Below are 144,179 nucleotides of genomic sequence, written 5' to 3'. Positions count from 1 at the left end.
TCTCCTATACTGGTAATGCCCATGCACTAAGTGCATGGGCTGAAAAACATTTACCCCTGGGGGTATACATGAACAGAACATACTGTACAATATACAGAAAGTTAGAGATAGGTCTCTAAAAAAATTTCCTACGGCATCATAAACACCCTTACAAAAAAATTATGTGGGTGTTGCATCACAGTCACCCTGGTGATATGGTGGAGGAGAGTGCAACACCCCGAAACACGTGTCAATATATTGAGATTCTGGTTAGGCTTTTTATTCGAAGATTACATTTCCATTATGAGTTTTTGGTGAGCTTTTGATGTTGCAGATTTTCTGCACCCATTAATTAAAAATCTTAGCGCATAAATTGGCCAATTCATGTGTACCTGACAGCCGCGATAAGGCTCAATGTCAGGACCTAACAATGTGAATACCTCTCTAAGGGTCATCCGTCTGCTTATGTGTGGGAAAGTAAGATCCTGATCATCATTTTCTCATTTATTTCTATATTCTACAGCAGTAATGCTATTCATATTTCATACTTCATATTTACATGCGCTAAAATTTCTCATTTATTTCTATTTTCTACAGCAGTAATGCTATTCATATTTCATACTTCATATTTACATACTCAGCGTTACAGAGTGCTACTTTGTTTGTTCATTGCACATGGAGGTAGCTCCTCTTAGTAAGCACCTGTTCACACCTATTTCTTGTAGTGGAAGTGCCGTCATTTTCTTTGTTAATAGATTTAAGCTTTGACTGAGCACTCCACCTCCATGCCCCAGGTGGTTTTAATTGCATCAGGATCTTACTTTCCCACACATAAGCAGACGGATGTCCCTTAGAGAGGTATTCACATTGTTAGGTCCTGACATCGAGAAACGCCTTATCGCGGCTATCAGGTACACATGAATTGGCCAATTTATGCGCTAAGATGTCTCATTTATTTCTATATTCTACAGCAGTAATGCTATTCATATTTCATACTTCATATTTACATACTCAGCGTTACAGAGTGCTACTTTGTTGTTCATTACTTCTGGGACTAGTCATCCAGATTTTAGGCCGGCTGCAGACGAGAATATGAAAAATCGTCTGAGTTTCATCCAGAAAACTCAAACGATTCACACCCAGGTGCCATCCATGTGACCAGTTTTTACGTCCACGTGCCATGCATGTGACCAGTGTTTAAGTCCATGTGCCATCCATGTGACCATTTTTATGTCCAAGTGCCATCCATGTGACCAGTTTTTACATCCAGGTGCCATCCATATTGTGAACAGTTTGTACGTCCACGTGCCATCCATGTGACCAGTTTTTACCTCTACGTGCCATCCATGTGACTAGTTTTTATGTCCAAGTGCCATCCATGTGACCAGTTTTTACGTCCATGTGCCATCCATGTGACCAGTGTTTAAGTCCATGTGCCATCCATGTGACTAGTTTTTATGTCCAAGTGCCATCCATGTGACCAGTTTTTATGTCCATGGGCCATCCATGTGACCTGTTTTTATGTCCATGTGCCATCTATGTGACCAGTTTTTACATCCATGGGCCATCCATGTGACCAGATTTTATGTCCATGTGCCATCCATGTGCTATCCATGTGACCAGTTTTTATGTCCATGTGCCATCCATGTGACCAGTTTTTACGTCTATGTGCCATCCATGTGGCCAGTTTTTACGTACATGTGCCATCCATGTGACCAGTTTTTACGTCCTTGTGCCATCTATGTGACCAGTTTTTATGTCCATGTGCCATCCATGTGACCAGTTTTTACAACTACGTGCCATCCATGTGACCAGTTTTTACATCTACGTGCCATCCATGTGACCAGTTTTTATGTCCATGTGCCATCCATGTGACCTGTTTTTACGTCCATGTGCCATCCATGTGACCAGATTTTATGTCAATGTGCCATCTATATGACCAGCTTTTACGTCCATGTGCCATCCATGTGACCAGTTTTACGTCCTTGTGCCATCCATGTGACCAGTTTTACGTCCATGTACCATCCATGTGACCAGTTTTTATGTCTATGTGCCATCCATGTGACCAGTTTTATGTCCATGTATTATCCATGTGACCAGTTTTTATGTCCATTTTCCATCCATGTGACCAGTTTTTACGCCCATGTTCCATCCATGTGACCAGTTTTTACATCCATGGGACCAGTTTTTATGTCCATGTGCCATCTATATGACCAGCTTTTACGTCCATGTGCCATCCATGTGACCAGTTTTTATGTCCATGTACCATCTATGTGACCAGCTTTTACGTCTATGTGCCATCCATGTGACCAGTTTTTACGTTCATGTGCCATCCATGTGACCAGTTTTTATGTTCATTTGCCATCCATGTGACCAGTTTTTATGTCCATGTGCCATCTATATGACCAGCTTTTTCGTTCATGTGCCATCCATGTGACCAGTTTTACTTCCTTGTACCATCCATATGACCAGTTTTACGTCCACGTGCCATCCATGTGACCAGTTTTTATGTCCATATGCCATCCATGTGACCAGTTTTTATGTCCATGTGCCATCCATGTGACCAGTTTTTACCTCCATGGTCCATCCATGTGACCAGTTTTTATGTCCATGTGTCATCCATGTGACCAGTTTTTACAACTACGTGCCATCCATGTGACCAGTTTTTACATCTACGTGCCATCCATGTGACCAGTTTTTAAGTCCATGTGCCATCCATGTGACCAGTTTTTATGTCCATGTGCCATCCATGTGACCTGCTTTTACGTCCATGTGCCATCCATGTGACCAGTTTTTATGTCAATGTGCCATCTATATGACCAGCTTTTATGTCCATTTGCCATCCATGTGACCAGTTTTACGTCCTTGTGCCATCCATGTGACTAGTTTTACGTCCATATACCATCCATGTGACCAGTTTTTATGTCCATGTGCCATCCATGTGACCAGTTTTACGTCCATGTATTATCCATGTGACCAGTTTTTATGTCCATTTGCCATCCATGTGACCAGTTTTTACGTCCATGTTCCATCCATGTGACCAGTTTTTACATCCAAGGGCCATCCATGTGACCAGTTTTTATGTCCATGTGCCATCTATATGACCAGCTTTTACGTCCATGTGCCATCCATGTGACCAGTTTTTATGTCCATGTACCATCCATGTGACCAGCTTTTACGTCCATGTGCCATCCATGTGACCAGTTTTTACGTTCATGTGCCATCCATGTGAACAGTTTTTATGTTCATGTGCCATCCATGTGACCAGTTTTTATGTTCATGTGCCATCCATGTGACCAGTTTTTATGTTCATGGACCATCTATATAAGCAGCTTTTACGTCCATGTGCCATCAATATGACCAGTTTTACTTCCTTGTACCATCCATATGACCAGTTTTACGTCCACGTGCCATCCATGTGACCAGTTTTTATGTCCATATGCCATCCATGTGACCAGTTTTTATGTCCATGTGCCATCCATGTGACCAGTTTTTCTTCCTTGTGCCATCCATGTGACCAGTTTTTACGTTTATGTGCCATCCATGTGACCAGTTTTTACATCCATGGGCCATCCATGTGACCAGTTTTTATGTCCATGTGCCATCTATATGACCAGCTTTTACGTCCATTTGCCATCCATGTGACCAGTTTTACGTCCATGTGCCATCCATGTGACCAGTTTTACGTTCATGTGCCATCCATGTGACCAGTTTTACGTCCATGTGCCATCGATGTGACCAGTTTTATGTCCTTGTGCCATCTATCTGACCAGTTTTATGTCCTTGTGCCATCCATCTGACCAGCTTTTACGTCAGTTGGCCGATTCGATAAATCAGTCATCTGAACAGCCCTATAGAATAGCAAGGGTCAGTGGGCAGTCAATGTGCTATCCAACCAAAAAATCGGGCAGCATATGTCCGATTTATTTACTTGTGTGCACGAGACCTTAAAGCATATTTCTTCTGAAACGCCATAGCATTTCAGAGTAAAGCATACATTGCTGCAATAATGGAGTCAGTCTGCCTTAGTTCGGGGGCAGCATGAATCAAGTGTCATGTTCTCTTTAGAATAGTAATGCATAAAATTTACAATAGTTCATATACTGAGCATATGGAATGCTTAAAATACAAGGTGTCCCTAAAGATCAAAGGTCTCAAACACGCCCCCGCAGGCCGCATGCGTATGACGTCACTGCCATGCACAGATGTCAGCTGCTGGCCTCTGATTGGCCGGTGGCTGGCATTGAAAATGCTCTGTAGAGAGCCGGTCTCTGCGCGTCAATGCAGCGCTGCTGTCGGCGGCTCCTCCTGGACCAGGTCGTAATCATCAAGGGGTCTGTGCCTGCGGGCCGCATGTGCTCAAAGGACGTAGAGAGAATGGAGGACAGGTGAGAGGAATCTTTTTTTTTTCTTTTTTATGTGTGTGAAGAACAGCGACGGGACAATTCTACCAGATGGGGACCACCAGGATGGGGCACATTACTACTAGATGGGGATCACCAGGATGACGCATATTACTACAAGATGGGGACCATCTGGATGGGGCATTACTGCCGAATGGGGGACATTACTCCAAGATGAGGACCAGGATGGGGAACATTACTACTAGATGGGGATCACCAGGATGGGGCACATTACTACAAGATAGGGACTACCAGGATGGGGCACATTACTACAAGATAGGGACTACCAGTATGGGGCACATTACTACAAGATGGGGACAAAAAGGAGGGGGCATTACTACAAGATGGGGACCAAAAGGATGAGGCATATTACTGCAAGATGGGGACCACCAGGATCGGGCACATTACTACAGGATGGGGACCACCAGGATGGGGCTCATTACTGCAAGATGGGGACCACCAGGATAGGGCACATTACTACAAGACGGGGACCACCAGGATGGGGCACATTACTACAAGATGGGGACCACCAGGATGGGGCATATTACTATAAGATGGGGACCACCAGGATGGGGCACATTACTACAAGATGGGGACCACCAGGATGGGACATATTACTACAAGATGGGGTCCACCAGGATGGGGCACATTACTACAAGATGGGGAACACCAGGATGGGGCATATTACTATAAGATGGGGACCACCAGGATGGGGCACATTACTACAAGATGGGGACCACCAGGATGGGGCACATTACTACAAGGTGGGGACCACCTGGATGGGGCACATTACTACAAGGTGGGGACCAGGATGGGGCACATTACTACAAGATGGGGACCACTAGGATGGGGCACATTACTACAAGGTGGAGACAAGAATGGGGCACATTACTACAAGATGGGGATCACCAGGATGGGGCACATTACTACAAGATGGGGACCACTAGGATGGGGCACATTACTACAAGGTGGAGACAAGAATGTGGCACATTACTACAAGATGGGGATCACCAGGATGGGGCATATTTCTGCAAGATGGAGACCACCAGAATGGGGCATATTACTACAAGATGGGGACCACCAGGATGGGGCACATTTCTGCAAGATGGGGACCACGAGGATGGGGCACGTTTCTGCAAAATGGGGACCACCAGGATGGGGCACATTACTGCAAGATGGGGACCACCAGGATGGGGCACATTACTACAAGATGGGGACCAGGATGGGGCACATTACTGCAAGATGGGGTCCACCAGGAGGGGGCACATTACTGCAAGATGGGGACCAGGATGGGGCACATTACTGCAAGATGGGGACCAGGATGGGGCACATTACTGCAAGATGGGGACCACCAGGATGGGGCATATTACTATAAGATGGGGACCACCAGGATGGGGCAAATTACTACAAGATGGGGACCACCAGGATGGGGCATATTACTACAAGATGCGGACCACCAGGACGGGGCACATTACTCCAAGATGGGGAACACCAGGATGAGGCATATTACTATAAGATGGGGACCACCAGGATGGGGCACATTACTACAAGATGGGGACCACCAGGATGGGGCATATTACTACAAGATGGGGACAACCAGGATGGGGCACATTACTACAAGGTGGGGACCAGGATGGGGCACATTACTACAAGATGGGGACCACCAGGATGGGGCACATTACTACAAGGTGGGGACCAGGATGGGGCACATTACTACAAGATGGGGACCACTAGGATGGGGCACATTTCTACAAGGTGGAGACCAGAATGGGGCACATTACTACAAGATGGGGATCACCAGGATGGGGCATATTTCTGCAAGATGGGGACCACCAGGATGGGGCATATTACTACAAGGTGGGGACCACCAGGATGGGGCATATTACTACAAGATGGGGACCACCAGGATGGGGCACATTACTGCAAGATGGGGACCATCAGGATGGGGCACATTACTGCAATATTGGAACCACCAGGATGTTGCGCATTACTAGATATTTGCCAGAATTACCTTATGGTGCTAATAGTAAAACAATATTACTGTATGTGGCCAATTGGAGGAAACAAAATTGTAAAAATAATTTAAAAAAAATTTAAAATAAAGCATGAATAAATATTTTGCCACTAAAAATGCTGTTTTATATATAAACTAAAGTAAACACAAAAAAGTGCACGTTTATTATCGCCACATCCGTAACGACCCAAGCTACAAAAAAATAAACACAGCAAAAATGTTCAGGCGGTGTATACGAAAAAAAATGGTATCACTAAAAATGTCACTTTGACCTGCAAAGAATGTGGCCCCCCAAATTCACATTTTTTCCATGTGCGGCCCATATACCCAGCTGAGTTTGAGACTCCTGCTATAGATATAATCATTGTAACTATAAATATAACTCCTAAAGGCTTTGTCCAACTTCACTACTGATTTTTTTTTATTTTCTCGATGCATCTTAAGGCTATGTTCACACATTGCATTTTTGCTGCATTTTTTTCCGCAGGCAAAACCTACTCTCTTGGAAGTAAAGAAACTGCTTCAAAAAAGCAGGTTCTGCTGACTTTTTGCTGAGTTTTTTGCTGAATATTTGATGCGTTTTTGCTGCGTTTTTCTTGTCTCTTGTGCCTCTTTGAGGCCAAAAATGTAAGGTATGAACATAGCCTAAATTGGAAAATGAAGAACAGAAAACGTACTATGTCTAATGTTTCCGTGAGCCATTTGATCAAAAACAGTGTTACTAAGAGCCCTATTTTATTTAAATACACTTTTGCTTTTTCTTTTCTTATTTACAGCAAGGTTTATGTTCATTTTGCTTCTTGTCGTTTTTTTCAGATTGTAAATGCAGGCTTAAAGGGGTTTTCCAGAAATACATGATAAAAGCCTAAACTTAGAGGTGTTATCCTACAGGCAACATGTGTCACCTACCCATCGGACACAATAGCTGATCTATGTATGATCGATGCTGGTCCACGTGACCACGTTTGACGCCGCACATTATGACGTTGTGACATTATAAAATGTGCCAGCAAAGAGTGATGACAAGACGGGAGTTCCTAGCTTGGGGGAGGAAAGTGGTGTGTGCCAGCACAGAGCTTGGACAGTAGGCGCGTGTGAGGGGCGAGGATGATGATGTCTTGTTTTATTTTTTTAACAATCAGTTTCAAATCAATTCGCTCATCCTTAGTGATGAGGCTTTGGCGCTACTGCTCCATTAACACAGGGGACACAGGATGCCATTGATGGAATCCGTGGATACTTGATTGTTGAGTGCCCATATGACCCTCCCATGGCCAGAAGAACAAAGGGACAGCTGCTCCTGGCATGAAAGGCTGTGTGCCCACCATGCGTTTTTTAAGCGTTTCCGCAGCGGCAAAAACGCTGCAGAAACGCTTAAAAAATGCATGGTAGAAGGCCTGCCATGTTCCCCAATGATAATCCGCATGAGCTGTGCACATGCTGTGGAAATTTCCGCTGCGGATTATCATTGCGGAAAAAAACGCAGCACTACCAATTCATTTGCGTAAGCACTGCGTTTTCGCCGCCATTGACTTGCATTGGAACGCGTGTAATCCGCGTCACTGCATCTGTACATGCAGAATCCATGCGTTTCAATGTGCGGATGGTACCCGGGTCTGGAGGAGAGGAGACTCTCTTCCACACCCGGGTACCGAGAACCTGTAAAAAAAAGAATAAAATAACAAATAAATATTATATTTACCTTCTGATGGCCTGCGGTCTCCTTGTCTTGGCTTGCCGGCAGATCGCGGTGGACTGAAGGACCTGCGGTGATGTAATTTAGTCATGTGACGGGTCACACGACGCTGATGTCGGCAGGTCCTTCAGTGTACCGCGAGCTTCCGGCAAGCCAGGACGGAGCAAAGCAAGACTCCGGGGGCCATTATAAGGTAAGTATATATTTATTTTTTTATTTTTTACCATTCTCTACGGTCGCACTATATAAATCTATGCCGTTTGCATGGATTTATACAGTGTGACCAAGTTGTCAAGCACTTTCCAAGTAATGCTAAAATCGCTTGGAAACCGCTTGTCAACCCGCATGCGGAAATGCATGTGAAGAACGCTTCCCATCCGCTCGTCCCTGGCAGGAAAACACATGTACAATCCGCATGTACAATCCGCATGTACAATCCGCATGTACAATCCGCATGTACAATCCGCATGTACAATCCGCATGTACAATCCGCATGTACAATCCGCATGTACAATCCACATGTACAATCCGCTCGTCCCTGGCAGGAAGGGAGATGCAGAAACACTCAGGAAAAAATCCGGAGCATTTCTGCATCGTGGGCACATAGCCTTACTCTCAGCACTTTTAAGATTGCTACTTCCAATAGATAGCACTAGAGTTCAAGTCCTCTTCCTCTCCGGAAAGTATATTTACATATTTAATTTCCCAGAGGCCTATAAGTCTCCTTACACTCGATGGTCAGGCATGTCACTCTCCACAAGGAGAGATGTTACCCCTTATACACCAATCCGAGGACTCTCATACAGTCAAATCAGATCTTAATCTTTGCACTGAGGAGAGTGAAACACCCCGAAACACGTGTCAATATATTGAGATTCTGGTTAGGCTTTTTATTCGAAGATTACATTTCCATGATGAGCTTTTGGTGAGCTTTTGATGTTGCAGATTTTCTGCACCCATTAATTAAAATAAGTTACTTGCATTTAAAAAAAAAATCTAGCGTAAAAAACTCACCAAAATCTCATAATGGAAATGACGCGCCCCCTGGGCCATGTTCAGGGGATACCCGGAGCCGGATCTGGATAGGGGTAGTAGTCCTTGTGGCGGTGACCCGGTCCGTGCCCAGGGTGTCAAACTAAGTGGCAGTCTATGGCAGTAGATGTTAACTTGATCAACTACGCCACCCGTTGAGTGCGGCTTTGAAGCCGCCGCTGCAGAACAGTCCACTGAGGCCAGGTGTATAAGGATGTGCAGCGTGGTGGTATAACCCCCAACGGGAGGGGTATGGCCTCAGGGCAGCAGATGCGGATGATGGGGGTAGTTGTAGTGTAGAAAAGAGAGTCAGAGACGTGGGATGCAGTTTCAGGGTTTTTACTCACGGGTGTTCCTTTGGTCACTCTGGCCTTGAGTGACCACCCGAGCCGTGCTGCGTCCACCAGGTCCTGGACTCGGCCAACCCCCAGGCAGTTCCGGAGCGTGGTCCTGAGCTTCCCTCTCTTCTCTCTTTCTCCTGGCCGTCCCCACCAGGGATCCACCTTTGGCCGGCTCCCTCGGGTCTCTTGGTGGTTAAACCTTCTCTGGGTTCCCTGACCCTATACTTGGTGTGCCTTTCTGGTGGATTTGGTGAGGGTCGTGGCAAATCTTGACCACGACCTCCGGTTCCTGGCTAAGGGTTGCTTCGGCCTCTGCCAGCTTGGGATCCGGTACCCGTGTCCGCCAACCCTTCACCCTTCTGGCTTAATTCTGGGTTCTCAGGGTTCCCTCTTGTCTTCCACTCTGGGCCTTCCTTCTTCCTCTCTCCTCACTGCAGGTCTAGCCCTGGAGCTGGGCCCAGACGGAGCCACAGCTCCCTGTCAGCCCTCCTGGCTGAACTCTCCTCAGCTCCTCTACAAAGACCGACTAAAAGACCCTGTCCTAAGATGGTGCCCACCTTATATACTCCCTCTATGTGTGAGCCCAGGTGACCAGCACCCAATGAGCTCCTAGCTTTACCCAGAGTACTCCCCCTATCTGCCCCTACACTACTGGGATGTTCCACCCCCCTTCCCACTCCAGCCAGGGACAGACGCTGTCGTACCTGCACATATATACTTGGTGGGAGTACCGTAGTTCTGTCCCCCGGAAATGGGATGTATGTAGTGCATGCAGCCTACTAAGCTCAGTTCCACACTCCATCCTTACCCGGGAGTGGAATACCACACCTCTGGGTTGAGGTGCAATACCCCTGTAGCAGCCGAGTCCTCAGGGTGCTACAGAAACGTAGCCTAAGACATCTGGCAAGACTGGTTAAAGAGTTGATATTGACTCTTAGGATTGCTACTTCCAATGGGTGGCACTAGAGTTCGAGTCCTCTTCCTTTCTGAAGAGACAATTTGCATATTTAATTCCTCTTAGGAGCACTGCATGGCCTATAAGTCTCCTTACACTGGCATGTGACTCTCCACAAGGAATGATGTTACCCCTTAGATCTCACCACAGCGGGACATGTATGCTACAGCTGGTACATCCCTGGTACTGCAGCCCAGCCCTATTCAGGTGAATGCTTCTTCCTCCTGTCGATTGTAGGGGGTCTGCTCTCCACCAATCAGATATTGATGGGTTATCAATATGGGTGGGGCTACAAATATTTATGTGTAGACCCTCCAGAATACGCAAATAGGACAACGGTAAATCAATTGCTCAGCAGGTAACAAAACCTTCTCCCACATTGCCTAAGAAGAGTTGTGCCTTAATGATGGGTGACGTAGCAGATGGAAGACGTCTATTCCTCCTCCACTAAGTGATCTCTTCACTCTATTATTTATTGTTATATATTTGTTTCAAAGTTGTATCAGTCGTATCCAAAAATAATAGATTTTAAATATTTAGAACAAGAATAAGTTAATAACAATAGAGTTCAAAGAGAAGAGTATGTGCCCCAGACTTCTACCTCCTCCCCAAACGCAGGTCTTTTATATTCCCACACAACTACAGTACTAACCTTCATAAATCTGTATGGGCCAAACAATGACTCAAACATCAATGACTTTAAGGAAAAATGTTACTTTTTAGTGCAGTGCCATAAAACGCCGAGAGGTCAGAATTGTCACTGTGCGGATCTCCGTTTATTTTTGCGCTCAATGTCCATACGCCGCCTTTGATATTTTTCAATTAAATTTAGTTGCTGTCCCAAAAATGCTCAAAGATCACAAAAATGTCTGCTCAGCCTCACATTCCCTTCTGTATGTAACCGAGATGCCATTAAAAGACGTTTGCGTATATGAAGCTTCATCACCTCCTAATATATTTGTATCTGAACTCCTCATCATTTCCAAGATCACGGCTTTATGTCAGTGAATCCAGAATTTGGTCCTATAGACCAAGAACTTTTTCACAACTGAGGGTTTGCTACGATTGTATCCAGTTTCGACAATCTGTCTAAACAAACCAGCGGCATTTTTTAATGTCCTGTGGGTTTGCTACAATATTTCAGTCTAGATTAAAAAAAATGTCCTACTCTGGATACATTGTAGGCTGCAATCTTTCAACCGTAAAAATTATTAGGTCTAAATTGGTTTCCAACCTCTGGATATAATTTACCGATACATATCTGATAAACCAAATTAATTGCAGGTCCCCTTAGGGCTCAGGATTGAACAAACACCTGAAAGAGAAAAACGTGTGACAGGAACAAAGTACACCAATATTGATAAAAAGCCAATATTTATTAAATTGAATAAAAGTTATATAAACAATGTGATCAAACAAACACCGAAAAAGACATATGCATATATGCATGTACATTAAACTGTGTACTTAATTAATTTTGCCAATGCAAAGGTAATTCCCCTTCTGAAACGTAGTCTCTAAATATATGAATAGCTATTTCCAGGCCCCTGATGAAGCAGTGGTGAAACACGTGTCAGGTCCATTGGTGGGTGAGCTGATCTAGATGCACTTTGATTGAACTCTTTGTTTGTACCTTTGAATATTTCCCCTTTCTTCAGTTACGGGGCAAATATACAAAGTTATAAAGAGTTCAGTCAAAGTGCATATAGACGATCAGCTTACTCACCAATGGGCCCGACATGTGTTTCACCACTGCTTCATCAGGGGCCCGGATATAGCTATTCATATGTACACAGTTTCATGTACATGCATATATGCATTAGTGGATTCACCAGCATACATATAGTGTTATTTCATGGCAGGGTTGGACTGGGACTTAAATTCAGCCCTGGCATTTGCGAGCACCACTTGCTATGAAGTGAATGCGATATATGTTCATCGACTTTTGTGGATCGCTCAAGATATATATCACATTTACAGAATGCAAACTGCTGTGAAATTTAAAGGGAACCTGTCAGGTCAGATAACTCTATTTACCTGCAGATATAGGGTTAATCTGCAGGTTAATAGCATTATGAAGGTGCCTAGCCGCTGTACTGAAACTGCAGCACCCGGGACAAAATAAATTTTATTTCTCCCAGGAACCACCGGTTTCAGTCATGCAGGTGTGCCTGAAGAAGAGGCCCACAGCTGGCAGCAGCCCATCTGGCATTTGCCAGAATTGCCAGATGGCCAGTCCGGCCTTTTTGCATGGTTACTTGTGAATTGTGCATCCATGTACACATGTACCTGTGTAACTTTTCTGACTAGCTCACCCACTAATTTTTAGTTGTCTATGTCTGTCTTCTTCGGTGTTTGCTCAATCACATTGTTTATATACCTTTTAATCTGTTTAATAAAAATTGACTTTTAGCAATATTGGTGTACTTTGTTCTTAGCACCCATTTTTTTCTCTTTTGCATGTTTTTTTTAACCTCTGGATATAGACAAAAAATGTTCCCTTTCACTGACAACAAACAGAGATCATGTAAATGTTGCTAAATTGAAACACAAGTATATCAGAAGTCTACAGCCTGATAGATCCAGAGATACAGATATGGGGGGATACAGAGATTTGCACAAAATGTTAACAAGCTGAGCATGTTGTATTACGGAGGTTTTCTTCTCTAGAATACATTGGTGCTACGGGGGAATAAAGCATTGTATGGAGATACCCTACTGCCGCATTCAGAGCAAAGCCTCATTCCGTCCTCCGGATTTTGTATTTTTTTGCACACAAGAATCGGACCAGTTTCTATCAGTTTGCTGGATCCAATTTTCATCCATCAGTGTTTCATCTGTTCTTCTTATATATAAAAAAAAACTAATAAAAAAGTACATTTTCCTACCCATTAAACAGTAAAAAACAGACAGCACTCAAAAGACACATGGATATCATCTGTGTACTGTATTTTTATTTTTTTTAACACATGTTGATTTGAATGGATGAGTTTAATCTGTGGCTCCCATCAAAATGTCTCCATATTTTGTTTAGATTTTTTCTTTTTTTTTTTGCAGACAGAGCACCCAGAAAACATGGGCATGTGAACAGTTGCATAGTGTATAATATACATGTTATATCAACAAAAATCCATATAGAGCATGTACGAGAAAAATAAATGTCTGAAAGAGACTTTAAAGGAAATTTGTTGGCAAGTTTAGGTTTTTTTGCTATGTAATCTGAGAGCAGCATGATGTTGGGGCTGAGGCCCTGATTAAAGTGATGTGTCACTTACTGGGCTGTGTTTTACTCTTTCAATACAATCAGTGTTTTATCAGCAGGAGATTATCACTACAGGACTAGTTGTATCATGCTTCCTGGTCCAACCAGTGATTGCCAGCTTTCTGCCTATGCACGGTGTACACAGGAAGCAGCCAATCAGTGGTGTTGGCGGGGTTATACAGGACTCAGCATTCACAGCTCTGCTGGAAAAAATTCTATCACAACTTGTGCACCCAATAAACTAAGTGACACTGAAATAAGGGTCTCTGTCCCTACATCACGTGTTGTGCATGGGCTTATACAGAGCTCAGCATTCAGATATCTGCTAAATTTGCAGCAGAGAAAATTGCTGCACCCAATAAAGTAAGTGACACATTGCTGGAATCAGGGTCACTGTCCCTGCATAATGCTACTCTCAGATTACATAGCACAACCTGCTGACAGATTCCCTTTAAGACAGGACTGTTGAGACGACATGTGGCACAGTGCATAAAAATAAATCACCAAAAGTAAAAGGATCCCCCCATAGGCAAAAGGAAGTTGAATCAGACATATGAAATGTGCAACCAGTGCAGCTGCTCAGTGATCCAGTAGGTAAGCAGGGTTGGGGTACCCTGGTCCAGGGGTAGCCTATTACATGGCATGTAAGCACCTGAGCAGATGTTATAGTTTATAATGTACTGGTGTATAAATTGTGAGAGACATAATGGGTTTGCTCTATGATGAGCTATCGGGGAGCGAAGCCCCCATACACTGCGTCTAACCGGAAACCCCTCCCTGCCTGTGTCCATCCCACCTTTTGATTTCCAGTCCATGGGCAAACAAAACATTGGTGCAACATGTGTGGGGCCCAAGAGGTAAAGGGGCCACTACCACCTCCAAATCAGGTGGGATGGTGCATTATGAGGAGCTATTGGACTGCAGAGGGCCCATAAATTGTTCCTGCACAGGGGTCCCTCTTCTGTCTCTGGCCGCCCCTTAGAATAGCTCATTAGTTTTAGAATCTTTATATCTTAACTTATATCTATATATTCTCATTTAAAAGCAGCATTCACCACTGTACCCGCCCGCAACCTAAAAAAACCTGTTCAGCTTGTTCTCCCCCCAGTGAATGAAATGACCCTTAAACTTTGCTTTATCAGTGTTCGGTGCTAGATTCCCGCCTTACTGCCAAAATGGAAAAACACGTTTCCGGATCATTTTGGGTCAAAAAAGAACTGAACAATGCCAGATCAGAAAGGATTTGACATTTCACTTTTTATTTTTAAATGCAGAAGAACAATTTCTAAAATGTATTCTATATTTTATATTTGTTTTCAGCGCTGAATGTGTAGCCATACTGGTTTCACCCTATGTGTGATTGTGGGAGGATTTTTTTTCCTGTCCTCTGTCTTGGGCTTCACAGCAGTGATGTCACCTGGGATGTCACCTCCTCTGAGGTCACTGCGAGGCTTCATTCCTCAGTATTATCTATGGCATTCTTCTAACATCCAATATACTGCAATCATACATTCCAGCTGGACCTTGGCAAAGTTTTCTATGGAGACCAATCGCGTAACTAGAGTCTGATGGACCCTGGTGAAAAATTTTGGACCTGGACCCCCATCTGCATGGTGGTCAGATGTGTGGGTCCATGTAGCGTTCTAGATCCTATAAATACATATTCACCCCTCATGTGATAATGTTCCCCATCCTGCCTCCTTCCTGTAATAATCTCACCCATCCTGGCTCCTTATTGTAATAATCTCACCCATCCTGTCCCCTTCCTGTAATAATGTCCACCATCCTGTCCCCTTCCTGTAATAATGCCCCCATCTTGGGCCCCATTCTATAACAATGTATCCCATCCCAGGCCACTTCCTAGTATAATACCATCCATCCTGGTATAATGCCCCCCATCTTGGTACAATGCCTCTCATTGTGCCATCCTAGGGTCCATCCATTCTTCTCCAGCATATTTTGAAAAGAAACCAATGATTATTCTTACCTTTCCCCGATATGTGGCGTCCTCCTCTATAGCCGGTGTAAAAGCTGGCAACTGACTTCGGCATGCAGACATGGGCAGCGCATGACATCACTGCCATGAAGCACCCGTCATGGGCAAGTCGACATCTGCTGTTGGCATCTGATTGGCACTGGCATTGGCACGTCCCCCTTCTGAATGGTCTAGGTGGTGGTCACACACTCTGAGACCGCAATCGTTACACCCCTGATGGGGACCATTACACTGCCTTCACTTGTTTTAGCCCAAAAAATGTGTCAAAAGCTAAGAGGACTGCTTTGGATTGTTATTGGACAGTTTTTAGAACCCATCATTGTTGGGTCTCATTTTTCTCCTCATAGAGGACGTTAACCTTGTGTGGATTCCCCATTTGCTAAGTGACCTTCGTAGATGTAAAAGTCATGTCACGTCTCTCTCCATTGCAAGGAAAAGAAGGACAGGTGAACACATGACAAGCTTTTATGTCTTGGAATTGGAGTATGGCAACACAACGAAGTTCCAGGAGGGGACCCCATAATGTTTTTTTGATTCGGGTCCCCTTTCTCATTGCCGTGGTTGGGAAGTTAAGGTCAATACTTAGTCAAACTTAGTGACGTACAACTTGAGAAACAACTTTTTCAATACAATACATGTAGGATCCCACAGCAAGATGGAGATTTACTAAGATTTACTCCTATGTGATCACAGACAGGGCCATATTTGCCACTACGCACTGAAAGGCGGGTACCTAGGGCGGCAATCTGCAGGGGGCAGCGCCACCATGAATGAGTAAAAAAAAACATTTCTGCTTGACTGCTGGACCAAGTGTCAGTATTGCTGTTTTTATTTGGGGCGGACAGGAGGGGGAAGGTGGTGGAGGTTCAGGGGGCGCTCGCGTCCTGTCTTTTTTTTACAGCCTCATGAAGTCGGTATTTTTACCAGTCTGCCCTGAATGGTGGATGGGTGTTTCCTACATAAAGATCTTTTCTATCAAACCCAGAAACAGACATTAGAAATGTGCTGGCGTGTAAGCGGAAAAAAACCCTCAGTTTATGTCCCTATCATACTCAATGGTCTATTCTACTCTATAGACCAACATTAAGCCTATGAGTTAATATTTAGAAGATGGGAGAAAAGCAGCACGAGCCTAAAATACAGTGTGGATGTGGCCACGGTGGGATCTGATCCCAGAACACCAGCACCCTGGTCACTAAGCTCTGAGCCACCAAACCTGTAGGAAAAGGTGTGTGCGGTGGAGAGACCACTTTGTGTCACAAGTTCCAGTTATGTATCACCACATATGAGAACTCTCAGGTAAGGTGGGCTGCCTTGTAAACCATGTTATTGTATGTGCACATGGCAAGTACCTGGATCACTAAGTACGGTAATCCCCAAACAGATGCCTGTGTCACTCCCGTGCTCTCCATGCAAATGCCTGGATGACGACCTCAATCTCTGCTCCGCACACAATTATACAGGAAAACCTCAGCGCTATTTATGGGCCTGTAATGGAGAATTTTTTACCTTAGGGAGACTAAAAAAAAAAAATCAAAAGTGACCTGCTGAAAAATTGACCTGCCCCTGCTGACAAATTGTCCCGCCCCTGCTGACAAATAGACCTGCCCCTGCTGACAAAATGACCCGCCCCTGCTGGAGAAATTTGTTGAAAAGTTATTGGTTGTTTCTTTTTGCCACCATCTCATTTGCATAAATCAGTGAGCGAGCGTTCTGATTGGCTGGCTGTAGAATGCTGCATCTGCAGACATCTTATAGATGGGAACATCATTCCGACAGGACAGGTCGACAGAGCGAGGGACATGGCTTCAATATTAAGAAAATAGGGCTCAACAGCCCTGATCATTCTCATTATCTCATTTTGTACAACACTCTTAATATAGTAATAGAAGGAGTACGCTCAATATATTAAAGGAATTCTACAGAATTTAAAAAAGTGTCTGTCTTCTTCTGGAAAAAAAAAACAGCTCCACAATGGTCCACAGGCTGTATACGGTACTGCATTTTGCGCACATTGACATGGATGGAGCAATAACTGGACATGACCTTGGACAGGTGTGATGCAGCAATGTTTTTCCAGTCTTGTACAACCCCTAAATGGGTTGTAAGACTAATATTTTTTTTTTTTTAACAAATGGTCAGAATGGCATGAAAAATTAAAAAAATTCAACAATTCCTCATCGATCCCATTTTGTCACTTCCCGGGTCCCTGCTGGTCTCTACTTTCTGGGCCCTCTCCAGAAACAAGGACATGGCTGCTCATAGCCAGTGATTGGCTCAACCATCGGTCCCTAGAAGAATTAGGAGATAGAAACTCAGGAAGCATCGGAAAAGGGATTGGTGAGATGAGTATTATTTATTCCGCTTTTATTATACTATTCTGCTGATTTTTTTTTTTTATTAAAAATAGAAACAAATCCTCTTCCAGACTTAAATTAGTGGTCCTCCACTCGTTTTGCATAACTCCAAGTGCAGAATGTCCCACACCTCCTATATATGTGCTGAGTTTAGGACTTGAATGACAGGTGGTCCAGTACTCGGCCACCCTATGGGAGTGAGATACCATGCTTTAAAGGGGTTATCCACTACTTGAGTATTGAGAAGGAGTTGTCCAAGTAGTGGACAACCCCTTTAATTGTAGGTACACTTGAGGCTACATCGGCACCAGACGCAACTGGGGCAAGGGTGGTCCTTGGTAATATAGGTAATCCTAGATTAGGCATATGTTGGATAGACAGTGGGCTCATTTGCTCATGCACATAAGGACCCAAATATACCTAGAGCAGAAGGGAGGAAAGTGAGCAAAAGTGTTTATTATTTTCATGTGTGCAGTGATGGGGGGCCATGTACACCAGGATAGGGGGGCCATGCATATCAAGATTGGGGATGAGGGGGCCATACATATCAGGATTCGAGATGAGATGAGGGGACCATGCATATCAGGATTGGGGATGAGGGGGCCATGCATACCAGGATTGGGAATGAGGGGGCCATGCATACCAGGATTGGGGGATGAGGAGGCCATGGATACCAGGATTGGGGGATCAGGAGGTCATGCCTACCAGGATTGGGGGATGAGGAGGCCATGCAAACCAGGATTGGTTCTAAGGGCGCCATACATACCAGAATTGGGTCTGAGGTGGCCATGCATACCAGGATTGGGTCTGAGGGGCTATGCATACCAGGAAGGGGATGAGGGGGCCATGCATACCAGGATTGGGGATGAGGGGGCCATGCATACCAGGATTTGGAATGAGGGGGCCATGCATACCAGGATTGGGGATGAGGGTTCCATGCATACTATAATTGGGGATATGGGGCCATGCATACCAGGATTGAGGATGAGGGGGCCATGCATACCAGAATTGGGGATGAGGGGGCCATGCATACCATAATTGGGGATGTGGGGCCATGCATACCAGGATTGAGGATGAGGGGGCCATGCATACCAGAATTGGGGATGAGGGGGCCCTGCATACCAAGAACTGGGATGAGGGGGCAATGCATACCAGGATTGGGGATGAGGGCGCCATACATACCAGGATTGGGGATGAGGGGGCCATGCATACCAGGATTGGGGAAGAGGGGGTCATGCATACCAGAATTGGGGAAGAAGGGGCCATGCATGCCAGGATTGGGGATGAGAGGGCCATGCATACCAGGATTTGGTCTGAGGGGGCCATGCATACCAGGATTGGGTCTGTGGGGGCCATGCATACCACCATTGGGCCTGAGAGGGCCATGCATACCAGGATTGGGTCTGAGGAAGCCATGCATACCAGGTTTGGGAATGAGGGGGCCATGCATACCAGGATTATGGATGAGGGGGCCATGCATACCAGGATTGGGGATGAAGGGGCCATGCATACCAGGATTGGGGATGAGGGGGCCATGCATACCAGGATTGGGTCTAAGGGCGCCATGCATACCAAGATTGGGTCTGAGGGGGCCATTCATACCATCATTGGGCCTGAGAGCGCCATGCATACCAGGATTGGGTCTGAGGAGGCCATGCATACCAGGATTGGGAATGAGGGGGCCATGCATACCAGGATTATGGATGAGGGGGCAATGCATACCAGGATTGGGTCTGAGTGGGCCATGCATACCAGGATTAGGGATGAGGGGGCTATGCATACAAGGATTGGGAATGAGGGGGCCATGCATACCAGATTTGGGGATGAGGGGGGCATGCATACCAGAATTTGGGATGAGGGTTCCATGCATACCATAATTGGGGATACGGGGCCATGCATACCAGGATTGAGGATGAGGGGGCCATGCATACCAGAATTGGGGAGGAGGGGGCCATGAATACCATAATTGGGGATGTGGGGCCATGCATACCAGGATTGAGGATGAGGGGGCCATGCATACCAGAATTGGGGATGAGGGGGCCATGCATACCAGGAACTGGGATGAGGGGGCAATGCATACCAGGATTGGGGATGAGGGGGCCATGCATACCAGGATTGGGGAAGAGGGGGTCATGCATACCAGAATTGGGGAAGAAGGGGCCATGCATGCCAGGATTGGGGATGAGAGGGCCATGCATACCAGGATTTGGTCTGAGGGGGCCATGCATACCAGGATTGGGTCTGTGGGGGCCATGCATACCACCATTGGGCCTGAGAGGGCCATGCATACCAGGATTGGGTCTGAGGAGGCCATGCATACCAGGTTTGGGAATGAGGGGGCCATGCATACCAGGATTATGGATGAGGGGGCCATGCATACCAGGATTGGGGATGAAGGGGCCATGCATACCTGGATTGGGGATGAGGGGGCCATGCATACCAGGATTGGGTCTAAGGGCGCCATGCATACCAAGATTGGGTCTGAGGGGGCCATTCATACCATCATTGGGCCTGAGAGCGCCATGCATACCAGGATTGGGTCTGAGGAGGCCATGCATACCAGGATTGGGAATGAGGGGGCCATGCATACCAGGATTATGGATGAGGGGGCCATGCATACCAGGATAGAGTCTGAGTGGGCCATGCATACCAGGATTAGGGATGAGCGGGCTATGCATACCAGGATTGGGAATGAGGGGGCCATGCATACCAGAATTGGGGATGAGGGGGGCATGCATACTAGAATTTGGGATGAGGGTTCCATGCATACCATAATTGGGGATATGGGGCCATGCATACCAGGATTGAGGATGAGGGGGCCATGCATACCAGAATTGGGGAGGAGGGGGCCATGAATACCATAATTGGGGATGTGGGGCCATGCATACCAGGATTGAGGATGAGGGGGCCATGCATACCAGAATTGGGGATGAGGGGGCCATGCATACCAGGAACTGGGATGAGGGGGCAATGCATACCAGGATTGGGGATGAGGGGGCCATGCATACCAGGATTTGGGATGAGGGGGCCATGCATACCAGGATTGGGAAAGAGGGGGTCATGCATACCAGAATTGGGGAAGAAGAGGCCATGCATACCAGGATTGGGGATGAGAGGGCCATGCATACCAGTATTTGGTCTGAGTGGGCCATGCATACCAGGATTGGTTCTGTGGGGGCCATGCATACCATCATTGGGCCTGAGAGGGCCATGCATACCAGGATTGGGTCAGAGCGGGCCATGCATACCAGGATTGGGAATGAGGGGGCCATCATACCAGGATTATGGATGAGGGAGCCATGCATACCAGGATTGGGGATGAAGAGGCCATGCATACCAGGATTGGGGATGAGGGGTACCATGCATACAAGTTTTGGGGATGTGGGGTGCCACGCATTCCAGGATTGGGGATGAGGGGTGCCACACATACAAGGATTGGGGATGAGGGGTGTCACGCATGCCGGGATTGGGGATGAGGGGTGCCACGCATGCCGGGATTGGGGATCAGGGGTGCCACGCATGCCGGGATTGGGGATGAGGGGTGCCACGCATGCCGGGATTGGGGATGAGGAATGGAGTGCCATGCATACTGGGATGAGGGATGGGGTACCATGCATATCAGGATTAGTGATACCATACACACCAGGGCAGTGATGAGGGGTGCCATACATACCAGGATAGGGATGAGGGGTGCCAAGCATAACAGGATTGGGGGTGAGGGGTGCCACGCATACCGCGATTGGGGGTGAGGAGTGACACGCATACTGGGATTGGGGGGTGGGGGGTGCCACACTTACCGGGACTGGGGGTGAGGGGTGCCACGCCTACCGGGATTAGGAGTGAGGGGTGCCACGCATACTGGGATTGGGGATGAGGGGTGCCAGGCATACCGGGATTGGGGATGAGGGGTGCCATGCATTCCGGGATTGGCAATGAGGGATGGGGTGCCATGCATACCAGGATGAGGGATACCATACACACCAGGATAGGGATGAGGGATGGGGTACCATGCATACCGGGATGAGGGATACCATACACACCAGGATAAGGATGAGGGGTGCCACGCATACCGGGATTGGGGGTGAGGGGTGCCACGCATACCGGGATTGGGTGTGAGGGGTGCCACGCATACCGGAATGAGGGGTGCCACGCATACCGGGATTGGGGGTGAGGGGTGCCACGCATACCGGGATTGGGGGTGAGGTGTACCACGCATACCAGGATTGGATGTTGGGGACAGAATGGGGGCAGCACAAATACAAGGAGGGGGGCAGCACATACCAGCATGGGAGACCATATACCAATAAAAATGCTCGCCACCCGGGCGTAGAACGGGTTCAATAGCTAGTGTAAAATAAGGGTATAAATGAAAACGCCAAATAGTCCTGCAAAAAACAAGCAAAAAAATAAAAAAAGTTACAGCTCTCAGAATATGGCGATACAAAAACAAATTCATGTTTGTAAAATATTGTTTTTAGTATATAAAAGTAGCAAATCATTCAAAAACCTATATAAATCTGGTATCGCTGTAATTGTACCGACCCGAAGAATAAATCTGTCATCACTTTTACCTGCAAAAAAATATATAACAATAACTGAATTGCTGGTTTTTGATCATTCTGTGTCTGAAAAATCTAAATAAAACGCAATCAGAAAATGTTATATACCCCAAAATGGTCCAAAAAAATATTCAAATAGTCACAAAAAATGAAGCCCTTATTCAGCTTTGTTGGCAAAAAAAAAATAAAAGATAAAAAAGTTATAGCTCTCACAATTTGGTGACAAAAAAACTATTTTTTTATAAAAAAAAGCATTTTAATGTGAGATAGTAGCAAAATATAAAAAAAACTATATAAAATCAGGTATCACTTGTACCGCACGGTTAACCGCACAAAAATAATAATAATACCAACTGTTCTTATACTTCTGTCTATTTGCTCATTCTACCTCCCAAAAATCGGAATAAGGCTCAGGTCACATTTATCCTGTGCTCTCCGCTGAGCGCTTACATCGGGGTTTCCATGTAAAACAGAAAAACCGCGATTCAGGCAAAAACCCAATGGAACCACTCACTATAAAGAGGCAGATGGGGGCACTGTGGACCCCATTTGGTCTGTGTTCCAGCAGTGTCACATTATTTTAGGTGTTTTTTTAGCGCACAAGTTTGGGTGACCACAGTTCTGTAAAGACCTAAAAAGATGGATACCACCGGAAAAGACAGCAAACGGAGCCAAGGTGTTATTATAGTGAGTAGTACCAGCAGGGGTTTCATCTGAATCACATTTTTGTGGGATTTACACGGAAATCCCAATTTAAGCGCTCAGCGTAGAACATAAGAATATGATCCAGCCTTATACTGAAAGCAATCAAAAAATCTCATGTACCCCAAAATGTTACCAATAAACCCTAACTTATCCTACACAATACCATCCCCCACTCAGGTCCGTCATCTGTCAGTGGAACTATAGGGGGTCCCACGTTACTGGTAGAACAAAGACTATGGAAATGCAACGGCTCCCCCCTCAAATGAAATCCAATGAAATCTCCTAAATCCAAAAGCCCCATCCTTGTGCCTAAACCATAGTAAGCGGCCACATGTTTGGCATTATTGTAGCAGGGAGAGCTCACTTAACAATTTACGGGGTGTCCCCAATAGAACAAGCTGGGCACAATGTATGGGGGCACTACAATATATGGGGGCACGACAATTAAAGGTGCACAATGTATGGGCACTAAACTGGCAGATTTGCAATTCTCCAGAATAAAGCACAGCGTGGATGTTATAAAATAGTTATTGAGACGTAGATGAATTCATTGAGAGGTGTAATTTCTACAATGGGGTCACTTTTGGGGTTTTTCTGCTGTTCTGGCACCTTTGGGACTCAGCAAATGGCGTTCGAACACTATTCTAGGAAAATCTGTGATCTAAACCCCAAATAGTGCCCCTTCCTTCCCAGCCCTAACATGTTGGCTAACAGTAATTTCTGACGACATATGGGCCATCACCGCATTTGGGAGAAATGCACAATAAATTTTGGGGCACAGTTCCACCTATTTACCCTCGTGTAACTGAAACTTTTGCCGCTAATTTTTACTAACAAAATGTTATATTATATATACTGCCATGTTCAATAAAAATTGCATAAGTTATGGAAGGAACTAAAGCTCAGAGTTCATAGAAGGAGCCCACGGGACCTTCAGTATGTGAAGAGTATTTGTGTAAGAATTGGTCAAACTCACACCTGAGCAATGCCTGTGACTAGTTTCTCCATATAGGAGGCTTCTTGAAACTTCATCACCAACAAAGACTTTTGTACGAAGTATTAAATAGATTTCAGTAAGCGTGTTCAATACTTTTTCCCTCTGTATTTTTTCTTAATTACACATATTTTAATATATGTACATCTATGGTGTGATTTCATTGCCTGTGTGGATTGGATGGGCTGTTACTAATAGAGATGAGCGTTGTTCTACTCGAACTGTTCGCCAATCTCAAATTCGAGCTGTTTTGGGCGGTGTTCGAGCCGTTCGGCGAACACGAACGATTTGAGAAAAATTCGGCTGTTCGAGGTTATGTTCGATAACTGTTCGTGCACCAAAATCATAACTGGATTTTTTCTCAGTAATGATGAAAATTAATGTTAATACGCAGTTTGAGTGTACAGCGGGGTGGGGGGAGGGGCAGGGGATGGATCTCTGCAGGAATAATGAAGATCTCCATTTTTTTTTCTCTTTCCCGCATTTGCAGTGGGGAGGTGCAGTCTGTCAGCCTATCAGCAGCGCACACACGGAGCGAACTGCTGTTTTTCACACAAGCAAGGGCATGTGTCATTGGCAGTGTATGTCACATGTCCTTGCCCTATAAGACCAAGCCATTTTCCCCATCGCCACCATTTTCTCACTGCTGCAGCTGCGTGTTAGACGGCACCGCTGTTGCTGTGTGCGCTATACCTTGTTAATTTCAAGCCAATTTTCGCACAAATCTACAGATAGCTTGGGAGTAGGGAATAGTTGTGATTGCAGTCCTTTTAAGGACTAGGTTACAGCATTTCCTACGACTTTTATCAGGCAGGTCTGTGCTCTTAAATAGATAGATTGTGGGAGTAAAGACTAATTGTAATTGCAGTCCTTTTCAGGACTAGGTTACATCAGTTCCTATCAGTTTTTGCCAGACAGGTCTGTGCCAGTGCTGTGCAAGTTTTTTTCACAGCATTTGGCTGAATCTAGCAAAGCTAATCCTTTTTGGCCTATTGCAGAGTGTGTTAGTCAGTGGAGTAGCCTATCTGTGTTGCAAGATATACCACCTGTGTATAGAATACCAATTTTTTTACTGCACCTAGTGAAGTAAAATCTTTTGGGCATAGCATCATTCTATTAGTCCATCTATACTGACCTCCATCAGGTTGCAAATTGAATATAATTTTTTTCTGCATCTAGCTCTGAAAAAATATTTGGGCTTCTAGCAGTGTGTGGGACTTGTTCTATTAGTCCATCTATACTGACCTCCATCAGGTTGCAAATTAAAAATAATTTTTATCTGCATCTACCTCTGAAAAAATATTTGGGCTTCTAGCTGTGTGTGGGACTTGTTCTATTAGTCCATCTATACTGACCTCCATCAGGTTGCAAACTGAATATAATTTTTTTCTGCATCTAACTCTGAAAAAATATTTGGCCTTCTAGCAGTGTGTGGGACTTTCTCTATTAGTCCATCTATACTGACCTCCATCAGGTTGCAAACTGAATATATTTTTTTTCTGCATTTACCTCTGAAAAAATATTAGGCTTCTAGCTGTGTGTGGGACTTGTTCTATTAATACATCTATACTGACCTCCATCAGGTTGCAAACTGAATATATTTTTTTTCTGCATCTACCTCTGAAAAAATATTGGGCTTCTAGCTGTGTGTGGGACTTGTTCTATTAGTCCATCTATACTGACCTCCATCAGGTTGCAAACTGAATATATTTTTTTTCTGCATCTACCTCTGAAAAAATATTGGGCTTCTAGCTGTGCGTGGGACTTGTTCTATTAATCCATCTATACAGACCTCCATCAGGTTGCAAACTGAATATAATTTTTTTCTGCATCTAGCTCTGAAAAAATAGTTGGCCTTCTAGCAGTGTGTGGGACTTTCTCTATTAGTCCATCTATACTGACCTCCATCAGGTTGCAAATTAAAAATAATTTTTATCTGCATCTAGCTCTGAAAAAATATTTGGCCTTCTAGCAGTGTGTGGGACTTTCTCTATTAGTCCATCTATACTGACCTCCATCAGGTTGCAAATTACAAATAATTTTTATCTGCATCTACCTCTGAAAAAATATTTGGCCTTCTAGCTGTGTGTGGGACTTGTTCTATTAGTCCATCTATACTTACCTCCATCAGGTTGCAAACTGAATATATTTTTTTTCTGCATCTAGCTGTGAAAAAATATTTGGCCTTCTAGTAGTGTGTGGGACTTTCTCTATTAGTCCATCTATACTGACCTCCATCAGGTTGCAAATTAAAAATAATTTTTATCTGCATCTACCTCTGAAAAAATATTTGGGCTTCTAGCTGTGTGTGGGACTTGTTCTATTAGTCCATCTATACTGACCTCCATCAGGTTGCAAACTGAATATAATTTTTTTCTGCATCTAGCTCTGAAAAAATATTTGGCCTTCTAGCAGTGTGTGGGACTTTCTCTATTAGTCCATCTATACTGACCTCCATCAGGTTGCAAATTAAAAATAATTTTTATCTGCATCTAGCTCTGAAAAAATATTTGGCCTTCTAGCAGTGTGTGGGACTTTCTCTATTAGTCCATCTATACTGACCTCCATCAGGTTGCAAATTAAAAATAATTTTTATCTGCATCTAGCTCTGAAAAAATATTTGGGCTTCTAGCTGTGTGTGGGACTTGTTCTATTAATCCATCTATACTGACCTCCATCAGGTTGCAAATTAAAAATAATTTTTATCTGCATCTACCTCTGAAAAAATATTTGGGCTTCTAGCTGTGTGTGGGACTTGTTCTATTAGTCCATTTATACAGACCTCCATCAGGTTGCAAACTGAATATAATTTTTTTCTGCATCTACCTCTGAAAAAATATTTGGGCTTCTAGCTGTGTGTGGAACTTGTTCTATTAGTCCATCTATACTGACCTCCATCAGGTTGCAAATCGAATATAATTTTTTTCTCCATCTAACCCAGCCAATAGTTTTGGCCTAATACCACAGTTTGGCCACTCAACTCTGCTCGGTTCCCATCCATTGTTTTTTTGTGCAAACAACTCCAGAGTTGTGAATTAATTAACCACCAAAATGAGTGGAAAAAGGCCTGCTGCTGGTGGAAAGGGGAATAGGTGTGTTGGGAAGGGGAAAAAAGGTTGTGTCCGTGGGGTAGGTGTTAAAGCAACAGTAACATCTGCAGAAGAAAGACCATCTTCCAGCCAAACTAAAATGTCTACTTCTTTTAGCGGACAATGTGATAAGATCCCTTTCTTACGGCCACGCCAATCGCTACAAATTCCAGATGAGGCACAAAAACAGCAGGTGCTTCAACGGATATCAAGTGCTCCTTTAAGTGGGCTCTCCTCCACATCAACTTCAACATCACAAATACTCCAGTCCTCAAAGGTGTCACCCCAATCGCACTTGCTTCCTCACAGCTCCCAAATCTCCAGCTGCCCGTCTGAGTATGAGGTAGAACAGATGGTTGAGTCTGCAGAGCTGTTTACTCATACTATAGCCTGGGAATCAGAGGTCGACTCCAGCGCTTCTGTGAATCCAGACGAGGAAATGATCTGCACTGATGCCCAGAATCTTTATGAGTCGGATCCAGGACCAGACGCAGAAGGTTCTGACCATAATGTAGACCCTCATTCCCAAACTGTAACTCCTGTTGGTGGAGACAATGAGGAAGACGATGATGAGACTCAAATACCTGATTGGAGCGACAACTTTAGTTTTTTATCAGGGCAGGAACAGGTTGGCTCTGAGGACGACGGGTGTGATAACGCACAGGGTGATAATGATGAGGTTGGAGATCCCACTTACTGTCAACCCACAGTCAGCCAAGAGATGAGGTCAGCAGAGGAGGTGGAGGAAGATGCTAGTGACGACGAGGTCAGGTTGCGCCTTCCTGGACAGAGACGTAGTACTGGAAGCACGTCAACAACTGCATCCTCAAACACAACTCTGCCTCTCACCACAAGTCGTGGTGGCTCTTCAGGTCGCATGGGTGCTAAGCCTTGCATAGCCTGGGCATTTTTTCAGATCGATAAAGATGACCCAACTCGTGTTATCTGTAACATTTGTCAGCAAAAGCTAAGTAGAGGCCAAAAAATACATAGTTTGAGTACTTCATGCATGAACCGGCACATGGACATGAAGCATAAGTTGCAGTGGGAAGCTCAGTGTGCTACAATGCGGCCTAGCCGGCCGGGCCAACCACCGTCTGCCATATCTTGTGCATCCGCGGCCTCTTCATCCTCTGTGACTGGGGGGACAGCAGTCACACCTGTTTTGGGGCGCAGATCTGTCACCTCTTTACCCGCAACAGCCAGCGTGATTGGCAGGTCATCATTTTCTTTGGAGGTGGTAACACCAGCTGGTGTTGAGCGCTGTCCGACATCGATAGCACCACCTTTGGATCAAGGCAACGTAACATGTCCGCCTGCATCTTCCTCACAGACCGGCAGTTTGCCGGGGACACCCTTATCAACCCCGTCTAAGCACAATAGCCAGCCCTCGGTCCCTCAGATGTGGACAAGTAAAAGACCATTTCCTCCTAGCCATGAGAAAGCTAAGAGGTTGAATTTCACCATCTGCAAGCTCTTGGCTACAGAAATGCTGCCTTTCCGCCTGGTGGACACAGAGGATTTTCGAGACCTTATGTCCGTCGCAGTGCCCCAGTACCAGATGCCCAGTCGGCACTACTTCTCAAAGAAAGGTGTGCCTGCGCTCCACCAGCATGTCGCACACAACATCACCGCTTCTTTGAGAAACTCTGTGTGTGACAGGGTGCATTTCACCACAGACACTTGGACGAGTAGGCATGGACAGGGGCGTTACATGTCGCTGACTGGGCACTGGGTAACTATGGTGACAGCAGGACAAGGGGCTGCTGTCCAAGTCTTGCCGTCCCCACGAGTTGTGCGTCAATCCTCTTTATGTCAAAGTTCCTCCACTGCTTCTGCCTCCTCAACCTCCTCTCGGTCTTCCACCTGCACCCAAAGCCTGTCTGGTCATGCCACAAGCTTTCTAACTGCGCAGAAGGGATCCTGCACACCTCCTTACTATGCTGGCAGTAGGGCTCAACGTCATCAGGCAGTTTTTACTTTGAAATGTCTGGGAAATGTGAGTCACACAGCTGAGGAGTTGTGGTCAGCTCTGGAGAACCAATTTCATGAATGGCTGTCTCCACTGGACCTGAAACCAGGGAAGGCCGTGTGCGACAATGCTGCAAACCTGGGTGCGGCCCTTCGCTGGGGCAATGTCACACACGTGCCTTGTATGGCTCACGTGTTGAATCTGGTTGTCCAGCAATTTTTAGCCCACTATCCCAGACTAGATGGCCTTCTGCAGAGGGCACGGTCGCTGTGTGCTCACTTCCGCCGTTCGCATCCCGCAGCTCAGCGACTTACATCTCTACAGAAGTCGTTGGGCCTGCCACTTCACCGGCTAAAATGCGATGTGCCTACCCGGTGGAATTCAACTCTGCACATGTTGCAACGACTGTGTCAGCACCGACAAGCCCTGGTGCAATACGTTCTGACGTATAGCCTGGGCCAACGAGATCCAGAGGTGGGGCAAATCACGCTGGAGGAGTGGTCTCAGATCAGGGACCTATGCACCCTTCTGCACAGTTTTGAAATGGCGACGAAGATGTTTAGTGCTGACGATGCCATTATCAGCATGACTATTCCGGTGATTTACATGCTGGAGCACATGTTAAACAGAATTCGGAGTCAGGTGGTGGCACAAGAGGAGGTGGAGGAAGTAGAGGAGGAGGAGTTGTATGCGGAAGGGCTAACATCTGCAAGGTCCAGACGGTCGGCAGCACCAAGGCGGCAGGCATGTGAGGGTGGGGGAGATGGTTTTACCAGGGCGCATGGTAGCAGCCAAACTAGTGAGGAAGGTGCAGGAGCCCAGGAAGAAGTGGAGGACGAACTGATGGAAGACTCATCAGATGAGGGAGACCTTGATCACATTTCTGTTGTGCGAGGTTGGGGGGGAGAGGACAGAGGAAGGAAGCATGATTGTTACCTCGCCACCAACACAACAGGGACTTGGTGCTCCTGGATGCGCAACACACATGAGTGCCTTCTTGCTGCACTACCTGCAACATGACCCTCGAATTGTGAGAATTAGAAATAATCCTGACTACTGGGTTGCCACACTGTTAGATCCCCGGTACAAAAGTAAATTTGCAGAAATTATTCCTGCCATAGAAAGGGATGCACGCATGCAGGAGTATCAGCAGAGACTGTTGCAGAATCTTACATGTGCTTTTCCACAAAACACCAGTGGTGCACTTAGTGAATCTCACAGTTCCAACTTGCCAACCGTGGGACCGTCAAGTGTTCAGCACTCAAACCGTAACAGAACCACAGTATCTGCTGGTAACATCAATTTTGCGGAATCATTTCACCACTTTTTTAGCCCATCCTTTGCAAGGCCACAGGAGACAAGAAGTCTGACACATAGTCAACGCCTAGAGACGATGGTACAGGAGTATCTCCAAGTAAACATTGAAGCCATGACTGTGTCACTGGACCCTTGCTCTTTTTGGGCTTCCAATCTGGATAAATGGCCGGAGCTAGCCACTTACGCCTTGGAGATCTTGTCATGCCCCGCAGCCAGCGTTCTGTCTGAACGTGGGTTCAGCGCTGCTGGTGGTGTGCTGACAGATAAGCGCACGCGGCTCTCCACTGATAATGTAGACAGACTCACGTTCATAAAGATGAACAAATCATGGATCCGAAACGACTTTTCTACCCCTGTGTCATCCTGGGGAGAGTAAAAGCTTGATGATTGGTTAAAATCACCCTACCAACTGTTTTAAGCTTTCAAATTACTAATCATGTTTATCTGTATCTTGGCTGGAAAATAATTTGGGCTTTGTAGCAGTGTGCAGCACTGATTCTATTAGGCCATCTATAATAAGCTCCACCAGATTTAAAATTACTAATCATGTTTATCTGTATCTTGGCTGGAAAATAATTTGGGCTTTGTAGCAGTGTGCAGCACTGATCCTATTAGGCCATCTATACTAAACTCCACCAGATTTAAAATTAATAATAATTTTTAGCTGCATCTAGCCCGGAAAATAATTTTGGGGCTCCGAGATGCGCAAGACACATAAGTGCCTTCTTGCTACACTACCTGCAACATGACCCTCATATTGTCAGAATTCGAAGTAATCATGACTACTGGGTTGCCACACTCTTAGATCCCCCAAACTTTTCGATCAACCTTTTCATTTTAATAAAGACCAAAAAAATGGTCATTTTTGAAATTATAAGCATTAGCAGGTTATTAGAAACTGAAATCAAACAGTTTTCAACTCAAAACTTTATTCTAGGTGATGTTACATTTTCACATAGGACCCCTTGTTCGAAAGGAGCTTCTGAACTCTCTCGTCCATTGAATTTGTCAGGTTTTGGATGGTTTCTGCTTCAATTGTTTTGCATGAGGACAGAATACCCTCCCAGAGGTGTTGCTTAGATGTGAACTGCCTCCCGCCATCATAGACACTCCTTTTGATGATGCTCCAGAGGTTCTGAATGGGGTAGAGGTCAGGGGAGCATGGGGGTCACACCATAAGTTTGTCCCCTTTTATGCCCATATCAGCCAGAGATGCAGATGTTTTATGTGCAGCATGAGATGGTGCATTATCATGCAAAAAAATGATCTTGCTGTGAAATACACGGTTCTTCTTCTTGAACCATGGCAGGAAGTGCTGTTTGAGAAAATCCACATACATTATGGAGTTCATCTTTAGTGCCTTCAGGGATCCTAAAGGGGCCGACAATCTCTCTCCCCACGATTCCAGGCCAAATCATTACTCCACCTCCTCCTTGTTGGCGCTGTAGCCGTGTTTGCGTGGGGTGTCCATCAACCAGCCATCCTCCACTCCATCCATCTGGACCATTGAGCGCTGCACGGCACTCATCCGTGAACAAAACAGTTTTGAAATCAGTCTTCATGTAATGTTTAGCCCACTGGAGCCGTTTCTGCTTGTGTGAAGTGGATAGAGGAGGTCGACAGGATGGCGTATGCACAGCTGCAAACCTCTGAAGGACCCTGCATCTTGTTGTTCGGGGGACGTTGGAGGCACCAGCAGCTTCAAAAACTTGTCTGCTGCTATGACAAGGCTTTTTTGCCGCTGCTCTTTTAACCTGACGTAATTGCCTGTAGGAAAGAGTCCTCAATTTGCCCTTATCAGCACGCACACGTGTGTACTGTGAATCAGCTACATACTTCTTGATTGCCAAGACACTTCATCCTGATCATCGCACAATGTTGATTGTAGTCATGCCTTGATCTAAACGCTCCACAATTTGTTGCTTCTCAGCAGCCGACACATCCTTTTTCTTTCCCATTTTGGCAGAAAATGTAGGCTGCTTAATAATGTGAGACAGCCTTCTTAAGTAGTCTTGCCTTTCATTGGACACACCTGCCAAACTAATTAGCACAGGTGTCTGCAATTGCTTACAGTGATATAAAGAGCCCTGACACACATCACCATCAATGAGTTTAACTGACAAACAAACAAATTCTTCCCTTATCACTCCTAAACACTTTTTGCATAATAATTTGGAACACAGTGTACATGTGCTTTTCCACAAAACACCAGTGGTTCACGTAGTGAATCTTACAGTTCTAACTTGCCAACCGTGGTCTGTATGGAGTTGTTCAATAAAGGGCCCAAAATTAAAATAACATAGATGGGAGAGGTCTCTATGAATAGGAATTCCTAAGTATTTGATACCCTGTGAGGGCCAGGCAAAGGGAAAGTTGGACTGGATGGAATCCTATATGGATTTGGGGAGGGAGACATCGAGGGCCTCAGACTTCGCTGCATTGATTTTAAAATTTGACCATGTAACAAAGTGATCTATTTCAGCCATAACAGCATGGATGGATATATGTGATTGAGTGATATATACTAGGACATCATCAGCAAATAGAGAGCACTTGTACTCGGTGCCTCCCACCTCAATCCACCTAATATTGGGGTTATGGCGAATTGATGAGAGCAGGTGCTCCGTCACTAGGATGTATAAGAGAGGGGACAGAGGACATCCCTGCTTTGTCCCATTGGTGATTGTGAAAGGTGATGAAAATGTTCTGATGCACCCCCTGGGCCTTGGGACACCCGGAGCCGGACCCTTTTTGGTGGATGCTGGTGGTTGTAGTCTTCGTGGCGGCGACCCGGTTCCGTGGCTCAGGGTGGTCAAACCAGTGGCGGAACTATTTATGTGGTTTTGATGTTTAAATGTCCGACTACGCCACCCGTGGATTGCGGTCAGAGTGAACCGCCGCTGCAGGGCAGACCGCTGAGGCTGGTGTTGTGGGTGCAGCAGAGCGTAGCATAACTCCCCACGGGAGGAGTATAGCCTCAGGGCAGTGTATGCGGAGGATGGGGGTGATGGTGCAGGGCAGCAGCAGTAACGACACGGAGTCAGTGATGCAGTCCAGGGCCTTTACTCACAGTTCTTATTATCCAGACCACGTCTGCAGGTAACGGCTGCCCACGTCGTACTTTGGTCACCAGGTGAGGGGCTCAGACAACTCCCAGATAACTTTGGAGCGCTTCACAGGACCCCCTTTGTGTGTCCTTTGTCTGGCCTTTCTTACCAACCCTTCTGTCTGGCTGCCTCGGGCCTCCTCTTGGTAAACTTGGCGCCAGTTTCCCTGACCCTATGTGGTGCCTTCCTAGCGGGTGTAGCGAGGGGCTGCGCCACATAAAATGTCAGAGCCTCCGGTTTCTAGCTGAGGGACGTTTCCTGCCTCCACTAGTTTCGGGGACCGGTCTCCCCCTTTGGCCTGACCCCTCCACGCAGGTGGATTCGGGCGTGCGGTGGCGACTCGCCCGTCCGCACCCCTGGGATCCCTTCATTCCTCGTTCCTGGAGCCTTCTCCGCTCCTCTTCCTTCCTTCTCCCTCTTCCAGGCCTGGGCCTCTGTTACTAGGCCCGCCTCCGGAGCAGAGCTCATGCAGAGCCCCTGCTCCCTGCCACTTCTGCTCAGACTTCTCTGCACTGAACTAAGATGGTGCCCACCTTTTATACTCCCTTCTCAATGCACCCAGGAACTGCTTCCTCCCTGCTCCTGCACTACAGGGTTCCCCTTCCTCAGTGTTCCCTCCCCCCACTCCAGCCAGGGACAGGGACTGTCGTGCCCATCTCAGAGGCATATTGGTCGCCCTGCCCCACGGCAATGTGGTGTAATGCATGCAGGTGTCGGGTCCTGATCCACACTCCATCCTTACCTGAGAGTGAGATATCACACCTCTGGGTGAGGTGCAATACCTCTGTAGCAACCGAGCCCTCAGGGTGCTACAGTTCCATTTATCTTCAGCCTAGGTGACGTATTGTGATACAGGGCCGTGATTTTGGCTATAAAAGGGTCCCCTAGACCCCTACCCCAAGCTTTTTAAGAGAATCATATATGGCGTGCCAGGAGACTCTATGGAATGCTTTCTCAGCATCCAACGAGAGTATCTAATTACAAATTTTTAACTGCATCTAGCCCAGGAAATACTTTGTGCCTAGTAGCAGTGTCTGCTAGTCAGCGGATTATCCTGGCTGTTAAGCAAGCTACACCACCTGTAGTTTGGACACTTAATTTTTTCAAAGGAAATGCTTCGGGACCACGGGATACTCAGTGAAGAGCATCAGGAGGCACCCCAAGGAATAGGGGCTGGGACTGGCAGTAGGATGCCTTGTGGTGGACAGCCGAGCTCGATCCTTATAAAAGCTTTTTAACTGCAGCAGCTTTAGTGGACGCTACTGGAGCTGGAATTACGCGGCTGCTGGCATGAGACTTGCCCTCCAATAGATCTTTGTAAATGGATTTAAAGTGTATTCATTCAAATTAGAGAGACAATTTAAATTAAAAAGCTTAGAGCTGCCTCCACCACAGGGGGGCTCGCTCGACCCACCAGCGGACAGGCACCAGTATTGGGAGAGGGGGGCTGGCCGTCAGGGTTCACCGCGGCTCTGGCACAAACCCAGCGACATGGAGGTGGCACGGGCAGGAGCGGACTGAACGTGTCGGCTTCTCACTTTTTGGATTTTAGAAGGGCATAACATGCCTATATTTGTGTCTCTCCCTCCTTTTACTCCTCCACCTCTTTTCTTTTCGCATGACTATATGTACTTGTCACTTTTCCACGTGTTAGTTGTGTCTTCTGAGCAGTTTGTCAGCTTTTGGACACCTTTGAAGGTGTTTTCTATGTGTTTCTATGTGTTTTTGTTTGCCTGCCATTGGTTTTAACGGTGTTCGAAGGTGTTCAACGAACAGTTCGACGAACAGTTCGGCGAACACACGGGTGTTCGACGAACCGAACCGAACTCGAACACTACGGGGGTGGCTCAACACTAGTTACTAACAGCTGGTGAGAATTTCATGTCAGTAGCACCGTTAGAAATAGATTTACTTAGAAAATTGGTGACGTGTTCAATACTTATTTCACCTGCTGTATATTTGCAGCTATTGTATCGTTAGGATTGTTAGAAACAGAACTCTGTAAATCAATTAATAGTATTTTGAGAACCCGGCAGAGACATCTGTGTTTTTATGAATAAGAATATATTGTATAAATTTGGATACAATTGTAATATCTGTTCCCACTGGACTGGTCGTCTTCTGCATAAGTCTTATGTTGTTATCTTGTACTGTTATACTAATGATAAATTACTCTCAGAGTTGTAATTATTCTATTTTCATACATAGACCATCAAATAGATGCAGAGATTAATAAAGAAGAGCGTTTTATTCTTTTTTCTGCTCATGTACATTCATAGAGGCAGAATGAGATTTAATTATATTGAATATATGGAATTTTAAACATGTTTGTATATAAAGAAAAACAAACATTACTGCATTACTTGGAGATACGGTTTTCTATGTCTTTTACATTTCATTTTGATGATCATTCTCCAAGGTAAGACGCACAGCAGTTACAAGCTCTTTGCTATAGATTCCTATGATTTTGGACAAAGGGTAAGAGGCACTTCAAAAAATTACAAAAGCCTACAAAAAAAATGAAGTAGCAAGCCCAAATGATAAAATTCAATAATGTTCAATAATTAATATCAATATTAAAAAGACATACAGATATAATAAATGGAAATGAATAAACAGAAATTACTGTGCTAAGATGACCCAGATAAATAATAATTACAAGTGTTACATGATTGCCCAAAATCCAAGAAAACAAAAGTGCTCCTGCAGACTGTTAAGATGGCAGAAGACATACACGATCTAATCAATCCCAGAAAATGATGTATATAGATCGGAGATAATTATTGAACATTATTGAATTTTTTGTCCTCTTTGCTATAGAGCTTACAAGCGCTGCTCTGAAGTTGGCCAGATCAGTGGATCCAACCATCTTCAGTGCTTCTGTGATCCTCCGATGCTGCAGAGACAAAGGTGCCTCATATAGCGGCATGGGAGCAAAATTTGAACATATAGCAGAATCATAATACTTCTCCAAACTGTCAGTCAGGAGCACGCTTCTCCCTGCCGAGCAGGAAGCTGGAAGACAGGCGAGCAGCGCGCTCCTGAAGAAGAGTTGAGAATAACCCCTTAAAGGTGTGCTACAAAGATTACAAGTGATCACCTTTCCACCAGAAGAGTAAATACTTGCTGACCACTGGGTATCCCACACTGGGACCTCCACACTCCAAAAATTGCCAAAATATGGGGTTCTAGTGTCTCATTTGAATGGAGGGATAGTCCTGCACAAGACTCATTACTCCATTCATTGACTCCATTCATTGCCCCATTCATTTATTGGTACTGCTGGAGATATAGGGCCCGATTCATTAAATTTTTTAACAGTTTTCTAGTGTTAAACACTTTGAAAAGTTACAAAATTTTGGCGCAATTCGAAGTAGCACAAAAATGTTGTGACTTTTAGCATTTTTACTCCACTCCTGACTAGATCCACCAAAAGCTGCAAAGCTAAGGCTCCACTGGGCTTGTGGAAGCTTGTGGAAGCCCGGGGGGGAAAATTCATAAAGGATTATGCCACTTTAGGCACATAGATAATCTATACATAGAAATGACTAAGACAATTAATTTAATCATTTTGTGAGCGCTTTCTCAGTCACCAGTCTTAATGAAAAGCATGCATGAATAAGATTCGCTGATTTCTTTAAGAGGCGCACAGCACCAAATGATTTATCTGATCAGTGGTGTGCGTCTCCATCTGCCTCTTCAGAAATGTTACTCCAGTCAGGGACTACAGGAACTGGAGTCATATTTCTGGAGAAGAAATGGTTCCTATTTTGAAGAATTTGATGGCGGGCACAGCATCGCCCCGTCCTACAGCACCGCCCCGTCCTACAGCACTGCTCCGTCCTACAGCACCGCTCCATTCTACAGCACCGCCTGGTCCTACAGCACCGCCCCGTCCTACAGCATCGCCCGGTCCTACAGCATCGCCCCGTCCTACAGCACCGCGCCGCCCTACAGCACCGTTCCGTCCTACAGCACCGCACAGTCCTACAGCACCGCCCAGACCTACAGCACCGCCACGTCCTACAGAACCGCTCTGTCCTACAGCACTGCCCCGTTCTACACTGGCTCTTTCCCAACTCCTCCTATTTTGGCGGAGCTACCTGAAAGTGTTGTGGAAACGCAAAAAAATCACAATTGTTTGGCGCATCTTTGCCTTGAGCAATAATTTTAAACTTTTGAAAGTGTTTTATGACAGTTTTCTGGTAATGACACTTTCATAAATTGGGATCTAAAAGTTTTTGAGATTCAAGAAATAAAGGACAAACTTTGGAGATGCTGTAAAGATGCATGAGACATGAGCGTGAGACTGATAGGCTATAAAGAATGAAATATATTGATTGTGCTAAAATAATTCAGCTCAAAATGTTGAAACATATGACAAAATTACGCTAAAATGTGGACATTTACAACATGATACTGAATATTACCCCAGTACTAAAAAAACAACATTTTCAATATCAGAAATCTAAAAATAGTCATGAAAGTTGCCAAAACATAAAGCAACAAGAAATCAAGAATCACTATTAAACAGCTGAGACAAAGAGGGCTGTATGGAGGAGACATATAGGGCTGTATGGAGGAGACATAGAGGGCCGTACGGTGGAGACAGAGGGCTGTATGGCGGAGACATAGAGGGCTGTACGGTGGAGACAGAGGGCTGTATGGCGGAGACATAGAGGGCTGTACGGCGGAGACATAGAGGGCTGTATGGTGGAGAGAGAGGGCTGTATGGTGGAGACATAGAGGGCTGTACGGTGGAAACAGAGGGCTGTATGGCGGAGACATAGAGGGCTGTACGGTGGAGACAGAGGGCAGTACGGCGGAGACATAGAGGACTGTACGGCAGAGACATAGAGGGCTGTACAGCGGAGACATAGAGGACTGTACGGAGGAGACATAGAGGGCTGTATGGCGGAGACATAGAGGGTGGTATGGGGGAGACATAGAGGGCTGTACGGCGGAGACATAGAGGGCTGTACTGCAGAGTCTTTTCATCACACTTGATTTATGACTAATGATGTAATAAAGAACTCTATGTCTCCTCCGTATAGCCCTCTATGTCTCCTCCGTACAGCCCTCTATGTCTCCTCCGTACAGCCCTCTATGTCTCCTCCGTACAGTCCTCTATGTCTCCTAATGGGACTACGCCCCACCACCCCTGGACGTCCACAAAGAGACTTGCTTTCGACCTCCCCCACTGGAATTGGGACTGATCATCCCCCACAAAAGCCACGGTAAGTGCACAAGTTCTTTACTAGTGATACTGACCGTTTGGCGTGGTTTCCACGTGGTGCGTGGTTTTTTGCAGTATCTCCGGACGTCCTGGTTGGATATAGTCAGAGGTGAGACTATAGGGGTGTAGTCCCATTAGGGGTCTGATATTGATAACTTTTAAAACAATACCACCTCGGATTGACAAGTGAATATTGTATGAAACTTCCTTAACTTCTGACAAAGATCCTTAGGACACTGAACACTGTTAGGTTCAGTTGCGGCAGCTGATCGAAGATTGGGTAGGACACACACTCAGATATAACTATATCTAGTGTCCGGAGAGCTGTGGACGAGAGCTCTCCTCCTTTCATCTGGGCCGTATGTGACTCCCCCAACGGGAGGGGTGAAGTCAGTGAAACAGCAGCTGATCAAGGATCTTTTGTCAGTTGAAAGGCAGCAGTGCAGTGATTAATCAATGTTTCCTTGGAGCAGAAAGAGTGTCTCTCCCGCAGGAGGGAGAGGATGTGATGATCATCATGGTCGGACAAGAGGGGAAAAGGTCGTTTAAGAATGCACCAAAAGTGTTTAAGGTGTTAAACTTTCCTGTGGAAGGGAAACTTCATCCTACATTGTGGGATGAAGGCATCTGGCAGAAAAGGGGTAGATTAGTTGACTGTGGATTATTGGAAGACACTGAAAAGTTTAGGAAAGTTGCACATGAGATTTGTGATGAAGGATATGTTGAAATAGAGGAGGAGATGAAGCCTGGTTATTTCAATTATCTTTATGTAAAGAAGGGAAAATTATCTAGCACTGTAACGATGACTGGCTGTTTTGTGCTACAAAATGAAGCTGATGGGGACAAGATAGAGGAGGAAGTAGGTTCCCTTTCCCGACTTATGTGTCCACAAACCGAATCTGAAGCCCCTAAAGAAGCATCCCATACGCCCACAAATGTAGCCGTACCCCAGCCCCTCAATCCGGAAACTGAGCAATTTTTACCTAAGGAGATTAAATACCCTGCACTTCCCACTGGTGGCCAGCCACCATCATATAACCCAGATGGTTGGCTTTGTGATGTGTGTTGGGCCACTAATCCAGGATGGCGCGAGACGTGCTATAATTGTGGAGCACGCAGACCCGATGTTGCAGCACCAGCCTTCTCATTACTTAACGATGACGGTGGGTATTATAAACCATTGCCCCCACCTGCCCCCGTCATGGTCCACACTCCATTCGGGGAGACCCAGGGTCCTCCGAATTCTACCCTATTCACCCTCTCCCAAACTGGGGAAATAGAACATGGACACAAGTACCAGGAGTTGGCGTCTGTTTTACTGAATGGTCCTTCAGAATTCTCCACTATACTGAGAATAGGCATAGGGAGCATACCGCAACAGCAAGTTGGGATCATTGTAAATGCAGCAAATACGAGACTACAGCGTGGGGGGGCTAGCTGCAGAAATATGTCGTCTTGGGGGACCTGCAATACAGATTGCATCCAACGATCACATCCGTGACAACGGTCCGTTAAGAAGAGAAGAGGTAATGGCTACAAGAGCCGGACAGCTATCATGTCAGTATGTTATACATGCGGTGGGACCAAGATATGATCCCCTAGATGTACCCAGGTCCCAACACCTGCTTACAGAAACAGTTCAGAACACCATAGCATACGCATCACAGCTTCATGCGGTCCCAACCCTAGCCCTGCCATTTATTTCCACCGGCATCTTTGGATATCCAAAACAGGATGCGGCCAAAATAATAGTCGAGACTATAAAGCAATACATTGCCACGCATCCAACTAAATTTAAAGAGAGAGAGAAGACTCTTGGCCATCGACAGGGATCTAGTCGATTATGCCGCTCAACTAAGCAAACCCACGATCAGATCCGATATCTGGTCTCCCCCAGCGCTTCTGACTCGACCCCTGGGCCGTGGGGCACTCTGGACCGGGCTTCAGGGCAATGCTGGGAGTAGTAGTGGTGACCCGGTCCCGTGGCTCAGGGTGGTCAGACCAGTGGCAGTTTTTTATATGTTTTAGGTAATGTCCGACTACGCTATTATGAACCGCCGCTGCAAAGCTGTCCACTGAGGCTGATGGTGTGTGCAGCCGAGGTAGTGTAACTCCCCACGGGAAGAGTGCAGCCCCAGTGCAGTGAGCGTGGATGGTGGGGATTGTAGTGCAGGGCGTCCCAGCACCGTTAGTGCTGGCGAAGTAAAAAAGCACAAAGACAACGTGTTGCAGTCCAGGGTCTTTTACTCACAGTTCGTATACTCCAAGCCACTGCGGTACCGGTAGTGACTGCCCGAGCCGTGCTGCGTCCACCAGGTGAGGGGCTCGGTCAACCCCCAGGCAGTTCAGGAATTATGGCACAGGACCCCCTTCTATCCATTCTCTGGCCTGCCCGACCAGTGACCAACTTCTGTCCAGCTGCCGCGTATCTGCGCGGGTAAACGTGGGCCCCGTTCCCCGCTGTCCTATATGGTGCCTTCCTAGCAGGTTTGGTGAGGTGTCGCACCAATAAATGATCACGACCTCTGGTCTTTGGCTGAGGGTAGTTTCTCCTCCACCAACTTGGGATCCGGTACCCTTTTCTTGCCTGACCCTTCACCCGATATCTCGTGGGTTTTTAGGGTCCCTTCTGCCTTCTTGTTTCTGAGCCCGTCTACACTTTGGGTACTTCTCTTCCTTTTCTGTTCCTTTCTGTTTCTGTTCCTTTCTTCTGCCTCCGGCCTTCACACTATGCCTGCCTCGTGGAGCTGGGCCCAGACTGAGCTCCCTGTCTGCCCTCTCCGGCTGAACTCCTTCTCTCACTGAACTCAACCCAGAACTAAGATGGTGCCCACCTTATATACCTTCCCCTAGAGAGTGAGCTCAGGTGACTAGCAACCAATAAGCTCCTACCTATGCTCAGGAACCGTCCCCTTCTGCTCCTACATCACTGAGTTTTCCTCCCCCCTCCCCACTCCAGCCAGGGACATGGTCTATCGTGCCTGCATTACTGTATAAATGGGAGCACCGTTGAGCTGTCCCCCGGAAATGGGGTGTGTGTGATGCATGCAGCTAACTGAGCCCCGGTCCATACTTCATCCTTACCCAGGAGTGGAATATCACACCTCTGGCAGAGGTGCAATACCCCTGTAGCGGCCGAACCCTCGGGGCGCTACACTTCCCTACCTCCGAGATCTCCCATCAATTAGTACTCTTGCTGATCTCCCCACTCTCCCTGATTTCCCTCCACCTCCACCCCCTCTCACAAAGTTGGAGGAAATGGAGGAAGCGGACCAGAATATCAGCCCACCCAAATATACCCCGTTTACCCCAGCACAGACGGATACTCTGTGTAATCGTCTCCCGGATCCCGAACATTCCCCCATGGCTTTTTACAGGGGCATGGCCACAAATAGAGAGATATAATCAACAACAAGGCAAGATCTTGTACACCTGCTTCGTGTAAAAGCCGGTGAAGGATATTATCCGATGATAGAGACTGCTATCCCATATAACAGAGCATTAGACTCCAATACGTATGAGAGTGGGATTGACTTCTGTCGAGCCCTTAAAATATGGGCTCAGGATAAGCTGGCTGATCAATCCACCACCCTCACAGATGTCACTCAAGAGAAGAGAGAGTCGGTTGAGAAGTTTTATGAGCGCCTTTTGTAGGTCTATAAGGACCTTGAGTTCTCCTTACATACTAAAACTCATTGCCAGCTGTTAGTGTCCTTCTTTATCCAGGGTTTACGTACTGAAATCAAGGATGCAATATTGGCTATACGGTCAGATGTTGAGTCAGCCACCCCAGGAGATGCCCTAAAAGTAGCAAAAAGCTTCCAGAAGAGTGTCGCCCGGACCGCTTCTGCGGTTAAGCCTAAATCCAAACCCGCTGCAGTGGCAGTTGCGGCACCCATAGTACCCGTAGCACAGTATCCCACCTTGTCCCCCCAGTATCCTCCCTTACAGCCCCATGACAGTACCTGATCAGCGAGTAATGTATCCCGGGAGAAGACCAGTAACGAATTCCCATCTTCTGTGTTGGAGGTGTGACCGAGCAGGACACTTCCAAAGGGACTGTCACACCCTGCCAGCCAGTGCACCACCCAAGCCCACCTATCTAGAAATAGGACGCCCGGCCCACGAGACTCACGAGAAAATGTCCCCCAGGACCGTCCATTCTGAAATGGAGGCCAACCAGAGTCTGCCATCGTGATGCCGGTAACCACCCCTGGGCTCTGTTCATCTGTAGTTCTCCCAGTAGGAGGGAATCTGGTGAAGTTCATGGTAGACACTGGGGGGGCCAATTCCATTTTAAAATCCACTGAACTGCCCCAGGGTCTCCCATTCCAATTTTCTAATGACAATCTAATATTGATTGGTGTAGATGGCAGACCTAACAAACACACTCTTACCAAACCTATTCCGATTGGCCTATTTCCAGAAGTAATGGCACAATTTGTCATATCCCCGACATGCCCGGTAAATCTTTTAGGGGCAGACCTCTTGTCTAAATTCCGATCCCGAATCCAATACCAGGACAATGGTCAGATGATCCTTACTTTAAAGGATCCAAACTCTGATGCACACATAGAGGAGGTCTGCATCTTACGGGCGCTACCCACGGTTATGATTAACATATCAGATACGAGTGGAAATCTCCCAAAAGATCCCAGGTTAGCTCCATACATAGAGGAAATCCCTTCTCATCTGTGGTCACAAGGCCCAGATGACATTGGGAGATTGCCGGTAAAACCAATACAGGTGTACCTCAAGCCTGAAGCGCCCTTTCCCAAGGTTCGCCAGTACCCGCTCACACATGCACAAGAACAAGGTCTACACCAGCAAATCCACACCTTGTTAGAGAAAAGGGCACTAATACTCTGCATCTCCCCGTGCAATACGCTATTGTTCCCCGTAAAGAAAAGATCCCAACCGGGGCAGCCGCCCGCTTATCGATTGGTGCAGGATTTGAGGGCAGTAAATTCAGCGAAAGTCTTGGAAACTCCTGTGGTGCCTAACCCACATACACTTCTCTCACAAATACCATCTACCGCAGCCTGGTTTACAGTAATTGATTTAGCAAACGCCTTTTTTAGCATTCCATTACACAAAGACTGTCAGTTTCTGTTTGCATTTACATATGAGGGCAGGCAATTGACTTGGACGGTGATGCTGCAGGGTGCTCAGAATAGCCCTAATCAGTTTGCAAAGAACATGTCTAGCTGTCTGCCGCCGTGGCAGCTGGACAACTCTGAGGTAGTACTATTACAATACGTGGATGATCTTCTCTTGTGTGCCCCCACGGAGCAAATGTCCATCAGGGCCAGTGTTAGCCTCCTTAAGCATCTGGCAAAACTGAATTGTCGAGACTCAGCCTCGAAACTTCAGTTTTGCCTCGGTCAAGTGGTTTTCTTAGGCCACTGCCTTACTCAGGGTGCCAGACATCTCACAGAAGAAAGAAAGACGGCCATCTACCTGCTACCATTCCCAAAATATCCCATAGAGCTGCAACGGTTCCTTGGACTATGCACATACTGCAGACAATGGATTCCAGACGCCTCACGTCTGATGCAACCCCTATATGATGCATTAAAAGAAGACACTCTGGCTGATGTAAACAACAAGGACCACCAAGAACTGCTGCAACAAGCCTTTGAGCAACTAAAATCAAGGATGACAGCCCCTGCCCTTGGAAATCCAGACTATGCTCCACCTTTCCATTTGTATGTCTCTGAGACGGGAGGGCATGCAGCCGGGGTACTCACGCAGAGACACTGTACAAACCAGCGCCCGGTCGGTTATTACTCAGCACATCTGGACCCGGTAGCCAGGGCCTCCCCCAGCTGTCTACGAGCGGTTCACGCCACACAGCAGTTACTTGAGAAGATGGCAGACATCATCCTTGGACATGAGACTCACATTTATGCTCCACACGATATTGCGGCTGTTTTGGCTTTACAGCAACCTAAACATCTGTCCACACAGAGACACCTGCGGCTGCAGTGTTCGTTGATTTTGCCAGAAAATGTGAAGTTACACCGGTGCACCACCATCAACCCGGCCACCCTGCTACCAGCACCTGAACGAGAGGGGAAAGAGTCAACTCCACTTGTTTTAGTGGGGGAAGTACCCTTGGATGATCCAGAACTTACGTTATATCCAGATATGTTGACACCTCTGGCAGGCTTCATACTGGATATGCTGTCACAACTGAAGATACATTGGTAGAGGCTGTAGCCTTACCACCGCCAAGAAGCTGGTCTCTGAAGTTGTTTGCCGGTATGGAGTCCCAGAAGTTATCGAAAGTGATCAGGGACCAGCCTTTTCCTCATGCGTATATCAAGAAATACTTACCATGATCGGATCAACAGTGGCGTTACATACTCCTTACCATCCACAGTCAAGTGGCAAGGTGGAGAGATTGAATGGCACACTGAAAAGGCAATTGACCAAAATGATGCAGGAGACTACGGCCCAGTGGCCTGAGCTCCTTCCCATTGCACTATATCACATATGCACCACCCCCATAGGGAAACACAAACTGTCACCCTATGAGATACTATTTGGGTTGCAACCAGCTATAGCTCGATTTACTCCACAACAATTATCAGAAGAAACTGATCATGTTGTGCAATATGTGATTCAGCTTGCCAAAGCCTTAACTAACACCCATGCGTTAGTATCATCTTCTATTCCAGATCCAGCTGATGCAGAAGGTTGTCATACCCTTAAACCTGGAGATTACGTGTATATGAAGAAGCATGTTCGGAAACACGGACTAGAACCATTGTATGATGGACCATACCAAATGCTCCTTACAACACCAACAGCAGTGAAACTTGAAGGGAAGTCAGCATGGATCCGTGCTTCACACTGCAAACACCAACCATCCTGAGATGTTTTATGATAATATGTATGGTTAGATTAGTCAATACCTGGAATAGCCTACAACAGAATACTGACCCTTTTAATAATAAGTTCATTACTCACCACCAGATTTTGGTACAAGAATTGAGTCAATTAGAGAACAACCACATCAGTGACTGTTGGATATGTACTCACTCAACAGTTTCAGCCACTAGTATGCCTTTTCTGGCGGTCCCAGTCACTCTGGAGGAATTACTAAACTGGCCCAATTGTAGCGATGCCCTTGCTAATAATGCTACTAAGTTTAGTAGATTATGGAACACCACTGTAGGTATACCAGTAGTTGGGTGGGTGGATCTCCCTTGGTGGCAAGGAAATCTTACTGCCACTAGTAAACACCTACAATTTCTTGCCCTTAACGGAAACAAGTGGGTGCCCAGAAACAAGTCTTCCTTGACTAATTTAGGCTTCATACCAACTGAAGGTCTACAAATCAGTTTTAATGCTACCTCTAGTACAGCAGATGCTTTTAAACCGTCATTGTTGGAAAGATACATTCATAATCACTCATGGGTACATGCAAATCTGTTTATAAAAGGTACCAATGACACGTTATAAAATATCTGGTAACATCCCTTGCAATGAATTTTCTGAATACAAGCCTAGTGATCCAACATGTAGCAATCTGGATGTTGGATACTGTAGCCCCCTGGGACAAATGCCTTCATGGTGTATGTTATCAAATAACACCGTTTTTATCGATTTGGTACATAAATTAGTATTACAGTACTCTACTTTATGGGATCTGCCATCAGCCACATATTGGGTCTGTGGGAATAAAGCGTACAAACGGCTCCCAGTCAGAGTAGGGGGGATTTGTACGTTGGCCCGACTAACTCCAGCCACTTATCTTATTCCCCATGGTAAAGTAGATATGAGAGCCATCCCTCTTCATACCATTTATAAACGTGCTAAGGACAACACCCCACGCCCATCAGGAAGACCTCATTTAGTACAAATGAGTATACCAATAAGATAGCCAGTACTGTCTTCCTCTACCCTATGGTTACACAAACGTGGGACAAATTAGTGGAAGTCACTGACTACTTAGATGACCAGTTTGGAGTATATTTTAAGTAATTAATACTACTGTTGCGGTGCTGAATCAACTTATTATAGTAGCTAATCAACATACTTTAGTGCTGGACTATTTGACAGCAGCTCAAGGAGGGATGTGTCAGGTTATAGGCCCAGCCTGTTGTCACTATATTGACCCCGACTCTACCATACGGTTAAAGACTAAAATGGAAGACATTAGGAAACTCAGGGAAGAATATAACAAACATAATGAATTGACCAAAGACAGTTGGTAGTCTGATACGTTTTCCTTTTTAAATCCTGCTAATTGGTTTAAAGGGATTGGTGGATGGATTGCTGGAATATTACAAGGAGTGTTGCATATTGCTGCTTGCATCTTGTTAATATATGTTTTACTAAAACTAGTCTTTTATTGTATCCCAATTTGAATGAGGAAAACCTGCCAGACATCAGAGAGCAAGGAGAACGCTGTCAACCAACATCCAGTGCTAATATACACGGACCTCCCAGATGTAACCAGCATTGAGGACCTGGACGGCAAGGGAATGATGACCTTCACCCGCACGCCCCGACCAACCTCACGTCTGAAGATCAGAGCTTTATGATTATATCAACGGACAAGGGGGGTGGACATGCCGCAACAGCCTCAATTGGTAACAAGGGCACTAATTGAGTGAAGACCAATATTCCTCAGGCTCAAACCATTACCCTGGGAAAGCACCTCTGTTGTTGATAATAACGTAATTTTTAGGGGGGAAATGTAAAGGACATATTGATACTATTCATGCTATGGCAACTCCATTTTGTCTGCTTGCTTCAAAATCATGTTATTATACTCTTTGCATAACATACATTCTTTCCTTCTTTCCTCTTGATTCACATGCAACTTTCCCACACTAACCTTTTCTCTCAGGAACATTCTATGAGACACCCCGCTCCTGTTATCTAGCTAGTCTGAGCCGGGATGTACGACCTTGTAACTTTCCACCATGCACCGAACTAACGATAATATGACCATTTGTGTATTTCCGTAATAATTGTACTAACATTGGTTCAAGCTTGTAGTATGGGTGTAGGTGATTGGATATTAATAAACTCAAAACAATATAAAATGGTAAGTAGAAATGAACGGGGTTGGAGATTCTTGAATCCCCCCATACAGAGCTTTGCCTCCATCTGGATTTCTATTGGATTGCAATCAACCTTGTAACATAATAATTTGACACTCACTTGGTCAACCGTGAAGGGTCATTACTGCCCTCCCTCAACACGTACAGTCCTCTATGTCTCCTCCGTACAGTCCTCTATGTCTCTGCCGTACAGCCCTCTATGTCTCCACCGTACAGCCCTCTATGTCTCCACCGTACAGCCCTCTATGTCTCCACCGTACAGCCCTCTATGTCTCCACCATACAGCCCTATATGTCTCCTCCATACAGCCCTCTATGTCTCCGCCGTACAACCCTCTATGTCTCCGTCGTACAGACGTCTATGTCTATGCTGTACAGTCCTCTATGTCTCTGCCATACAGCCCTCTATATCTATGCTGTACAGCCCACTATGTCTCCACCGTACAGCCCTCTATGTCTCCGCCGTACAGCCCTCTATGTCTCTGTCGTACAGACGTCTATGTCTCCGCCATACAGCCCTCTGTCTCCACCGTACAGCCCTCTGTCTCCACCGTACAGCCCTCTGTCTCCACCGTACAGCCCTCTATGTCTCCACCATAAAGCCCTCTTTGTCTCAGCTGTTTAATAGTGATTCTTGAGTTCTTGTTGCTTTATGTTTTGCCAACTTTCATGACTATTTTTAGATTTCTGATATTGAAAATGTTGTTTTTTTAGTACTGGGGTAATATTCAGTATCCTGTTGTAAATGTCCACATTTTAGCATAATTTTGTCATTTGTTTCAACATTTTGAGCTGAATTATTTTAGCACAATCAATATATTTCATTCTTTATAGCCTATCAGTCTCACGCTCATGTCTCATGCATCTTTACAGCATCTCCAAAGTTTGCCCTTTATTTCTTGAATCTCAAACTTTTAGATCCCAATTTATGAAAGTGTCATTACCAGAAAACTGGCATAAAACACTTTCAAAAGATTAAAATTATTGCTCAAGGCAAAGATGCGCCAAACAATTGGGATTTTTTTGCTTTTCCACAACACTTTCAGGTAGCTCCGCCAAAATAGGAGGAGTTGGGGAAGAGCCAGTGTAGAATGGGGCGGTGCTGTAGGATGGAGCGGTGCTGTAGGACGGAGCGGTGCTGTAGGACGGAGCGGTGCTGTAGGACGGGGCGGTGCTGTAGGACGGGGCGATGCTGTAGGACGGAGCGGTGCTGTAGGACGGAGCGGTGCTGTAGGACGGAGCGGTGCTGTAGGACAGGGCGGTGCTGTAGGACTGGGCGGTGCTGTAGTACGTGGCGATGCTGTGCCCGCCATCAAATTCTTCAGAATAGGAACCATTTCTTCTCCAGAAATATGACTCCAGTTCCTGTAGTCCCTGACTGGAGTAACATTTCTGAAGAGGCAGATGGAGACGCACACCACTGATCAGATAAATCATTAGGTGCTGTGCGCCTCTTAAAGAAATCAGCGAATCTTATTCATGCATGCTTTTCATTAAGACTGGTGACTGAGAAAGCGCTCACAAAATGATTAAAATAATTGTCTTAGTCATTTCTATGTATAGATTATCTATGCGCCTAAAGTGGCATAATCCTTTATGAATTCCCCCCCCCCCCGGGTTTCCACAAGCTTCCACAAGCCCAGTGGAGCCTTAGCTTTGCAGCTTTTGGTGGATCTAGTCAGGAGTGGAGTAAAAATGCTAAAAGTCACAACATTTTTGTGCTACTTCGAATTGCGCCAAAATTTTGTAACTTTTCAAAGTGTTTAATACTAGAAAACTGTCAAAAAATTTGATGAATCGGGCCCTATATCTCCAGCAGTACCAATAAATGAATGGGGCAATGAATGGAGTAATGAGGCTTGTACAGGACTATCCCGCCATTCAAATGGGACACTAGAACCCCATATTTGGGCAATTTTTGGAGTGTGGAGGTCCCAGTGTGGGATACCCAGTGGTCAGCAAGTATTTACTCTTCTGGTGGAAAGGTGATCACTTGTAATCTTTGTAGCACACCTTTAAGGGGTTATTCTCAGCTCTTCTTCAGGAGCGCGCTGCTCCCCTGTCTTCCAGCTTCCTGCTCGGCAGGGAGAAGCGTGCTCCTGACTGACAGTTTGGAGAAGTATTATGGTTCCGCTATATGTTCAAATTTTGCTCCCATGCCGCTATATGAGGCACCTTTGCCTCTGCAGCATCGGAAAATCACAGAAGCACTGAAGATGGTTGGATCCACTGATCTGGCCAACTTCAGAGCAGCGCTTGTAAGCTCTATAGCAAAGAGGACAAAAAATTCAATAATGTTCAATAATTATCTCCGATCTATATACATCATTTTCTGGGATTGATTAGATCGTGTATGTCTTCTGCCATCTTAACAGTCTGCAGGAGCACTTTTGTTTTCTTGGATTTTGGGCAATCATGTAACACTTGTAATTATTATTTATCTGGGTCATCTTAGCACAGTAATTTCTGTGTATTCATTTCCATTTATTATATCTGTATGTCTTTTTAATATTGATATTAATTATTGAACATTATTGAATTTTATCATTTGGGCTTGCTACTTCATTTTTTTTGTAGGCTTTTATAATTTTTTGAAGTGCCTCTTACCCTTTGTCCAAAATCATAGGAATCTATAGCAAAGAGCTTGTAACTGCTGTGCGTCTTACCTTGGAGAATGATCATCGAAATGAAATGTAAAAGACATAGAAAACCGTATCTCCAAGTAATGCAGTAATGTATGTTTTTCTTTATATACAAACATGTTTAAAATTCCATATATTCAATATAATTAAACCTCATTCTGCCTCTATGAATGTACATGAGCAGAAAAAAGAATAAAACGCTCTTCTTTATTAATCTCTGCATCTATTTGATGGTCTATGTATGAAAATAGAATAATTACAACTCTGAGAGTAATTTATCATTAGTATAACAGTACAAGATAACAACATAAGACTTATGCAGAAGACGACCAGTCCAGTGGGAACAGATATTACAATTGTATCCAAATTTATACAATATATTCTTATTCATAAAAACACAGATGTCTCTGCCGGGTTCTCAAAATGCTATTAATTGATTTACAGAGTTCTGTTTCTAACAATCCTAACGATACAATAGCTGCAAATATACAGCAGGTGAAATAAGTATTGAACACGTCACCAATTTTCTAAGTAAATCTATTTCTAAAGGTGCTACTGACATGAAATTCTCACCAGCTGTTAGTAACAGCCCATCCAATCCACACAGGCAATGAAATCATACCATAGATGTACATATATTAAAATATGTGCAATTAAGAAAAAATACAGAGGGAAAAAGTATTGAACACGCTTACTGAAATCTATTTAATACTTCATACAAAAGTCTTTGTTGGTGATGAAGTTTCAAGACGCCTCCTATATGGAGAAACTAGTCGCAGGCATTGCTCAGGTGTGAGTTTGACCAATTCTTACACAAACACTCTTCACATCCTGAAGGTCCCGTGGGCTCATTCTATGAACTCTGAGCTTTAGTTCCTTCCATAACTTATGCAATTTTTACTGAACATGGCAGTATATATAATATAACATTTTGTTAGTAAAAATTAGCGGCAAAAGTTTCAGTTACACGAGGGTAAATAGGTGGAACTGGACCCCAAAATTTATTGTGCATTTCTCCCAAATGCGGTGATGGCCCATATGTCGTCAGAAATTACTGTTAGCCAACATGTCAGGGCTGGGAAGGAAGGGGCACTATTTGGGATTTAGATCACAGAGTTTGCTAGAATAGTGTTCGGGCGCCATTTGCAGAGCCCCAAAGGTGCCAGAACAGCAGAAAAACCCCAAAAGTGACCCCATTGTAGAAATTACACCTCTCAATGAATTCATCTACGGCTCAATGACTATTTTATAACATCCACGCTGTGCTTTATTCTGGAGAATTGCAAATCTGCCAGTTTAGTGCCCATACATTGTGCACCTATAATTGTCGTGCCCCCATATATTGTAGTGCCCCCATACATTGTGCCCAGCTTGTTCTATTGGGGACTCCCCGTAAATTGTTAAGTGTGCTCTCCCCGCTACAATAATGCCAAACATGTGGCCGCTTACTACGGTTTAGGCACAAGGATGGGGCTTTTGGATTTAGGGGCACAGATTTCATTGGATTTTATTTGAGGGGGGAGCCGTTGCATTTCCATAGTCTTTGTTCTACCAGTAACGTGGAACCCCCTATAGTTCCACTGACAGATGACGGACCTGAGTGGGGGATGGTATTGTGTAGGATAAGTTAGGGTTTATTGGTAACTAGAGATGAGCGTTGTTCTACTCGAACTGTTCGCCAATCTCAAATTCGAGCTGTTTTGGACGGTGTTCGAGCCGTTCGGCGAACACGAACAATTTGAGAAAAATTTGGCTGTTCGAGGTTATGTTCGATAACTGTTCGTGCACGAAAATCATAACTGGATTTTTTCTCAGTAATGATGAAAATTAATGTTAATACGCAGTTTGAGTGTACAGCGGGGTGGGGGGAGGGGCAGGGGATGGATCTCTGCAGGAACAATGAAGATCTCCATTTTTTTTTCTCTCTCCCGCATTTGCAGTGGGGAGGTGCAATCTGTCAGCCTATCAGCAGCGCACACACGGAGCGAACTGCTGTTTTTCACACAAGCAAGGGCATGTGTCATTGGCAGTGTATGTCACATGTCCTTGCCCTATAAGACCAAGCCATTTTCCCCATCGCCACCATTTTCTCACTGCTGCAGCTGCGTGTTAGACGGCACCGCTGTTGCTGTGTGCGCTATACCTTGTTAATTTCAAGCCAATTTTCGCACAAATCTACAGATAGCTTGGGAGTAGGGAATAGTTGTGATTGCAGTCCTTTTAAGGACTACGTTACAGCATTTCCTACGACTTTTATCAGGCAGGTCTGTGCTCTTAAATAGATAGATTGTGGGAGTAAAGACTAATTGTAATTGGAGTCCTTTTCAGGACTAGGTTACATCAGTTCCTATCAGTTTTTGCCAGGCAGGTCTGTGCCAGTGCTGTGCAAGTTTTTTTCACAGCATTTGGCTGAATCTAGCAAAGCTAATCCTTTTTGGCCTATTGCAGAGTGTGTTAGTCAGTGGAGTAGCCTATCTGTGTTGCAAGATATACCACCTGTGTATAGAATACCAATTTTTTTACTGCACCTAGTGAAGTTAAATCTTTTGGGCATAGCATCATTCTATTAGTCCATCTATACTGACCTCCATCAGGTTGCAAATTGAATATAATTTTTTTCTGCATCTAGCTCTGAAAAAATATTGGGCTTCTAGCTGTGTGTGGGACTTGTTCTATTAATCCATCTATACAGACCTCCATCAGGTTGCAAACTGAATATATTTTTTTCTGCATCTACCTCTGAAAAAATATTGGGCTTCTAGCTGTGTGTGGGACTTGTTCTATTAATCCATCTATACAGACCTCCATCAGGTTGCAAACTGAATATATTTTTTTCTGCATCTACCTCTGAAAAAATATTGGGCTTCTAGCTGTGTGTGGGACTTGTTCTATTAATCCATCTATACAGACCTCCATCAGGTTGCAAACTGAATATATTTTTTTCTGCATCTACCTCTGAAAAAATATTGGGCTTCTAGCTGGGTGTGGGACTTGTTCTATTAATCCATCTATACAGACCTCCATCAGGTTGCAAACTGAATATATTTTTTTCTGCATCTACCTCTGAAAAAATATTGGGCTTCTAGCTGTGTGTGGGACTTGTTGTATTAGTCCATCTATACTGACCTCCATCAGGTTGCAAACTGAATATATTTTTTTCTGCATCTACCTCTGAAAAAATATTGGGCTTCTAGCTGTGTGTGGGACTTGTTGTATTAGTCCATCTATACTGACCTCCATCAGGTTGCAAACTGAATATATTTTTTTCTGCATCTACCTCTGAAAAAATATTGGGCTTCTAGCTGTGTGTGGGACTTGTTCTATTAATCCATCTATACAGACCTCCATCAGGTTGCAAACTGAATATATTTTTTTCTGCATCTACCTCTGAAAAAATATTGGGCTTCAAGCTGTGTGTGGGACTTGTTCTATTAATCCATCTATACAGACCTCCATCAGGTTGCAAACTGAATATATTTTTTTCTGTATCTACCTCTGAAAAAATATTGGGCTTCTAGCTGTGTGTGGGACTTGTTGTATTAGTCCATCTATACTGACCTCCATCAGGTTGCAAATTGAATATATTTTTTTCTGCATCTACCTCTGAAAAAATATTGGGCTTCTAGCTGTGTGTGGGACTTCTTGTATTAGTCCATCTATACTGACCTCCATCAGGTTGCAAACGGAATATATTTTTTTCTGCATCTACCTCTGAAAAAATATTGGGCTTCTAGCTGTGTGTGGGACTTGTTCTATTAATCCATCTATACAGACCTCCATCAGGTTGCAAACTGAATATATTTTTTTCGGCATCTACCTTTGAAAAAATGTTGGGCTTCTAGCTGTGTGTGGGACTTGTTCTATTAATCCATCTATACAGACCTCCATCAGGTTGCAAACTGAATATATTTTTTTCTGCATCTACCTCTGAAAAAATATTGGGCTTCTAGCTGTGTGTGGGACTTGTTCTATTAATCCATCTATACAGACCTCCATCAGGTTGCAAACTGAATATATTTTTTTCTGCATCTACCTCTGAAAAAATATTGGGCTTCTAGCTGTGTGTGGGACTTGTTCTATTAATCCATCTATACAGACCTCCATCAGGTTGCAAACTGAATATATTTTTTTCTGCATCTACCTCTGAAAAAATATTGGGCTTCTAGCTGTGTGTGGGACTTGTTGTATTAGTCCATCTATACTGACCTCCATCAGGTTGCAAACTGAATATATTTTTTTCTGCATCTACCTCTGAAAAAATATTGAGCTTCTAGCTGTGTGTGGGACTTGTTCTATTAATCCATCTATACAGACCTCCATCAGGTTGCAAACTGAATATATTTTTTTCTGCATCTACCTCTGAAAAAATATTGGGCTTCTAGCTGTGTGTGGGACTTGTTCTATTAATCCATCTATACAGAACTCCATCAGGTTGCAAATTGAATATCATTTTTTTCTGCATCTAACCCAGCCAATAGTTTTGGCCTAATACCACAGTTTGGCCACTCAGCTCTGCTCGGTTCCCATCCATTGTTTTTTTGTGCAAACAACTCCAGAGTTGTGAATTAGTTAACCACCAAAATGAGTGGAAAAAGGCCTGCTGCTGGTGGAAAGGGGAATAGGCGTGTTGGGAAGGGGAAAAAAGGTTGTGTCCGTGGGGTAGGTGTTAAAGCAACAGTAACATCTGCAGAAGAAAGACCATCTTCCAGCCAAACTAAAATGTCTACTTCTTTTAGCGGACAATGTGATAACATCCCTTTCTTACGGCCACGCCAATCGCTACAAATTCCAGATGAGGCACAAAAACAGCAGGTGCTTCAACGGATATCAAGTGCTCCTTTAAGTGGGCTCTCCTCCACATCAACTTCAACATCACAAATACTCCAGTCCTCAAAGGTGTCACCCCAATCGCACTTGCTTCCTCACAGCTCCCAAATCTCTAGCTGCCCGTCTGAGTATGAGGTAGAACAGATGGTTGAGTCTGCAGAGCTGTTTACTCATACTATAGCCTGGGAATCAGAGGTCGACTCCAGCGCTTCTGTGAATCCAGACGAGGAAATGATCTGCACTGATGCCCAGAATCTTTATGAGTCGGATCCAGGACCAGACGCAGAAGGTTCTGACCATAATGTAGACCCTCATTCCCAAACTGTAACTCCTGTTGGTGGAGACAATGAGGAAGACGATGATAAGACTCAAATACCTGATTGGAGCGACAACTTTAGTTTTTTGTCAGGGCAGGAACAGGTTGGCTCTGAGGACGACGGGTGTGATAACGCACAGGGTGATGATGATGAGGTTGGAGATCCCACTTACTGTCAACCCACAGTCAGCCAAGAGATGAGGTCAGCAGAGGAGGTGGAGGAAGATGCTAGTGACGACGAGGTCAGGTTGCGCCTTCCTGGACAGAGATGTAGTACTGGAAGCACGTCAACAACTGCATCCTCAAACACAACTCTGCCTCTCACCACAAGTCGTGGTGGCTCTTCAGGTCGCATGGGTGCTAAGCCTTGCATAGCCTGGGCATTTTTTCAGATCGATAAAGATGACCCAACTCGTGTTATCTGTAACATTTGTCAGCAAAAGCTAAGTAGAGGCCAAAAAATACATAGTTTGAGTAGTTCATGCATGAACCGGCACATGGACATGAAGCATAAGTTGCAGTGGGAAGCTCAGTGTGCTACAATGCGGCCTAGCCGGCCGGGCCAACCACCGTCTGCCATATCTTGTGCATCCGCGGCCTCTTAATCCTCTGTGACTGGGGGGACAGCAGTCACACCTGTTTTGGGGCGCAGACCTGCCACCTCTTTACCCGCAACAGCCAGCGTGATTGGCAGGTCATCATTTTCTTTGGAGGTGGTAACACCAGCTGGTGTTGAGCGCTGTCCGACATCGATAGCACCACCTTTGGATCAAGGCAACCTAACATGTCCGCCTGCATCTTCCTCACAGACCGGCAGTTTGCCGGGGACACCCTTATCAACCCCGTCTAAGCACAATAGCCAGCCCTCGGTCCCTCAGATGTGGACAAGTAAAAGACCATTTCCTCCTAGCCATGAGAAAGCTAAGAGGTTGAATTTCACCATCTGCAAGCTCTTGGCTACAGAAATGCTGCCTTTCCGCCTGGTGGACAGGAGGATTTTCGAGACCTTATGTCCGTCGCAGTGCCCCAGTACCAGATGCCCAGTCGGCACTACTTCTCAAAGAAAGGTGTGCCTGCGCTCCACCAGCATGTCGCACACAACATCACCGCTTCTTTGAGAAACTCTGTGTGTGACAGGGTGCATTTCACCACAGACACTTGGACGAGTAGGCATGGACAGGGGCGTTACATGTCGCTGACTGGGCACTGGGTAACTATGGTGACAGCAGGACAAGGGGCTGCTGTCCAAGCCTTGCCGTCCCCACGAGTTGTGCGTCAATCCTCTTTATGTCAAAGTTCCTCCACTGCTTCTGCCTCCTCAACCTCCTCTCGGTCTTCCACCTGCACCCAAAGCCTGTCTGGTCATGCCACAAGCTTTCTAACTGCGCAGAAGGGATCCTGCACACCTCCTTACTATGCTGGCAGTAGGGCTCAACGTCATCAGGCGGTTTTTACATTGAAATGTCTGGGAAATGTGAGTCACACAGCTGAGGAGTTGTGGTCAGCTCTGGAGAACCAATTTCATGAATGGTTGTCTCCACTGGACCTGAAACCAGGGAAGGCCGTGTGCGACAATGCTGCAAACCTGGGTGCGGCCCTTCGCCGGGGCAATGTCACACACGTGCCTTGTATGGCTCACGTGTTGAACCTGGTTGTCCAGCAATTTTAAGCCCACTATCCCAGACTAGATGGCCTTCTGCAGAGGGCACGGTCGCTGTGTGCTCACTTCCGCCGTTCGCATCCCGCAGCTCAGCGATTTACATCTCTACAGAAGTCGTTGGGCCTGCCACTTCACCGGCTAAAATGCGATGTGCCTACCCGGTGGAATTCAATTCTGCACATGTTGCAGCGACTGTGGCAGCACCGACAAGCCCTGGTGCAATACGTTCTGACGTATAGCCTGGGCCAACGAGATTCAGAGGTGGGGCAAATCACGCTGGAGGAGTGGTCTCAGATCAGGGACCTATGCACCCTTCTGCACAGTTTTGAAATGGCGACGAAGATGTTTAGTGCTGACGATGCCATTATCAGCATGACTATTCCGGTGATTTACATGCTGGAGCACATGTTAAACAGAATTCGGAGTCAGGTGGTGGCACAAGAGGAGGTGGAGGAAGTAGAGGAGGAGGAGTTGTATGCGGAAGGGCTAACATCTGCAAGGTCCAGACGGTCGGCAGCACCAAGGCGGCAGGCATGTGAGGGTGGGGGAGATGGTTTTACCAGGGCGCATGGTAGCAGCCAAACTAGTGAGGAAGGTGCAGGAGCCCAGGAAGAAGTGGAGGACGAACTGATGGAAGACTCATCAGATGAGGGAGACCTTGATCACATTTCTGTTGTGCGAGGTTGGGGGGAGAGGACAGAGGAAGGAAGCATGATTGTTACCTCGCCACCAACACAACAGGGACTTGGTGCTCCTGGATGCGCAACACACATGAGTGCCTTCTTGCTGCACTACCTGCAACATGACCCTCGAATTGTGAGAATTAGAAATAATCCTGACTACTGGGTTGCCACACTGTTAGATCCCCGGTACAAAAGTAAATTTGCAGAAATTATTCCTGCCATAGAAAGGGATGCACGCATGCAGGAGTATCAGCAGAGACTGTTGCAGAATCTTACATGTGCTTTTCCACAAAATACCAGTGGTGCACGTAGTGAATCTCACAGTTCCAACTTGCCAACCGTGGGACCGTCAAGTGTTCAGCACTCAAACCGTAACAGAACCAGAGTATCTGCTGGTAACATCAATTTTGCGGAATCATTTCACCACTTTTTTAGCCCATCCTTTGCAAGGCCACAGGAGACAAGAAGTCTGACACATAGTCAACGCCTAGAGACGATGGTACAGGAGTATCTCCAAGTAAACATTGAAGCCACGACTGTGTCACTGGACCCTTGCTCTTTTTGGGCTTCCAATCTGGATAAATGGCCGGAGCTAGCCACTTACGCCTTGGAGATCTTGTCATGCCCCGCAGCCAGCGTTCTGTCTGAACGTGTGTTCAGCGCTGCTGGTGGTGTGCTGACAGATAAGCGCACGCGGCTCTCCACTGATAATGTAGACAGACTCACGTTCATAAAGATGAACAAATCATGGATCCGAAACGACTTTTCTACCCCTGTGTCATCCTGGGGAGAGTAAAAGCTTGATGATTGGTTAAAATCACCCTATCAACCGTTTTAAGCTTTCAAATTACTAATCATGTTTATCTGTATCTTGGCTGGAAAATAATTTGGGCTTTGTAGCAGTGTGCAGCACTGATTCTATTAGGCCATCTATAATAAGCTCCACCAGATTTAAAATTACTAATCATGTTTATCTGTATCTTGACTGGAAAATAATTTGGGCTTTGTAGCAGTGTGCAGCACTGATCCTATTAGGTCATCTATACTAAAGCTTCACCAGATATAAAATTAATAACAATTTTTAGCTGCATCTAGCCCGGAAAATAATTTTGGGGCTCCGAGATGCGCAAGACACATAAGTGCCTTCTTGCTGCACTACCTGCAGCGTGACCCTCATATTGTCAGAATTCGAAGTAATCATGACTACTGGGTTGCCACACTCTTAGATCCCCCAAACTTTTCGATCAACCTTTTCATTTTAATAAAGACCAAAAAAATGGTCATTTTTGAAATTATAAGCATTAGCAGGTTGTTAGAAACTGAAATCAAACAGTTTTCAACTCAAAACTTTATTCTAGGTGATGTTACATTTTCACATAGGACCCCTTGTTCGAAAGGAGCTTCTGAACTCTCTCGTCCATTGAATTTGTCAGGTTTTGGATGGTTTCTGCTTCAATTGTTTTGCATGAGGACAGAATACCCTCCCAGAGCTGTTGCTTAGATGTGAACTGCCTCCCGCCATCATAGACACTCCTTTTAATGATGCTCCAAAGGTTCTGAATGGGGTAGAGGTCAGGGGAGCATGGGGGTCACACCATAAGTTTGTCCCCTTTTATGCCCATATCAGCCAGAGATGCAGATGTTTTATGTGCAGCATGAGATGGTGCATTATCATGCAGAAAAATGATCTTGCTGTGAAATACACGGTTCTTTTTCTTGAACCATGGCAGGAAGTGCTGTTTGAGAAAATCCACATACATTATGGAGTTCATCTTTAGCGCCTTCAGGGATCCTAAAGGGGCCGACAATCTCTCTCCCCATGATTCCAGGCCAAAACATTACTCCACCTCCTCCTTGTTGGCGCTGTAGCCGTGTTTGCGCGGGGTGTCCATCAACCAGCCATCCTCCACTCCATCCATCTGGACCATCGAGCGCTGCACGGCACTCATCCGTGAACAAAACAGTTTTGAAATCAGTCTTCATGTAATGTTTGGCCCACTGGAGTCGTTTCTGCTTGTGTGAAGTGGATAGAGGAGGTCGACAGGATGGCGTATGCACAGCTGCAAATCTCTGAAGGACCCTGCATCTTGTTGTTCAGGGGACGTTGGAGGCACAAGCAGCTTCAAAAACTTGTCTGCTGCTATGACAAGGCTTTTTTGCCGCTGCTCTTTCAACCTGACGTAATTGCCTGTAGGAAAGAGTCCTCAATTTGCCCTTATCAGCACGCACACGTGTGTACTGTGAATCAGCTACATACTTCTTGATTGCCAAGACACTTCATCCTGATCATCGCACAATGTTGATTGTAGTCATGCCTTGACCTAAATACTCCACAATTTGTTGCTTCTCAGCAGCCGACACATCCTTTTTCTTTCCCATTTTGGCAGAAAATGTAGGCTGCTTAATAATGTGAGACAGCCTTCTTAAGTAGTCTTGCCTTTCATTGGACACACCTGCCAAACTAATTAGCACAGGTGTCTGCAATTGCTTACAGTGATATAAAGAGCCCTGACACACATCACCATCAATGAGTTTAACTGACAAACAAACAAATTCTTCCCTTATCACTCCTAAACACTTTTTGCATAATAATTTGGAACGCGGTGTACATGTGCTTTTCCACAAAACACCAGTGGTTCACGTAGTGAATCTTACAGTTCTAACTTGCCAACCGTGGTCTATATGGAGTTGTTCAATAAAGGGCCCAAAATTAAGATAACATAGATGGGAGAGGTCTCTATGAATAGGAATTCCTAAGTATTTGATACCCTGTGAGGGCCAGGCAAAGGGAAAGTTGGACTGGATGGAATCCTATATGGATTTGGGGAGGGAGACATCGAGGGCCTCAGACTTCGCTGCATTGATTTTAAAATTTGACCATGTAACAAAGTGATCTATTTCAGCCATAACAGCATGGATGGATATATGTGATTGAGTGATATATACTAGAACATCATCAGCAAATAGAGAGCACTTGTACTCGGTGCCTCCCACCTCAATCCACCTAATATTGGGGTTATGGCGAATTGATGAGAGCAGGTGCTCCGTCACTAGGATGTATAAGAGAGGGGACAGAGGACATCCCTGCCTTGTCCCATTGGTGATTGTGAAAGGTGATGAAAATGTTCTGATGCACCCCCTGGGCCTTGGGACACCCGGAGCCGGACCCTTTTTGGTGGATGCTGGTGGTTGTAGTCTTCGTGGCGGCGACCCGGTTCCGTGGCTCAGGGTGGTCAAACCAGTGGCGGAACTATTTATGTGGTTTTGATGTTTAAATGTCCGACTACGCCACCCGTGGATTGCGGTCAGAGTGAACCGCCGCTGCAGGGCAGACCGCTGAGGCTGGTGTTGTGGGTGCAGCAGAGCGTAGCATAACTCCCCACGGGAGGAGTATAGCCTCAGGGCAGTGTATGCGAAGGATGGGGGTGATGGTGCAGGGCAGCAGCAGTAACGACACGGAGTCAGTGATGCAGTCCAGGGCCTTTACTCACAGTTCTTATTATCCAGACCACGTCTGCAGGTAGCGGCTGCCCACGTCGTACTGTGCTCACCAGGTGAGGGGCTCAGACAACTCCCAGATAACTTTGGAGCGCTTCACAGGACCCCCTTTGTGTGTCCTTTGTCTGGCCTTTCTTACCAACCCTTCTGTCCGGCTGCCTCGGGCCTCCTCTTGGTAAACTTGGCGCCAGTTTCCCTGACCCTATGTGGTGCCTTCCTAGCGGGTGTAGCGAGGGGCTGCGCCACATAAAATGTCACAGCCTCCGGTTTCTAGCTGAGGGTCGTTTCCTGCCTCCACTAGTTTCGGGGACCGGTCTCCCCCTTTGGCCTGACCCCTCCACGCAGGTGGATTCGGGCGTGCGGTGGCGACTCGCCCGTCCGCACCCCTGGGATCCCTTCGTTCCTCGTTCCTGGAGCCTTCTCCGCTCCTCTTCCTTCCTTCTCCCTCTTCCAGGCCTGGGCCTCTGTTATTAGGCCCGCCTCCGGAGCAGAGCTCATGCAGAGCCCCTGCTCCCTGCCACTTCTGCTCAGACTTCTCTGCACTGAACTAAGATGGTGCCCACCTTTTATACTCCCTTCTCAATGCACCCAGGAACTGCTTCCTCCCTGCTCCTGCACTACAGGGTTCCCCTTCCTCAGTGTTCCCTCCCCCCACTCCAGCCAGGGACAGGGACTGTCGTGCCAATCTCAGAGGCATATTGGTCGCCCTGCCCCACGGCAATGTGGTGTAATGCATGCAGGTGTCGGGTCCTGATCCACACTCCATCCTTACCTGAGAGTGAGATATCACACCTCTGGGTGAGGTGCAATACCTCTGTAGCAACCGAGCCCTCAGGGTGCTACAGTTCCATTTATCTTCAGCCTAGGTGACGTATTGTGATACAGGGCCGTGATTTTGGCTATAAAAGGGTCCCCTAGACCCCTACCCCAAGCTTTTTAAGAGAATCATATATGGCGTGCCAGGAGACTCTATGGAATGCTTTCTCAGCATCCAACAAGAGTATCTAATTACAAATTTTTAACTGCATCTAGCCCAGGAAATACTTTGTGCCTAGTAGCAGTGTCTGCTAGTCAGCGGATTATCCCGGCTGTTAAGCAAGCTACACCACCTGTAGTTTAGACACTTAATTTTTTCAAAGGAAATGCTTCGGGACCATGGGATACTCAGTGAAGAGCATCAGGAGGCACCCCAAGGCATAGGGGCTGGGACTGGCAGTAGGATGCCTTGCGGTGGACAGCCGAGCTCGATCCTTATAAAAGCTTTTTAACTGCAGCAGCTTTAGTGGACGCTACTGGAGCTGGAATTACGCGGCTGCTGGCATGAGACTTGCCCTCCAATAGATCCTTGTAAATGGATTTAAAGTGTATTCATTCAAATTAGAGAGACAATTTAAATTAAAAAGCTTAGAGCTGCCTCCACCACAGGGGGGCTCGCTCGACCCACCAGCGGACAGGCACCAGTATTGGGAGAGGGGGGCTGGCCATCAGGGCTCACCGCGGCTCTGGCACAAACCCGGCGACACGGAGGTGGCACGGGCAGGAGCGGACTGGCCGTGTCGGCTTCTCACTTTTTGGATTTTAGAAGGGCATGACATGCCTATATCTGTGTCTCCCCCTCCTTTTACTCCTCCACCTCTTTTATTTTCACATGACTATATGTACTTGTCACTTTTCCATGTGTTAGTTATGTCTTCTGAGCAGTTTGTCAGCTTTTGGACACCTTTGAAGGTGTTTTCTATGTGTTTCTATGTGTTTTTGTTTGCCTGCCATTGGTTTTAACGGTGTTCGAAGGTGTTCGACGAACAGTTCGACGAACAGTTCGGCGAACACACGGGTGTTCGACGAACCGAACCGAACTCGAACACTACGAGGGTGGCTCAACACTATTGGTAACATTTTGGGGTACATGATATTTTTTGATTGCTTTCAGTATAAGGCTGGATCATATTCTTATGTTCTACGCTGAGCGCTTAAATTGGGATTTCCGTGTAAATCCCACAAAAATGTGATTCAGATGAAACCCCTGCTGGTACTACTCACTATAATAACACCTTGGCTCCGTTTGCTGTCTTTTCCGGTGGTATCCATCTTTTTAGGTCTTTACATAACTGTGGTCACCCACACTTGTGCGCTAAAAAAACATCTAAAATAATGTGACACTGCTGGAACACAGACCAAATGGGGTCCACAGTGCCCCCATCTGCCTCTTTATAGTGAGTGGTTCCATTGGGTTTTTGCCTGAATCGCGGTTTTTCTGTTTTACATGGAAACCCCGATGTAAGCGCTCAGCGGAGAGTACAGGATAAATGTGACCTGAACCTTATTCCGATTTTTGGGAGGTAGAATGAGCAAATACACAGAAGCACAAGAACAGTTTGTATTATTATTTTTGCGCGGTTAACCGTGCGGTACAAGTGATACCTGATTTTATATAGTTTTTTTTATATTTTGCTACTATCACACACTAAAATGCTTTTTTTTTTATAAAAAAAATTGTTTTTCTTGTCACCAAATTGTGAGAGCTATAACTTTTTTATTTTTTTTTTGCCAACAAAGCTGAATAAGGGCTTCATTTTTTCGTGACTATTTGAATATTTTTTTGGACCATTTTGGGGTATATAACATTTTCTGATTGTGTTTTATTCAGATTTTTCAGACACAGAATGATCAAAAACCAGCAATTCAGTTATTGTTATATTTTTTTTTGCAGGTAAAAGTGATGACAGATTTATTCTTCGGGTCGGTACAATTACAGCGATACCAGATTTATATAGTTTTTTGAATGATTTGCTACTTTTATATACTAAAAACAATATTTTACAATTATGAATTTGTTTTTACATCGCCATATTCTGAGAGCTATAACTTTTTTTAATTTTTTGCTTGTTTTTTGCAGGACTATTTGGCGTTTTCATTTATACCCTTATTTTACATATGACTTTATCGTGACATTATTGGCCTGTTTTTTATTATTCTTTTTTTACAGTATTCTCCGCATAGAATAAATAATGTGACAGTTTTATAATTCGGGTCGTTCCGGACGCGGTGATACCAATTATGTGTACGCCAATTGTTTAGTTTCGTTTTAACACAAAGGCTGCGTTCCTAGTAGTGAAAATGAATTTTGTAATTTGTGTGATCTCTTTTGTGTGTTTTTTTTATTTTTTCTGCATTTTATTTAACTTTTTTTTTACTTTTTCACTTAGTCCCACTGTGGGACATGTATATTTTGTACTTTGATCACTGGTCTCATACATTGTGATACTCGTGTACTGCAGGGCCTGAGACCTGTCAGTGTCTCACTCACTCAGCCCGTTAGACTCTGCTTCAATCGGCCCCGGTTAGTTCCAAAACCGGTCGTGGCCGATGCCGCAGGGTGTCAGCTGTCATATACAGCTGTCAGCCGGATTGTACTCATTGCTGTTTTAAAACGGTGGTTTGGAATAGGGCCCCTTTACGGCTGCCATTACAATGCGTATTGATGGTCATTAAGCAAATTCATGACTGCATTTCGAGTTTAGTTTTTGCGGCGTTTATTGTGTGTAATAATGACCCGACAATATGTTTCTCCAGCTCAGTACGATTACACCAATACTGTAAGGATTTTACTGGAAAAATAGGAAAAAATTAGAACTTTGTAAAAATTAATTGGTTTGTGTTGCAATTTTTTTTTTTTTTTCGTTAGAGCCATGTGACCGCTTATTTTCTTGTGCACTCCTGTAGTTTCACACCCTCTTGATCACTTTTTTTGGGGTGGAGACAAAAAAAAACGTCAATTCTAAAATTTAATGTATGGGTCGAGTAGCCTTCGATTTTGATTTTGCTTCTTTTTGGGACATGATAATAATAAAAAAAAAATAAAAATTGGTCTTTAGGATTTTTCTTACACTTTTTATTAAATTTATGTTATTTTCGTTGCCCCCTCAGTACCTGAACCTGTGATCATTTGGGCTGGGGTGCAAAAGTGATTGCGCCATGGAAGTTATATTTTAGCTGTGTGAGAGTGCCAGCGGCATTTAGATGGTTAAATCAGCAGCAATCTAAGCTAGTTCTGATTGCTGCTCTTCGCACAGGCGCTGACTGTATAACACAGACGACACCTGCAGCTCCTGAGCCCGCTCCCAACATATGGCACCACTACATCCAATGGTGGGAAAGGATCAATGGTGTTTGGTCATTCACTCGCTGTTATATCTGTTTCCTAGGAGGGATGAAGGTGACCATACAAAGATTGATAGATGTGAACTATTAATTCACAAATTACATACCAAGCTCTTGTAGCAACATCTCATGATGCCATTTGCAAGGAATGATCAGGAAGCCTCTCTCCGATAGGAACATTTGCAAGTATTGGAATATTTAGAAGAAACATCCAAAAAATGGTAATAAATACAGGTTTACCCTGCACCAGAAGAAGAACCATTGCTCAGGTGATGTGTATTTGTGTAATGAGGGGGGTGCGGACTAAGGATGTGAGGCTCTTTACCAAGGTGTGAAGAATTATTAGGCGCTTGTTTTCCTCAGACAAAATGGCCAAAAAAAGAGACTTACAGAGGATGCAGCACTCCTGAAATTGCTAAGATATTGGGGCGCGATCACAGAACCAGCAAAAGTTTTGGTGCAAATAGTCGACGGGATCACAAAAAAGATGTTGAGAAAAAGACTCACATTAACTGTTAAAGATTTGAGAAGAATCAAATGTGAATCGTCCAGGGCCCCATTATCCTCCAGTGCTGTCATATTCCAGATCTGCAGTCTCCTGAAGGCCCAGAAGTACAAAGTGCTCAGTGTTTAGAGACACGGCCGAGGTAAGGAAGCTGAAACCCGACCACCACTGAACAAGACACAGAAAGGGAAACATCAAGACTGGACCGAGAAATATCTGAAGACGGATTGTTCAAAGGTTTTATGGACTAATGAGATGAGAGGGACTCTTGATGGACCAGATGGATGAACCCATGGCTGGATTAATAACGGACACAGACCTCCACTTTAACTCAGGTGCCAGCGAGGGGGAGGTGGGCACTGATCTGGGTTGGTATTATTAAAGAGGAGCTAGTTAAACCTTTCCAGGTAGAAGACAGACTCAAAATAATCTCTCAGTTTTTAGAAGACACTTTCTTCAAGTAGTGGTACAGGAAAAAGTCTGCATCTTTCAAGAAAATCATAATTCTTCTACAGGACAATGCTCCATCAGAGCACTGAAGTCTCCTTTGCTTGGTGCCACTAAATGCCTTAAAGAATAATGACACGACCCCTTCTTCACCTGACCTAAACCCTATTGAGAACTTGTGGGCCCTTCTGAAATGGGAGATGTACAGGAAGGAAAAACTCTCCCCTGTCTTATAAGTGTCTGGGAGGTTGGTGCCGCCCATGAAGTTGATCGGCAACAGATTAAGAAACTGACTGACTCCAAGGACGGATCTTATGGCTCTTATTGCAAAGAAGGACAGCTATATTACTATATAGGTTACTGATATCATTTTTGAAATGTCAAATATATGTTGTACATTTTGAGTTGTTTGGTTATTATTCTTACTTTAACAGATGAAAAAAAATGAGATGGAAAATATATATTTTTATTTAGTTGCCCAATAATTCTGCACACATTGTTATTCTCCTAAGACAAAACTCTCACTTTTACATTCTTAAATATTCAGGTTTTAGGTTTAGTAACCCTTTGCTCTGACCAACAGCCCTGCAGTTGTTTAATTAAATTAATCATCAAAAATACAAATTGTCTAATAGTTAAGTAAGTTGAAGATGAAATGGTCTAAAAAAAACCTAAAGTTAAAGATGACACACTTCCTTTGCATTTTTGGCTATATATATATATATATATATATATATATATATATATATATATAGTAATTTGTTTAATTTTAAAAATTACAAAAAGGGAAATGTGTTGATGCAAAAGTTTGGGCACCCTTGGAGATCTGTGTGCTCAGATAACTTTGACAAAGGTTTCAGACCTTACTTGGCCTGTTAGGGTTATGGCTTGTTCACTATCATCGTTAGGAAAGGTCAGGTGATGCAAATTTCCCAGCTTTATAACACCCAGCCTCCTCTAATCTTGTGCCATAAAACAGCAGCCATGGGTTATTCTAAGCAGCTGCCTAGCACTCTAAAAATGAAAATAGTGGAGGCTCACAAAGCAGTAGAAGGCTATAAGAAGATAGCAAAACATTTTCAAGTTGTCCTTTCCTCAGTTCGAAATGTAATTAAGAAATGGCAGTTACCAGGAACAGTGGAGGTCAAGATAAGGTCTGGAAGACCAAGCAAAATTTCAGTGAGAGTTGCTCGTAGGATTGCTAGAGAGGCAAAACAGAACACCCGCTTGACTGCGAAAGACCTTCAGAAAGATTTAGCAGACTCTGGAGCTGTGGTACATTGTTCTTTTGTTTAGAGACACCTGCACAAATATGGCCTTCATGGAAGAGTCATCAGAAGAAAACCTCTTCTGTGTCCTCACAATAAAAGTCAGTATGCAAAAGTATGCAAAAGAACATCTAAACAAGTGTGATGCATTTTGGAAACAAGTCCTGTGGACCGAAAAGCTTAAAATAGAACTCTTTGGCCACAATGATCAAAGGTATGTGTGGCGAAAAAAGGACACAGAATTTCAGGAAAAGAACATCTTGCCAACCATTAAGCATGGGGGTGGATCAATCATGCTTTGGGGTTGTGTTGCAACCAATGGCACGGGGAACATTTCACAGGTAGAGGAGAAGAATGAATTCAATGAAATTTCAACAAATTCTTGAGGCAAACATAACACCATCTGTATAAAAAGGAAGTTGAAAAGAAGATGACTTCTGCAAATGGATAATAATCCTAAACACACAGCAAAATCCACAATAGACAACCTCAAAAGACGCCAACTGAAGGTTTTTCCAATGACCCTCACAGTCCCCTGATCTGAACATCATTGAAAATCTGTGGCTAGACCTCAAAATAGCAATGCATGCAAGACGACCCAGGAATCTCACAGAACTGGAAGAATTTTCCAAGCAAGAATGGATGAAAATCCCTCAAACAAAAATTGAAAGACTCTTGGCTGGCTACAAAAAGCATTTACAAGCTGATACTTTCACAAGGGGACGCTACTAGGTAATAACTATGCAGGGTGCCCAAACTTTTCCATTGGCCCATTTTCCTTCTTGTAATTTTTAAAATGTAAAAGATTAAAATATATATATTTTTTGCCTAAAATACAAAGGAAATTTGTCATCTTTAACTTTAGGCCTTTTAGAGATCATTTCATGTTTTACTTGCTTAACTTTTCACAATAACAGTAAATTTGACCAGGGGTGCCCAAACTTTTACATGACACTGTATGAAAAGTAGCATCTTACAATGACAGGAAAAGAAGAAAAAAATTCTGGAATATAGAAGGATTACATTGGTAAGAGGAAGAGCTAGTAAATTAATAGTATTAATTTTTGTATGTTTTTTTTTTTTTATTCCTGATGTATATGGGAATAGATTTAAAAAAATCACTAACTGTCGCCATGAAGTTCTGTGCCATTGCTCTGGACTCTAAACTGTCACCTCTGACATCACCTGCACACGACCAACTGCCGTTTACTTTCTACTGTCGGCTGAAGCGATCGGACGGAAGTTTGCGGTTTGGAAGAAATTTATGCTAATGGAGTCTACTAGACATGGAGAGCAGAGCATGGAGAATAGAGAAGGCAAGAGGAAGCGAGAAGATGACAGTGATATCACTGGATTCAAGAAGATAATCAAGAAGCGTAGAGGAGTCCACAACAGATTGGAGGCACCAATACCTGGATGTAGCGGAGACGATGGATCATTCAGCCCCTATGCCAGGCTTAACTTCAGCCGCTTCAACATCTACCAGGTCTTGGGTAGGGGCGCCTTTGGCAAAGTAAGTCCCACATCTGGGGGGTCACAGCTGTAGGGGGCGGGGGGACATTGTTTTTTTTACATGCCATCGTTTATATCGGCTCCTATCAGGCGGCCATATTGTAAAGAGATTGGTCACTGTGTTTTTATTAAATCTAGATAGACAAGGAGATTTGGACCACACTAATGCCAACTCAAAGCATGACAGTTGGTGCTGATAGTACTCTATGTAGAAGGGAGAGAGGGAAGAGCTAAATGCAATACTTCTCCCTCCTCCCGCTTACATAGCATATTATCAGCACCAACTGTCATCTCCTCTCAGTAATCTCAATCTGCCTTCATTGAATATTGATTTTACCAGGAAATAGAGAATTTTGAAAACTGAGAATCTGTCCTGGCAGAGAAAAAAGCAGATTTCTCTGAAAAGATTTATTACAAAATTGCTTATTTTCATGTGTATTGTTGATTTATGAAATGAAAATTAAAATGATGATTATTTTTTAACACCTCTCCATAGCCCATCCATGGATCAGGCAGTGCATTATGCTGATAGATAGATTTGTCCATCCGGTCCTGATCACCAGCAGATTGAGCGACCACTCAGTTTTCTCATGTGCCTTGTGTACTATAAAATCCACATCCCTTCCACCCCCTGCAGACACCTTCTAAGTATTCTCCATTTGTCTTTCTCAGGTGGTCCTGGCATCAGTCCCCGGCCGTAACATCAATGTGGCCGTCAAAATGATCACCAAAAAAGAGGACAATGAGGATACCATCAAGAGAGAGCGGCGGATACTCCTGGCGGCCAGAGACTGCCCATTTCTATGCCACCTCTATGCCGCACACCAGTCTCAGCACAGGGCCTTCTTCATCACGGAGTATCTGTCCGGTGGCAGCCTGGAGGACTTGATCAGGATGTGCGGCTGCCTGAACATCGGCAATGTGAGGTGAGAAAGCGGAGAATGTGCCTACAAGAGAGCTAAGGAGATGGAAAAAAAAACTGAGGTCAGGGTGCAACTCAGGGAGCACTGGCAGGGCATATATTTAGGGTTCTAGATGCAGAAGGTGGGGTACCAGGGTATTTGGGGATTGCTAGAGAAGGGTTTGATGACATTGATACTACACTCTGTTCTCTTCACCAGATTCTACACAGCAGAGATTGTATGTGGCCTCCAGTTCCTCCACGGACACAACATCGTCCACCGGTAAGCAGTACTTTCCTCCTTCTCTCTGTCCCCTTTACATTCTGGAGATATGGCCCCCAGCTTTGCTGGTGTTCTGTCCCTTATTCTACCTGATCTTGTAGTGACCCATTTTCCATTTCTTGTTATCAATGGACAGATTTCTTAATTGGTATTCTTCTTTCTTTGCAGAGACATAAAGCCGGATAACATCATGCTGGATGCAGATGGCCACATCCGTATGATCGACCTTGGGCTTGCCCAAGATGGCATAACATCCTCCAAAAACATCTCTGGAGTGACGGGCACTTTCCACTACATGGCCCCTGAGGTGTTTCGTAGGAAACGATATGGCGCAGCAGTGGACTGGTGGAGCCTGGGGATCGTGGTGTCCAGGATGGCAGCAGGACGATCCCCATTTTACAACGGCCCCGTCAAGCAAATGGCTTTCAAAGCTATCATCAACGACAAGCCAAAATTTCCATCTTGGCTTGATGCTGACGTGAAACATCTCATCAAGAAGCTGCTGCGCAAAGACCCTCAGACACGCCTGGGTGTGAGCGGGAACATCCGACAGCATCCATTCTTTACCACCATCGGCTGGGAGGAACTGAAAGAAAGGAGAGCAGTGCCACCATTTACACCATTCAGGCCTGTTCTGGAGAACCACCATCTGCAGTGGCCGGAACATACAGTCCTTCACCCCGTGGCCGGATTTACGTACGTGTCACCAAGTTGGGCCCGGTAAGTATCTCCTACTCTGGGGATAACTCCCATCAGGTGTTCTCACATTGTGGTAATTGTCATCATCCATCTTGTATTTTTTCACTTTCCGGTAATGACTTTATATCTCTCTTTTTCTTAGGTGGATGAAAAGATCTGGACTGTGAAAGAATCCATGACCATCTGGTGAGTGACCGCTGTCCACACAAGACACCTATTATATCAGTACATTGTATCTGATGTTACATAGCGGAATGGTTCATTATAAAGACCATTCCCCTAATAACAGAAGATGCAGTAGACAGAAGATTTCATGTCTTCCCCTTGTGTCTTGCAGGATGAGCCCGTGCCAACTGCCCAGAACTCCATGCCTCCTGACCCGTACCGCGTCTCTGCTGCTGTACGTCACCTCGGCTGCCCGTCAACATCAACTCTCTCTATACCATCTTCATGCCGGACCACTGCCATTGTTTTGCTGCCCCAGACTCTTGATTTGGCCTCCTCCAATCCTGGGCTGGCATCTGACATCCCTCCAGCCCGAAGATCTTCTACCCCAGGAGCGGCCTGTGCTAAGTTTCCATCTGGTGAGTTCAGGAACAATAGTCCTGGGGCAGGAGAATGTACGGAGCGACCATTATCCCTGAACTCACCTTAGCACAGGCCTGGTAAGTACCGCACCCATCACACATCACATCACCCACACTACATGGTCAGTATAGAACCTACACTACATGATCAGTATAGAATCTATAGGCACATACACACAGTAATTTATTTTCAGCACATAGTTCGGCTTTTGATCCTGGGATTTAATCTGATCGCCATATTTGGGGTCAGGAAGGAATTTTTCCCCCTAATATGAGGACAATTGGCCCATTCCTCATAGGGGTTTTTCGCCTTCCTCTGGATCTACACGGCCTTAAATAGGTTTAGTATCAAAAATTAATAAGTAGATTCACACACTGGTAGCGTAACAAAAAAAGTTATAAAAAATAAAATTTTCTTTGTTCAAAAGAAAAATTAATTCCTACAAATATAAATGATAATTAGTCCAAGTAACTAAAAATTATTTGTATTTTTTTTGTATATTAAACTTACATTACGCAGGTTAGGTACATTACACAGGTCACGTACAATACATAGGTTAGGTACATTACACAGGTCAGGTACATTACACAGGTGGGTTTCATCCTTTGATCCTGGGATTCGTTCTGATCGCCATATTTGGGGTCAGGAAGGAATTTTCCCCCCTGATATGAGGACAATTGGCTTATTCCTCACAGGGGGTTTTCGCCTTCCTCTGGATCAACACGGCCCATACATACATTTAGGGTGATAGGTTAATAAGTAGGTACACACTTTGAGAGCATAAGAAATAAGGTATAAAAATACAATAATTTTAATTGAAATTTTTTTTTATTTGAGACATAATCAAATCCAAATAATTGATATAGCTTGTTTTTTATTTGCACTTACATTACATTAGGTGTCAGCCCCTGATCCTGGATTTTATTCTGACCGCTACACTTTATTTGGGGTCAGGAAGGAATTTTTTGCCTTTTCTCTGGGTCAACGTGGCCTTAGTCTGATTGTTATAGTCACAAATTAATAGTGTAATATAGAGATAAAAATAAATAGTAATTTGTATTTTATATAATTTATAACTGACACACAGATATAGAAATAAAAACTCATTAGAAAAAATTAAATTAAATTCTATAAAACTTTTAACAAATTAACTTTAGTCGGTGAAGAATCAGCCCTTGATCCTGGGATTTATTCTGACCGCCATTCTTTATTTGGGGTCAGGAAGGAATTTTCCCCCCTGATATGAGGACAATTGGCTGATTCCTCACAGGGGGTTTTCGCCTTCCTCCGGATCAACACGGCCCATAAATAGGATTATTCTGAGAGATGAATAATTTACACATATATATAATACTATAATATATAATAACCCATCTATAAATAAAATCTTCTCTTTACCCCCTATATCGTTGTGCTTGTCTTTATTCCATTGCTCGTCCGTGTAGTCATTATTATACAGCCCCCTATGTCTGAAGGTCCCATACACATTAGAATGAATATGGTCGAACCCCCGATATCATGACTGTCCTGTGGTGATAAATCAGCTGATTGCTCTGATTCCTGGGAGTGTCGGGTCTGGAGCAGGAGATGCTGTTGCCTTTCTCCATTCGGCTAATAAATGAGAACACTGAGCCGGTTTCTTCTCTAATTCCCATAGGAAAGACTGGGTTTCGAAAACCAGACATTAATTGTACTGGTCATTTAATAGAGGAGAGGGTTTGTTGCAGTGTGTCAGAGCAGTTGGGAACTATTCAGCTTACAGAGCATAGCCTGTTCTGGATACATTGGATGCGGCACAGTGGGGTATAGAGGATCTGCTACAACGCTGCCCCCTGAAGTCAGGACTCCCCCCCACTCCAAGTAATCAGATCCTCCAGAGCAGTGGTCCCCAACCTTTTTTGCACCAGGGACCGGCTTGAAGCAAGATCATTTTTCCATGGCCCAGCAAGGAGGGGGTGGGGTGGGCGGGGCTTTGGTCATATGGGGGCGGGGTAATGGAGGGATTTGGAGTTTAGTGCATACTTATCATATAGTGTAGACCAGGTCCCCGCCAGGAGCTATGCCAGGAGCCCCACATAATGTGCTGTGCCAGGAGCCGCATCACTGAGGCCCCATCACGCCCTGCAGCAGGACAGGGCAGCTGTCCTGACAGCTGCTGTTCAGCTGCATTTACTTCATCCCAGGGGCGGACACAGACTGTAGTGGGCCCCTGTGCAAGAAATTTTTGGGGGCCCCCCCCGCCCTTCATAAGGCAACAAAGTTATGTAAATGACGCGCCCCCTGGGCCAGTGCTGTAGTGCGGCGCACGTGTGCGCGGGGGAATACCCGGAGCCGGATCCAATGGGGGTAGTAGTCTCCGAGTGGCGGGGACCCGGTCCGTGCCCAGGGTGGTCAAACTATGTGTGTGGCAGTCTTTGTAGATGTTGTTTAAGTGTCGACTACGCCACCCGTTGATTTGCGGTCGCAAGGCCGCCGCTGCAGAACAGTCCGCTGAGGCCGGTGGTATGTGTGCAGCAATGGTGGTATAACCCCCAACGGGAGAGGTATGGCCTCAGGGCAGCTGGTGCGGGTGAAGGGAGTGATAGAAAGGGGCGTCCCGGTACCTTTAGTGCTGGTAGTGCGATGGAACACAGAGTCTGATTGCAGTTTTCAATGCTTTACTCACAGATGTTATCAGTGTCAGTCCTGCAGGTGATGACGACCCGAGCCGTGCTGCGTCCACCAGGTACGGGGCTCGACCAACCCCCAGGCAGTTCCAGAGTGTGACCTTGAACTCCTTTCTCCGTTCCTTTCTCTGGCCGTCCCCACATGTCCAGCTTCCTCGGGCCTTCTGGTGGCGAAACCTATCTCCGGTTTCCCTGACCCTATGTGGCGTGCCTTCGTGGTGAGTGTAGTGAGTGGTCACGCCAAGACGTGGCCACGACCTCCGGTTCCTGGCTGAGGATAAGTGGCCTCCACCAGTTCGGGATCCGGTACCCTGATCTGCCAACCCTTCACCCGTTTTAGTTCACTCGTGGGATCTCAGGGTTCCCTCTTCCTTCATGTCTCTGGGCCTTTCTCCAGGTTCCATTCCTTCCTTGTTCCTCGTTCCTTTCCTCTTGTCTTTCTCTCTCTTGCTCCCTTCAGGAGCAGCACCCAGACAGGGCTGCTGCTCCCTGTCACTACTCTTCTCCTCTTCTTCTGTCTGACTGAACTCCTAAGATGGTGCCCACCTTTTATACTCCCTCTGACACCCGAGCCCAGGTGACTAGCCACCAATGGGCTCCTTCCTATGCCCAGAGTCCCTCCCTTCTCTGCTCCTGCACCACTGGGATATTCCTCCCCCCCTCCCACTCCAGCCAGGGACAGACGCTGTCGTACCTGCACATCTACCTGGTGGGAGTACCGTTGATCTGTCCCCCGGAAATGGGATGTATGTGGTGCATGCAGCTAACTGAGTTCTAGTCCACACTCCATCCTTACCCGGGAGTGGAATACCACACCTCTGGTTCGAGGTGCAATACCCCTGTAGCAGCCGAGCCCTCGGGGTGCTACATTCCCCCCTGGTAAACCACAGCACGTCCTCGGGCTGAAATAGAGTAAAAACAATTTTTAAAGTGTACGTACACATAAAACACATCAACTTTCATCCATCCCTTTATGGGAGGTTTTCTCAACAGCTGGCTAATGCCACCGGAACTCTTTTACAAAAACACTATGTAAAACTTTGGCATCATATCAAATTTCACATTAAGGCATTCTCAAATAAAACATTCTTGAATTCTCGGGTTCTTGGGATCTTGGGATCTGGCCGCTCTCAGTCTTCGGCCAGGTAGAGGGAAGGGATGACCGCTCTCAGTCCTCGGTCAGGTTAGGGATTAGGGCAAAAATAGGCAACAGTTCTCTTTCTGTCCCAACGGGGACCACACTCTTAGTGGAAACAGTCCCACAACAGTCCTTATACCCGGTCGGGTAACTATTTACATCTCCTCTTTTACCGTTTACGATTAACGGTGTGCTCCACACGCTCCTTTCTCTTCCTCAGGTTCAGACCCGTCCGGGCCCTCTTTCTTCTCCTCCTGGTACGATAGCTCCTCCTCCTCCTTGACCCGGTGGACATGAAGGGCGTACCACCCCTTCACTCCCTTATGCCTGGTATAGGTGACGGTATCTCCAGGCACCAGGTCCCGTCCACTGTGCCCCTCCGGTAGGTGGGACTCTACGTCGCTCCTGTTTACAAACACCTGGCTTATGGTCTTCGGGTCTTGGATGATGCCCCAGCCACATGCCATGTGAAACTTAACAACAGTCCCGGTGACTCGGGGACCGTGAGATGTACGGGGGGGTCCTGGCGGGTCCTTGTCTTCTGCTCCACGTTTTTAATGTGGAGCCACTCCTCCTTCACTTTCCTCTCTCTCCGCTCCCGCTCAAACGTTGCCAGTTGTTGGCGGCAGGTTTCATAGCGCCGGGCGGCGCCCGCCCGGGTCTCCTGAGTGAACCCCATCAGGTCTTCTCCAGTGGGGTCCCCCTCGAATTGGGCGGGGTGAAGAGAGGTCCACGGGCTCCGGAGCTGGGATTAGCGGTTCATCTGGGGCCTTTGCTCCTACGGGATGACTCTTCCTGGAGCGGGGGTTGGTGTACTCAGGCGGCCAGACGAATGGTGTCCCATCCGGGCAGGTGTGCTGCTCATACAGGTCTTTCCCCAATGGTGGCACGACTGGGGGCCCCGGCTGGGGTGCAGCGCCCGCGGGCACTCGGCCTTTTAATCAGGCCGGTGACTTTCTGATCGTGCCCGGTGTTGGGGAGCACGGTTCAGGGCGAGGCTCCGCTGCAGAGCTTGCTGCTGGAGGGCTGACTACTGGTGGTGGAGGTACGGTGGGCGGTGCGGCACCCAGAGCTTCGGGTCCCGCGGCGGGAGGTAGGGGCAGGTCCGCGGCCTCAGGGCCCGGAGTAACGGCGTTCCCCTTACTTGTCGTTGCGGCCTCCCCCGCGGCGGCGTCCCCGGCCTCCGGTCCGCTTCTGCTGCCTCTCGGGATCGACGCGGTGCTGGATGGTGGCTGCACCTCCGGTTGGCAGGTCAGCGTGCGCCGGGTCAACTCCTCCTTCCACCCGGCGAGCACGTCTCGTTGCGCCCAGATCATCCTCCTGTTCAGCTCTTCCAGCGCGGCCTGCGCGTACTCCGGTTCTTCCTTCTGGAGCACCGCTAGCAGCTCTGCAATCTGGTATGGCGGCTGTGGCGGTGAAGCTCTCCTCCGTATCCGACATTCCCCTCCCCCCTAGTGGACCGTGGCCTACCTGGCGATGATCCTCTTCCGTAGGCCGCGGCTCCACAGTGGATCGTCAGGGTTGAGGACCTTCCGTCGCGCTCCTGTGACGTCGGCGTCACTGGGCTCCTTCCAGGACCTTACGCAACGTCCGGACGTGAGGCGGGGCTTCAGTTCTCGCGGGCTTTCGGAGTCCACACCCCTCTTCTTCCCGCGCGGCATCCTCAAGATGGCGCCCAATGGCGGGAAAACTCCACGGATGGCGGGAAGAAGGCAGAAGATGGCGTCGGATGGCGGGAATCGGCTCCGGATGGCGGGAAACGACTCCGGACAGCGGGAAACTTCACCACAGGTAAGTAAAAAGTCTCTTTTTCAGGCACGCAGTACCCGGTGGTTACGGGCACGAGATCCTGCCGACTACGCCAAAAGTTGACGCGCCCCCTGGGCCAGTGCTGTAGTGCGGCGCACGTGTGCGCGGGGGAATACCCGGAGCCGGATCCGATGGGGGTAGTAGTCTCCGAGTGGCGGGGACCCGGTCCGTGCCCAGGGTGGTCAAACTATGTGTGTGGCAGTCTTTGTAGATGTTGTTTAAGTGTCGACTACGCCACCCGTTGATTTGCGGTCGCAAGGCCGCCGCTGCAGAACAGTCCGCTGAGGCCGGTGGTATGTGTGCAGCAATGGTGGTATAACCCCCAACGGGAGAGGTATGGCCTCAGGGCAGCTGGTGCGGGTGAAGGGAGTGATAGAAAGGGGCGTCCCGGTACCTTTAGTGCTGGTAGTGCGATGGAACACAGAGACTGATTGCAGTTTTCAATGCTTTACTCACAGATGTTATCAGTGTCAGTCCTGCAGGTGATGACAACCCGAGCCGTGCTGCGTCCACCAGGTACGGGGCTCGACCAACCCCCAGGCAGTTCCAGAGTGTGACCTTGAACTCCTTTCTCGGTTCCTTTCTCTGGCCGTCCCCACTAGGGACCCACCCATGTCCAGCTTCCTCGGGCCTTCTGGTGGCGAAACCTATCTCCGGTTTCCCTGACCCTATGTGGCGTGCCTTCGTGGTGAGTGTAGTGAGTGGTCGCGCCAAGACGTGGCCACGACCTCCGGTTCCTGGCTGAGGATAAGTGGCCTCCACCAGTTCGGGATCCGGTACCCTGATCTGCCAACCCTTCACCCGTTTTAGTTCACTCGTGGGATCTCAGGGTTCCCTCTTCCTTCATGTCTCTGGGCCTTTCTTCAGGTTCCATTCCTTCCTTGTTCCTCGTTCCTTTCCTCTTGTCTTTCTCTCTCTTGCTCCCTTCAGGAGAAGCACCCAGACAGGGCTGCTGCTCCCTGTCACTACTCTTCTCCTCTTCTTCTGTCTGACTGAACTCCTAAGATGGTGCCCACCTTTTATACTCCCTCTGACACCCGAGCCCAGGTGACTAGCCACCAATGGGCTCCTTCCTATGCCCAGAGTCCCTCCCTTCTCTGCTCCTGCACCACTGGGATATTCCTCCCCCCCTCCCACTCCAGCCAGGGACAGACGCTGTCGTACCTGCACATCTACCTGGTGGGAGTACCGTTGATCTGTCCCCCGGAAATGGGATGTATGTGGTGCATGCAGCTAACTGAGTTCTAGTCCACACTCCATCCTTACCCAGGAGTGGAATACCACACCTCTGGTTCGAGGTGCAATACCCCTGTAGCAGCTGAGCCCTCGGGGTGCTACATAAACATAACCCCCCCCATGTGCATCTCTCACCCCCCCATGTGCAGCTCACCCCCGTGCATTTCTCATCCCCCTCCGTGCATCTCTCATCCCCCTCCGTGCATCTCTCATCCACCCCCCGTGCATCTCTCATCCCCTCCGTGTGACGCGCCCCCTGGGCCATATTCTTTTGGGGGAATACCCGGAGCCGGATCAGATGGGGGTTGTAGTCTCCGAGTGGCTGTGACCCGGTCCGTGCCCAGGGTGTCAAGCTCAGAGTGTGGCAGTCTTTACAGATGTTATAAATGTTCTTTGTGTCGACTACGCCACCCGTTGATTTGCGGTCAATACGGCCGCCGCTGCAGCAGGGTCCGCTGAGGCTGGTGGTGTGTGTGCAGCTCTGGTAGTATAACCCCCAACGGGAGGGGTATAGCCTCAGGGGGTCAGGTGTAGAGGAGGGTGGTTGTGTTGGTGCAGTGTGGACGGGAAGAAGACTCAGAGTCGGGCTGTGCAGTTCAGGGTTTTTACTTACTGCTGTTGTGCTGGTCACTCCGGCCTTGAGTGACCACCCGAGCCGTGCTGCGTCCACCAGGTCCTGGACTCGGCCAACCCCCAAGCAGGTCTGGAGCGTGGTCCTGAGCTCCCTTTCTCACTGTCCTTTCTACGGCCTTCCCCACCAGGGATCCACTTATATCCGGCTCCCTCGGGCCTCTTGTTGGGTAAACCTTTTCTCTGGGTTCCCTAACCCTATACTTGGTTTGCCTTCTGAGTGGATTTAGTGAGGGGCTGCTCCACTGGTGATGTTGCAGCCTCCGGTTCTTAGTCGAGTGTAGTTTCTCTCCTCCACTAATTTGGGATCCGGTTCCCTTGCGTGCCAACCCTTCACCCTCCTGCTTGTATTCTGGGCTCTTGGGGTTCCTTCTTCTCCCCCTCTGGGTCCTTCTTTCTCCTCTCTCTCTTCTTTCAGGACTGGCTCTCTGACCTTCCCTCTACAACAGGCTGACTGGTGACTGTCTGCCTGTCTGACTCTACAAAGACTGACCCTGATCTTAGATGGTTCCCACCTTATATACTCCCTCTATGTGTGCGCTCAGGTGACCAGCACCCAATAAGCTCCTATCTTTACCCAGACTGCTCCCCCTATCTGCCCCTACACTACTGGGATGTTCCACCCCCCTCCCACTCCAGCCAGGGACAGACGCTGTCGTACCTGCACATTTCTCTAGTGGGAGTACAGTAGTTCTGTCCCCCGGAAATGGGATGTATGTAGTGCATGCAGCTATCTGAGCTCAGTTCCACACTCCATCCTTACCCGGGAGTGGAATATCACACCTCTGGCTTGAGGCGCAATACCCCTGTAGCAGCCGAATCCTCAGGGTGCTACACGTGCATCTCTCACCCCCCCGTGCATCTCTCATCCCCCTCCGTGCATCTCTCACCCCACCCCGTGCATCTCTCATCCACCCCCCGTGCATCTCTCATCCCCCCCGTGCATCTCTCACCCCCCCGTGCATCTCTCATCCCCCCCGTGCATCTCTCACCCCCCCGTGCATCTCTCATCCCCCCGTGCATCTCTCATCCCCCCCGTGCATCTCTCATCCCCCCCGTGCATCTCTCATCCACCCCCCGTGCATCTCTCATCCACCCCCCGTGCATCTCTCATCCCCTCTGTGCATCTCTCATCCCCCCCGTGCATCTCTCACCCCCCCGTGCATCTCTCATCTCTCCCCTCCCCCCCATGTGCATCTCTCATCTCTCCCCTCCCCCCATGTGCATCTCTCATCTCTCCCCTCCCCCCCATGTGCATCTCTCATATCTCCCCTCCCTCCCATGTACATCTCTCATCTCTCCCCTCCCCCCATGTGCATCTCCCATTCCCCCCACTCCTAGTTAATTGTATTTAAAAAAAAATAAAACTTGTTATACTTACCCCCATGCGATCCCTGCAGAATCTTGGCGCTCGTCCAAATCACTGACACCAGGTTCTCCTGCCTTCCGGTCATGTGACGGCACCGTCACATGACCGGAAGTCAGAGGAATTATGAGATGTCCTGGACCCGGCGCTTTGCATGGGGCCGGGGGCCCCATGAGGAGAGAGACGCACAAGAGGGGGGCTCCGAGGGGGCTCCTACCGGCCGGGCCCCATACTGGAGTCAGGGCAGTCATGCCCTGATGGCGGCCCTGCTGGAGGCTGGAGGGGCCCCCTCTCCCCGCGGACCGGCTGAAAAACCCCAACGGCCCGGTCCTGGTCCGCGGACCGGCGGTTGGGGACCTCTGCTCCAGAGAACATTCACATAGCTCCCAACCATCCCAGATTCAGCGGGACTGTCCCACTTCTATACTCCCCTCTCCGAGGTTTTCATCACTCCGTTGCTGCTCCTCCTCCTCGGGGCAGGGCCGCTTATCTCTGCTCAGTGCATAAATTTAATTATATATTCACTTCCACTCTCTGCTGTGATCGGGTCTCGCCAGGACTTGAACTCGCATCTCAGTTCTTGCAGGCTGCTGCTCTACCAACACACCACACCCCACAATGATGTGGATAGGAGAATTTGGTAATCTTGACCACTATTGCAGGCAGTGAACCAGAAGCAGAGTATACATGGCCATAGAGATACATTGTGTATAACTGTATTTTTATGGTTCCTGTATACTGAGGTGAAGAAAGCACTTGTGGTCCCGAGGCTCTGGGGCGGTTGTTGTGTCATGTGACACCAGCGCCCAAGTCTCCACCGACGTACGGATTGAACATGAAGAGGAATTGAGAGATCACCTGCCGCCTGGACTCTCTCTTCATGTTCAATTCTTACATAGGTGGAGACAGTGACCCCAGCGATGATTGGGCGCCGGCGTCACAACAACTGCACCAGAGTCCCGGGACCAGGAGTGCTGACACGGAGCAGGCACAGGAGGGGAGTATAGGCTTTTTTATTTTATCAGCGCCAAACATTTTGTTCAAGAAGGGGTTTTTCTAGTAGTGCACAACCCCTTTAAGCTGCTGAGCCACCAGCTCTAGTGATGTAAAAGGGAGACTTTTGTTATTGTGTAGTATGGTGAGGACATCAGCAGAAAACAAAAAACACAGTATATATGCAGTGTGTGAACACGGCCTTACAGATACAAGAAAGCCGGATGTCGTATAGTGAAGCTACATAAAGATGAGAAAGTTCTGGTGGCTCCGACTGTGAATGAGGAATAAAAAATAATCCACAGGTCCCAACTAGAGATAAGCAGGACGCACAGATGACGGCGCTCTGCCCAGACTAATCAAAAGCCGCCGGGGACGCTGGAAGGTAAGAGCTTCACGGCCTCCTGTTCAGCCGCCAGGTAGCCCTGAACTGGACACTGGACCAGAGACCCAGGAATCCATCCAGTCATCTCTAGTCCCAACTGTCCCGGATATAGAGGACAGCCCCAGATTTGGATCTACACCCTGCAGTTTCGAGCGTCTGCTGAATGTCCCCCACTACCACCGCCCCTCTGACAACTCCTCTTGCCAGGGGAGAAAGAAATGGTAAATGAGCGTGGATTGGGGTGTGGCCAAAATTTGCTGCAACGCGCGCTGCATAATCTGTCCCTTTTTCGGTCCCTCAAAAGTTGGGAGGTATGTATTCATGAGGAAGGGGAATCACCTGCCTGTTAGTTCTTCAACCCGTAGTAAAAAATGTAAATAATTCTGGATACCCTATTTAAGCCTACCCAGTCTTTTTTGTGTGCCCCCCAAAAAATAATGCCCCTAATGAAGCCCCTTAGTGTTCACACCAAATGTAATAGCTCTTTTATGGCTTTAATGAAGTATAACACCCCAAAGATACTAATGGCCCCCTACAGACTGTATGATGCCTCCACAGTGATCTCCACGCAATGATGCCCCCACATGAGGATTCCCCTAGCGCCCCCACACAATTATACCTGCTCCACAGTGTAATGCCCCCATAGTCCACCACCGCACATTAAAATTCCCTCAGTGACCCCACACATATAATGCCTCATGTGCCCCCACACAATGATACCCCCCACACAGTATAAGACCCCCACACAATGAGACCTACCACACAGTATAAGGCCCCCACAGTCCCCACACACATTATGATGTCACCTACACTTTATGTCCTCAAGGCCCCTCAAATAATGATGCCCCTACAGTCCTACCCCACACAATATAATGCCCCTCATTCCCCCACCAGTCTATTACCAGCGCAGGAGTCTTGATGAAATGAGGCCATTAGGCCGCCTGCGCCAAACCTCAGGCGACAGAGGTAAAGATACAATTGAAATCCGGACATGTACCCTTCTTCAGGACTGCCCTACAATCATAGGACTGTCCAGAGAGAAACCGGATGGTTGGAGGCATGTATTTTGGAGTCATGTAGCAGGAAAGACACTCAAAAAATACATCTGCAATGATCAGCTGTATAGACTGGACGGTTAAATATGGTTGCACATTTAAGGTATTGGTGATTACACTGAAAAAGCAGGTTACTATGAGGCCTCCATCCTCCCTTCTTGTGAGGAACACATGGGTCAAGTGGCAGAAGTAGTTCTTCATAGCTGGCAAGTGAGGACCTACAGCAAGCATGACCTATACTAGATAAGTCCGAGTGTGTCCAGACCTGAGGGTCAAAGTGAAGACCGGCCGGGCTGGGACACATTATCGAAAAAAAGCTATTATTCACATAGAGCAGGATCTCAGATACTTGAAAACCAAAAAACAAACTAAATCTCTAAAATGTAACTTTTATTAATATTTTAAAAGCATGCGGGCTCACAACAAGACATGTAAAATATCCCCATGTGGATTGGTCACATTGCATAAGGGTATCTACATATATATTTAGGTAGTTTAGATTAAAGATGTCCTTAATAATCCTTGGCAGTCACACTACCCTATTGCAAAATATCTATTAGCTAATAATATAACGCCCTCGCTAAATATATATACTCCCGAATACCCTAAAGAACAAACCACCAGTAGTACAAATATAAAGAGAATAAAGCCATAAAACAATAATATACAGTATATACCACCATAATAAGCGATTTAAATATAAAAAGAAACACGGTGTCTCAAAAAATCACACATGATTGGTTCCAAAGGACCAACATGGGGTCAGATGAAGCTACAGAAGGTCAACTGTGCATTGAGTCCTTTAGAGACTCCAACCAATATATCCAACATGTTCCTCGTTGGAGTATTTTCTTGTCCCAATCTCCCTTTCTATCTGGTGGTTTGATAACTTCTATGACACACAATGAAATACATCCCGCGTCACCACCATGTTCAAGATTTACAGTACAGACCAAAAGTTTGGACACACCTTCTCATTTAAAGATTTTTATGTATTTTCATTACTTTGAAAATTGTACATTCACACTGAATGCATCAAAACTATGAATTAACACATGTGGAATTATATACTTAACAAAAAAGTGTGAAACAACTGAAAATATTTTTTTAATATCTTATATTATAGATTCTTCAAAGTAGCCACCTTTTGCTTTGATGACTGCTTTGCACACTCTTGGCATTCTCTTGATGAGCTTCAAGAGGTAGTCACTGGAAATGGTATTCACTTCACAGGTGTGCCCTGTCAGGTTTAATAAGTGGGATTTCTTGCCTTATAATTTGGGTTGTGTTGTGCAGAAGTCAGGTGGATACACAGCTGATAGTCCTACTGAATGGACTGTTAGAATTTGTATTATGGAAAGAAAAAAGCAGCTAAGTAAATAAAAACGAGTGGCCATCATTACTTTAAGAAATGAAGGTCAGTCAGTTTGAAAAATTGGGCAAACTTTGAAAGTGTCCCCAAGTGCAGTTGCAAAAAACATAAAGCGCTACAAAGAAACTGCCTCACATGAGGACCGCCCCAGGAAAGGAAGACCAAGAGTCACCTCTGCTTCTGAGGATAAGTTTATCCGAGTCACCAGCCTCAGAAATCGCAGGTTAACAGCAGCTCAGATTAGAGACCAGGTCAATGCCACACAGAGTTCTAGCAGCATTCACATCTCTACAACAACTGTTAAGAGGAGACTTTGTGCAGCAGGCCTTCATGGTAAAATAGCTGCTAGGAAACCACTGCTAAGGACAGGCAACAAGCAGAAGAGACTTGCTTGGGCTAAAGAACACAAGGAATGGACATTAGACCAGTGGAAATCTGTGCTTTGGTCTGATGAATCCAAATTTGAGATCTTTGATTCAAACCACCGTGTCTTTGTGCGACACAGAAAATGTGAACGGATGGACTCTACATGCCTGGTTCCCACCGTGATGCATGGAGGAGGAGGTGTGATGGTGTGTGGGTGCTTTGCTGGTGACACTGTTGGGGATTTATTGAACATTGAAGGCATACTGAACCAGCATGGCTACCACAGCATCTTGCAGTGGCATGCTATTCCATCCGGTTTGCGTTTAGTTGGACCATCATTTAGTTTTCAACAGGACAATGACCCCAAACACACCTCCAGGCTGTGTAAGGGCTATTTAACCAAGAAGGAGAGTGATGGGGTGCTACGCCAGATGACCTGGCCTCCACAGTCACCAGACCTGAACCTAATCTAGATGGTTTGGGGTGAGCTGGACCGCAGAGTGAAGGCAAAAGGGCCAACAAGTGCTAAGCATCTCTGGGAACTCCTTCAAGATTATTGGAAGACCATTTCCGGTGACTACCTCTTGAAGCTCATCAAGAGAATGCCAAGAGTGTGCAAAGCAGTCATCAAAGCAAAAGGTGGCTACTTTGAAGAACCTAGAATATAAGATATATTTTCAGTTGTTTCACACTTTTTTGTTAAGTATATAATTCCATATGTGTTAATTCATAGTTTTGATGCCTTCAGTGTGAATGTACAATTTTCATAGTCATGAAAATACAGAATAATCTCTAAATGTGAAGGTGTGTCCAAACTTTTGGTCTGTACTGTACATGCCATGGCACTGCCGAAAAACCATACAGTCCAGCTAGTACTAGTATACACGGGACTTGATATTATGGGCACTTATTTTAACATTTTCTAGATGTCATGGTAGCCCCTTCTAAAAAGAACTAATTTGGGTTGAGATGCATACGATCTCCAGATCTGCTATTATTGGTTCAAAATAAATAAATACGATGCATCGGAGATAAGAAAATAACACACAGCCAGTGTCTGTCAGTGTACAATTCGTGTCTGCCCTCAAATCTCAAGCAACAAGTATTTTATTACACCCCCAGGAGAAAGGGGAATGACTAATACATTACCTAAGAAAGTATTTTAATTGGGAATAACAAAATCGTAAATTATGGATCCTGCAGAAGTCCTTGAACTGGCTCCTTCCAATTAACTATACTTTTAAAAACTAAGTGTCATACTAGGCATGGAAAGAACCCAGCACATGCCGATGGGAAAAGGGGGAAAGCCCAGTAACTAGGGAAAGGGAGAGTGGAGACCCCTAAGAAGATCTAAAAACACTCTGACTCCCCTATCGTCTCTAAATAGGTTCCGCACCCATCGCCGAGCAGGATACCTTAGCCCTGGCTGACCCTAGAGCTAGGCCCTAGATAGGGAGGGGGAAGGGTGAGCACTAGTCAGCGCCAATGCAACTAAAGACAAACAAGGGAAACAGACAAGGGGATACACTTAGCTTTGAGAAGACACCAGAGAGATCACGACTACAATCCACAATGGAACTCCAAGGAGAATCTAGCTGACTGCTAGAATACCAGACCTGAACAGAGGAATTTACTCTATCACCAGCAAGTCTGTGGAGAAACTGAGTGCATTTAAAGATCCAGCATGGGTGTGTCAATTAGCAGCAGAAGATGGAGATCACAACTGGGTCCTAGAGAGGGAAAGATGGTGAAAGGATCAAGAAGGTGTCTGCAAGGCCAAGCGTAGCGACCTTCTACGGCCGGATCCAGAATGACTGTCTGTGACACCTGACACACTAGTGACACAAACAAGGAAAACTTTAACACAAAGACACCTCTATATCAGAGACAATGCCCTATGTTATTGCTTTTATCAACACTTATAAAGCTAATACTAAAATACAAAATGATCAAAGATATATAGGTAGATTTAATTGTCTAAATAATAATCAAAGCAAAGTATAAATATTTACCATAAGATAGTGATGGTCCAATTAGAGATGTAATATTATTCCGGTGGTTTCTGACTCTCAGAAAAATATTTGCCGGGCCCCAGTCCAGTGGCTATTTTAGTAGTCCATGGCCACCAAAGTACAGCCGTCCAAAACTCCACACACCTACCAAAATCCCTGGCTGTGAAATTTGATTAGCCAGTCCTGTGAGCTGCAACGATGACGTATAATCGAATGAAGAGCCTGGGATTCTGCACCGCAGGTTTAGTAGTGTCTAGTCTTGGTATTGCAGCTGTGCTCCTTTCACCTGTATATGTCAAAGCCACAAGAACAGTCACTAATGATACAATGATGCTAACAGGTGCACTGAGTTAGGCCTGCCCAACATAGCATTGATAGCATAGATAGGTCATCAATTTTAAAGAATGGGATTATGAACAATCCAATATGGTTGCCTGTCCTGTACCTTGCAATATTCTTTCTACTTCCCAGGCAGGGGCTTATATAGAAACTATAGCAGAAGTCCTAATTGGCCTCTCCATAAACAAAAAAAATTATAATAACAATAATAATATTCGGTGGGGTCAAAGAAGAGCAGATCTCACAACTTTGTAGGACTTACAAAGTCATTTTCCCCCAATTGAAACCCATAGATTCCCCATTCATTGCCCCTATAAAGTATGATGCCAACAAAAGTGTCCCCAGACACAGTATGATACCCCCATGGTGAATTCCTCCACATGTGCAGTATAATGACCCTACTACACCCCACCTCAACTCCACCGGCAAAGTATGGTGACCCAAACACAGTATAATCCCCCAACTGTGACCCCCACACAGCTCTCCGTGCACTATGATGGGCCTACAAACAGTATAATGGACCGCACCAGCGATCCAAACAGTATAATGGCCCCTCTCACCTCTCTACACAGTATTATGATGGCCCCAACACAGCCCTTCACACTGTATAATGGCTCCCACTAGCCCTGAAAACAGTATAATGGCCACAAAAACATAGCCAGGCAGAATAATGACGCCCATAAAGCCCACCACACAGTATGAAGGACCCCACACAAACATTCAAGCGGTACAATTGATTGAATATAATATAACGCCCCACATAACCCTCCATATAGTATAATAGCCCCCACATAGCCCTACAAATAGTATAATAGCCCCCACATAGCCCTCCAAATAGTAGAATGGCCCTCACATAGTCCTCCAAATAGTATAATAGCCCCCACATAGTCCTCCAAATAGTAGAATGGCCCTCACATAGTCCTTCACTTATTATAATGCCCCTCACATAGTCATCCCTACAGAATAATGGCCCCACATAGCCCTCCATACAGAACAATGGGCCCACATTGTCCTCCATACAGTATAATGGGCCCACATAGTTCTCCGTATAGAATAATGGCCCAACATAGTCCTCCATACAGAATAATGGCCCCACATAGTCCTCCATACAGTATAATGGGCCCCACATAGTCCTCCATACAGAATAATAGACCCCACACAGTCCTCCATACAGTATAATGGCCTCACATAGTCCTCCATAAAGAATAATAGATCCCACACAGTCCTCCATACAGTATAATGGCCTCACATAGTCCTCCATACAGATTAATAGACCCCACACAGTCCTCCATACAGTATAATGGCCTCACATAGTCATTCAAACAGAATAATGGCCTCACATAGTCCTCCATACAGAATAATAGACCCCACACAATCCTCCATACAGCATAATGGCCTCACATAGTCCTCCATACAGAATAAGAGACCCCACACAGTCCCCCATACAGTATAATGGGCCCCACATAGTCCTGCATACAGTATAATGGCCCCACATAGCCCTCCATACAGAATAATGGTCCCCACATAGTCCTCCATACAGTATAATGGGCCCTCATAGTCCGCCATACAGTATAATGGCCCCACATAGTCCTCCATACAGAATAATGGTCCCAACATAGTCCTCCATACAGTATAATGGTCCCAACATAGTCCTCCATACAGAATAATGGTCCCCACATAGTCCTCCATACAGTATAATGGGCCCCACATAGTCCTCCATACAGTATAATTGGCCCCACATAGTCCTCCATATAGTATAATGGCTCCACATAGTCCTCCATACAGTATAATGGGCCCACATAGTCCTCCATACAGAATAATGGCCCCACATAGTCCTCCATACAGAATAATGGTCCCCAGATAGTCCTCCATACAGTATGATGGGCCCCACATAGTCCTCCATACTGTATAATGGCCCCACATAGTCCTCCATACAGTATAATGGGCCCACATAGTCCTCCATACAGTATAATGGCCCAACATAGTCCTCCATACAGAATAATGGTCCCCACATAGCCCTCCATACAGTATAATGGCCCCACATAGTCCTCCATACAGAATAATGGTCCCCATATAGTCCTCCATACAGTATGATGGGCCCCACATAGTCCTCCATACTGTATAATGGCCCCACATAGTCCTCCATACAGTATAATGGGCCCACATAGTCCTCCATACAGTATAATGGCCCCACATAGTCCTCCATGCAGAATAATGGTCCCACATAGTCCTCCATACAGTATAATGGCCCCACATAGTCCTCCATACAGAATAATGGTCCCCACATAGTCCTCCATACAGTATAATGGGCCCCACATAGTCCTCCATACAGTATAATGGCCCACATAGTCCTCCATACAGTATAATGGGCCCACATAGTCCTCCATACAGTATAATGAGCCCACATAGTCCTCCATACAGTATAATGGGCCCCACATAGTCCTCCATACAGTATAATGAGCCCCACATAGTCCTCCATACAGTATAATGGGCCCACATAGTCCTCCATACAGTATAATGAGCCCACATAGTCCTCCATACAGTATAATGGGCCCACATAGTCCACCAAATATATTTATTGCATTTGTTTCTAGCACTCAGTGCACAAAAGGGTCCGGCCTTCCTTCCTGTGAGCTGGGTATTAGGTTTATGTAGCTTCCTATCCCTGTGTCCATAGTCGGCCCCGCTCCTGCTCGGCCCTCATTCACATTGAGGTAATTTTTTTAATACCAGAGATTAGAACTGTTCTGATTGGGTACTTTTATGGGTGCCCACCTTGTCGTGGTGGGATGACTTTTATGTTTTTTTTTAAATCAAAAATGTTGTGAACTATTGCTTTTACTTACAGCAGGGTATAGGCTCATTTTGTTTCTGTTAGGTTTTGCCTTATGACCAGTGTGAACGTGCGCCTACACGCTGCATGTATACCAACTCCAGCTCATTGCTTTAGGTTGGCTGCAGCACCACAGACTAGACGGTCCCTCTCTCTTGGAGGCAGAGGAGCGAGTTACCACTGCGCCGCTATTAGGCCTTAGGTCTGGGTTCACACTACGCTTATTGCGCATGTCAGGGGCTACATTAGAATCCACTTCAGTAAGAGGGATGTTACCAGACTCATCGTCAGAAAGCATTTGCTCTAGCAGGGCTGCGGGCTGAGCCCGGAAAATAAGCCCCGCCCTCTGACATGTAGAAGACTACAATTCCCGGCAGTCATAGCGTGTCGTACTTCCGCTTCCGCTCGCAGGTCAGAGGGAAAGGTGGCAGTGTTCTCCAGTAAGTGTCGGTCAAGGAGACTCCTGGGATTCGCAGGTGCTGGGCGTTACGGTGCTGACAGGTGTGGGCTCGTGCATGGCCGGGCAATGACGGTCGGGTGACAGGGCTCCGTGACGTCATGTCATTGCCCCGTCCACACTGACAGCAGCCGGGACTCGCTCACCCCAATAGCTTCTTTTTTTGTAATATGTTTATTGGCAGTGAATTATAACACTACTATGATATATATACAGTACAGACCAAAAGTTTGGACACACCTTCTCATTTAAAGATTTTTCTGTATTTTCATGACTATGAAAATTGTACATTCACACTGAAGGCATCAGAACTATGAATTAACACATGTGGAATTATATACTTAACAAAAAAGTGTGAAAAAACTGAAAATATTTTTTGCTTTGATGACTGCTTTGCACACTCTTGGCATTCTCTTGATGAGCTTCAAGAGGTAGTCACCGGAAATGGTTTTCTAACAATCTTGAAGGAGTTCCCAGAGATGCTTAGCACTTGTTGGCCCTTTTGCCTTCACTCTGTGGTCCAGCTCACCCCAAACCATCTCGATTGGGTTCAGGTCTGGTGACTGTGGAGGCCAGGTCATCTGGCGTAGCACCCCATCACTCTCCTTCTTGGTCCAATAGCCCTTACACAGCCTGGAGGTGTGTTTGGGGTCATTGTCCTGTTGAAAAAGAAATGATGGTCCAACTAAACGCAAACCGGATGGAATAGCATGCCGCTGCAAGATGCTGTGGTAGCCATGCTGGTTCAGTATGCCTTCAATTTTGAATAAATCCCCAACAGTGTCACCAGCAAAGCACCCCCACACCATCACACCTCCTCCATGCTTCACGGGGGGAACCAGGCATGTAGAGTCCATCCGTTCACCTTTTCTGCGTCACACAAAGACACGGTGGTTGGAACCAAAGATCTAAAATTTGGACTTATCAGACCAAAGCACAGATTTCCACTGGTCTAATGTCCATTTCTTGTGTTCTTTAGCCCAAACAAGTCTCTTCTGTTTGTTGCCTGTCCTTAGTAGTGGTTTCCTAGCAGCTAGTTTACCATGAACACCTGCGGCACAAAGTCTCCTCTTAAGAGTTGTCGTAGAGATGTGTCAGCTGCTAGAACTCTGTGTGGCATTGACCTGGTCTCTAATCTGAGATGCTGTTAACCTGCGATTTCTGAGGCTGGTGACTCAGATAAACTTATCCTCAGAAGTAGAGGTGACTCTTGGTCTTCCTTTCCTGGGGCGGTCCTCATGTGAGCCTGTTTCTTTGTAGCGCTTGATGGTTTATGCAACTGCACTTGGGGACACTTTCAAAGTTTTCCCAATTTTTCAAACTGGCTGACCTTCATTTCTTAAAGTAATGATGGCCACTCGTTTTTCTTTACTTAGCTGCTTTTTTCTTGCCATAATACAAATTCTAACAGTCTATTCAGTAGGACTATCAGCTGTGTATCCACCAGACTTCTGCACAACACAACTGATGGTCCCAACCCCAGATATAAGGCAAGAAATACCACTTATTAAACCTGACAGGGCACACCTGTGAAGTGAAAACCATTTCCGGTGACTACCTCTTGAAGCTCATCAAGAGAATGCCAAGAGTGTGCAAAGCAGTCATCAAAGCAAAAGGTGGCTACTTTGAAGAACCTAGAATAAAAGACATATTTTCAGTTGTTTCACACTTTTTTGTTAAGTATATAATTCCACATGTGTTCTCTGCCCTCTATGTCTCCACAGTACAGTCCTCTGTCTCCTCCGTACAGCCCTCTATGTCTCCTCCGTACAGCCCTCTATGTCTCCTCCGTACAGCCCTCTATGTCTCCTCCGTACAGCCCTCTATGTCTCCTCCGTACAGTCCGCTATGTCTCCTCCGTACAGTCCTCTATGTCTCCTCCGTACAGTCCTCTATGTCTCCGCTGTACAGCCCTCTATGTCTCTGTCGTACAGGCCTCTATGTCTCCGCCGTACAGCCCTCTATGTCACCGCCGTACAGCCCTCTATGTCTCTGCCATAAAGCCCTCTATGTCTCCTCCGTACAGTCCTCTATATCTCTGCCGTACAGCCTTCTATGTCTCCACCGTACAGCCCTCTATGTCTCCTCCGCACAGTACTCTATGTCTCCTCCGTACAGCCCTCTATGTCTCCACCATACAGCCCTCTATGTCTCCTGCGTACAGTCCTCTATGTCTCCTCCATACCACCCTCTATGTCTCCGCCATACAGCCCTCTGTGTCTCCTCCGTACAGTCCTCTATGTCTCCGCCGTACAGCCCTCTATGTCTCCGCCGTACAGCCCTCTATGTCTCCGCCGTACAGCCCTCTATGTCTCCTCCGTACAGTCTGCTATGTCTTCGCCATACAGCCCTTTATGTCTCCACCATACAGCCCTCTATGTCTCCTCCGTACAGTCCTCTATGTCTCCTAATGGGACTACGCCCCACCACCCCTGGACGTCCACAAAGACTTGCTTTCGAGCTCCCCCACTGGAATTAGGACTGATCATCCCCCACAAAAGCTACGGTAAGTGCACGAGTTCTTTACTAGTGATACTGACCGTTTGGCGTGGTTTCCATGTGGTGCGTGGTTGTTTGCATTATCTCCGGACGTCCTGGTTGGATATAGTCAGAGGTGAGATTATAGGGGTGTAGTCCCATTAGGGCTCTGATATTGATAACTTTTAAAACAATACCACCTCGGATTGACAAGTGAATATTGTATGAAACTTCCTTAACTTCTGACAAAGATCCTTAGGAGACTGAACACTGTTAGGTTCAGTTGCGGCAGGTGATCGAAGATTGGGTAGGACACACACACAGATATAACTATATCTAGTGTCCGGAGAGCTGTGGACGAGAGCTCTCCTCCTTTCATCTGGGCCGTATGTGACTCCCACAACGGGAGGGATGAAGTCAGTGAAACAGCAGCTGAGGCCGGCCGGACTCGTACTGTGCACAAATCAAGGATCTTTTGTCAGTTGAAAGGCAGCAGTGCAGTGATTAATCAATGTTTCCGTGGAGCAGAAAGAGAGTGTCTCTCCCGCAGGAGGGAGAGGATGTGATGACCATCATGGTCGGACGAGAGGGGAAAAGGTCATTGAAGAATGCACCAAAAGTGTTTAAGGTGTTAAACTTTCCCGTGGAAGGGAATCTTCATCCTACATTGTGGGATGAAGGCATCTGGCAGAAAAGGGGTAGATTAATTGACTGTGGATTATTGGAAGACGCTGAAAAGTTTAGGAAAGTTGCACATGAGATTTGTGATGAAGGATATGTTGAAATAGAGGAGGAGATGAAGCCTGGTTATTTCAATTATCTTTATGTAAAGAAGGGAAAATTATCTAGCACTGTAACGATGACTGGCTGTTTTGTGCTACAAAATGAAGCTGATGGGGACAAGATAGAGGAGGAAGTAGGTTCCCCTTCCCGACTTATGTGTCCACAAACCGAATCTGAAGCCCCTAAAGAAGCATCCCATACCCCCACTAATGTAGCCGTACCCCAGCCCCTCAATCCAGAAACTGAGCAATTTTTACCTAAGGAGATTAAATACCCTGCACTTCCCACTGGTGGCCAGCCACCATCATATAACCCAGATGGTTGGCTTTGTGATGTTTGTTGGGCCACTAATCCAGGATGGCGCGAGACGTGCTATAATTGCGGAGCACGCAGACCCGATGCTGCTGCACCAGCCTTCCCATTACTTAACGATGACGGTGGGTATTATAAACCATTGCCCCCACCTGCCCCCGCCATGGTCCACACTCCATTCGGGGAGACCCAGGGTTCTCCGAATTCTACCCTATTCACCCTCTCCCAAACTGGGGAAATAGAACATGGACACAAGTACCAGGAGTTGGAGTCTTTTTAACTGAATGGTCCTTCGGAATTTTCCACTTTACTGAGAATAGGCATAGGGAGCATACCGCAACAGCAAGTTGGGATCATTGTAAATGCAGCAAATACGAGACTACAGCGTGTGGGGGGGGGGGGCTAGCTGCAGAAATATGTCGTCTTGGGGGACCTGCAATACAGATTGCATCCAACGATCACATCCGTGACAACGGTCCGTTAAGAGAAACAGAGGTAATGGCTACAAGAGCCGGACAGCTATCATGTCAGTATGTTATACATGGGGTGGGACCAAGATATGATCCCCTAGATGTACCCAGGTCACAACACCTGCTTACAGAAACAGTTCAGAACACCATAGCATACGTATCACAGCTTCATGCGGTCCCAACCCTAGCCCTGCCATTTATTTCCACCGGTATCTTTGGATATCCAAAACAGGATACGGCCAAAATAATAGTCGAGACTATAAAGCAATACATTGCCACACATCCAACTAAATTGAGAGAGAGAAGACTCTTGGCCATCGACAGGGATCTAGTCGATTATGCCGCTCAACTAATCAAACCCATGATCAGATCCGATATCTGGTCTCCCCCAGCGCTTCCCTACCTCCGAGATCTCCCATCAATCAGTACTCATGCTGATCTTCCCCCTCCCCCTGATTTCCTTCCACCTCCACCCCCTCTCACAAAGTTGGAGGAAATGGAGGAAGTGGACCAGAATACCAGCCCACTCAAATATACCCCGTTAACCCCAGCACAGACAGATACTTTGTGTAATCATCTCCCGGATCCTGAACATTCGCCCATGGCTTTTTACAGGGGCATGGCCGCAAATAGAGAGATATATTCAACAACAAGGCAAGATCTTTTACACCTGCTTTGTGTAAAAGCCGGTGAAGGATATTATCCGATGATAGAGACTGCTATCCCATATAACAGAGCATTAGACTCCAATACGTATGAGAGTGGGATTGACTTCCGTCGAGCCCTTAAAATATGAGCTCAGGATAAGCTGGCTGATCAATCCACCACCCTCACAGATGTCACTCAAGAGAAGGGAGAGTCGGTTAAGAAGTTTTATGAGCGCCTTTTGCAGGTCTATAAGGACCTTGGGTTCTCCTTACATACTAAAACTCATTGCCAGCTGTTAGTGTCCGCCTTTATCCAGGGTTTACGTACTGAAATCAAGGACGCGATATTGGCTGTACGGCCAAATGTTGAGTAAACCACCCGAGGAGATGCCCTAAAAGTAGCAAAAAGCTTCCAGAAGAGTGTCGCCAGGACCGCTTCTGCGGTTAAGTCTAAATCCAAACCCGCTGCAGTGGCAGTTGCGGCACCCACAGAACCCGTAGCACAGTATCCCACCTTGTCCCCCCAGCATCCTCCCTTACAGCCCCATTACAGTACCTGATCAGCGAGTAATGTATCCCGGGAGAAGACCAGTAACGAATTCCCGTCTTCTGTGTTGGAGGTGTGACCGGGCAGGACACTTCCAAAGGCACTGTCACACCCCTGCCAGCCAGTGCACCACCCAAGCCCCCCTATCTAGAAATAGGACGCCCGGCCCACGAGACTCATGAGAAAATGTCCCCCAGGACCGTCCATTCTGAAATGGAAGCCAACCAGAGTCTGCCATCGTGATGCCCGTAACCACCCCCGGGTTCTGTTCATCTGTAGTTCTCCCAGTAGGAGGGAATCCGGTGAATTTCATGGTAGCCAATGGGGGGGCCAACTCCATTTTAAAATCCACTGAACTGCCCCAGGGTCTCCCAGTCCAATTTTCTAATGACAATCTAATATTGATCGGTGTATATGGCAGACCTAACAAACACACTCTTACCAAACCTATTCCGATTTGCCCATTTCCAGAAGTAATGGCACAATTTGTCATATCCCCGACCTGCCCGGTAAATCTTTTAGGGGCAGACCTCTTGTCTAAATTCCGATCCCGAATCCAATACCAGAACAATGGTCAGATGATCCTTACTTTAAAGGATCCAAACTCTGATGCACACATAGAGGAGGTCTGCATCTTATGGGCGCTACCCACGGTTATGATTAACATATCAGATACGAGTGGAAATCTCCCAAAAGATCCAAGGTTAGCTCCATACATAGAGGAAATCCCTTCTCATCTGTGGTCACAAGGCCCAGATGACAATGGGAGATTGCCGGTAGAACCAATACAGGTGTACCTCAAGCCTGAAGCGCCCTTTCCCAAGGTTCGCCAGTACCCACTCACACATGCACAAGAACAAGGTCTACACCAGCAAATCCACACCTTGTTAGAGAAAAGGGCACTAATCCCCTGCGTCTCCCCGTGCAATACGCCGTTGCTCCCCGTAAAGAAAAGATCCCAACCGGGGCAGCCGCCCGCTTATCGATTGGTGCAGGATTTGAGGGCAGTAAATTCAGCGAAAGTCTTGAAAACTCCTGTGGTGCCTAACCCACATACACTTCTCTCACAAATACCATCTACCGCAGCCTGGTTTACACTAATTGATTTAGCAAACGCCTTTTTTAGCATTCCATTACACAAAGACTGTCAGTTTCTGTTTGCATTTACATATGAGGGCAGGCAATTAACTTGGACGGTGATGCCGCAGGGTGCGCAGAATAGCCCTATTCAGTTTGCAAAGAACATATCTAGCTGTCTGCTGCCGTGGCAGCTGGACAACTCTGAGGTAGTACTATTACAATACGTGGATGATCTTCTCTTGTGTGCCCCCATGGAGCAAATGTCCATCAGGGCCAGTGTTAGCCTCCTTAAGCATCTGGAAAAACTGAATTGTCGAGACTCAGCCTCGAAACTTCAGTTTTGCCTCGGTCAAGTGGTTTTCTTAGGCCACTGCCTTACTCGGGGTGCCAGACATCTCACAGAAGAAAGAAAGACGGCCATCTACCTGCTACCATTCTCAAAAGATCCCATAGAGCTGCAACGGTTCCTTGGACTATGCACATACTGCAGACAATGGATCCCAGACGCCTCACGTCTGATGCAACCCCTATATGATGCATTAAAAGAAGACACTCTGGCTGATGTAAGCAACAAGGACCACCAAGAACTGCTGCAACAAGCCTTTGAGCAACTAAAATCAAGGATGACAGCCCCTGCCCTTGGAAATCCGGACTATGCTCCACCTTTCCATTTGTATGTCTCTGAGACGGGAGGGCATGCAGCCGGGGTACTCACGCAGAGACACTGTACAAACCAGCGCCCGGTCGGTTATTACTTAGCACATCTGGACCCGGTAGCCAGGGCCTCCCCCAGCTGTCTACGAGCGGTTCACGCCACACAGCAGTTACTTGAGAAGACGGTGGACATTATCCTTGGACATGAGACTCACATTTATGCTCCACACGATATTGCAGCTGTTTTGGCTTTACAGCAACCTAAACATTTGTCCACACAGAGACACCTGCGGCTGCAGTGTTCGTTGATTTTGCCAGAAAATGTGAAGTTACACCGGTGCACCACCATCAACCCGGCCACCCTGCTACCAGCACCTGAACGAGAGGGGAAAGAGTCAACTCCACTTGTTTTAGTGGGGGAAGTACCCTTGGATGATCCAGAACTTACGTTATATACGGATGGATCCAGATATGTTGACACCTCTGGCAGGCTTCATACTGGATATGCTGTCACAACTGAAGATACATTGGTAGAGGCTGCAGCTTTACCACCACTAAGAAGCTGGTCTCTGAAGTTGTTTGCCGGTATGGAGTCCCAGAAGTTATCGAAAGTGATCAGGGACCAGCCTTTTCCTCATGCGTATATCAAGAAATACTTACCATGATCGGATCAACAGTGGCGTTACATACTCCTTACCATACACAGTCAAGTGGCAAGGTGGAGAGATTGAATGGCACACTGAAAAGGCAATTGACCAAAATGATGCAGGAGACTACGGCCCAGTGGCCTGAGCTCCTTCCCATTGCACTATATCACATATGCACCACCCCCATAGGGAAACACAAACTGTCACCCTATGAGATACTATTTGGGTCGCAATCAGCTGTAGCTCGATTTACTCCACAACAATTATCAGAAGAAACAGATCGTGTTGTGCAATATGTGATTCAGCTTGCCAAAGCCTTAACTAACACCCATGCGTTAGTATCATCTTCTATTCCAGATACAGCTGATGCAGAATGTTGTCATATCCTCAAACCCGGAGATTACGTGTATGTGAGGAAGCATGTTCGGAAACAAGGACTAGAACCATTGTATGATGGACCATACCAAATGCTCCTTACAACCCCAACAGCAGTAAAACTTGAAGGGAAGTCAGCATGGATCCATGCTTCACACTGTAAACGCCAACCATCCTGAGATGTTTTATGATAATATGTATGGTCAGATTAGTCATTTCTATGCATAGATTATCTATGCACCTAAAGTGGCATAATCCTTTATGAATTTTCCCCCCCGGGCTTCCACAACCTTCCACAAGCCCAGTGGTGCCTTAGCTTTGCAGCTTTTGGTGGATCTAGTCAGGAGTGGAGTAAAAATGCTATAAGTCACAACATTTTTGTGCTACTTCGAATTGCGCCAAAATTTTGTAACTTTTCAAATTGTTTAACACTAGATAACTGTCAAAAAATGTGATGAATCGGGCCCTATATCTCCAGCAGTACCAATAAATGAATGGGGCAATGAATGGAGTCAATGAATGGAGTAATGAGGCTTGTGCAGGACTATCCCGCCATTCAAATGGGACACTAGAACCCCATATTTGGGCAATTTTTGGAGTGTGGAGGTCCCAGTGTGGGATACCCAGTGGTCAGCAAGTATTTACTCTTCTGGTGGAAAGGTGATCACTTGTAATCTTTGTAGCACACCTTTAAGGGGTTATTCTCAACTCTTCTTCAAGAGATCGCTGCTCCCCTGTCTTCCAGTTTCCTGTTCGGCAGGGAGAAGCGTGCTCCTGACTGACAGTTTGGAGAAGTATTATGGTTCCTCTATATGTTCAAATTTTGCTCCCATGCCGCTATATGAGGCACCTTTGCCTCTACAGCATCGGAGGATCACAGAAGCACTGAAGATGGTTGGATCCACTGATCTGGCCAACTTCAGAGCAGCGCTTGTAAGCTCTATAGCAAAGAGGACAAAAAATTCAATAATGTTCAATAATTATCTCCGATCTATATACATCATTTTCTGGGATTGATTAGATCGTGTATGTCTTCTGCCATCTTAACAGTCTGCAGGAGCACTTTTGTTTTCTTGGATTTTGGGCAATCATGTAACACTTGTAATTATTATTTATCTGGGTCATCTTAGCACAGTAATTTCTGTGTATTCATTTCCATTTATTATATCTGTATGTCTTTTTAATATTGATATTAATTATTGAACATTATTGAATTTTATCATTTGGGCTTGCTACTTCATTTTTTTTGTAGGCTTTTGTAATTTTTTGAAGTGCCTCTTACCCTTTGTCCAAAATCATAGGAATCTATAGCAAAGATCTTGTAACTGCTGTGCGTCTTACCTTGGAGAATGATCATCAAAATGAAATGTAAAAGACATAGAAAACCGTATCTCCAAGTAATGCAGTAATGTATGTTTTTCTTTATATACAAACATGTTTAAAATTCCATATATTCAATATAATTAAATCTCATTCTGCCTCTATGAATGTACATGAGCAGAAAAAAGAATAAAACGCTCTTCTTTATTAATCTCTGCATCTATTTGATGGTCTATGTATGAAAATAGAATAATTACAACTCTGAGAGTAATTTATCATTAGTATAACAGTACAAGATAACAACATAAGACTTATGCAGAAGACGACCAGTCCAGTGGGAACAGATATTACAATTGTATCCAAATTTATACAATATATTCTTATTCATAAAAACACAGATGTCTCTGCCGGGTTCTCAAAATACTATTAATTGATTTACAAAGTTCTGTTTCTAACAATCCTAACGATACAATAGCTGCAAATATACAGCAGGTGAAATAAGTATTGAACACGTCACCAATTTTCTAAGTAAATCTATTTCTAAAGGTGCTACTGACATGAAATTCTCACCAGCTGTTAGTAACAGCCCATCCAATCCACACAGGCAAAGATATCACACCATAGATGTACATATATTAAAATATGTGTAATTAAGAAAAAATACAGAGGGAAAAAGTATTGAACACGCTTACTGAAATCTATTTAATACTTCGTACAAAAGTCTTTGTTGGTGATGAAGTTTCAAGACGCCTCCTATATGGAGAAACTAGTCACAGGCATTGCTCAGGTGTGAGTTTGACCAATTCTTACACAAACACTCTTTACTTCCTGAAGGTCCCGTGGGCTCATTCTATGAACTCTGAGCTTTAGTTCCTTCCATAACTTATGCAATTTTTATTGAACATGGCAGTATATATAATATAACATTTTGTTAGTAAAAATTAGCGGCAAAAGTTTCAGTTACACGAGGGTAAATAGGTGGAACTGGACCCCAAAATTTATTGTGCATTTCTCCCAAATGCGGTGATGGCCCATATGTCGTCAGAAATTACTGTTAGCCAACATGTCAGGGCTGGGAAGGAAGGGGCACTATTTGGGATTTAGATCACAGAGTTTGCTAGAATAGTGTTCGGACGCCATTTGCGGAGCCCCAAAGGTGCCAGAACAGCAGAAAAAAAACAAAAGTGACCCCATTGTAGAAATTGCACCTCTCAATGAATTCATCTACGGCTCAATGACTATTTTATAACATCCACGCTGTGCTTTATTCTGGGGAATTGCAAATCTGCCAGTTTAGTGCCCATACATTGTGCACCTATAATTGTCGTGCCCCCATATATTGTAGTGCCCCCATACATTGTGCCCAGCTTGTTCTATTGGGGACTCCCCGTAAATTGTTAAGTGTGCTCTCCCCGCTACAATAATGCCAAACATGTGGCCGCTTACTACGGTTTAGGCACAAGGATGGGGCTTTTGGATTTAGGGGCACAGATTTCATTGGATTTTATTTGAGGGGGGAGCCGTTGCATTTCCATAGTCTTTGTTCTACCAGTAACGTGGGACCCCCTATAGTTCCACTGACAGATGACGGACCTGAGTGGGGGATGGTATTGTGTAGGATAAGTTAGGGTTTATTGGTAACATTTTGGGGTACATGATATTTTTTGATTGCTTTCAGTATAAGGCTGGATCATATTCTTATGTTCTACGCTGAGCGCTTAAATTGGGATTTCCGTGTAAATCCCACAAAAATGTGATTCAGATGAAACCCCTGCTGGTACTACTCACTATAATAACACCTTGGCTCCGTTTGCTGTCCTTTCCGGTGGTATCCATCTTTTTAGGTCTTTACATAACTGTGGTCACCCACACTTGTGCGCTAAAAAAACATCTAAAATAATGTGACACTGCTGGAACACAGACCAAATGGGGTCCACAGTGCCCCCATCTGCCTCTTTATAGTGAGTGGTTCCATTGGGTTTTTGCCTGAATCGCGGTTTTTCTGTTTTACATGGAAACCCCGATGTAAGCGCTCAGCGGAGAGCACAGGATAAATGTGACCTGAACCTTATTCCGATTTTTGGGAGGTAGAATGAGCAAATACATAGAAGCACAAGAACAGTTTGTATTATTATTTTTGCGCGGTTAACCGTGCGGTACAAGTGATACCTGATTTTATATAGTTTTTTTTATATTTTGCTACTATCACACACTAAAATGCTTTTTTTTTATAAAAAAATTGTTTTTCTTGTCACCAAATTGTGAGAGCTATAACTTTTTTATTTTTTTTTTGCCAACAAAGCTGAATAAGGGCTTCATTTTTTCGTGACTATTTGAATATTTTTTTGGACCATTTTGGGGTATATAACATTTTCTGATTGTGTTTTATTCAGATTTTTCAGACACAGAATGATCAAAGACCAGCAATTCAGTTATTGTTATATATTTTTTTGCAGGTAAAAGTGATGACAGATTTATTCTTCGGGTCGGTACAATTACAGCGATACCAGATTTATATAGTTTTTTGAATGATTTGCTACTTTTATATACTAAAAACAATATTTTACAATTATGAATTTGTTTTTACATCGCCATATTCTGAGAGCTATAACTTTTTTTAATTTTTTGCTTGTTTTTTGCAGGACTATTTGTCGTTTTCATTTATACCCTTATTTTACATACGACTTTATCGTGACATTATTGGCCTGTTTTTTATTATTCTTTTTTTACAGTATTCTCCGTATAGAATAAATAATGTGACAGTTTTATAATTCGGGTCGTTCCGGACGCGGTGATACCAATTATGTGTACGCCAATTGTTTAGTTTCGTTTTAACACAAAGGCTGCGTTTCTAGTAGTGAAAATGAATTTTGTAATTTGTGTGATCTCTTTTGTGTGTTTTTTTATTTTTTCTGCATTTTATTTAACTTTTTTTTTACTTTTTCACTTCGTCCCACTGTGGGACATGTATATTTTGTACTTTGATCACTGCTCTCATACATTGTGATACTCGTGTACTGCAGGGCCTGAGACCTGTCAGTGTCTCACTCACTCAGCCCGTTAGACTCTGCTTCAATCGGCCCCGGTTAGTTCCAAAACCGGTCGTGGCCGATGCCGCAGGGTGTCAGCTGTCATATACAGCTGTCAGCCGGATTGTCCTCATTGCTGTTTTAAAACGGTGGTTTGGAATAGGGCCCCTTTACGGCTGCCATTACAATGCGTATTGATGGTCATTAAGCAAATTCATGACTGCATTTCGAGTTTAGTTTTTGCGGCGTTTATTGTGTGTAATAATGACCCGACAATATGTTTCTCCAGCTCAGTACGATTACACCAATACTGTAAGGATTTTACTGGAAAAATAAGAAAAAATTAGAACTTTGTAAAAATTAATTGGTTTGTGTTGCAATTTTTTTTTTTTTTCCGTTAGAGCCATGTGACCGCTTATTTTCTTGTGCACTCCTGTAGTTTCACACCCTCTTGATCACTTTTTTTGGGGTGGAGACAAAAAAAACGTCAATTCTAAAATTTAATGTATGGGTCGAGTAGCCTTCGATTTTGATTTTGCTTCTTTTTGGGACATGATAATAATAAAAAAAAAAAAAAATTGGTCTTTAGGATTTTTCTTACACTTTTTATTAAATTTACGTTATTTTCGTTGCCCCCTTAGTACCTGAACCTGTGATCATTTGGGCTGGGGTGCAAAATTGATTGCGCCATGGAAGTTATATTTTAGCTGTGTGAGAGTGCCAGCGGCATTTAGATGGTTAAATCAGCAGCAATCTAAGCTAGCTCTGATTGCTGCTCTTCGCACAGGCGCTGACTGTATAACACAGACGACACCTGCAGAGTACGGAGCAGGTTCAGCTCCTGAGCCCGCTCCCAACATATGTAACCACTACATCCAATGGTGGGAAAGGATCAATGGTGTTTGGCCATTCACTCACTGTTATATCTGTTTCCTAGGAGGGATGAAGGTGACCATACAAAGATTGATAGATGTGAACTATTAATTCACAAATTACATACCAAGCTCTTGTAGCAAAATCTCATGATGCCATTTGCAAGGAATGATCAGGAAGCCTCTCTCCGATAGGAACATTTGCAAGTATTGGAATATTTAGAAGAAACATCCAAAAAATGGTATTAAATACAGGTTTACCCTGCACCAAAATAAGAAGAACCATTGCTCAGGTGATGTGTATTTGTGTAATGAGGGGGGTGCGGACTAAGGATGTGAGGCTCTTTACCAAGGTGTGAAGAATTATTAGTCACTTGTTTTCCTCAGACAAAATGGCCAAAAAAAGAGACTTACAGAGGATGCAGCACTCCTGAAATTGCTAAGATATTGAGGCGCTGTAGAACGAGCAAGAAAGCTTGTAAAAGAACTTCAACATGACGTTTCAAGGATGGAGCGAGACTGCCATCTACTGGCCAGAGGCAGTCAAGCGGAACCAAAATATACAAGGGAAGTTGCAGGGAGGGCAGATTCACACGCTGGACCCGATCAGGTGACTTCCAGGAAGGAGTTCAGAGAGATAAGAGGCCAGCGCGCCAAACCTGAGGGGTCTTTGGCGTCAAGCAGCAGATAGGAGCAGACGTGTTCCCTGCGTCCTGAGAAACCCCGCGTGACAGGCCAAATCCAGAGGCCTGAGAGGTGCTCCAGCCGGGCACTGGTAAAAGAGCTCCGGATCCCTCACAGTTGTGACTCGAGTGCTCTGCCTGCTGAGGATACTAGGAACCTGATCGCGGTGCTGAGTGAGTTCGCGGAACCCGACGTCGCCCACCGACAGACGAGGCCTGGACCCCCCTATCCAAGGCTCGGGAGACTGCCTCCAACGGCCAAGCAGAGAGGAGCTGCATATGTGAGCAGGGCCGTCACTTCCACTGCTCACCCACGGTACAGGGGACAATTGGGTTCAAGTACTCAGGTTGGGAGGGGAACGGTTGGGGCTAAAGTAGCACAACGTGATTTAATTGAATTCATCCGGAAAGAGACTCACGGCCTAGCGGGAATAACCGGTAACCCCCGCTAGGGCCAAATTCACGGTTAAAGAACTTGTGTGGTGTCTCTCATGCTTGAGGGCATCACCTTACTTTAAGAGACTGCGCCTTATTTTAAGAGACTGAGCCTTATTTTAAGAGACTGCGCCTTACTTTGAGAAATTTCGTATTTTTCTGATATTTCAAACCACTGTTCATTACCCTTGTTGCTAATCCCTTGTTTCAGTATACCTGTTGTATAAAACTGTTTACAAACATCTCTGACTGCTCTCGCCTTGTGTCTCTGTGAATTGCATTCCGGCACCTGCATTACATTTGGCGTATTCGGCAGGATGCAACATTCAGACGCAGAGATGGCGGATCAGTCTGTGGCTGGGTCCGGCCTGAGCCATATACCCCTGGGGGCTGTGCTCAGCCATCTTCCCAAGTTTACAGGGGATGGCATGTCACTTTGGGACTGGGCAGAAAGACTGAGAAGTATGCTACGTATGTATCCCCTTGACCCTCTAGCCCAGGCGGAGCTGGCCCTCCTAACCCTTGATGGAGAGGCCCGACAGACTGTGATGTACCGCCCATCTCGGGACCGTGACACCGTGGATAAAGTGATAAAAATTCTAGAGGACATGCACGGTGACACTACAGATTTGAGACACTTGCGCTTACGGTTGTTTCAGCGGGTCCAAGGGGAAAATGAGACAGTAAATCAGTATGTTAATGCATTACAGGAAGTGACGGCCCATATCACTAAGAAAACTCGAGATGGGAACCGAGGACTGGGACCATTGGATGAGGTGTTGCGTGATCAACTGATTGCTGGCTTGAAAGACCCTTCACTGAGGCAGATCCTGAAGGAGCGGCTGCGATTGAGCCCTGATATGGGCTTCCTGGAGCTAGGGGCTGAAGCTAGAGTCCTGGAGAGAGAAGTTCCTGTTCTCAAAGCCACAGTTAGAAGTCATGAGGCAATTGCTCCTGGATTCACCAACCAAGAGCCTGATTGGGTACGGGAAATACGTCAGGAAATTCGAGACATTCGGGGTGAGCTGAATTCTATTAGGAAGACTCCTACTGCCCCCCTGCCGATGGACCGTACTGCTCAACGAGGACGGAGACCAGAACGAGAAAGACGTTCCTATCCGGCCCCAGCACGACATGTACCCGACTTATCGGCAGAACGAGGACCGGAGTGCTGGACCTGCGGAGGTAGGGGGCATATCTGCAAAGACTGTCCCAACCGAGAAAGGAGGAGGACGGGACAGCCGTTAAACTAAAATGCCCCACAGTTGTGGAGCATACCGTGGGGTCTCGAGCTTCAGAGAGTAGAAGAGGGAGCTCTGAAGACATTGTCTCCGAGAGGCCCATTATCTGGGCTGAATTCAATGGGCAGCGGATCCGCTGTTTGATGGACACCAGGTCTCAAGTGACCACTATGCCTGAGACGTACTTCCAAAGTCACTTTCCTGAAGTCGCTCGTTCCTGCCGGGAACCCACTGTCAAACTGGTGGCGGCTAATCAACTGCCTATCCCAGTAGCGGGAGTAGTATGGATGTCCGTGCGGGCATGTGGAAAGGACCTCGGTCGAAAAGGGATCGTACTGACCACCAGGCCCGGAGGCGATGGGCCCATTGTAACCCTGGGCATGAATGTGCTGAAAGAAGTCGGACAGTTCCTGGCTGAGGGCTGTAGCAAAAACAACTGGACCCGCGCCACTCGAGACCCAGCTAACAAGAGAGTGTTCCAGCACCTCGTGCGGGTCAGTCAGATTCAAAAGTTGCCCACTACCTCCCAGTACCTTGGTAAGGTATCGATACCGCCCGAAGCCACAATGACACTGCCGGTGGGACAGACTGTACTCACTTTACCGGTGATGGCACATGTGTCCTTAGAGGGCGTGGACATTCAAGTTGAACCAATGGAGGGAGAATAAGCTCCCTCTGGACTCCTGATTGCTTGAACTCTGGCCACCGTGCGGCACGGTCGAGTACCCGTGCGCTGCATCAATTTAAGTGGCACAAGTTTACAGTTGTTGCCCCGACAAGAGGTGGCGCGAGTGTGCGTAATGCCGGAGGCCCTTACTAGAGCTGACGCTATAGGGCTGGCACCTGTGGAAGGAAAACCATGGACCCTAGAGGTGTCCCTCAATAGCCAGGAACATGGAAGAGAACCGTTGGCTGGACGCCACCTCCTGGAAGAAATGGAAGCTAACCTGACTGAGTTTTCTGCTGGACAAGTAAGGCAGATCGAACAACTTCTACAGCGATATCAGGGAGTGTTTGCACAGCATGAAGATGATTTCGGGTGCACTCGGGACATTCAGCACGAAATACCCACCGGAAATACTGCTCCCATCCGAGAGAGATATCGGCAGATCCCGCCTCAAATGTACCAGGAGGTGAAAGAGCTGTTGGCCCACATGTTGCGGAACGGTGTGATCCGTGAAAGCCAGAGCCCCTGGGCGGCTGCGATCGTGCTGGTCCGAAAGAAGGACGGTACCCTGAGATTCTGCGTGGACTATCGGAAGCTGAATGCCTGTACAGTACGGGACTCCTATCCACTCTCCCGAATCGAAGAGTCTCGATCTGCACTAGGGAGCGCCAAATTCTTCTCCTCCCTCGACCTGGCCAGTTGCAGGTCCCAGTAGCTGAGAAGGATTGTCCGAAGACAGCTTTTGTTCTCCCTATGGGCCTGTTTGAGTTCAATCGAATGCCGCTCGGACTAACAAATGCGCCAGGAACCTTCCAACGGCTGATGGAGAGATGCTTGGGGGAACTCAACTTTGAAGCCACTTTAATATATCTGGACGATATAATTATCTATTCCGCAACGTTTGAGGATCATCTCCGCCGGTTGGAACAAGTGTTAGATCGGCTACAAAGGCCTGAAAATTAAGCCTTGTAAGTGTCGTCTCTTCAAACGAGAAATTGAATATCTGGGGCACACTGTGTCCAGTGCAGGGGTGCACCCCACTGCAGAGAAAGTAGCTGCCGTGCAGAAGTGGCCCACGCCCGCTAATCTAAGGGAACTAAGGGCATTCCTGGGGCTTGCTGGATACTACCGCAGATTCATTAAAGACTTCGCAAAGATTGCGATCCCGCTCAATGAATTGCTGAGAGGAACAGCCGGGGGAGCCAAGCGGCAGCCCATTCAGTGGGGCCCACGACAAGAAGAGGCATTCCGAGCATTGAAAATGGCGCTAACAGATGCCCCGATACTGGCCTACGCTGACTTTTCGCAGCCTTTCATGTTGTACACTGATGGAAGCTTGCATGGGCTGGGAGCAGTGCTGGCTCAAGTACAAGGAGGAAAAGAGTGAGTGATCGCGTATGCCAGCAGGTCACTCCGAGATACGGAGAAGAATCCGGACAACTACAGTTCCTTTAAGCTGGAGCTATTGGCACTGGTGTGGGCCATGACCGAGAAATTTGCTGAGTACCTGTCAGGGTCAGAAGTACAAGTGCGGACAGATAACAACCCTTTGGCCCACTTGGAGAACGCCAAACTGGGCACGTTAGAACAGCGGTGGGTCGCAAGGATGTCCAAATTCCAGTATAAAATCGCCTATCGGTCCAAGGCCCTGAACTCACGTGCAGATGCCCTGTCCCGGGTCACTCACGCGGGGCCGAAGAAGGACAGAGATGAGGAGCTCGAAGGCGACGAGATCCCGGATTTCAGCCAGTTCGCCGCTGCTGTGGTCGACGCCCAAGAGACCAGAGAGGAGCCGAGGCCCACTCAGATTCTGGGCCGTTCAAGAGACGAATGGATACATCTGCAGCAATCCGACCCGGAGCTAGCAAAGTTGAGAGAATGGGTCGCCCTTAATCAGAGACCCGACCAGGAAACCAGAGCCGCTTCACTTCCAACTACCCTACAAATCCTGGGCCAGTGGGAGAGGCTCCTCCTGAAGGACGGCTTGCTATGCCGAAGAATCCAGCTGCCTCGAGAGTTTGATGTTACCTGGCAAGTGGTAGTTCCAGGAGCGCTAGTAACACAGCTAGCCCAAGATGCTCATAGAAGAGGTGCTCACTTCGGAGTAGAAAAGACCTTCCGGTGGTTGCAACGGCTGGTGTATTGGCCTCAACTGCGACAAGAAGTCGAGGGGGTCTGCCGAACATGTCGCCAGTGTGAGTCGAACAAGCCCCCGGAGCAAAGAGCTCCCATTCAGACCATCCGAACTTCTGCCCCCTTGGAAGTCTTGATGATTGACTACTTGATGGTAGGAACTTCATACAACGGTTATGGACACTGTTTAGTCATGACTGATCACTTCACCAAGTTTGCAGTAGTGACGCCCACTAAAGATCAGACGGCAGAAGCCGCAGCCAAGGCCATCTGTCAAGATTTCATCCGGATTTATGGGTGCCCGAAGCGAATACATTCTGACCAGGGGGCCTGCTTCCAAGGACGAGTGATGGATGAGCTATACCGCATCTATGGGATCGACAGTTCCCGGACAACGCCCTACCACCCGCAAGGGAACGGTGCATGCGAGCGCTTTAACCGAACCCTGTTGCAAATGTTGTGAACACTGGAAGCGGACAAAAAGATGAAGTGGCCCAAATTCGTGTCCGAGCTGGTGTGGGTGTATAATAATCGAGTTCATGCAACCACTGGCTACACCCCCTACATGTTGCTGTTTGGAAGAAGTGGCCGAGAAATCACCGAACTGGAGCTAGACTCAGAAGACCCCGGTCCAGGCAGTAGCCCAAGTACCTGGATTCGAGAACACCAGCGTCGACTCCATACCGTGAGAAGACTGGTTGCTCAGAAGTTTCAGAAAGTAGAGCATGCAGTTCGGCCCCCGACCACAGGTGGATCGCTTCAGCCAGGAGACCGAGTGCTGGTGAGGGCTAAACGATTTGGGAGTAAGCTGGACCATCGTTGGGAGGCAATCCCATATCGGGTGGTGAAGAAAGTTCACCAAGACAACCCCGTCTACGAGGTTAGGCCCGAAGGGGATGATGCCGCGACATCCAGGGTGTTGCACCGTAATATGTTGCGACCTTGCTCCTCTGAAGCAGAAGTCTGTAACGGGGCTGGGCCCTCAGACGTGTTGGCTGAAGTGCCACATACAGGAACCTTGGGGGATGAAGAAGGGTGGGCCACAATGCAGTTGGGCCCGTCAGAACCGTTGGTGCCACTCCCGAGTAGAAGTCAGAATGAGTCAGGAAATGATTTGCAATCCCCAGTAGTTGATTCCTCGGATCTCCCGGAGTCTCCTCCGCAAGAAGAGCCCCGCAGAACTGAGCGGGCTAATGCCGGAATTCCTCCTAACCGGTATGCTCAGGAGGAGTTTATCTGGTCTCGAATCCAACAGAAAACGCAGGAGTGTGCCCAACTCCTGTCTGAGCTTGCACTGCCTGGAAGGAGACATCAATTCTGCGAGGAATCCACTCGCCCGAGGACTGGCGAGGAAAAAGGAGGGAGGAATGTAGAACGAGCAAGAAAGCTTGTAAAAGAACTTCAACATGACGTTTCAAGGATGGAGGGAAGATTCAGACGCTGGACCCGATCAGGTGACTTCCAGGAAGGAGCTCAGAGAAATAAGAGGCCAGCGCACCAAACCTGAGAGGTCTTTGGCGCCAAGCAGCAGAGAGGAGCAGACGTGTTCCCTGCGTCCTGAGAAACCCCGCGTGACAGGCCAAATCCAGAGGCCTGAGAGGTGCTCCAGCCGGGCACTGGTAAAAGAGCTCCGGATCCCTCACAGTTGTGACTCGAGTGCTCTGCCTGCTGAGGATACTAGGAACCTGATCGCGGTGCTGAGTGAGTTCGCGGAACCCGACGTCGCCCGCCGACAGACGAGGCCTGGACCCCCCTATCCAAGGCTCGGGAGACTGCCTCCAACGGCCAAGCAGAGAGGAGCTGCATACGTGAGCAGGGCCGTCACTTCCACTGCTCACCCACGGTACCGGGGACAATTGGGTTTAAGTACTCAGGTTGGGAGGGGAACGGTTGGGGCTAAAGTAGCACTACGTGATTTAATTGAATTCATCCGGAAAGAGACTCACGGCCTAGAGGGAATAACCGGTAACCCCAGCTAGGGCCAAATTCACGGTTAAAGAACTTGTGTGGTGTCTCTCATGCTTGAGGGCATCACCTTACTTTAAGAGACTGCGCCTTATTTTAAGAGACTGCGCCTTATTTTAAGAGACTGCGCCTTACTTTGAGAAATTTCGTATTTTTCTGATATTTCAAACCACTGTTCATTACCCTTGTTGCTAATCCCTTGTTTCAGTATACCTGTTGTATAAAACTGTTTACAAACATCTCTGACTGCTCTCGCCTTGTGTCTCTGTGCGTTGCATTTCGGCACCTGCATTACAGCGCGATCACAGAACCAGCAAAAGTTTTGGTGCAAATAATCGACGGGATCACAAAAAAGATGTTGAGAAAAAAAGTCTCACATTAACTGTTAAAGATTTGAGAAGAATCAAACGTGAATCGTCCAGCGCCCCATTATCCTCCAGTGCTGTCATATTCCAGATCTGCAGTCTCCTGAAGGCCCAGAAGTACAAAGTGCTCAGTGTTTAGAGACACGGTGTAACGGGTCTGGGAGGCGGAACCTCTGAGCTACTATACAAGGGGGCGACCCATGTAAGGGAGCGGGTGGCGACCAGGGAAGACGGGCAGGCAGTCACAGCAGGTGACTGGGACAGTCTCTGAGTGAGCGGGCTGGAGGTCACGGCAAGTGACCGGGGCAGTCTCTGGGTGAACGGGCAGGAGGTCACGGCAAGTGACCGGGGCAGTCTCTGGGTGAACGGGCTGGAGGTCACGGCAAGTGACCGGGGCAGTCTCTGGGGGAACGGGCAGGAGGTCACGGCAAGTGACCGGGGCAGTCTCTGGGTGAACGGGCTGGAGGTCACGGCAAGTGACCGGGGCAGTCTCTGGGGGAGCGGGCTGGAGGTCACGGCAAGTGACCGGGGCAGTCTCTGGGTAAAGGGTAGGTACGACCTGTGATGGCAGAGCCTCCGGGTAGGCTAGCAGGCAGATGGTTGATGTATGCTCCCAGGTGAGCAAGCGAGAGTCTCTGGAATGGCAGGTGGTCACAGCACATGACGGCGGAGCCTCCAGGTAGGCTAGCAGGCAGGTAACAGGTGTGCGCTCCCAGGTGAGCGGGCAGGAGTCTCTGGAATGGCAGGTGGTCACAGCACGTGACGGCGGAGCCTCCAGGCAGGCTAGCAGGCAGGTAACAGGTGTGCGCTCCCAGGTGAGCGGGCAGGAGTCTCTGGAATGGCAGGTGGTCACAGCACGTGACGGCGGAGCCTCCAGGTAGGCTAGCAGGCAGGTAACAGGTGTGCGCTCCCAGGTGAGCGGGCAAGCTGGTCCATAGACAGACTGACTGGAGTTGGAGGGCAGACCGTCGGACCTCAGGCTAGCAGGCAGGTAGAAGAGTAACAGGCAGGAATAAGACAGCAAGCTGGCAGGAAACTGGCAGGAATCTGGCAGGTAACTGGCAACGGGACCTGAGGGCTGAAGCAGAGCAGTGAACAGTGCTACAACATTGCTCGGGCACCTCCATTTTGGAGGAGGTGCCTTTTATATGGGAGGTCCTCCGGCAATTGGCCGGGGACTCCTTAGGACGGCGCGCGCGGTCCCTTTAAGAGAGGGGAAGCGCGCGCGCGCCCTAAGCACACTGCCGGGGAAGGAGCGCGCGCCGGAAGCAGCGGGGAGAGCAGCGCTGGAGGACGCTGCGCCAGGAGCGGGGAGGTGAGAGGGGCGGCGTCTCTGCCTAGAACGGGGCAGAGACGCCGATGCTACACACGGCCGAGGTAAGGAAGCTGAAACCCGACCACCACTGAACAAGACACAGAAAGGGAAACATCAAGACTGGACCGAGAAATATCTGAAGACGGATTGTTCAAAGGTTTTATGGACTAATGAGATGAGAGGGACTCTTGATGGACCAGATGGATGAACCCATGGCTGGATTAATAACGGACACAGACCTCCACTTTAACTCAGGTGCCAGCGAGGAGGAGGTGGGCACTGATCTGGGCTGGTATTATTAAAGAGGAGCTAGTTAAACCTTTCCAGGTAGAAGACAGACTCAAAATAATCTCTCAGTTTTTAGAAGACACTTTCTTCAAGCAGTGGTACAGGAAAAAGTCTGCATCTTTCAAGAAAATCATAATTCTTCTACAGGACAATGCTCCATCACAGCACTGAAGTCTCCTTTGCTTGGTGCCACTAAATGCCTTAAAGAATAATGACATGGCCCCTTCTTCACCTGACCAAAACCCTATTGAGAACTTGTGGGCCCTTCTGAAATGGGAGATGTACAGGAAGGAAAAACTCTCCCCTGTCTTATAAGTGTCTGGGAGGTTGGTTAAAGTTAAAGATGACACATTTCCTTTGCATTTTTGGCTATATACATATATATATATATATATATATTGTAATTTGTTTAATTTTAAAAATTACAAAAAGGGAAATGTGTTGATGCAAAAGTTTGGGCACCCTTGGAGATCTGTGTGCTCAGATAACTTTGACAAAGGTTTCAGACCTTAATTGGCCTGTTAGGGTTATGGCTTGTTCACTATCATCGTTAGGAAAGGTCAGGTGATGCAAATTTCCCAGCTTTATAAAACCCAGCCTCCTCTAACCTTGTGCCATAAAACAGCAGCCGTGGGTTCTTCTAAGCTGCTGCCTAGCACTCTAAAAATGAAAATAGTGGAGGCCCACAAAGCAGTAGAAGGCTATAAGAAGATAGCAAAACATTTTCAAGTTGCCCTTTCCTCAGTTCGAAATGTAATTAAGAAATGGCAGTTACCAGGAACAGTGGAGGTCAAGATAAGGTTTGGAAGACCAAGCAAAATTTCAGTGAGAGTTGCTCGTAGGATTGCTAGAGAGGCAAATCAGAACCACCGCTTGACTGCAAAAGACCTTCAGAAAGATTTAGCAGACTCTGGAGCTGTGGTACATTGTTCTTTTGTTTAGAGACACCTGCACAAATATGGCCTTCATGGAAGAGTCATCAGAAGAAAACCTCTTCTGTGTCCTCACAATAAAAGTCAGTATGCAAAAGTATGCAAAAGAACATCTAAACAAGTTTGATGCATTTTGGAAACAAGTCCTGTGGACCGAAGAGGTTAAAATAGAACTCTTTGGCCACAATGATCAAAGGTATGTGTGGCGAAAAAAGGGCACAGAATTTCAGGAAAAGAACATCTTGCCAACCATTAAGCATGGGGGTGGATCAATCATGCTTTGGGGTTGTGTTGCAACCAATGGCACGGGGAACATTTCACAGGTAGAGGGAAGAATGAATTCAATGAAATTTCAACAAATTCTTGAGGCAAACATAACACCATCTGTATAAAAAGGAAGTTGAAAAGAAGATGACTTCTACAAATGGATAATAATCCTAAACACACACCAAAATCCACACTAGACAACCTTGAAAGACGCAAACTGAAGGTTTTTCCAATGACCCTCACAGTCCCCTGATCTGAACATCATTGAAAATCTGTGGCTAGACCTCAAAATAGCAATGCATGCAAGACGACCCAGGAATCTCACAGAACTGGAAGAATTTTCCAAGCAAGAATGGATGAAAATCCCTCAAACAAAAATTGAAAGACTCTTGGCTGGCTACAAAAAGCATTTACAAGCTGATACTTTCACAAGGGGACGCTACTAGGTAATAACTATGCAGGGTGCCCAAACTTTTCCATTGGCCCATTTTCCTTCTTGTAATTTTTAAAATGTAAAAGATTAAAATATATATATTTTTTGCCTAAAATACAAAGGAAATTTGTCATCTTTAACTTTAGGCCTTTTAGAGATCATTTCATGTTTTACTTGCTTAACTTTTCACAATAACAGTAAATTTGACCAGGGGTGCCCAAACTTTTACATGACACTGTATGAAAAGTAGCATCTTACAATGACAGGAAAAGAAGAAAAAAATTCTGGAATATAGAAGGATTACATTGGTAAGAGGAAGAGCTAGTAAATTAATAGTATTAATTTTTGTATGTTTTTTTTTTTTTATTCCTGATGTATATGGGAATAGATTTAAAAAAATCACTAACTGTCGCCATGAAGTTCTGTGCCATTGCTCTGGACTCTAAACTGTCACCTCTGACATCACCTGCACACGACCAACTGCCGTTTACTTTCTACTGTCGGCTGAAGCGATCGGACGGAAGTTTGCGGTTTGGAAGAAATTTATGCTAATGGAGTCTACTAGACATGGAGAGCAGAGCATGGAGAATAGAGAAGGCAAGAGGAAGCGAGAAGATGACAGTGATATCACTGGATTCAAGAAGATAATCAAGAAGCGTAGAGGAGTCCACAACGGATTGGAGGAGCCAATACCTGGATGTAGCGGAGACGATGGATCATCCAGCCCCTATGCCAGGCTTAACTTCAGCCGCTTCAACATCTACCAGGTCTTGGGTAGGGGCGCCTTTGGCAAAGTAAGTCCCACATCTGTGGGCTCACAGCTGTAGGGGGCGGGGGGACATTGTTTTTTTACATGCCATCGTTTATATCGGCTCCTATCAGGCGGCCATATTGTACATACATTGGTCACTGTGTTTTTATTAAATCTAGATAGACAAGGAGATTTGGACCACACTAATGCCAACTCAAAGCATGACAGTTGGTGCTGATAGTACTCTATGTAGAAGGGAGAGAGGGAAGAGCTAAATGCAGTACTTCTCCCTCCTCCCGCTTACATAGCATATTATCAGCACCAACTGTGATCTCCTCTCAGTAATCTCAATCTGCCTTCATTGAATATTGATTGTATCAGGAAATAGAGAATTTTGAAAACTGAGAATCTGTCCTGGCAGAGAAAAAAGCAGATTTCTCTGAAAAGATTTATTACAAAATTGCTTATTTTCATGTGTATTGTTGATTTATGAAATGAAAATTAAAATGATGATTATTTTTTAACACCTCTCCATAGCCCATCCATGGATCAGGCAGTGCATTATGCTGATAGATTTGTCCATCCGGTCCTGATCACCAGCAGATTGAGCGACCACTCAGTTTTCTCATGTGCCTTGTGTACTATAAAATCCACATCCCTTCCACCCCCTGCAGACACCTTCTAAGTATTCTCCATTTGTCTTTCTCAGGTGGTCCTGGCATCAGTCCCCGGACGTAACATCAATGTGGCCGTCAAAATGATCACCAAAAAAGAGGACAATGAGGATACCATCAAGAAAGAGCGGCGGATACTCCTGGCGGCCAGAGACTGCCCATTCCTATGCCACCTCTATGCCGCACACCAGTCTCAGCACAGGGCCTTCTTCATCACGGAGTATCTGTCCGGTGGCAGCCTGGAGGACTTGATCAGGATGTGCGGCTGCCTGAACATCGGCAATGTGAGGTGAGAAAGCGGAGAATGTGCCTACAAGAGAGCTAAGGAGATGGAAAAAAAAACCTGAGGTCAGGGTGCAACTAAGGGAGCACTGGCAGGGCATATATTTAGGGTTCTAGATGCAGAAGGTGGGGTACCAGGGTATTTGGGGATTGCTAGAGAAGGGTTTGATGACATTGATACTACACTCTGTTCTCTTCACCAGATTCTACACAGCAGAGATTGTATGTGGCCTCCAGTTCCTCCACGGACACAACATCGTCCACCGGTAAGTAGTACTTTCCTCCTTCTCTCTGTCCCCTTTACATTCTGGAGATATGGCCCCCAGCTTTGCTGGTGTTCTGTCCCTTATTCTACCTGATCTTGCAGTGACCCATTTTCCATTTCTTGTTATCAATGGACAGATTTCTTAATTGGTATTCTTCTTTCTTTGCAGAGACATAAAGCCAGATAACATGATGCTGGATGCAGATGGCCACATCCGTATCATCGACCTTGGGCTTGCCCAAGATGGCGTAACATCCTCCAAAAACATCTCTGGAGTGACGGGCACTTTCCACTACATGGCCCCTGAGGTGTTTCGTAGGAAACGATACGGCGCAGCAGTGGACTGGTGGAGCCTGGGGATCGTGGTGTCCAGGATGGCAGCAGGACGATCCCCATTTTACAACGGCCCCGTCAAGCAAATGGCTTTCAAAGCTATCATCAACGACAAGCCAAAATTTCGATCTTGGCTTGATGCTGACGTGAAACATCTCATCAAGAAGCTGCTGCGCAAAGACCCTCAGACACGCCTGGGTGTGAGCGGGAACATCCGACAGCATCCATTCTTTACGACCATTGGCTGGGAGGAACTGGAGGAAAGGAGAGCAGTGCCACCATTTACACCATTCAGGCCTGTTCTGGAGAACCACCATCTGCAGTGGCCGGAGCATACAGTCCTTCACCCCGTGGCCGGATTTACGTACGTGTCACCAAGTTGGGCCCGGTAAGTATCTCCTCCTCTGGGGATAACTCCCATCAGGTGTTCTCACATTGTGGTAATTGTCATCATCCATCTTGTATTTTTTCACTTTCCGGTAATGACTTTATGTCTCTCTTTTTCTTAGGTGGATGAAAAGATCTGGACTGTGAAAGAATCCATGACCATCTGGTGAGTGACCGCTGTCCACACAAGACACCTATTATATCAGTACATTGTATCTGATGTTACATAGCGGAATGGTTCATTATAAAGACCATTCCCCTAATAACAGAAGATGCAGTAGACAGAAGATTTCATGTCTTCCCCTTGTGTCTTGCAGGATGAGCCCGTGCCAACTGCCCAGAACTCCATGCCTCCTGACCCGTACCTCGTCTCTGCTGCTGTACGTCACCTCGGCTGCCCGTCAACATCAACTCTCTCTATACCATCTTCATGCCGGACCACTGCCATTGTTTTGCCGCCCCAGACTCTTGATTTGGCCTCCTCCAATCCTGGGCTGGCATCTGACATCCCTCCAGCCCGAAGATCTTCTACCCCAGGAGCGGCCTGTGCTAAGTTTCCATCTGGTGAGTTCAGGAACAATAGTCCTGGGGCAGGAGAATGTACGGAGCGACCATTATCCCTGAACTCACCTTAGCACAGGCCTGGTAAGTACCGCACCCATCACACATCACATCACCCACACTACATGGTCAGTATAGAACCTACACTACATGATCAGTATAGAACCTATAGGCACATACACACAGTAATTTATTTTCAGCACATAGTTCGGCTTTTGATCCTGGGATTTAATCTGATCACCATATTTGGGGTCAGGAAGGAATTTTTCCCCCTAATATGAGGACAATTGGCCCATTCCTCATAGGGGTTTTTCGCCTTCCTCTGGATCTACACGGCCTTAAATAGGTTTAGTATCATAAATTAATAAGTAGATTCACACACTGGTAGCGTAACAAAAAAAGTTATAAAAAATAACATTTTCTTTGTTCAAAAGAAAAATTAATTCCTACAAATATAAATGATAATTAGTCCAAGTAACTAAAAATTATTTGTATTTTTTTTGTATATTAAACTTACATTACGCAGGTTAGGTACATTACACAGGTCACGTACAATACATAGGTTAGGTACATTACACAGGTCAGGTACATTACACAGGTGGGTTTCATCCTTTGATCCTGGGATTCGTTCTGATCGCCATATTTGGGGTCAGGAAGGAATTTTCCCCCCTGATATGAGGACAATTGGCTTATTCCTCACAGGGGGTTTTCGCCTTCCTCTGGATCAACACGGCCCATACATACATTTAGGGTGATAGGTTAATAAGTAGGTACACACTTTGAGAGCATAAGAAATAAGGTATAAAAATACAATAATTTTAATTGAATTTTTTTTTTATTTGAGACATAATCAAATCCAAACCTACAAAAATAATTGATATAGCTTGTTTTTTATTTGCACTTACATTACATTAGGTGTCAGCCCCTGATCCTGGATTTTATTCTGACCGCTACACTTTATTTGGGGTCAGGAAGGAATTTTTTGCCTTTTCTCTGGGTCAACGTGGCCTTAGTCTGATTGTTATAGTCACAAATTAATAGTGTAATATAGAGATAAAAATAAATAGTAATTTGTATTTTATATAATTTATAACTGACACACAGATATAGAAATAAAAACTCATTAGAAAAAATTAAATTAAATTATATAAAACTTTTAACAAATTAACTTTAGTCGGTGAAGAATCAGCCCTTGATCCTGGGATTTATTCTGACCGCCATTCTTTATTTGGGGTCAGGAAGGAATTTTCCCCCCTGATATGAGGACAATTGGCTGATTCCTCACAGGGGGTTTTCGCCTTCCTCCGGATCAACACGGCCCATAAATAGGATTATTCTGAGAGATGAATAATTTACACATATATATAATACTATAATATATAATAACCCATCTATAAATAAAATCTTCTCTTTACCCCCTATATCGTTGTGCTTGTCTTTATTCCATTGCTCGTCCGTGTAGTCATTATTATACAGCCCCCTATGTCTGAAGGTCCCATACACATTAGAATGAATATGGTCGAACCCCCGATATCATGACTGTCCTGTGGTGATAAATCAGCTGATTGCTCTGATTCCTGGGAGTGTCGGGTCTGGAGCAGGAGATGCTGTTGCCTTTCTCCATTCGGCTAATAAATGAGAACACTGAGCCGGTTTCTTCTCTAATTCCCATAGGAAAGACTGGGTTTCGAAAACCAGACATTAATTGTACTGGTCATTTAATAGAGGAGAGGGTTTGTTGCAGTGTGTCAGAGCAGCTGGGAACTATTCAGCTTACAGAGCATAGCCTGTTCTGGATACATTGGATGCGGCACAGTGGGGTATAGAGGATCTGCTATAACGCTGCCCCCTGAAGTCAGGACCCCCCCCACTCCAAGTAATCAGATCCTCCAGAGAACATTCACATAGCTCCCAACCATCCCAGATTCAGCGGGACTGTCCCACTTCTATACTCCCCTCTCCGAGGTTTTCATCACTCTGTTGCTGCTCCTCCTCCTCGGGGCAGGGCCGCTTATCTCTGCTCAGTGCATAAATTTAATTATATATTCACTTCCACTCCCTGCTGTGAACTCGCATCTCAGTGCTTGCAGGCTGCTGCTCTACCAACGCGCCACAGTCCACAATGATGAGGATAGGAGAATTTGGTAATCTTGACCACTATTGCAGGCAGTGAACCAGAAGCAGAGTATACATGGCCATAGAGATACATTGTGTATAACTGTATTTTTATGGTTCCTCTATACTGAGGTGAAGAAAGCACTTGTGGTCCCGCGGCTCTGGGGCGGTTGTTGTGTCATGTGACACCAGCGCCCAAGTCTCCACCAACGTATGGATTGAACATGAAGAGGAATTGAGAGATCACCTGCCGCCTGGACTCTCTCTTCATGTTCAATTCTTACATAGGTGGAGACAGTGACCCCAGCGATGATTGGGCGCCGGCGTCACAACAACTGCACCAGAGTCCCGGGACCAGGAGTGCTGACACGGAGCAGGCACAGGAGGGGAGTATAGGCTTTTTTATTTTATCAGCGCCAAACATTTAGTTCAAGAAGGGGTTTTTCTAGTAGTGCACAACCCCTTTAAGCTGCTGAGCCACCAGCTCTAGTGATGTAAAAGGGAGACTTTTGTTATTGTGTAGTATGGTGAAGACATCTGCAGAAAACAAAAAACACAGTATATATGTGTAGCACCCTGAGGACTCGGCTGCTACAGGGGTATTACACCTCAAGCCAGAGGTGTGGTATTCCACTCCCGGGTAAGGATGGAGTGTGGAACTGAGCTCAGATAGCTGCATACACTACATACATCCCATTTCCGGGGGACAGAACTACTGTACTCCCACTAGATATATGTGCAGGTACGACAGCGTCTGTCCCTGGCTGGAGTGGGAGGGGGTTGGAACATCCCAGTAGTGTAGGGGCAGATAGGGGGAGCAGTCTGGGTAAAGCTAGGAGCTCATTGGGTGCTGGTCACCTGAGCTCACACATAGAGGGAGTATATAAGGTGGGCACCATCTAGGAACAGGGTCAGTCAGTCAGTCAGCCTTTGTAGAGCAGTGGAGAAAAGCAGAGAAGCTCAGCCAGCTCCAAGGTCAAGAGTGAGAGAGGAGAGAGAAAGGCCCAGAGAGGGGAGAAGAGGGAACCCCAAGAGCCCAGAATCAGAACACAAGGGTGAAGGGTTGGCAACACGGGTACCGGAACCCAAACTGGTGGAGGCCACTAATCCTTAGCCAGAAACCGGAGGTCGTGGTTAGGATCTGCCACGACCCTCACCAAATCCACCCGGAAGGCACACCGAGCATAGGGTCAGGGAAGCCGAAGAAGGTTCAACCAACAGGAGACCCGAGGGAGCCGGACATAGGTGGATCCCTGGTGGGAACGGCCAGTAGAGAGGGAAAAGTCAGAAAGGGAGCTCAGGATCACGCTCCAGAATTGCTTGGGAGTTGGCCGAGTCCAGGACCTGGTGGACGCAGCACGGCTCGGGTGGTCACTCAAGGCCAGAGTGACCAACAGAACAGCAGTAAGTAAAAACCCTGAACTGCACAGCCCGACTCTGAGTCTTCTTCCTGCACCTCCACAACCACCATCCTCTACACCTGACCCCCTGAGGCTATACCCCTCCCGTTGGGGGTTATACTACCACAGCTGCACACACACCACCAGCCTCAGCGGACCCTTCTGCAGCAGCGGCCTTATTGACCGCAAATCAACGGGTGGCGTAGTCGACACAAAGAACATCTAATAACATCTGTAAAAACTGCCACACACTGGGTTTGACACCCTGGGCACGGACCGGGTCACCGCCACTCGGAGACTACAACCCCCATCTGATCCGGCTCCGGGTATCCCCTAAGAACATGGCCCAGGGGTTGCGTCAACTTTGGCGTAGTCGGCAGGATTTCGTGCCCGCAACCACCGGGTACTGCGTGCCTGAAGAAAAGTACAAGTTTACCTCAAAAAGAAGTCTCCCGCCGGTCCCGGAGGGTCCCCGCCATCGGACCCCGTCACAGATCGATTCCCGCCGGTTGTCCGCCATTTACAGCTTTTTCCCGCCATCCACGGAGTTTCCCGCCACTGGGAGACGTTTCCCGCCATCAGAAAAGATTTCCCGCCTTGGAAGAGCGGACGCCATTATGGGTGTGCCAGAGGGTGGCAAGAGGCCACCTCCCATCGTGGGCCAGGTCGAAGAATGGCGCCAAAAGCGGAAACCGCCCCCACCAACAGAGATTGTGATGCTGGAAGTGTCCATCAGCGTGAAGGAACTGCCCCTGGAGCTGACAATCACCAAGTTGCCCCGGGACCACCCTCAATGTGGGCGTATACAGAACAAAAGAGCGAAGATGGGTGCCGCCTGGAGGAGTCTGGAGAGAGCGCACCCGGAGACAAGAAGTCTGGAGAGGAGTATGGAGAAAACACACCCGGAGATGGAGGGAGAGCCAGGCAGCACCGACCCAGTGGTCAGGAGCCTGCTGCAAGCAACAACCCCACAAGGCCTAGTGGAGGTCCTGGCGCAGCTCCCCCGAGACCGGGAGTGTGTACAGACCACGCTGGAGGGCCTCGCAAGGAGGATGGCCCAGGTGCAGCGAGAAACGCTGGCGGAGTGGAGCCGAGAGATGGCCCAGCAGACCGGAACCCGTCAGCGGAGCACGCCACCCGAGACGAAGAGACAGACCGCCTCTGAGGATGGTGCAGGAGGAATCGAGGCCGGAGACGGCGCCGAGGAGGGAGCTGAAGAGACGGAGGCAGGTAATGGGGACGTCACTACCCCGAGCCGAGAAACCGTGAGCCTGCCCCAGCTCCCCGTCGCAGAGCCCGAAATTCCCCCTGCCGTGCCCGTCGCTGCATCGTCACCGCCCCGGACTAGGCCTCAACCGGAAACCGCGGCCGCGACCCCTGTGACGTCACGCGCTTCGACCCTGAGCGCGGCCAAGCAGGAAACACCATCGGCCTGGTCGCAAGGTCTAGTGCCCCCGGGCGCTGCAGTGCCAACAGCGCCTTCTACTTCCACCGAGCCACCGGCCTGGTCGCAGGGCCGAGTAACCACGGGCGCCGCCGTTCTTACGGTGCCCTTTTCCTTTAGGGTGCCCCAAGCCTGGTCGCAAGGCCTGGTCAACCCGGGCGCCGCTGCCACCACCGCGCCCATAACATCTAGAGTGCCGCACCTGGGTGAAGACCTATTTACCCAGCATACGTGCCCGGATGGGCAGCCCTTCATATGGCCCCAGGAGTACTATGAACTGGAACTCCAAAAGGCAAGGCCCCTGTGCGAGCCCCTGATTCCGGCTCCGAAGCCCGTTAAGAGGACCCTGCCCCCGCTGGAGGAGGCACAGTTCGAGTGGGACCCCACCAGAGAAGACCTAATGGGGTTCACTCAGGAAACTCGGGCGGCCGCAGCGGAGCGTGCAGAGTGCTGCCGGCAGCAGCTAGAGGTTTTTGAAAGAGAACGAAGAGAGAGGCGGGTCCGTGAGCAGCAAATGCAAATACGGAGCGTGGAGCAGAAGAGCCGGACCAGGAGAGACCCCCGTGCAGCTCATGGTCCCCGTACCACCGGGACTGTAATTAAATTTCATATGCAGCACGGGTGGGGCTTCATAAGAGACCATCATACCCCCGGCGACGTCTTTGTCACTCGCAGAGACGTAGAAAGCCATCTGCCGGAGGGACACAGAGGTCGTGACCTATACGTAGGGGACGAGGTCACGTTCACCCGGCACAAGTGTGCCAAAGGACCCTACGCCCTCCATGTGCACCGGCTGACGGAGGAGGAGCTGCGGTGCGAGGAGGAGCAAGAGGACCCGGACGGGTCTGAAGCCTACCAGCAAGAAGGAGCAGGAGGACGCCGTCACTAGAGTACGGTATTGTGAGACTGTATATAGTTACCCGTCGGGGTACCAGAACTGTTGCTGATTTAAAATATGTTCCCCGTTGGGACAAAGTGTGAACTGTAACCCGTGTGTCCCCTATCCATTACCAGGCTGAGGACTGTGAACAGCCATTCCTAATCCCTAATACCTGGCCGAGGACTGAGAGCGGCCACCTCCCCCTTGTATATAGTTGCGCTTCCTAAGGTGCCCCCTACTGGTTTTATAGGAAACTAGAAGAGACTGTCGCACTTTACCCGGTCACAAGTTGCACCGTGGCCGGAGGAACCAGAAAGTTTATTAAGAAAAAGTCTATTGCTGCTAATGTATATATAATGTTTATATGTTTTATATGTTTATGTTTTATGAAAAAAAAATTGTATGTTTGGTATGTTTTTATTCTCTTACAGCCCGAGGACGTGCTGTGATTTACCAGGGGGGAATGTAGCACCCTGAGGACTCGGCTGCTACAGGGGTATTACACCTCAAGCCAGAGGTGTGGTATTCCACTCCCGGGTAAGGATGGAGTGTGGAACTGAGCTCAGATAGCTGCATACACTACATACATCCCATTTCCGGGGGACAGAACTACTGTACTCCCACTAGATATATGTGCAGGTACGACAGCGTCTGTCCCTGGCTGGAGTGGGAGGGGGTTGGAACATCCCAGTAGTGTAGGGGCAGATAGGGGGAGCAGTCTGGGTAAAGCTAGGAGCTCATTGGGTGCTGGTCACCTGAGCTCACACATAGAGGGAGTATATAAGGTGGGCACCATCTAGGAACAGGGTCAGTCAGTCAGTCAGCCTTTGTAGAGCAGTGGAGAAAAGCAGAGAAGCTCAGCCAGCTCCAAGGTCAAGAGTGAGAGAGGAGAGAGAAAGGCCCAGAGAGGGGAGAAGAGGGAACCCCAAGAGCCCAGAATCAGAACACAAGGGTGAAGGGTTGGCAACACGGGTACCGGAACCCGAACTGGTGGAGGCCACTAATCCTTAGCCAGAAACCGGAGGTCGTGGTTAGGATCTGCCACGACCCTCACCAAATCCACCCGGAAGGCACACCGAGCATAGGGTCAGGGAAGCCGAAGAAGGTTCAACCAACAGGAGACCCGAGGGAGCCGGACATAGGTGGATCCCTGGTGGGAACGGCCAGTAGAGAGGGAAAAGTCAGAAAGGGAGCTCAGGATCACGCTCCAGAATTGCTTGGGAGTTGGCCGAGTCCAGGACCTGGTGGACGCAGCACGGCTCGGGTGGTCACTCAAGGCCAGAGTGACCAACAGAACAGCAGTAAGTAAAAACCCTGAACTGCACAGCCCGACTCTGAGTCTTCTTCCTGCACCTCCACAACCACCATCCTCTACACCTGACCCCCTGAGGCTATACCCCTCCCGTTGGGGGTTATACTACCACAGCTGCACACACACCACCAGCCTCAGCGGACCCTTCTGCAGCGGCGGCCTTATTGACCGCAAATCAACGGGTGGCGTAGTCGACACAAAGAACATCTAATAACATCTGTAAAGACTGCCACACACTGGGTTTGACACCCTGGGCACGGACCGGGTCACCGCCACTCGGAGACTACAACTCCCATCTGATCCGGCTCCGGGTATCCCCTAAGAACATGGCCCAGGGGGCGCGTCATATGCAGTGTGTGAACACGGCCTTACAGATACAAGAAAGCCGGATGTCGTATAGTGAAGCTACATAAAGATCAGAAAGTTCTGGCGGCTCCGACGGTGAATGAGGAACAAAAAATAATCCACAGGTCCCAACTAGAGATGAGCAGGACGCACAGATGACGGCGCTCTGCCCGGACTAATCAAAAGCCGCCGGGGACGCTGGAAGGTAAGAGCTTCACGGCCTCCTGTTCAGCCGCCAGGTAGCCCTGATCTGGACACTGGACCAGAGACCCAGGAATCCATCCAGTCATCTCTAGTCCCAACTGTCCCGGATATAGAGAACAGCCCCAGATTTGGGTCTACACCCTGCAGTTTCGAGCGTCTGCTGAATGTCCCCCACTACCAGCGCCCCTCTGACAACTCCTCTTGCCAGGGAAGAAAGAAATGGTAAATGAGCGTGGATTGGGGTGTGGCCAAAATTTGCTGCAACGTGCACTGCATAATCTGTCCCTTTTTCTGTCCCTCAAAAGTTAGGAGGTATGTATTCATGAGGAAGGGGAATCACCTGCCTGTTAGTTCTTCGACCCGTAGTAAAAAATTTAAATAATTCTGGATACCCCATTTAAGCCTACCCAGTCTTTTTTGTGTGCCCCCCAAAAAATAATGCCCCTAATGAAGCCCCTTAGTGTTCACACCAAATGTAATAGCTCTTTTGTCGCTTTAATGAAGTATAACACCCCAAAGATACTAATGGCCCCCTACAGACTGTATGATGCCTCCACAGTGATCTCCACGCAATGATGCCCCCACATGAGGATTCCCCTAGCACCCCCACACAATTATACCTGCTCCACAGTGTAATGCCCCCATAGTCCACCACCGCACTTTATAATTCCCTCAGTGACCCCACACATATAATGCCTCATGTACCCCCACACAATGATACCCACCACACAGTATAAGACCCCCACACAGTGAGACCTTCCACACAGTATAAGGCCCCCACAGTCCCCACACACATTATGATGTCACCTACACTTTATGTCCTCAAGGCCCCTCAAATAATGATGCCCCTACAGTCCTACCCCACACAATATGATGCCCCTCATTCCCCCACCAGTCTATTACCAGCGCAGGAGTCTTGATGAAATGAGGCCATTAGGCCTCCTGCGCCAAACCTCAGGCGACAGAGGTAAAGATGCAGATACAATTGAAATCCGGACATGCACCCTTCTTCAGGACTGCCCTACAATCATAGGACTGTCCAGAGGGAAACCGGATGGTTGGAGGCATGTATTTTGGAGTCATGTAGCAGGAAAGACACTCAAAAAATACATCTGCAATGATCAGCTGTATAGACTGGACGGTTAAATATGGTTGCACATTTTAGGTATTGGTGATTATGACGCGCCCCCTGGGCCTGTGCTGCTGCTGCTGTGCAGGGGGAATACCCGGAGCCAGATCACTGGGGGTTGTAGTTCTCCGTGGCGGTGACCCGGTCCGTGCCCAGGGTGGTCAAACCAGTGGCAGTCTAAACGTTGTAATAAGTGTCCGACTACGCCACCCGTGGATTGCGGTCAGTGGGGACCGCCGCTGCGCTGCCGACCGCTGAGGCTGATGTTGGTTGCGCAGCCGAGTATGGGATAACTCCCCACGGGAGGAGTATTGCCTCAGGGCAGCTAATGTGGATGATGATGGGAGTGATGGTGTGAGGGTCCCAGTGCTAATGGTGCTGGAGCGGCAAGGAATCACAGAGACGTGAGATGCGGTTCAGGGTCTTTACTGATGGTACAAGGCGGACCCTCCCGGGAGTACTGGCTAGTATAAGGGGCCTGGTCAGTCTGCGAGCAAGCAGGAATTCCCCTGGCCAGGTGGAGTTGTAGGCCTCCCCGTTAATCTGCACTCTTCCTGGCTACCTTGCTGTCAGCGGTTACAAGTAGCCCACGTCCCTGAGTATACCGTGTGGTGCTCACCCGTATGGCTGGTGACTTGGGGCCTTCTGTTAGCCTCCGCTCCTGGATGGCGGCGCTGGTCCCTTGTTTGTGACTGAGCCTCCGGGCTTCTATGGCCAGAGGACCTGGAATCCCCTGCCGGCTGGTTTCTGCTGCTGGGTGTATATCAGTCCCCACAGCCTCGGACTCCTGTGTCCGGTTTTAGTGTCTTCGTCCAGGGCGAACTCTGCTCAGCTCCAGCCCCTGGACTTCTGCTACTGCTCCTACAGAGCTCCTGTTCTTGCTTTCCCTGTGTCTGGACTGAACTCCAGGCTCTGACTGCTCTAACCCCGCCCCAGACCCAGTTTAAAAGGGCAGATTCCTCCCCTCCCAGGTCTGGGCGGACCGTGTTGCATGCTTAGGGATCCTGACCAGAGAAACCTCCCACTTGCTCTCAGACATAATATCTCTATTACTGCGGCAACCAGACCCCTGGGGTGTCGCAATTACACTGAAAGAGCAGGTTACTATGAGGCCTCCATCTTCCCTTCTTGTGAGGAACATATGGGTCAAGTGGCAGAAGTAGTTCTTCATAGCAGGCAAGTGAGGACCTACAGCAAGCGTGACCTATACTAGATAAGTCCGAGTGTGGCCAGACATGAGGGTTAAAGTGAAGACCAGCCGGGCTGGGACACATTATCGAAAAAAAACTATTATTCACATAGAGCAGGATCTCAGATACTTGAAAACCAAAAAACAAACTAAATCTCTAAAATGTAACTTTTATTAATATTTAAAAGCATGCGGGCTCACAACAAGACATGTAAAATATCCCCATGTGGATTGGTCACATTGCATAAGGGTATCTACATATATATTTAGGTAGTTTAGATTAACCCCTTAATAACATCTGACGTACTAATACGCGTCTGTGCCCTGGGACTTAAGAGCCAGACCCGTATTAGTACGTCATCGCGATCGCGCGCGCACACAGGCTGTGCGGGCGCGATCGCCGCCGGGTGTCAGCTGATTGTCACAGCTGACACCCGGTACTATGTGCAGGGAGCAGTCCTGCACTGCTCCCAGCACATTAACCCCCGCTATGCTGCGATCGAAGTCGATCACGGCATTGCAGGGGCAAGGGGAGGTGATCGGCGATACTCACCTCCTCTTCCGGCTTCCAGCGCAGTCTGCAAAGGCTTCCCGGGTGTTGCCATGATGACCCGATGTCGTCATGACAACATCCGGGTCACCAGAGAGCAGGAAGATTGCTTGGACATGCGCAGTGCATCTCCAAGCAATCTTCACACTGTGCACTTCTGACAGCCTTCATGGCATAGGGATGGTGCTCCATTCCTGTGCCATGCAGGCGATCAGAAAAAAAAAAGTGAAAGTCCCAAAGTGGGACAAAGTAATAAAGTGTATAAACTGTGTGAAAGTGGAAAAAAAAAAAAAAATGTGCAAAAATATTATAAAAAAATAAAAAAAATAATACACCAAAAATAAAAATATAATGTACCCATCAATAAATATTATTATAAAAAAAATAAAAAAAAAACAATAAAAGTACACATATTTGGTGTCGCCGCGTCCGGAAAAACCTGACCTATAAAACTGTCCCACTAGTTAACCCCTTCAGTGAACACGGTAAAAAAAAAAAAAAACGAAGCAAAAAACAATGCTTTATCACCATACCGCCAAATAAAAAGTGGAATAACACGCGATCAAAAAGACGCATATAAATAAAAATGATACCGCTGAAAACGTCATCTCGTCCCGCAAAAAACAAGCTGCCATACAGCTCCATCAGCTGAAAAATAAAAAAGTTATAGCTCTCAGAATAAAGCGATACTAAAAAATATTTTTTTCTATAAAATAGCTTTTATTGTGTATAAGCGCCAAAACATAGAAAAATGATACAAATGTGGTACCGCTGTAAACGTACTGACCCGAAGAATAAAGCTACCTTATCAATTTTACCACACGCGGAACAGAATAAAAAAAAAAAAAAACAATTCCTGAATTGTTGGTTTTTGTTTATTCTGCCTCCCAAAAATCGGAATAGAAAGCGATCAAAAAATGTCACGTGCCTGAAAATGGCACCAATAACAACGTCAAGTCAACCCGCAAAAAACGAGCCATCACATGACTGTCTGCCAAAATCTGGAAAAATGATAGCTCTCAAAATATGGCAATGCAAAAACTAGATTTTACAAAAAATGCGTCTTATAGTGTGTGACAGCTGTCAGTCATAAAAACCCCATATGATTCTGGCATTGCTGTAATCACACCGACCCGAAGAATAAAGTCGTCTAATCACTTATACCGCACAAGGAACGGCGTCAAAAATAAACTCTTGGGTTAGGATTGGGCTAGGGTTAGGGCTGGGTTTGGGGCTAGGGTTGTGCTGGGGCTAGGGTTGTGCTGGGGCTAGGGTTGTGCTGGGGCTAGGGTTGTGCTGGGGCTAGGGTTGTGCTAGGGTTAGGGCTGGGGTTGGGATTTTTTTCAAAAGTAAGAAAAAAAGATGACGATATGGCGACTAGTGTTGAGAGCAAGTGCTCGCTACTTGAGTTTGCATCGGGTGCTCTGGTATGCATTGAGTCGCTCGAGTCTCTGCCCCATATGCTTCGCGGCCAAAAAACTTTACGGGGATTGCCTGCCATGCACGAGTGATCCCCGCATGTTTTTTTTTGGGTGTCTAATAACCGTGAAACATGCGGAGCAGGGACTCGACCATGTCACTCGAGCACACGCTGTACATGGTGCATACCTGAGTACCCGATGCAAACTCAAGTAGCGAGCACTTGCGCTCAAGAATAATGACAACTTATTCAATATGATGACCTAATGTAAACAAATTCTGTGCCGTACCTCTGGGTTCAAAATGTTCACTATACACCTTAATAAAATCCTTGAGGGGTATAGTTTCCAAAATGGGGACACTTGTGGGGGAGCTCCACTGTTTAGGCACATCACGGGCTCTCCAAACGCGACATGGTGTCCGCTAACAAATTGAATGGAAAATCGGCTCAAATTGTTAGCGGACGCCATGTTGCGTTTGGAGAGCCCCTGTGTGCCCAAACATTGGAGCTCCCCCACAAGTGACCCCATTTTGGAAACTAGACCCCCCAAGGCACCTTTCTAGATGCATAGTGAGCACTTGGAACCCCCAGGTGCTTCACAAATTGATTCGTAATAATGAAATAGTGAAAAAAAAAACACTTTTTCATTTTTATGAATCAATTTGTGAAGCACCTGGGGTTCCAAGTGCTCACTATGAATCTAGATAGGTGCCTTGGGGGGGTCTAGTTTCCAAAATGGGGTCACTTGTGGGGGAGCTCCAATGTTTGGGCACACAGGGACTCTCCAAATGCAACATGATATCCGCTAACAAATTGTCGGCTCAAATTGTTAGCGGATATCATGTTGCATTTGGAGAGTCCCTGTGTGCCCAAACATTGGAGCTCCCCCACAAGTGACCCCATTTTGGAAACTAGACCCCCCAAGGCACCTATCTAGATGCATAGTGAGCACTTGGAACCCCAGGTGCTTCACAAATTGATTCATAAAAATGAAAAAGTGTTTTTTTTTTCACTTTTTCATTATTACGAATCAATTTGTGAAGCACCTGGGGGTTCCAAGTGCTCACTATGCATCTAGAAAGGTGCCTTGGGGGGTCTAGTTTCCAAAATGGGGTCACTTGTGGGGGAGCTCCAAAGTTTGGGCACAGAGGGGCTCTCCAAACGCAATGTGGTGTCCGCTAACAATTTGAGCCGATTTTCCATTCAATTTGTTAGCGGATACCATGTTGCATTTAGAGAGTCCCTGTGTGCCCAAACATTGGAGCTCCCCCACAAGTGACCCCATTTTGGAAACTAGATCCCCCAAGGCACCTATCTAGATGCATAGTGAGCACTTGGAACCCCTAGGTGCTTCACAAATTGATTCGTAAAAATGAAAATGTGGTTTTTTTTTCACTTTTTCATTATTACGAATCAATTTGTGAAGCACCTGGGGGTTCCAAGTGTTCACTATGCATCTAGAAAGGTGCCTTGGGGGGTCTAGTTTCCAAAATGGGGTCACTTGTGTGGAGCTCCAAAGTTTGGGCACAGAGGGGCTCTCCAAACGCAATGTGGTGTCCGCTAACAATTTGAGCCGATTTTCCATTCAATTTGTTAGCGGATACCATGTTCCATTTAGAGAGTCCCTGTGTGCCCAAACATTGGAGCTCCCCCACAAGTGACCCCATTTTGGAAACTAGACCCCCCAAGGCACCTATCTAGATGCATAGTGAGCAGTTGGAACTCCCAGGTGCTTCACAAATTGATTCGTAAAAATGAAAAAGTGTTTTTTTTTTCACTTTTTCATTGTTACGAATCAATTTGTGAAGCACCTGGGGGTTGCAACTGCTCACTATGCATCTAGATAGGTGCCTTGTGGGGTCTAGTTTCCAAAATGGGGTCACTTGTGGGGGAGCTCCAATGTTTGGGCACACAGGGGCTCTCTAAACGCAACATGGTGTCCGCTAATTATTCAAGCAAATTTTACAATCAAAAAGTCAAATGGCGCTCCTTCCCTTCCGAGCCCTACAGTGCGCCCAAACAGTGTTTTTTCCCCAAATATTGGGTATCTGCGTGCCCAGGGGAAATTGCACAACAAATTTTGCGGTCCATTTTTTCTTGTTACCCCTGTGAAAATAAAAAAAATTGGGTCTAAAGTAACATTTTTGTGAAAAAAGTTAAATGTTCATTTTTTTCTTCCACATTCAAAAAATTCCTATGAACCACCTGAAGGGTTAATAAAGTTCTTGAATGTGGTTTTGAGCACCTTGAGGGGTGCAGTTTTTAGAATGGTGTCACTTTTGGGTATTTTCTGTCATAAAGACCTCTCAAAGTGACTTCAAATGTGATGTGGTCCCTAAAAAAATGGTTTTGTAAATTTTGTTGGAAAAATGAGAAATCGCTGGTCAACTTTTAACCCTTATAGCTCCCTAACAAAAAAAAATTTTGGTTCCAAAATTGTGCTGATGTAAAGTAGACATGTGGGAAATGTTATTTATTAACTCTTTTGTGTGACATATCGCTCTGATTTCAGGGCTTAAAAATTCAAATTTTGAAAATTGCAAAATTTTCTAAATTTTCGCCAAATTTCCATTTTTTTCACAAATAAACGCAAGTGATATCGAAGAAATTTTTCCACAATCATCAAGTACAATATGTCACGAATAAACAATCTCAGAATCAGGGGGATCCGTTGAAGCGTTCCAGAGTAATTACCTCATAAAGTGACAGTGGTCAGAATTGTAAAAATTGGCCCGGTCATTAACGTGCAAACCACCCGTGGGGCTTAAGGGGTTAAAGATGTCCTTAATAATCCTTGGCAGTTACACTACCCTATTACAAAATATGTATTATCTAATAATTAGTGTTGAGCATTCCGATACTGAAATATCGGGTATCGGCCGATATTCGCGGTATCGGAATTCCGATACTTAATTCCGATACTTTTGCAATATCGTATACCGGAATCGGAAGTTCCCATAATGCAATGAGCCAGTTTCATTTTATTCAGCCAATGAGGATCCTAAGAAGTGTGGGCACATCCTGTTAGGCATGTAGGCATCTTAACTAATGGCATGGCTGTGATTGGCTGCTGAAATGATGTCATGATGCACTATAAAAGCCGCCGCCGCCATTTTGAGCTCACTCTGCTGTGAATTCAGTTAGGGATCGGACGCTGTTGTTCTGAGGGACAGTTTTAGCTACCTATTTGATCTATTTTGCTTTACCCGAGTTACTTTATAAAATCGCTGTGCCTTGCAGTGCTAGTGCACAGTTCTCTGTGCTGTTCACCGCTGTCTGCAAGGTCTGGTGTGTGAGTGCAGCTCACCCTGTAGTGTGTGTGTAGCACCCTGAGGACTCGGCTGCTACAGGGGTATTACACCTCAAGCCAGAGGTGTGGTATTCCACTCCCGGGTAAGGATGGAGTGTGGAACTGAGCTCAGTAAGCTGCATGCACTACATACATCCCATTTCCGGGGGACAGAACTACGGTACTCCCACCAGATATATGTGCAGGTACGACAGCGTCTGTCCCTGGCTGGAGTGGGAGGGGGGTGGAACATCCCAGTAGTGTAGGGGCAGATAGGGGGAGCAGTCTGGGTAAGGCTAGGAGCTCATTGGGTGCTGGTCACCTGAGCTCACACATAGAGGGAGTATATAAGGTGGGCACCATCTTAGGACAGGGTCTTTGTAGAGCCAGAGGAGCAGAGCAGAGAAGCTCAGCCAGGAGGGCTGACAGGGAGCTGTGGCTCCGGCTGGGCCCAGCTCCAGAGCAGAGCCTGCAGAGAGAGAGAGAGAGGAGTGAGAAGGACCCAGAGAGGAAACAAGAAGGGAACTCCAAGATCCCGGAATAAGGACAGAAGGGTGAAGGGTTGGCGGACAAGGGTACCGGAACCCAAGCTGGTGGAGGCCACTAATCCTCAGCCAGAGACCGGAGGTCGTGGTCAAGATTTGCCACGACCCTCACCAAATCCACTAGAAAGGCACACCAAGTATAGGGTCAGGGAACCCAGAAGAGGTTTGACCACTAAGAGACCCGAGGGAGCCGGCCAAAAGTGGATCCCTGGTGGGAACGGCCAGAGAAAGGGAAAGTCAGAAAGGAGCTCAGGACCACGCTCCAGAATTGCTTGGGGGTTGGCCGAGTCCAGGACCTGGTGGACGCAGCACGGCTCGGGTGGTCACTCAAGGCCAGAGTGACCAAAAGAACATCAGTAAGTAAAAACCCTGAACTGCATCTCCCGACTCTGAGTCTTCTTACTGCACCGTCACAACCCCCATCATCTACACCTGCTGCCCTGAGGCCATACCCCTCCCGTTGGGGGTTATACCATCACTGCTGCACACACACCACCGGCCTCAGCGGACTGCTCTGCAGCGGCGGCTTCAAAGCCGCACTCAACGGGTGGCGTAGTCGACAATCAAAGTAACATTTACTGCTTTAGACTGCCACTTAGTTTGACACCCTGGGCACGGACCGGGTCACCGCCACAAGGACTACTACCCCCATCAAGATCCGGCTCCGGGTATCCCCTGAAACATGGCCCAGGGGGTGCGTCAACTTTGGCGTAGTCGGCAGGATCACGTGCCCGCAACTACCGGGTACTGCGTGCTTGAAGAAAAGTTCACATTTACCTCAAAAAGAAGTCTCCCGCCGGTTCCGGAGGGTCCCCGCCATCGGACCCCATCACAGGTCGATTCCCGCCGGTTGCCCGCCATCTGCAGCTTTTTCCCGCCATCCACGGAGTTTCCCACCACTGGGAGACGTTTCCCGCCATCAGAGAAGATTTCCCGCCTTGGAAGAGCGGACGCCATTATGGGCGTGCCAGAGGGTGGCAAGAGGCCACCTCCCATCGTGGGCCAGGTCGAAGAATGGCGCCAAAAGCGGAGGCCGCCCCCACCAGCGGAGACTGTGATGCTAGAGATGTCCATCAGCGTGAGGGAACTGCCCCTGGGGCTGACGGTCGCCAAGTTGCCCCGGGACCACCCTCAATGTGGGCGGGTACAGAATAAAAGAGCGAAGATGGGTGCAGCCTGGAGGAGTCTGGAGAGAGCGCACCCGGAGATGAGAAGTCTGGAGAGGAGTCTGGAGAAGTCGCACCCGGAGATGGAGGGAGAGTCAGGCAGCACCGACCCTGTGGTCAGGAGCCTGCTGCAAGCAACCAGCCCACTAGGCCTAGTGGAGATCCTGGCGCAGCTCCCCCGAGACCGGGAGCATGCACAGACCGCACTGGAGGGCCTCGCACGGAGGATGGCCCAGGTGCAGCGAGAAACGCTGACGGAATGGAGCAGAGAGATGGCCCTGCAAACTGGAACCCGCCAGCGGAGCACGCCACCCGAGACGAGGAGACAGACCGCCTCTGAGGATGGTGCAGGAGGAGTGAAGGCCGGAGACGACGCCGAGGAAGGAGCTGAAGAGACGGAGGCAGGTAAAGGGGACGTTAATACCCCAAGCCGGGAAACCGCGAGCCTGCCCCAGCTCCCCGTCGCAGAGCCCGAAATTCCCCCTGCCGTGCCCGTCGCTGCACCGTCACCGCTCCAGACTAGGCCTCAAGCAGAAGCCGCGGCCGCGACCCCTGTGACGTCACGCGCCTCAACCCTGAGCGCGGCCAAGCAGGAAACACCATCGGCCTGGTCGCAGGGCCGAGCGCCCCCGGGCGCTGCAGTGCCAACAGCGCCCTCTACCTCCACTGAGCCACCGGCCTGGTCGCAGGGCCAAGTAACCCCGGGCGCCGCCGTACTTACGGTGCCCTTTACCTTTAGGGTGCCCCAAGCCTGGTCGCAAGGCCTGGTCAACCCGGGCGCCGCAGCCACCACTGCGCCCTCAACATCTAGAGTGCCGCACCTGGGTGAAGACTTGTTTGCCCAGCACACTTGCCCGGATGGGCAGCCCTTTGTATGGCCACCGGAGTATTACCAACTTCAACTCCAAAAGGAAAGGCCCCTGTGCGAGCCCCTGATTCCGGCTCCGAAGCCCGTCAAGATGACCCCGCTCTCGCTGGAGGAGGCGCAGTTTGAGTGGGACCCCACTGGAGGAGACCTCATGGGGTTCACCCAAGAAACTCGGGCGGCCGCAGCTGAGCGTGCGGAGTGCTGCCGGCAGCAATTGGAGGTCTTCGAGCGAGAACGGAGAGAGAGGCGGGTCCGTGAGCAGCGGCTGCAAATACAGAGTGCGGAACAGAAGAGCCGGACCCGACGGAACCCCCGTGCAGCTCATGGTCCCCGTGCCACCGGGATTGTAATTAAATTCCAACTGCAGCACGGTTGGGGCTTCATCAGGGATCATCACACCCCCCGGCGACGTCTTCGTGACCCGCAGAGATGTCGAGTCCCACCTACCGGAGGGACACAGAGGACGTGACCTATACCTGGGTGACGAGGTCACCTTCACCCGGCACCAATGTGCCAAAGGACCCTACACCCTTCATGTACACCGGCTGACGGAGGAGGAGCTGCGGTGTGAGGAGGAGCAAGAGGACCCGGACGGGTCTGAAGCTTACCCGCGAGAAGGAGCAGGAGGACGCCGTCATTAGAGTACGGTATCGTGAAACTGTAAAATAGTTACCCGTCGGGGTACAAGAACTGTTACTAGTTAAAAATATGTTCCCCGTTGGGACAAGTGTGAACTGAAACCCGTGTGTCCCTATTCCCACTGACCGAGGACTGAGAGCGGTCATTCTTCCCTTATCCCCACTGGCCGAGGACTGAGAGCGGCCACCTCCCCCTTGTACATAGTTGCGCTTTCTAAGGCGCCCCCTACTGGTTTTTTAGGAAACTGTTTTTTCTTCTAAAGACTGTTGCACTTTACCCGGTCACAAGTTGCACCGTGGCCGGAGGAACAAGAATGTTTATAATGAAAAGTTTTATATGAAAAAGTTTTATGCTGCTGATAATATATATAGTGTTTTATATGTTTATCATGTTTTTGAAAAAAATTGTATGTTTTTGTATGTTTTTGCTCTCTTACAGCCCGAGGACGTGCTGTGATTTACCAGGGGGGAATGTAGCACCCTGAGGACTCGGCTGCTACAGGGGTATTACACCTCAAGCCAGAGGTGTGGTATTCCACTCCCGGGTAAGGATGGAGTGTGGAACTGAGCTCAGTAAGCTGCATGCACTACATACATCCCATTTCCGGGGGACAGAACTACGGTACTCCCACCAGATATATGTGCAGGTACGACAGCGTCTGTCCCTGGCTGGAGTGGGAGGGGGGTGGAACATCCCAGTAGTGTAGGGGCAGATAGGGGGAGCAGTCTGGGTAAGGCTAGGAGCTCATTGGGTGCTGGTCACCTGAGCTCACACATAGAGGGAGTATATAAGGTGGGCACCATCTTAGGACAGGGTCTTTGTAGAGCCAGAGGAGCAGAGCAGAGAAGCTCAGCCAGGAGGGCTGACAGGGAGCTGTGGCTCCGGCTGGGCCCAGCTCCAGAGCAGAGCCTGCAGAGAGAGAGAGAGAGGAGTGAGAAGGACCCAGAGAGGAAACAAGAAGGGAACCCCAAGATCCCGGAATAAGGACAGAAGGGTGAAGGGTTGGCGGACAAGGGTACCGGAACCCAAGCTGGTGGAGGCCACTAATCCTCAGCCAGAGACCGGAGGTCGTGGTCAAGATTTGCCACGACCCTCACCAAATCCACTAGAAAGGCACACCAAGTATAGGGTCAGGGAACCCAGAAGAGGTTTGACCACTAAGAGACCCGAGGGAGCCGGCCAAAAGTGGATCCCTGGTGGGAACGGCCAGAGAAAGGGAAAGTCAGAAAGGAGCTCAGGACCACGCTCCAGAATTGCTTGGGGGTTGGCCGAGTCCAGGACCTGGTGGACGCAGCACGGCTCGGGTGGTCACTCAAGGCCAGAGTGACCAAAAGAACATCAGTAAGTAAAAACCCTGAACTGCATCTCCCGACTCTGAGTCTTCTTACTGCACCGTCACAACCCCCATCATCTACACCTGCTGCCCTGAGGCCATACCCCTCCCGTTGGGGGTTATACCATCACTGCTGCACACACACCACCGGCCTCAGCGGACTGCTCTGCAGCGGCGGCTTCAAAGCCGCACTCAACGGGTGGCGTAGTCGACAATCAAAGTAACATTTACTGCTTTAGACTGCCACTTAGTTTGACACCCTGGGCACGGACCGGGTCACCGCCACAAGGACTACTACCCCCATCAAGATCCGGCTCCGGGTATCCCCTGAAACATGGCCCAGGGGGCGCGTCATGTGCTTCAGCCACTTCTTGTTGTAGTGCACTCAGTGTGTGTCACTGCCTCATACATTGTCCTTTTTTGCCAATTCATAATTTTTCCTGATTTCTCCTATTAGTGTGGTGGTTCCATCTGTATTCAGCTAAATTGGTTCCAAACACACTATATAGGAGTAGATAGAGAAATTTTTTTGGTCTTGCAGCGCTAGTGCACAGTGCTCTGCATCTGCACTGTTCACCGCTGTCTGCGAGGTCTCTGTGTGTGAGTGCAGCTCACCCTGTAGTGTGTGCTTCAACCACGTCTGGTTGTAGTGCACTCAGTGTGTCTCACTGCCTCATACATTGTCCTTTTTTGCCAATTCATAATTTTTCCTGATATCTCCTATTAGTGTGGTGGTTCCATCCGTATTCAGCTAAATTGGTTCCAAACACACTATATAGGAGTAGTTAGAGGAGCCTTTCTGCAGCATTGGGCCCTGCAGCCCCAGCCAGATTAGTATTAGCCTATTTTTTGTAGCCTCATCTATTGCATTGTAGGTTACCTTCCTACATTGTAATAGCTACAAAAAGTTTGTGATACTATCGGTATTACATCTTTAGGCACATCCAGTGTCTTTTTGTGACAAAAAAAACCTAAATAAAGTTCACCAAACACTCCACTTTACAGTTGTGTAGGCCACATTAGCTCATATTAAAGTCTAGTCCACACTTTATAAAGGGAGAGGACGTGGGGATTCTGTGCCTGCTGCGGGCACCAGTGACTCAGCATCCCCCAGTTTTACCAGGGAACAGTCCTTTATGCGCAGCTTTGTAGGAGCTAGCCGTACCCCACTGCTGCGGGAGGACCAAATTGAAGCCGTTGTCGGATGGATGGCAGCTAGCGCATCGACTTCAATTAGTTCCAGATCCTCTCAGGTCCTGAGCACTGAAGAGCACCCATCTGTCTCTTCACCACCTGCCAAATTGCCCAGGCAGTCAGAGAGCCCTGGACAGGAGCCATCTCTACTTCTGTTCTCTGAATCTCTTGGCTTGGAAAGAGGGGGCCAGCCAAGCAGAATTCGAGAATTTGAAGAAGAAGGTAGTATGCAGTGATGCGCAACCGTTTTGTCTCTCTGAATCTGAAGAGGCGGGTGGGCCAGTGCCTATGGTCAGCAGCACACCTCAGTACTCATCTGATGATGAGACTCAGGTGCCACTTTCTGGTGCGTACTGTGCTGTCGAGACTACCCAGGAGAAGCAGTTGTTTGAAGAGGGTGGTGTAGATGATGAGGTCCTTGACCCATCATGGCGTGAGTGACAGGAAGGTGGTGGGAGCAGCTCTGAGGAAGAGATTCCCCGAACAGCCCAAAAAGGAGGGAAAGGGAGGGGGCAGACTTGGTTGCCAGTAGCCTCCACTTCGGCACCCATTAGGAGCATGGCTCTTCCAAAATTCAAAGCGGGCGCTCCCAAGACTTGCAGTGCCTGGTCCTTTTTTGACACAGTTGCAGATGACATTTGCTTTGTCAAATGCAAGCTGTGTAATCAGAAGGTGAAAAGAGGGAAAAGTGTCAGCAACCTCAATACCACAAATATGTGGAAACATGTGCGGACCAAGCACGTGGTGGAGTTACAAAAACACACTGAAGACCTAGGCCAACCTACAGCGCCACCTACCACCTCTTCAGCTCGTGTTGTAGCCTCTTCCTCCAGCTCACACACAGCTGGTTCGGCTTCCTCACAGGATCGCCATGGAAAAATCTCTGGCACTGTTGTACAGAGACACAGTGTAATTCCACCCACAGCACCACTTTCCCAGTCATCCTCGCACTCCCAGGCCAGTCTACAGCCATCGTTAGCACAGGCATGGGAGAAAAGGCGCCCATACTTGGCAAACCACCCCCGAGCACAGGCTCTGAATGCTGGCATTGCTAAACTACTGGCCCTTGAAATGCTATCATTCAGGCTGGTGGAGACTGACAAATTCCGTAACTTTATGGCATTGGCAGTCCCACAATACAACGTGCCCAGCCGCTTTTATTTCAGCAGGCAAGCAGTCCCTGTCCTGCAACATCATGTGGAGGGAAAAATTAAACATGCGCTACAAAACGCCGTCAGTAGCAAGGTCCACCTGACCACCGATGCGTGGACCAGTAAGCATGGACAGGGACGATACCTTTCCCTCACTGCCCATTGGGTAAATATTGTGGAGCCGGGTACAGATCTTGAGAGTGGCGCTGTACGTGTTCTGGCAACTCCAAGGATTGCAGGAATCCAGTCTGTACACATTGACTCCTCCTCATACTCCAGTTCCTCTGAATCAGCGCTGCAGGAGCCGTCACGGTCTACCTCCACATCGACCCGTGAACGGGTTACCTGTTATGATGACCGATATGAGCACAGCCGTGGCCAAACGTCAACAGGCCGTATTAAAATTAATTTATTTGGGAAATCGAAGTCACACAGCGCAGGAGCTCTGGAATGCCATCAAGCAGCAGAGCGACGTGTGGTTTGTGCCAGCGAATCTCCAGCCAGGCATGGTAGTGTGTGACAATGGCTGAAATCTGGTGGCAGCTCTGGGCCTAGGCAACCTCACTCACATCCCATGTCTGGCACATGTGCTCAACTTGGTCGTGCAGAGTTTTTTGAGGGACTATCCAGATCTTGATGCACTGCTTCACAAGGTCCGCATAGAGTGCGCTCACTTGCGGCGTTCAAGCAACGCAAGATCACGCATTGCAGCTCTGCAGTGCCGATTACGTCTTCCCGAACATCGCATCATATGTGACCTACCCACCAGGTGGAATTCAACGTTAAATATGTTGGAGAGGTTGTGTGAGCAGCAGGCAGCAGTAATGGAGTACCAGCTGCAGCAGGCGCAAACAAGTCGCAGTGCGCGCCAATCACACTTCACCACCACTGAGTGGGCCTCTATGAAGGACATTTGCCACGTTTTGCGTGCCTTCGATTATTCCACGCGGATGGCGAGTGCAGATGATGCACTAGTCAGCATGACTATCCCCCTTATCTGCCTGCTTGAAAAAACACTGCAAGCACTAAGGGACGAGGTTTTGGAAGAGGTGGAGGATGAGGAGTCACAAATGCCATCTGCTTCTCTACAGTCTGCGCAACGTGGTTCCTCACAAAGGCCTAGGCAGGGGACACTTTGTGAGGAGGATGAGGAGGAGTCAATGGATGAGGAAGACATCTGTCCAGAGGAGGGAGGTACACAATGCTCTAGTAGTCAGTATCTAGAGCGAGGGTGGAGTGATGCAGAGCAGGCAGAGATCATGCCTCAAGCAGGGGACAGCGTTTCTTGGCCAGTTGGCAGTCTGCAGCACATGGTTGATTTCATGCTGCAGTGCCTGAGAAACTACCACCGCATCGCCCACATTCTCAACACGGCTGATTATTGGGTGTCCACCCTCCTAGATCCTCGCTACCGGGACAACTTACAAAGCCTCATAACACCGTTGAACCGGGAGCGTAAAATGCGGGAGTACCAAGACGCACTGGTGCATTCCATCATGTTCTCCATTCCAACCGAGAGCAGTGCTGCTAGTGCTTTACAAAGCAGCTCAGTGCGTCGAGGCAGTGGAGGAAGCTCTGCACAAAGAGGGAGCAGAAGCAGCGCCTCAGCACAAGGCAAGACCAGTATGGCCGAAATGTGGCAAAGTTTTGTGTCCCCGCCGCCACAAATGTCTACACCATCACAGACGACTCCAGTCAGCAGGAGGCAACGTTTCCGTCAGATGGTGACAGACTACATGTCTTGCCCTCTTAGTGTACTCCCAGACGGCTTTTCTCCCTTCAAGTTTTGGGTCTGTAAGCTGGATACATGGCCAGAGCTTAGTCAGTATGCATTGGAGGTGCTAGCTTGCCCTGCTGCTAGTGTATTATCGGAACACGTCTTTAGTGCCGCAGGTGGTGTACTAACAGACCGTCGCATGCGACTATCCTCCGATAACATTGACCGGCTTACTTTTCTCAAAATGAACAAGGCCTGGATCTCTGATGAATTTGCCAGTCCTCTTCCAGAATAAATAATTGGTTGGCAACAGTATCCAGGTCTCCTGTTGTGTTCATGTTTCTACCAACTGAACTGTAATCTCTGAGCTCCAACACCGCCAGTTGGCGCTCGGAAGTGCCGTCTGCACAGTCAACACTTGATGCCGTGTTATTGGGGTTCAGTAACGTCAGCTGTTCCCCTGCTGTGCGGACGGCAATTTCTCCTGCTCTGTCCACATTCTCACTACTACAGATTTTAAAGTTGCTCCAATTACACCTCTGGCTCCTCTGTTTTCAGTATTATCCCTGAGCTCCAACACCGCCAGTTGGCGCTCGGAAGTGCCGTCTGCACAGTCAACGCTTGCTCCAGTGTTATTGGGGTTCAGTAACGTCAGCTGTTCCCCAGCTGTGTGTCCGGCAAATTCTCCTGCTTTGTCCACATCCACTGTACTACTGATTTAAAACTTGCTCCAATTACACCTCTGGCTCCTCTGTTTTTAGTATTTACCCTGGGCTCCAATACCGCTAGTTGCTGCTCAGAAGTGCCGTCTGCACAGTCAACGCTTGCTCCAGTGTTATTGGGGTTCAGTAACGTCAGCTGTTCCCCAGCTGTGTGTTCGGCAAATTCTCCTGCTCTGTCCACATTCACACTACTACAGATTTTAAAGTTGCTCCAATTACGCCTCTGGCTCCACTCTGTTTTTAGTATTTACCCTGGGTTCCAGCACCGCCAGCTGTTTCCTAGCAGTGTCTTTGGCACGGGTACTCCCTCCTGCCCAGCCTGGTTCCAGCACGTCAGCTGTTTCCGGGTATTGTCAACGTCACTTTGCCTCCAATGCGTTGTCCTGTCGTGTTGCGGTCGGGTTAGCCGACTCTATGGTGCCTGCAGTTTAGGTGACTCCTATGTGGGCTGCGGGATCTGGCAATGAAGGCTGGTTCCATAGTGCCAATAGGACAAGCACCCCCTGTAAGACTGTGGGTTTTGGTAACTGCGGCCGGCTCGCGGCCTTGAAACTTATTTTTACATGGGTACCTTCTGCTACCCATCCGGGTTCCAGTACCGTCAGCTGGTTATCGGCAGTGCCTTTGGATTAGGTGCCTAGTTCTCGGTATCCAAGTTCCACCAACATCTGCTGGTCCTTGGTAGTGCTTTCTGGCACAGGTACCTCCTGCTTAGTAACCGAGTTCCAGTACCGTCAGCTGGTCTTCGGCAGTTCCATTGGCTCTTGTACTTTCTGCTACCCATCCGGGTTCCAGTACCGTCAGCTGGTCCTCGGTAGTTCCATTTGCTCTTGTACCTTCTACTACCCATCCGGGTTCCAGTACCGTCAGCTGGTTCTCGGCAGTGTCTTTGGCACGGGTACTCCCTCCTGCCCAGCCTGGTTCCAGCACGCCAGCTGTTTCCGGGTAGTGTCAACGTCACTTTGCCTCCAATGCGTTGTCCTGTCGTGTTGCGGTCGGGTTAGCCGACTCTATGGTGCCTGCAGTTTAGGTGACTCCTATGTGGGCTGCGGGATCTGGCAATGAAGGCTGGTTCCATAGTGCCAATAGGACAAGCACCCCCTGTAGGACTGTGGGTTTTGGTAACTGCGTCCGGCTCGCGGCCTTGAAACTTTTTTTTACATGGGTACCTTCTGCTACCCATCCGGGTTCCAGTACCGTCAGCTGGTTCTTGGCAGTGCCTTTGGATTAGGTGCCTCCTTCTCGGTATCCAAGTTCCACCAACGTCTGCTGGTCCTTGGTAGTGCTTTCTGGCACAGGTACCTCCTGCTTAGTAACCGAGTTCCAGTACCGTCAGCTGGTCCTCGGTAGTTCCATTGGCTCTTGTACCTTCTGCTACCCATCCGGGTTCCAGTACCGTCAGCTGGTCCTCGGTAGTTCCTCAGCCTTCTTGTACCTTCTGCTACATTTCCAAGTTCAAGCTTTTTGAAATGGTTCTTGGTAATCACTCTGGATCTCCCTGACGAGGACCCTGAAGACGAGGATCCTGAAGACCAACCCGAAGAAGACGAGGACCCCGAAGACGGCGACCCTGAAGATGAGGACCCTGAAGACCACCTCGAAGAAGACGAGGACCCTGAAGACCACCTCGAAGAAG

This window comes from Phyllobates terribilis, unplaced genomic scaffold (assembly GCF_046119375.1).
Source record: "Phyllobates terribilis strain yellow unplaced genomic scaffold, ASM4611937v1 Scaffold_114__1_contigs__length_5359813, whole genome shotgun sequence".
Taxonomy (NCBI): Eukaryota; Metazoa; Chordata; class Amphibia; order Anura; family Dendrobatidae; genus Phyllobates; species Phyllobates terribilis.
The sequence above is the reverse complement of the archived record's forward strand: the minus strand, read 5'-3'. Positions refer to the sequence as shown.